This window comes from Lutra lutra, chromosome 11, assembly GCF_902655055.1.
Source record: "Lutra lutra chromosome 11, mLutLut1.2, whole genome shotgun sequence".
NCBI classification, from domain to species: domain Eukaryota; kingdom Metazoa; phylum Chordata; class Mammalia; order Carnivora; family Mustelidae; genus Lutra; species Lutra lutra.
Genome location: NC_062288.1, coordinates 62153133 through 62281142, shown reverse-complemented (window position 1 = coordinate 62281142; position 128010 = coordinate 62153133). Strand labels below are relative to the sequence as shown.

At 44.1% G+C, this 128010-nt stretch overlaps 3 protein-coding genes and 2 non-coding genes across 10 annotated transcripts; 3 read left to right on the top strand and 2 right to left on the bottom strand.

The window, feature by feature from the left end:
• Window positions 1–20860: 20860 nt before the first annotated feature.
• GGCT (gamma-glutamylcyclotransferase) lies at window positions 20861–29496 on the top strand. Its single transcript, XM_047695728.1, has 4 exons — window positions 20861–21116; window positions 25463–25608; window positions 26870–27005; window positions 28676–29496. The coding sequence occupies exons 1-4, from the start codon at window positions 20976–20978 to the stop codon at window positions 28817–28819; spliced, it is 567 nt and encodes a 188-aa protein (XP_047551684.1). The 5' UTR covers window positions 20861–20975; the 3' UTR covers window positions 28820–29496.
• Window positions 29497–43813: 14317 nt separating this feature from the next.
• Window positions 43814–49370, bottom strand: LOC125080508 (translation initiation factor IF-2-like). The gene is made up of 3 exons (XM_047694373.1): window positions 49285–49370; window positions 44874–44974; window positions 43814–44547 (listed from the first exon to the last, which is right to left on the bottom strand). Exons 1-3 carry the CDS (start codon window positions 49368–49370, stop codon window positions 43814–43816), a joined length of 921 nt encoding a protein of 306 aa, XP_047550329.1.
• NOD1 (nucleotide binding oligomerization domain containing 1) lies at window positions 44355–113522 on the top strand. 6 transcript variants are annotated; one of them, XM_047694814.1, is made up of 13 exons: window positions 61677–61735; window positions 65295–65584; window positions 67086–67395; window positions 68504–68678; window positions 71331–73155; window positions 75799–75882; window positions 78066–78149; window positions 79028–79111; window positions 87687–87770; window positions 88622–88705; window positions 91473–91556; window positions 95015–95098; window positions 112498–113522. In XM_047694814.1, exons 3-13 carry the CDS (start codon window positions 67195–67197, stop codon window positions 112568–112570), a joined length of 2862 nt encoding a protein of 953 aa, XP_047550770.1. In that variant the 5' UTR covers window positions 61677–61735; window positions 65295–65584; window positions 67086–67194; the 3' UTR covers window positions 112571–113522. The 6 variants fall into 6 exon arrangements, with proteins under 6 accessions (XP_047550772.1, XP_047550770.1, XP_047550776.1 ...); XM_047694820.1 differs by lacking the exon at window positions 112498–113522 and adding an exon at window positions 98498–98604; XM_047694817.1 differs by lacking the exon at window positions 112498–113522 and adding an exon at window positions 96356–96986.
• Window positions 104358–104482, top strand: LOC125081546 (small nucleolar RNA SNORA24). The gene has a single exon (XR_007121743.1). It is a non-coding gene; the product is annotated as a small nucleolar RNA SNORA24 (small nucleolar RNA).
• A 10706-nt stretch (window positions 113523–124228) lies between the features above and the next one.
• Window positions 124229–124297, bottom strand: LOC125081560 (small nucleolar RNA SNORD2). Its single transcript, XR_007121754.1, has one exon. It is a non-coding gene; the product is annotated as a small nucleolar RNA SNORD2 (small nucleolar RNA).
• Window positions 124298–128010: the final 3713 nt, after the last annotated feature.

Sequence of the window (128010 nt, the reverse complement as noted above, 5' to 3'; positions counted from 1 at the left end):
CATCTACTTTGAGTTTATTTTTGTGTATGGTATAAGAAAGTGGCCCAGTTTCTTTCTTTCTTTTTTTTTTTTGCATGTATCTGTTCAGTTTCCCCACCATCATTTGTTGAAGAGACTGTCTTTTCCCCATTGTATATTCTTGCTTCCTGTGTCATAGATTAATCTACCATATAAGCATGGGTTTGCGTCTGGACTCTCTATCCCATTCTGTTGATCTATGTGTCTATTCTTACGCCAGTACCGTACTGTTTTGATTACTACAGTATGTGATATAACTTGAAACCTGGGATCTTTTGTGGCTCCATACGAATTTCAGGATTATTTGTTCTAGTTCTCTGAAAAATGCTATTGGTATTTTGACAAGGATTGCATTAAATCTGTAGATTGCTTTGGGTAGCATGGACATTTTAACAAGATTGCTTCTTCCAATCCATGAGCATAGAACCGGAAACTTATATTCTTTCATATAAATATAGGAGAATTCAAGAAAAGAAAAATATTTAATTCTATATGCTGTATGTCTACTGACTTGACTATTTTGATTTTAAAACAGTAATATAGGGGCTTAGTCGGTTAAGCTTCTGCCTTCAGCTCAGGTCATGATCCTGGGGTCCTGGGATTGAGTCCCACACTGGGCTTCCCGCTCTGCAGGGAGCCTACTTCTCCCTTTGCCTCTGCCTCTGTCTCTCTGTCTCTCATGAATAAATGAATTAAAAATCTTTAAAAAAATAAAAAAGTAGGGGCGCCTGGGTTGCTCAGTGGGTTAAAACCTCTGCCTTCGGCTCGGGTCGTGATCTCAGGGTCCTGGGATTGAGCCCCACATCCGGCTCTCTGCTCAACTGGGAGCCGGCCTCCTCCTCTCTCTCTGTCTGCCTCTGTGCCTACTTGTGATCTCTATCTATCAAATGAATAAATAAAATCTAAAAAAAAATAAAAAATAAAAAAGTAAAAAAGGTAGTATGTTTTCTGTTTTTAACAAGGAAAAAAATAAAAAATAATGGTGGCTAATATTTTAACCTTTTCAAGACCTGCATCTATTTATTCATGGAAAGTCATACTAATCTGAACTTCCTAAATCATTTACTAGTCTTGCTCTTCAGATAAATTTATGTTACTAATTAATTGACAATATAAAAAGGTTAGGAAATGCATATGCCCAACTACACTGAGTTATATTGGATCTTTTTTTAAAGTTTTGTTTTTAAGAATTTTAAACAATGGGGGCGCCTGGGTGGCTCAGTGGGTTAAAGCCTCTGCCTTTGGCTCAGGTCATGATCCCGGGGTCCTGGGATCGAGCCCCGAGTCGGGCTCTCTGCTCAGCGGGAAGCCTGCTTCCTCCTCTCTCTCTCTCTGCCTGCCTCTCTGCCTACTTGTGATCTCTGTCAAATAAATAAATAAAATCTTTAAAAAAATAAAAATAAAAATAAAAAAAATAAGAATTTTAAAACCTGTTTATAATGAATTACTCCACTTCCACTAGAATTCATAGTATCACCTCTCTGACAGTATTTGATGGCAACAATGATCGTATTATTCTATAGCCTCAGCTTAAATCATAATACCAAGATCCTAAATTGACTTTGAGGCCTTGGACTAATGGAATCAGTTAATAAATTGCCTTTCAATGTCCAATTTCTTAGCAGATCAAAATTTCAAAAAGTAAAGAATATAAAAACAAGCAAGCATAGTTTTTTGTTTTTTTTTTTTTTAAGATTTTATTTATTTATTCGACAGAGAGATCACAAGCAGGCAGAGAGGCAGGCAGAGAGAGAGGAGGAAGCAGGCTCCCTGCTGAGCAGAGAGCCCGATGCGGGGCTTGATCCCAGGACTCTGAGATCATGACCTGAGCCGAAGGCAGCGGCTTAACCCACTGAGCCACCCAGGTGCCCCGCAAGCATAGTTTTAATATATCTGCTGCTGCTTCCTACTTTTATTCTTTAAAGAATGACCATTAGTTAGTAGATTAATAAGTGATACACCAATGCCTTTGGGTCATATTAGCATGCATGATACCACCTGCGACAGTAAGGACTTGCAGAATGAATGAATGTGGAACGTGTGTTTACAGTATACAGCCAGGTGTCCTTGTAGAGCGAGGGTCTGCTAAGCTACTTGAGTATGGCACAGTGTGCCCAGTTACTTCCCTCCCAGTTTTCTCTGCACCTGAGAGGGAACAGAAGTTAGTTTCTTTGGTTAAAAGCTCATAAAATGGGGTGCCTGGGTGGCTCAGGGGGTTAAGCCTCTGCCTTTGGCTCAGGTCATGGTCCCAGGGTCCTGGGATTGAGCCCCGCATCAGGCTCTCTGCTTAGCGGGGAGCCTGTCTCCCCCTCTCTCTCTGCCTGCTGCTCTGTCTACTTGTGATCTCTCTCTGTCAAATAAATAAAATCTTTTTAAAAAATTTAAAAAAAAATAAAAGCTCATAAAATGAGTACCTACATAGTATTTGCAAAGAGATACAAATATGTAAGGTGATGGGTGTGTTTTATTGGGTTTTCAAGGAAATTGCTATAGTTTTATTATGATGGTAAATTCAATGAGGTGTATGTTTTATCTTGGAAAGCTATAAATTTATCACTTAACTATTGTGTATATGTAAACATATATCTAAAGTCATGTGAATTTATAAACAAAGTTTGTGAAGGATGAAAATAGTTCAGAAAAAGATGATCTTTGAATATCCTTTATTTCGCTTTTACCATGCTTCAGGATCATTTTTTTAAACAAAAGTTCTTCACTTCTGAGAAAGTTAGGATTCTTAGGAATTATCGTTGCTTTTTCCTGTTTTAATTGTAAATTGTCCACCTGACAGAGATTGTTAAAATTTTCCTATTTTTAGACACCTATTATTTGTGCTCTTATCTTTAAGTATGTTCATATCTCATCTGATAACTCTTTTATTTCCCATATTCAAGTTCTAATTTAAGATAGTAAAGCTGTTAAGATATCTGCAATCTTGACACTCTTCGGGTGACTACTGAGTCGCACCATCTTTTGTCTCTTTACCTTTTCAAGGAGCGATACTAGAGAAAATTAGACATGTTTGGCTTTTCTATATTTCTCTTAGCCGAGTCACTACAAGAGCTACCTAAAACACATGTTCTAGAGCCCTCCTTTGGGAACCAGATGTTACATAGGCCTTTTACTTTCCTGAGCAGAACTATAGCAACTTCTGACTGTAGGCAACCTGACCATGCTAAATCATTTGCATTATTTGTACAGAAAAGGCAAGTGCTACATAAAAGCTAAAAACACATTGCAAGCCTATGTCCCACCTTGGATAGGTTTCTGTACCTTGTTTCTTGCTGTAGCTAAGACAGTTAAACCTCAGCAGGAATTGTTCTAGCTCTACTTCTCACCCACTGCCCTCATCAAATTTGTCCTTTGAACCTAATTGCTTCAAAATAATGCACAGCAGTTATCTGGATTTTTTTTTTAATTATCTACATTTTACCTGTGACATTTTTTCATCGTCCACTTCCCATGTAATTGTCAAGTACCAATCCAACCTCAGTAATCCAGTCTAAGGAAACCCATCTAATAACTCCCCCTCTTAATAAAACTGAATCCCATGACTGCTGAACAGCTCTTCAGACTCTTAGCATTCCGCCTCCTGACTGATATTCTTTGGGCCAGCGCGGATGTATTATTTTTTCATGGTTCTGATTTTAAAAATGATCAAAGTACGTTCTGTGCCGCATGGATTGTAACTCTCTGCCTCTTAACAAGAACATGCCATCCCTTTAAAGATTTAAGAATTCAAAACACCCTGATAGTAGATATGCCTTTGGATCGTTCAAGATCTCAGCATGTTTTGAAAGCAAATGGGTTTTCTGACTTCCTTGGGCACCTAAATCAAAGATGGAAAATGAATTAATAACTAACTACAGACAAGGCAACCCCTGAAAGAAATATTATTTTTAAGATCCTATTAAAAAATACTGCTTAACTCTGACTACAAATACATACTAATAACATGTTTGAAGCTAAAGGAAGTGCCCCAGCCATCTTCAATGCAAAACAAACAGCCCTTAATGATTTTTCCCACGGTTGTTATTATAGGGAGAGCTACTTCATATGATTTCATCAATCCAGAAGGATTTATTTGAATACAATGATCTGTCTCTAGAGAAGGAAAAAAGATCCTATCAAAACTGTGCTGCAGAGCTTTGGGTGTTGGACTTCCCATGATGGCCACCTGGTGGCTCCCAAGTACACCTGCAAACCTTTATTACATCCGTTACAGGGACACATCTGCAAGGCCAAAGATGAATTCATCTACAATGCAAAAATATGGTTGGGGAAGTTTTACCTGAGCCCCAATAGGTGGCTGAAACTTCCTTTGTCTATAAGCATCAAAATCCAGGAAAAACTGTAAAGAAAGGGCAAAGTTCAGAATCCCACCTACAGATTCACTTAAACATTTCCAAGTGTATTTATTCTTTTTTTTTTTTTTTTTTCAGATTTTATTTATGTATTTGAGAGAGAGAGAGAGAGAGAACAGGCTGGGAGTGCTGCAGAAGGAGAAGGAGAAGCAGGCTTCCACAGGGAGCCAGACATGGGGCCTGATCCTACAACCTTGGGATCATGACATGAGCCAAAGGCAGACTCCTAGCCAACTGAGCCACCCAGGTGCCCCACAAGTGGATTCACTCTATTCCCCAAGTGATAAAATTTTAAATATGTTTCAGGAATAGACTTTTCTTTCAGTTTTTCTTATTGGGACAAATGCTTTATTCTGCTAAAAGGACAATGATTTTAAAAAACACACAGGGTTTTATTTTTTCTACCTGAAAGGAGGAGCTTACAATTTCTATACTTAAGGATCTATGTACAGTTTTCAAATAAAATGGAAACTTTATTGCCCATTTTATTCCCAAAGTTCTAGAAGGGTAAAACTAACTAATGATATTTTAAAATCAATACTTGAAATTCCTGGAAGAGCTTAACCTTTCTTGACCTTAAAGATTAAGAAATATGAGAATTTTGAAGGGGTGGGGGGTGGGAGGTTGGGGGCACCAGGTGGTGGGTATTGTAGAGGGCACGGATTGCATGGAGCACTGGGTGTGGTGCAAAAATAATGAATACTGTTATGCTGAAAAAAAATAAATAAATAAATAAATAAAAGATTAAGAAATAATCCGATAGTAATGTGATGTACACTACAAAAAACCTGAAACTTTCATCATAGGAAATTCATTTAAGAAGACCCATAACAGGGGCACCTGGCTCAGTCAGTAGAGTATGGGGCTCTCTTTTTTTTTTTTTTAATTTTTATTTATTTGAGAGAGAGAGATGTGAGAGAGAGGAGAGCATAAGAGGGGAGAGGGTCAGAGGAAGAAGCAGACTCCCTGCTGAGCAGGGAGCCTGATGCAGGACTTGATCCTGGGACTCCAGGATCACAACCTGAGCCAAAGGAAGTTGGTTAACCACCTGAGCCACCCAGGCACCCAGCATGTAACTCTTGATCACAGGGGTTGTGAGTTCAAGCCCCACATTGGGCATAGTTTACTTAAAAAGAAAAAGAAGAATAAGATTGATAAGGCTCAGACTGACTCCTTCTCCAACAGACTTTGCCTTGTTAAAATCCAATCTTGTCAGCTATTGTCAAAACTAATACCATGTACTCAATCACATGCCCAGAAGGTGTGAGCTGCACTTGGAAAATGACAACATCAAATACATTCCTACATGATATAAAACCAGGAAACTGGGTATACTGAGAAGGACACCAAGCCATCAGCCTTGGAGAGGTCATATCATAGACTTTGAACCGCCAGTTGCTCTTAAACTCTAGGGTATAAACTCATGGACTCATGATTCCCACTGTAAATGTGCTCAGGATTCTACAACCCGGACATCCAGTCCTACTGGAGATATATAGCCCTGAGGCTTAGTAAAAGGCTTTTAGAAGCACAGCTAAGGAAATAGATAGCTACTCCCAAGATTTACGAATCAAAATGATGACATGAGGTGTAGACAGTTTCTACCCAAGGCTTCCAGATTAAGATCTGTGGTTAGGACTCATATTTTGTTATTTGTCTCCTCCTTTATCATTTATATGCTCTCCTTAGTGGGGGTCAAAGGGTGAGATTTTAAAATAACTGCCATAGTCCTGTTTGCTTTTCCTTCAGATATCTTCTTTTCCATAAACTCTTTGAACGCCCTAATTCACCTATCTCAAACAATTGCAGTGGCTGCCAACTTTAATAATGGATGGATTTGCCAATGGCTTTAGACTCCTCTAATAGAACTCCCTAACATATCTCTATATCTTAACTGAACCCTTGGCCTCGAACCACTAGCTGCTGTTACTGAAATCTACATAAGCCTCAAAGGAATTCAAGGAACATGAGGGATAATAATAATAATAATAATAATAGACAAGAGACTCATTTGACTGGTTTAGTCTAAGCCAATTAGGAAACTTGGTTACAAACTGAGTTTCAAATGCTTTTTATTTTATTTGTGATTGTTCTCATACTTTGTGAGCTCCTCCATGTTTGATATCCAGTTACTTAAATGTTAGTCTGAACTATTACCTCAAGGCAACATCCAGCGAGTGATACTGCATCAGGAAGACACTGAAGTCTTCATGGTCAGCCATGGTCCTGGGTCTAAGTTTGACCACAAGAAAGGAGTGAGTAATTACAGTGAGAGAAGTGGGACAGTCCTAGCTTAACTATGGTATAGATACCAAAGGAAGGATATCAGTAGCCAGTACCAAAAATGAATATTCTTCCTACCTAGTCCACAGCTGAACTCTCAGGATTTCTGGGGGGGAGAAAAATCACAAATAACAAATTGTCTATCCTGGTAATAATGCAGTCTGCTTGGGTGCAAATTGCCACCTTGTTTTAGCCAATTAGCATGCTTAAGTTCAAAACAAAACAAAAAGCTTTCTCATTGTTCCACCGACTAAGGGTTCCTATTTTGCCTCTTTGGTGACAATCTGTATATGACTAGATCTCCCCTGTAGGAGTAAAGGTCAGCTGTGCTTTAATCTACATGTCTGGGGTGGGGGGGAGAAAAAGAAAAGAAATTAAACTGCATGTCTGTGAGATATTCTTTGGCAGTGATGATGTCAACATCCAAGATAGGCAATAAAAACAGGACAGATAGTCTGGAAAGGCATTAGGGATCAGCACATGCAGAGTTTGTGGTACTCGTAAGACACACAGGAGATAAGTAATTAATTAAAAGGGAAAATGAGGCTGGAGAATTAGGAGGGTTTTTTTTTTTTAAGATTTTATTTATTTATTTGACAGACAGAGATCACAAGTAGACAGGGGTGGGCAGGAAGCAGCCTCCCTGCTGAGCAGAGAGCCCAACATGGGGCTTGATCCCAGACCTGAGATCATGACCTGAGCTGAAGGCAGAGGCTTAACCCACTGAGCCACCCAGGAGCCCCAAGAAATTATGAGTTATTAACACAAAAGTGGTATGGGAGATATTTTAAAGTAGATTACCTGCAATGCAGAAGGAAAAAGTTAATCACAACCAAATTATCTATACTGTCATCTAAGGGTTTGTCTGAGGAAGAAGAGTCAATGAAGAAGACTGCATAGAGCTATCAGAGGGGGAGGAGGGAAGCCTGATGTCTGTGGCACAAAAGCAGAGAGTTTCCAGAAGGGAATGGGCATGGTATTGTTAGGTCCCCCAATAATGCGTCCGTGAGTAAAGGAGCGAGACTGATATAAAGCGAAGGTCAAGCAAAGCTTTATTCCGCGCCAAGCATCAAGAATCAGACTGAACATTCGGGCCCGCACCTCTTAACAGAGAGGGCGACCTCTCTCTGCTTCACAGACTAGCTTTTAAGGGCAAAGGCCATGTGGTTGGGCCTGGCCACACACAGGTGGCCATGAAATTGTAACACACAGAGAAAGCTGCACAGTCATGTTAGGTAGCACATAAGTGACCAATTGAATTACAATTTACCGTAGTAGATATTTGAACCAGCCTATCACCTTGGTCAGAATTGACGCCCAAAAGGTGCCCAAAGGGCGGGGCCCATACTCCTTGGTAACTAGGGAGACAGTATGCGCCCCCCCAACTGATCGGATGTCTCCACCTGGCCTGACCCACCCTTGTATTTGGGCTTTGTTACCTGGGACTGGTTTCTGGGACTTGTTTTTAAGTAAGTCCCCTGGGGGAAGGGGGGCAGGGACAGTTTAAGTTTTAAACAACAAAATTATTGTTTAACCGGATGGAAGCACTCTGGCTAAATAGGTCCTTACAGTATGAAATGTGAAGAAAGGTGAAGAAATTGAATTTACCAAATACAAAGTACAATTGATTTTAAGACAACCTGCCCATAGTGTCATGTGTATTAGAATGAAGAAATACAGCAGAATTTGAGCTGAAAAGAAAGCACTGGATTTGGAAATTAGGAAGGCGTTGCTTGCCTTACTTAGAGAAATCCCTTTTGTGAAATTGGTAACTGCAGAACAATGGCTGTGAGGTGGTGCAAAAGGGAGGTGTGAAAGTAGGGACAGCACGCTGACCGCTATTTTGAGAAATTTGTGATGGGAAGATGTGATGAAACTGGAGATAAAGCAGAGTTTAAAGGACGGTAATGTTTGTATAAGGAGGAATGGAGGCTGTTTGAAAGCAAAGGAGAAAAGCTGATGGAGAGGTAGAGATGAAAGGTCCATGCAAGGCAGTGTAGAATAGATTAGTGGAAGGAAGCACTGCTATGGAGTCAGTCTGGGCTGGATTTAAATAGTAACTTCTACATTTATTAGCTATCTGACATTAGCATCTCACTTAAGCCTTCTGAGCTGGGGTCTTCTCATTTGTAAAAATGGAGTAATCATTCCCTTACCTCATGTAGTTGTATGTACTAAGTGAGATTACCCACATACAGTGCTTAGCACAGTAGCCAGGAAATAGCAAATGCTCCATAAATGGGATCTACTGTTAGAGATTAAAAGAGAGCATAACTGATTAGTCAAGTCCAGATGGGAAATGACAGAATCACACATATATGTGGATGAATTAGCCCTGAAAAGGAAGAATGATCCCTCTGTGCTGGTTCTAAAAGATGGCCACAAATTCTTTGATACCCCTGCCCTCCAAATATAGAGGCTAATTCCCCTCCTCTTTAGTGTAAGTAGTACTTAGTGACTCTAATAGAATGAGGTGGAAGTGACAATGTGCAACTTTTGAAAGGAAGTATAAAAGGCATTGCTGTGTTTCCCATACTCATTCTCTTAGATCATTCAATCCAGCAGAAGCCAGCTGATATTTCATGAAAACATGCAAGCAGGCAACTCTGTGGAAAGGCTCACGTGGTCGGGAACCGAGGTTTCCTGCTAACAGCCACATGAAAGATTCATCTGGGAACTTGGTCCTCCAGACCCAGTCAAGCTTTCAGATGAATGCAGCCCTAGCTGATATTTTGACTGTATGAAAGACCTAAGCCAGACCGTTCCAGCTAATAAGCTGCTTCTGAATTCCTGACTCATGGAAACTGAGATAATGAATGTTTATTCTTTTAAGCTGTAAATTTTAAGATTGTTACACAGCAATTTGTTACTACCTCTTTCTCTGAGTCAGAAGGAAATTGAAGAATGACAAGTGAGGACATGCATGATATGGAAAAGGAGAGAAAGTAGATGCCCAACAGTCTCTCTTTTCTCTGTAAATTAAACTATGAGAGACGTTGCTTGCTGAACATACAGTGGCTTGACAAGACTGGCAGGAGGTTGAAAGTCATGCAGAAAACAGGAAAGGAAATCAACTAGGAACACATTTAAGATTGATGGTTTTCTTTTGTGCTTGTCTTCCTTTATGCCAAACCCAAACACAGAATCACACTTGCTACTGGAACTAAATCAGACTCCACGTAATGACCCTTCATCTCAAGTGTGACATTCAGAGGCATTATAGCCTGCCTGGGCCAGCCCCAGAGACTGCTGTGTGGGCAAACTGCTGATGAGCAAGTTCAAGGCTCAGAAGGGCTCAGGTTGATCTTGGAAAAATACTCCCTGCTGTCAAGAATGATTTGCAGCAGCTATGTAGGGCTGAGCACATTATTTATGAAGAGAGAGAGTGAGTATCAGAGGAAGTATTCTAAGAGAAAAATCAACAAGCGTTATATATTCTGCAATAAGAATATTGCAGTGTGGGGAAACACAGTCTTTTAAAAAATGTCTCATTTGCATTATTCCTTCCTTCCCACTCCAGTGCCTCCACCTTCCTCTTTCTCTCAACCCTAATTATTAGCAGGGGAGCCCTGGGAATAATCCTCGTTTAGCCAGCCTTCAATCTTGTCTAAAGTCATACCATTTTATAGACCTGCTATCTTTAAACCTCTAAGGTCCTAGGAATGGAGTCACTGGTCTCCTTGCAGAATGATAGGTCCTGCTCTCTTTGGGAACTTAACTTCTCTCTGCACTGATTCTGTTTGCAAATTGGGATGCTAAAACGTTCCTGCAGAACTGGTGCCTGTTCTATCATACACGATCGAGTCCATTCATTCATTCATTCATTCATCCTTTCACTCACTCAGTAATTTAGTTATTTAGCAACTCATTGCTGCAAGCCTACTCAATAATGGGACAGGCACTCACTACGTGTTGGGAGTAAAAAGATGAATGTTGCGCTTTTAAGGAGGACCAAAGTGGCCTACTGGCCCATACGAAGCATTCTATAAATAAGTGCTGAATGCGTAATGATTCTCTCGCTCTGTGGGCATCTAGTTTAGTAGGGGAAAGCATGTCGACAAATGATTGATTAAAATAAAATGGTCATCGTGCAAGAGTCAAGGAATCAATCAAATGTTATAAACACTGAAGACTGAATCTAGCTAGAAGTTAAGGATGGCCTGATACAGGAAACAACACTAGCTTGATCTTAAAGAACAAGTAAGAGTTTTCCAGGAAAGCAGGAAAAGTCTTTGCAGGCAGACTGAAACTTCACACAGGGCTTATTTTTAGCAGGTTTCTTTCACTCCAGCCCAATCCTACTTTGCTAATGTAAATATTAACCCATATTTTGCTGGGTTTCAGTCTTTTGACTTTACTTTTGCTTTTGTTCCCTAGTCAGTGATCACTTGGCAAAGTAAGATTCAAAACAGTTCTACAAAAGACACTAATTTTGACAGAGTGAATGAAATTAATTCAAGAAAAGAAGGACGTATTCTAAGTTTCTTCCTGAGAAATATTTTCATTTCTAAGCCAGATGGAAGATACTCTTCTTAAAAATGGTCTCCCTGTTATCTCCAAACCTTCCTCTCTGACACCTGGCTGAAGACTCCGGAAGCACCCCTGTTCCATGCCACACCGGTGCTCACTGCTATTTGTTCACTTTGGAGAACATCAGGTATTGTACACACTAAACCAGATTGGCAGATGGGACTTGCAGCAGCCAAATGCATTAAATCTAATGTGTCATTATCAATTCATTAGTGATTTTATATATTGAAAAAATCCTTAATTGCATGACAGCTTAGAAAATCATATTACACCAGGGAGTAGAATTTGCTAGGCCAACGGTTTTCTCCAAATGGGAATTTAGAAAGAACTCTTATTTGCAATAGGAAACATGAATCAGTACTGACACTTACTAAAATGTTTTAATGAGTAAGCTCAAGCATTTTGTTTCAAGTAGCTACTGGCCTAACAAGACCTGCCATTGTTATCAATGGTAATTAGGTACATTTCCATGAAGTTGTCTCACCTGTTTTATTAAGCCTGTAAACTTCTTTGACAATCTTAAAGGAACTAAGAAGGAACAAAATAAGAAGGGTGGGAAAGAGAAGGAGCCAAGGAGCTGAATCTTTTTCCAGTCTGAGAATTTTGGACACATCAATTTTGCTTTCAGCCTTGCAATCAAATTCTTATTTTCACCGGCTTGCAACCATTATTTGCATTTAACAGAAGTGGATGGTTGATGGGTATTTTTATACATGACTCTGCAGTTTCAGATTATCAGGTATCTTCAGTCTCTGGTTATCAGGTGTCAAGCCAGCTAAGAGATGGACCATTTTCATGAGTCAATCTGTGATAAGAAGTTATCTATCACCCACCAAACCAGGCAGTGGCAAAACAGAACAGTATGAAGATTTAGAATCATCCCTTTCTAGCTCACACCATTGCTTATCTTCAATTTTCTGGATGACTTAGGGTTTTATTTAATATGATTCTTTAAAAACTTAATAGTCATCCTAAACAAATCAAGGTCAGCCTATCAACACAGAGCAGCATTTTCCACACTCTGAGTAATATGCTTTCCCCATCCAGGGGGTTCTATGACTCAAGAGGTGTGGGAAAGTCAGGACAAACACGTCACCAGGTTTCTTCACTACAGGCATCGTCAGATTCCTTCATGCGGTAATAGACATCTTGAATCTCTAAGAGGACATACAGGGTATACTGTTTTCCAGCTCATTTGACTACAAAGCTACTTTTGGATGGAGGGCCATCTAATGGGGCTGATGTCCCAAGCATCATTCTTTGGGAATTATTGCTGTTTAAGTATAACTGTTATTCTTGAACACCCCCTTATTATTAATGGAGCACCAGACACTACAAGGAAACACTAGGAAAGGGGCAGCATATTAGTAATGATTGATTTTCCCTTCCCACAACTTCCACCAAGCACCTACTGGAGGCAAAGTTTCTGCCATCATCCCTTGAAAATAGTAAGGGTATCACATTCCTTCCGTGAATGTATATGGGAACAGGAGTGACCTGTCAGGAGACACATCAAATCTGTTAAACTCCTCACCCTCACCTCAAATCAGAGGAACTTGATGTCCTAGTTACCCACCAACATTTTTTTTTTTTTGCCCCCCATCCCTACTCCTTTATCCACCAACATTTTACTGTCACTTCTCATAGTACCGATAAGAAACCCTGGAAAATAAAGGTTTCTGGGGTTGTTTTTGTTTTGTTTTGTTTTGTTTTTTTGTATTAAGGTGAAATTGACAATCTAATATTAACCATCTCAAAGTGAACAACCCAGTGTCATGTAGTACATTCACAATGCTGTGCAACCACCACCTCTTTCCAGTTCCAAGCCATTTTCATCACCAAAATAATACTCTGTACCCATTAAGTAGTTATGCCTCTTCTCCCTAGCCCCTGGTAACCCCCAATCAAATTTGTTTCTGTGGGTTTACCAATTCCGGATATTTCATATAAATGGAGTCATACAGTCTGTGACCCTCTATGTCAGGCTCCTTTCAGTTACCATAATGGATTTTTTTAGGTTCATCCATGGTATAGCACGTTATCAGTACTTTATTCCTTTTTTATGGCTGAATAATATTCCATTGTATGGATATACCACCCTTTATTTTTCCATTCATCAGCTGATAGACTTTGGGTTATTTCCATCTTGGGGCTGTCGCGAGTGCTGCTGTGAATATCAGTGCACAAGTATTTGTTTGAGTCCCTATTTTCAATTTGTTTGGTTATATACCTAAGAGTGGAATTATTGGATCATGGAAATAAAATTCTAAAGCATATGGATTCTTTTTTTAAGATTTTGTTTATTTGACAGAGAGAGACATAGCAAGAGAGGGAACCTAAGGAGGGGGAGTGAGAGAGAGTGAAGCAGGCTCCCCATCGAGCAGGGAGCTACTTGATGCTCCATCCCAGGACCCTTGAATCATGACCTGAGCTGAAGGCAGATGCTTAACAATTAAGCCACCCAGGCACCCTATGTATGGATTCTAATAAAATTCATATGACTTAGCTAACTTGAGACAGCTTTTAATGCACCTAAAAAAAAACATATAAAATGTACTGTCAGGAAGCTTAGAGGATGGCTTGCTGAAGCAAGTTTCTTGTCCACATAGAACATACCTATTTCTCCCATGAACAACTGTCATTTTCAGTGAGCCATCTGAGTTTCTGTTACTCAGCTATCTAGAGTTTCTGTTGTCTTCTCAGCCAGTAAGCATTTAACAAAGACAATAAATAGAGATGCCTTTTGGGAGCTCTATTATTGGGATGTGTTGTATTCATGTGAAAGCAGAATATAATGAAGAAGAAAAAAGGTTGACACCAGCACTAGATCAGCTATTCTGGAAAGATTTCCAAACATCCAGAGTTGTTTTATAGTCAAGTAAAATGCTTCATTTGAGTATATGTCTCTGAGAAGGGTTCATTGTTGATTAAATATTGTTGAATAGACTGAAAACATGAAATCGAAGCGCATTAATTAAACAGAGAATTCAAGTATAGTTCTCACTTTCCATAAATGTTTCCAAATGCTTAGTTAGACTAGGCCTCATTCCAAAGCCATTCTTCCTATGGGGACTTGGAGAAAGCCTTGACTCTCATCTAATTATTATACACAATATTAAGAATTTACTGAGTTTGAATTTCCAGGAAGAAAAGAATGAGGTCTATCACCAAGGGAAATATTGGGATTCTCACTTCAGTAAATCTACACTCTAAAGTGTTATAGCTTATATTACAACTATTATTGGCAGTAGAAACATGGCAATATTCTTCCTTTATGTTTTAATTGTAGTTGAACTTAAGGTGTTATAAATAATATGGACATATAAACGGAAGAGACAAATATATTATGATTCTGTTTGTCAAACTTTAACATTAATGGTAGTAAATCTTGGGATTGGTACATCTTGATCTAATAATGTAGCTATGGTAAATGACATAGAGATAGCTGAATTGCTATAGTTCCAGAACCTCCTGGAAGGGACTTAGGGTTGGCAGTAGGATCTAGCAGGTCATTGTCCTTGAATATATGTGTGGCCTTCTCCTGAACCAGACTGGGAAAATATTCTGGGTCTTGTATCTACTGGCATCTCACAGGGCAAAGAGGGACTATCCAGATAGACACACTGAGATTCTGCCATTGCAGGCCTCTCAGAATGGGGTTGTACCCTTCCATGGAGCAAGCTGACCTGCTATGGCCTAATTATCTGACGTGTTGAGAAGCAGACCCACTTGGGAATGTGTTTGCTGGGACTGCTTTTATTTTGGACAATGTATTTAGTCATCACCCTCTTTTTACCCTCCTGACATTACATCTCCAGATATTGCTTAAAATTCCATCGGATATGAATTTAATAATATATGTATTTTAAAATACTAAAAGTAATACAAGAATGCATGCTCAAACATGGGGGGGAAAAACACGAAGAATACAGAATGAAGAAAATGAAAGCTCTTTGTCCAACCTGCTCCCCTTTCCCCACCCCTCCAATTCCCTTTCCCTTCCCACAGTTAGCAGTTTGGTGCCTGCTTTCCAAAGCGTATGGTTATAGATATAAATACATATAAAGACAAGCACTCTTTTTCTACTAAGCACTAAAAAACTATTGGAACCGCTTTCCAGGGTTAATTTCAAAACAAGAAGACAGATTATCTGTCAAATACCCTGAGAAATTACTGCCTACCAGAATTTTACTCTCTTTTTACCCCCAGAACACATCTGATTTAATATATTCTGGCATGCTTCTCAGTCATGTGGCCATGAGCTGGGAGAACATATAAATATAAATACCGCTATGGCTAATAAAATGTATGCAGAATCCTGTATGTTAAAGCACTAGTATGAATTTTTAAATCCTAAATCAGAGTTAAAGGACAAATGCCTCTCAGTAAGTCAAGGAGAGCTGGAGCGGGGCAGGGGAGGCGGTGGATCATAGAGAAAAAAGGGTTTGGGAATCTCTGTGAAGGGTAGGGGAGATTTTGACTCTGATTGGATTAATCAGCAAATATTTATTATTCATATATGCTGTGGTAAGCATTGTAGGTGTAAAGAAAGATAAGGTATAGTCCCTGTTTCCAAAGGGCTTAGCATCAGTGGGAAATCAGACTGGCCAAATAGAATGGAATCAAGTAAGAAAAAGCTTTCACAAGTGCTTGAACTTGATAAAATAATAGAAACAGCCAGCCTCACTAGGTTTCTGCACAAAGGAGTGATATGATAAAAGGAAATTAAAAGAATATGTCTTTGGGAGCACCTGGGTGGCTTAGTCGGTTAAGTATCTGCCTTCACCTCGGGTCATGATCCTGGGATCCCAAGGTTCTAAGATTGAGCCCTGTTACAGGCTCCCTGCTCAACAGGGGGTCGGCTTCTCCCTCTCTCTCTGCCCCTTCCCCCTTGTTCACGTGTGGGCTCTTGCTCTCTCTCTCTCTCTCAATAAGTAAATAAATAGGAAAAAATATGTCTTTGGGGTGCCTAGGTGACTCAGTCGGTTAAGTGTCCGACTCTTGGTTTTGGCTCGGGTCATGATTTCAGGGTCGTGAGACTGAGCCATGCATGCATCAGGCTCCACACTGAGCAGGGAGTCTGCTTTAGATTCTCTCTCTCTCTCTTCCCCTGTGACTCTCCCCGCCCCCCACCACTTTCCATCCCTTCATTTCCATTCTGTAACTACTGCCTTAGCTCTGACTTTTAGGTCCTAGCCTATTGCAATGAACTTGTGTCAGCACTCAACCATCTCCCCATCCTACTTCCTCCCAGGCCATCCTACACACAGCCACAAGAATGTTTCTAAAGGTACAAGAGGGCCCCTTTCTGTTCAGAGGTCAAAAATGCCTCCCCTTTGACCACAAAAGTCAGAGCTTTTTAGTGCGAAATTCAAGACCCTCCCATAAATTCTGCTGGTCTCCTTCCAGACTTGTCTCCCATTTCCTAATACGAACCTATTACTCCACTGAAATTGGACTACTTACTATTCCCCACACCCGTTTCTGTGCTGTCCTCATATGATCACTCTCCCTTACCCCATCTCCAGAGAAAAGCAGAGTCAGAGAAAACAGCTAGGAGGCTGTTGGCAATAATCCAGGTGTGGGCTGATGCCACCAGGGAGAGGGTAGTGAGTGTGAGAATGTGCAGGAGAGCTGATGGCAGCAGATCTTCCTTGATTGGACACAGGGTTTGAAAGGGAAGGGATGAGTCAAAGGTAACTCATTTTAGGTTTGAGGCAGCAAACACAGTTCCTTCTCCATAACTGTTTATTCCTCACTGTTGCAGTTGTTGGAGGTTCGTATTTCATATTGCCTGTGTAACCTGGGACCACATATAATTAATGGTTTCTCTATACTTTAGGTCTAATATATATTTATTTAACATAATACAGGCAGAGCAAAGTACTTTGGGAGGTAGAAGTCTTCAAGACACACTCTAAAATACCGTTGTGGGACTAAATATGCCGCATTTCACATAACCTATGTGCACTGAATAGAATCTTTCATTTCGTTATCAGTGTGGTTTGGAATATAAGGCTTATGAGACTATCTCATGAAAACAAAAGTGAGAAATTCAGCTGAATCTGGGTAACGGCTGGAGCCAGGCACCTCAATGAGCTCAGGCCTTGGATTTCTCTAGCTCCATTTTCTTCTTAGGTAGGGCCTGCTTTCTTCTCAGTCACTCATTCCCATTCCATCTGACACAGCTCTGAGACCACGAGGCTTTACAATTTGAGAAGTTTGGGAGTCAGTACACAGGAATGACTCTAGAATCAGAGGGCTTGACTGTTAAACTAGGTTATGTCATTGCTAGCTACATAACCTGGGGCAAGTGAGTTAACCTACTGCAACTCAAGTTTCTTCAACTGTAAAATGAGAATAATATTAGTACCTGTCTCCATAGGGCTATTTTCAGGATTAAATGAGTTAATATATATGAGTTTAGATTGGTGCCTGGCATTTGGTTAAGTGCTCAGTGAATGTTAACTATTAACCAAACTATGGTTAAATTTGGAAGAACAAAGACCCTTGCTGTCTACTGCCTTAGCCAACAGGGGTCAGTATGCAGCAAGCTACACAGCTAAATAAAATGCTTAATGGGCGTAAAAAGAGATTTTCAGTTTTTTGAGGAAACATCAGGGCTTCAGAAAATTTTTGTGAAATGGTGTCAAGAAAAATCAGTAACCATAAAATTAGGCAATTAGTGAGAAACATAGGAAGAGAAAAAAAGTCAGAATAATAAAAGTAAATACATTTAGAATGTCTAAAAGCAATTTAAAATACAGAAGGACATTTTAAGTGGGAATGCTCAAAAGCAGAGGCCTTGAGAATTCATGATACAATAGAACACTATCTTGCCAACAAGAGCAGCTTGGTCACTGAAGTAACCAAGTACGTAGTTCAAGTTCTACCTTGATGTTTGAGGGATGGGAGAAGGTATGTAACATCCTATTTTCCGATTACATAACAACAGTGTTATTGCTTATTGAGTGCTCACTGTATGCCAAGTGCTTTACACACATTACCATATTTCTTTGACTTTTTAACTCGAAAATGTTGAAATATATAGAAGAGGATAGAATAATAAAATGAATATCCATATACACATCAATCAATTGAGCACTGAACACTTTCCATATTTTAATTTTTCTAAATTAATTATCAGGGGCTCCTGGGTGGCTCAGTGGGTTAAAGCCTCTGCCTTCGGCTCAGGTCATGATCCCAGGGTCCTGGAATGGAGCCCTGCATCGAGGCTCTCTGCTCAGTAGGGAGCCCGCTTCTCCCTCTCTCTCTCTACCTGCCTCTCTGCCTACTTGTGATCTGTCAAATAAATAAATAAAATCTTTAAGAAAAAAAAATATGATATCAAACATTTTACCCCAAAATACATTAATATGTACATCTAAAAATAGAGACATTTTTCTACATCAGCACAATGCTATTATCATACCTAATAAAAAAGCAATTGTTTAATATCATCTCGTGCCCTAGTTCCTATTCAGATTTAATTGTGCCCCAAATATCTTTTATATCTGATTTATTGAACCAGAACCTAGGACAAGCCATTGCATGTAGTTACTATGTCTCTTCGGTATCTTTTAATCTGGAACAGCCTGCACTGTCCAGTTTTTTTGTTTGTTTCTTTTTGGGTTTTGTTGTTGTTGTTTTTGTTGTTGTTTCTTGTTTTTTGGGTTTTTTTTTGTAACTTCACTGACTTAATTTAAGAGACAGCCATTTGTTCTTCATGATGTCCCACCACTTGTTCAGAATTTTTCTGATTGTTTCCTCTTGGTGTCATTTTATTTTATCCTTCTAGTTCCTGCTGAGCTTGATGATACAGAAGTGAAAGAGTGTGGGGAAAAATACTTCACAGACAATACTGGGGCTTCCTGTTGTATCATATCAGGAGGCATATAATGTCCGATTGGTCCACTTTAGTGATTATAAGATTGATCTAGTTTAAGATGGGAGGGACCAGATTCCTTCACTGTCATTATATTTTTCTTCTGACTACAGCTAGCAATCCCTGGGGGATAATTTGGCCCTTGGGGAGTATTCTGTTCCCTGTCACCCTTTCACCACACGGTTTCGTTGATGATCCTGGCATGAATCAGTTATTTAATTAGGGGCTACAAGATGGTGATATTCGAATTCTACCATTCATCTTACATTATTTAGCTGGCATACTTTTGTAAAGAGAACCATTTCCTCATCAACTGGGGCTATTTGGTTACCTTGAAATACAGCTGTAAGTAGGAGGGCAGAATAAATATTTAATTTATTTTCTTAAATTACAATTTTTCAGGGTAAAGAGTTGCTGTAACAGTCACTATAACAAATGAGGCTTTTAAAAATTGTTTTTTATAGGGACACCTGGGTGGCTCAGTTGGTTAAGCAGCTGCCTTCAGCTCGGGTCATGATCCCGGTATCCTGGGATCGAGTCCCACATCGGGCTCCTTGCTTGGCAGGGAGCCTGCTTCTCCCTCTGCCTGCCACTCTGTCTGCCTGTGCTCACTCTCGCTCCTCTCTCTCTGACAAATAAATAAAAATAAATAAAATCTTAAAAAAAATTGTTTTTTATATATGGTTTACTCTTTTGGTGGGACTTTTATGTTTGACATTTTCAGTCAATTGCAGTCATTATTTTTGGTACTCAAATTGTTCTAAATTTGGCCAGTGGTCATTTCTTCAAGCTGGTTCCCATGTTCTTTTGAAAGGACCTCGTTTTCCTTGGATACTTCCAGACTTTACTGCCACAAGATGTTCCAAGCGCTCCTAGTCATTACCAGCTTCTAACCTGGCATAAACCATTTCTCCAAGGAGCCCTGGAACCTTTTAGTGGAGAATGATATTTGGAGATCAAAATCTAGGTGCCAGGGATAACCACTCCCCTGAGTTCAAATTAATATTTTCATTTCAAAGTTAACAGTATAAGGTTTTATTTCTTGTTTCTATATTTTCATATCTTATTTTACATTGGAGTTTTTGTACCTATTAACATTAACAAAATTATTCTTTAAACACTTAAACCAGCCCTATGAGATAGGGGATCATAAGTTATATGACTGTGATCATAATTTATGTTAAAATCGCTATTTTACAAGGAGGAAAGCGATGAGAGGTGCCCGAGCTTACGTGGCCAGTAAATGGCTGCGTCCGGGTTTGAAGCCAGCACGCTACTTCCATCCGGAGAGTCCCAGTCATTTCTCAGGGTCGTCACCGAGGTGATCAGGGCTGAGGGTGAGAGAACCAGCATGAGGAGGGAATTGGCCCGTCGTGACCGACCGACTGCTTCAAACCGGGAGGGCAGGGCGGGGGCGCGCTCCCTAATGAGCACGAAACACCTGGGAACCACACATGCACCACCCGAAGATGAGAAAACCTGGTTAGGACCCACGCGGCGCAACCCCCAAAACGAACCCACTGGTCCTGACCCGCCTCCTATGCGTAGCGCCCGCCCACCCTTCAATCATACGGAGCCTTGAGCATGGGGGCGGGACAACAGAGGAGCATGGCCAATGAGGAATCGGGTCCCGGTCGCCTCACGACTGAGTATTTCCGAGTCCTAACTGGAGAGCGAAGAGGAGGTGGCGGGCTTGGCCAATCATAAGGGGAGACTCAACATTTGGGACCGGCAGCCAATCAGAAGACTGGTCGCAGCCGACTCGCTCGGCCCACACTTCCCGCCTTTCCGCTAACTCCAGAGACACCAGCTCGTCAGCCACCGGAGTTCGGACGGTCGCAGTCTTCTCAGAGTCGTACGGCCGACCGCGGGGCCGCGCGGGTGTCGGGTGGAACATGGCGAACTCGGGCTGTGAGGACCTCCGAGGCCAGGAGGCGGAGAGTTTTCTGTACTTCGCCTACGGTAGCAATCTGCTGACCGAGCGGATCCACCTCCGAAACCCGTCGGCCGCGTTCTGCTGCGTGGCCCGCCTGCAGGTCAGTGCTGCCCGCGCGCGGCCCCTGCAGCGGCGGGTCCACCCTGCGGACATGGGGACAGGATTTCGAGAAGTCGCTTTCTCGGGGCCGGGAATGCGCCTCTTGCTGATAGGAGCACGTCCGGACTGTCTTCTCTGTCTGGCTTCTGCCCTCCTGGTCAAGCCCGCCCGGCAGCTGTGCGCCCCCGGGCCGCCCTGAGCCCCTTGCGGACTTTCCCCGGGAGGCTCGTTCTGCCCAGACCTGGCCACCGCTCTTGCCCACCGACTTAGAAGGGAATCCGTTGCTCTCTCCTCCCTATCACACCTTCGCTGCAAGGCTTGTCAGCTGGAGTTCTGAAACTCCGTTCACCTGTTTTTCGCTCCTGATGGGAGAAGTCCTGAAAGCCGGCACCGTGTCGGAATCATAGTAAGGGCCGAGCTCAGTTAAGTCAGACCACTGGATGAACCATAACCCGCCTTGGTAAAAGTCATTGCTCTTCAGGGGCGCCTGGCTGGCTCGGTCGGAGGACCTTGTGATCTTTGGTCTCAGGCCCCTGAGTTCGAGCCACACCTTGGGTATAGAGATTACTTAAATAAATTAAAACTCCAAAGTAATTGCTCTTCGGTACAATCCATTCATTCATTCCTTTGGTAGATTTTTTTCCCTTGTAGGTACAGAAGTGATAGAGTTAAGTGGGCTGCCTTGAGGACCTGTCCGGGTCTATAGAAGGGACACCCCCCAAAATGATGTAGAAAACCTTTTGACATTGCTGAATTAGACAGACGTGGTCTCTGCTGTCCTTATCAGGTTCTTAGTTGCAAGCAACAGAAAGTGGCTGATTTAAGCAGGAAATGAATGTGTTGAAAGGCTGTTAGAGGACTCACAGAATGACCACAGAACTGATAAACAGAGGCATAAGGGTGCCTGGCTGAGTCAGTGGGTGGAGCATCTCAGGGTTGTGAGTTCAAGCCCCACTTTGGATGTGGAGCCTACTTCAAAAATAAAACAAAAACCAGGCAGGCATAAAGGGAAGTACAGCAACCACAGCAGCTAATATCACAGACAGAACCAGCCTAGGAGGCCACTGGGGCATCACTGCTGAACTTGGTAAATATGGACACTAAGTTGTGCATTACTGCCCCTGCCTTCTCTGGACCTTGCCTGCTACTGTCAGTACACCCCTGCAGTTCCTGAAACCAGGATGTAGCCACCACCTACGGGGTGGAGTTTCTGCTGTTCTTGGGCACTAGCTTCTAATTCAGAGTCCCAGGTGGGTGTCCTGGTTGGCTAACTCTTGGCCACATGCCCATGCCCTGACTGCAAGCAAAGCTGGGAGAACCAACTGCTGGCATTTGAAGCCTCAGAAATGGGAGTTGGGGTCTAGCACTTTCTACCCCCAGACTCCTAAGGTAGGGAATTGCCCAAATGTGGAAAAGAAGTTCAGATGCTTATAGTTGGGACAAGTGGAAGAGCTATCAAGCAAATGGTAACTGAGTTTCAGATACGGTGAGTTTAAAAAGGAGACATGTTGTACCTTCCTCTCAGTTTTGCTGTGACCCTAAAACTGCTCTAAAAAAAAGTGAGGTCTTGGGGTGCCTGGGTGGCTTGGTTGTTAACTGTCTGCCTTTGGCCCAGGTCATTCTCCCAGGATCCTGGGATCGAGCATCATGGCGGGCTTCCTGCTCAGCGGGGGGGGGCCTGCTTCTCCCTCTCCCACTCCCCCTGCTTGTGCATGCTCACTGTCTCTCTCTCTCTCTCTGTCAGGTAAATAAATAAAATCTTAAAAAAAAAAAAAAAAGTGAAGTCTTTACCCCCAAAAAAGAGGAGATCTACAAGGTACTATGGGAATGTATGATTTGGGGTCCCGACTTAAGAGCTTAGTAAAGCTCTTCCTGAAAATAATGACTTTTAAGCTGAGACCTGAATGATTGGGCAGGGGGAGACAAAGAAAAGAGAAGGAGCAGCATGTACAAATGACCTCAGGAAAGAAGCTGGACCATCCAGCTGCTGTGGCTGGAGTTTAGTGTTGAGGAGGATATAGCTTGGCAACTAAAGAGGTAGTGAAGGACTGTATGCTACTGGACCACAGAAGCCAAAAAAGACTGGTCTTTATCTTGAGAGCAATGAAAAGATCCATTGCAGAATTTAAGCAAATGAAAAATTAGATTTACAACTTTGAAAGCTCATTCCGGTTGCTATGGAAAATGGGTTGGAAGGGAAGACAACAGTGGATGTGGGGAGCCCAGTTAGAAAGATTTTGTAGTCATCCATGCTAAAGATAATGGCACCTTGAAATGGAGTGGTAGCAGTGGAGGGTAGACGGGTTGGTATTTAGGAAATAATAAGGTTAGGCCTTGGTAACTGCTTGTGAAGGGAGGATGAGATAACAGGGGTGACTAAGGTTTTTGGTGCAATAAGGTAGATGATAGTGATATTTGTAAAGAGAAGAGGAGAATCAGTTTTGGAGGGAAAATCAAGCTTAGCTTAAACATACTGAGTTCGGATGCTTGTTACACATCCAAGTGAGCAGAAAAACATTAATGAGCATTTATTAAGTACTCACTGTGTGGTAGGTCCTGTTCTAAGCACTTTTGAAGTTTAGAAGAGAGATCTGGGTTGGATTAAAAGATGATTGGAATATTGGATGGTATTTGAAGTCATCGGAGGGGATAGATTGTCTTGAGCAAATTGCTGATGAACAAGAAAAGGGGCCTGAACTAAGCAACTCTACCATTTAAGCACCAGGTACGGTGGAGGAGTTATCAAAGGGAATTGAGATTAGGGGACAATCTGAAAGTCAGGAGGCAGATCAAGACAGGGTGGTTAACTATGTCAGAAGTAGGTGAAAAGTGGAACAAGAGGAGGAATGAAAATTGTCTGTTGGATTTAGTAGTAGACAACCAGTACCTCATGTGGTTGTGACTTTTTAATCAGCTCTCATGATGTCCTGCCAGGGCTACATGCTCCTAGAATATCCAGTATACCAGTTGAAAATACTGGTCACTCAGACCAACCTTTTTCCTGAAATGTCTGACATTTGAAGAAAATAAAAGTGACAGGGATAAAATATAAACCTTAGATTTAGTATCTAGTCCAACCTTTTTTATTTTATTATTAAGGAAACTAAGCTCTAGAAAGATGGAAAGAAATTTTCTATACCAAATGGCCAAGTAAGGGTTTTTCATCTTCCCCAGGATTCTCTCCTCTGATTACCCATCTCTATAGGGAAAAGCTAAGCTAGAAATCTGGCTCCGTTACTTATTCATTGAGAGACCTTAGACAAGTTGCTTAATCTTTATAAGCCACAGTTTTTCTTGTTATCAAATGGGTATAATAAAGTTGTTGACAGGATAAAAATGAAAGTCCACATAAAGCTCATAGTGCAGTTATAGAACCTAGTCATGTACTAGTGTTAGCTGCTCTTATATTTATTATAGATATAATAGTATAATTCATGAATGTTAGATTAACATTAGTAAGTTTAAAAACCACCCTCAAATGGTGCCTCCTTGGGGCACCTGGGTGGCTCAGCGGGTTAAAGCCTCTGCCTTTGGCTCAGGTCATTATCCTGGCGGTCCTGGGATCAAGCCCTGCACAGGGCTCTCTGCTCAGCAGGGAGCCTGCTTCCTCTGCCTCTCTGCCTACTTGTGATCTCTGTCAAATAAATAAAATCTTAAAAAAACAAAAAAAAAAAGATCGTGGCTCCTTGAGGGCAAACATGGTGATATATGCCAGTAGGATACTCTTTACATACATAAAAGTAGATTAGGAGTGCCTAGGTGGCTCAGACGTTAAGAATCTGCCTTCGGCTCATGGGCTCAGGTCATGATCCCAGGACCCTGGGATTGAGCCTGGCATTGGGCTCCTTGCTCAACAAGAAGCCTGCTTTTCCCTCTCCCACTCCCCCTGCTTGTGTTCCCTCTCTCACTGACTCTCTGTCAAATAAAATAAAATCTTAAAAAAAAAAAAGTAGGTCATAACCCCTATGTAGCTACCCAGCTTCAACAATTATGTGTATATACTGTGGTTGCCTCTAAGTTAAAATCCATGTGTGTGTAGGTAGACTGCAAAGCAATTTTTAAAAATGAAAATACTTATATTAAGGCATTGGGATTACAGGCTTTTTTAAAACCTGTTTATGGATGCATATTATATATTCAATATACATTTCAATTTAAAAATATGAAAAAATATAGTCCTTGAGATCTGGGTCGTTGTTTATCTTTGTATTTTTTACAGCTTATTCAGAGAAGGAACTCAAAGTTTATGTCTTAACTGCATGGAGTTCAAGGTAAATTTTTTTATTTTGAAGAGGGAAATTTTGGTTCAAGTAGATATTGATCGTATTATTTTGGTTTCCTTTGTAGGATTATAAGCTTGACTTTGGCAATTCCCAAGGCAAAACAAGTGAAACTTGGCATGGAGGTATAGCCACCATTTTTCAAAGTCCTGACGATGAAGTATGGGGAGTAGTATGGAAAATGAACAAAAGCAATTTGAGTTCTCTGGATAAGTAGGTGGCTTCTAATTACAAGTTAAACAATAACTGATTCAGAAAGTGGATCATATTCAAAGATGTGTATATATACGTCTTTCAAAACCATATACTATATTCTTTACACTTCAGAGTTAACATAAAAAGTGTAATGTGCATATCCTGAGGAAAAAAAAAAACCTAGGGGTACCTGACTGGCTCAGTCTGTAGAGCATGCAAATCTTGATCTCAGGGTTGTGAGTTCAAGCCCCACACTGGGCATAGAGCCTACATTAAAAAAAAAAAAAAAAAAAAAAAATCCTAGCAGGGTCCTATATTCCAGTTGAGATTTGGGAGATGTTTATAATCTCTTCTTTTTGTTCTTTTTTTTTTTTAATTAATTAATTAATTTACTTGGCAGAGCTGGGGAGACAGTGAGAGAGGAAATACAAGCAGGGGTAGTGGGAGAGGGAGAAGCAGGCTTCCCACTGAGCAGGGAGCCCAATGCAGGGCTCGAGCCCAGGACCCTGGGATCATGACCTGAGCCAAAGGCAGATGCTTAACAATTGAGCCACCCAGGTGCCCCTATAATCTCTCCTGTAAAAAAAGGAGTCTTTATTTTTGCTCTATTTTTTTTTATTTAAAAAATCTTTGTAGTTTCATATTGTGAAGAGGCATGAAGATGTTTGAAATTGTTGCAACTTTCTGTTGGTTTCAAAAGCAGTTCAACTTTTATTAGAGTCAGTTTTTAGAAAATAATTCTTTAAGGCAGCAGTTGAAAAACTAATAATTTATAAAAACTTTGACAACATATTAGAAATATCTTGATACTTTTTTTTAACAGAACTCTCAAGATCTGTGTAGCAGAGCATGTATATAAAGAAAGTTGGCAGAAAAAAGTAGGGCTTGAGAAGAACACATTATCTGATATGTCCCTGGTGAATGAGAGTGAGCCGTTCTCTCTATCTCCGGGTGGATATTCTCTTGTTGTCAAAACACACAGTTTTTTGTAGCCTAGAGAGCAATGTTGAGGGGCACAAAGATTGAAATAACTATATTCAAGCATGGGTTTAAATAGGATAAATACTGAGATCTATTAGAAGTATACAAATAATACTAAATCCGAGGCTTTCCAATTGAAATGCTAAGTATACTTTTGACGTGGTAGTATTTATAATGTGTTCTACCATATCCCAGAATACATAGGGGGCAAGTACATCCATATATTGTTAAATTTTTAGCCCAGTAAACTAACTTGACTAAGTCAAATATGTTTAAAATTTGGCTGTTCTGGTTTCAGGCAAGAAGGGGTTAATAGTGGAACATATGTCCCAATAGAAGTTAATGTTTATACTCAAGAAGGAAAAGAAATAACCTGTCGAAGTTATCAGATGAAAAATTATGAGAGTGCTCCCCCATCCCCCCAGTATAAAAAGGTAAGCAACTTACAAACACTATTGGCAGTTCCTTTTTAATTTTCACTGAGCTAAACTAAAAAATACCTTGTTTTAAAAAGAATTAGTGTGCATTAAATTCTACATGAACACTTCAGTCTTTTTTGCCTGCCCTACCCCTTGAACACTTCACTTTAATCAAAGTGTTTATTTTTAGTGGATTTATTTCTATATAGGTTTTTGTAATCATTTTTTCTCCACAAGAGAGTATTTCATAACACTAAGATTCATTTTTATGGGGGAGAAATATATTTCCTATTGCTGAAATGCTTTCCGTCCCTAGAGAGAGGGAAGAGAGTCATGCTGTCTTTCAAAGTCAGAGATACCACTCCCACAAGCATAGGAAAAGGATGTGGGATAGAAACCCCAACATCCCTTTTTAGAATCCAAATTTAGGTACTTTGGAAGGCCTAATTAGGACATGGCACGTGGAGTGGATGACCCAGTTCCTGGGCCAAATTTGGAATTTTCTAGTATTGAGCCGAGAGGAATTAGCCTGGTATGGGTCTGGGAAGCACCACTGAGCACAGCTGCCATGTATTACCTCATTTCCCATCAGAGGTAGAGTAGACTCCCAGGTTAAACTAAAACTTCTCTCTATAAACTTTACAGTTTTTTTAAAGAATGGTGTTTTTTTCTTACTAGATCATGCCAGTTCTCCACAATAAGTTTTTGTCTTACTATAAAAAAATTTTAAATTAGAATGACCAGAATAAAAAACACAAGAAATAACAAATGTTAGCGAGGATGTGGAGGAAAAGGAGACCTGATGTGATGCTGGTGGGAATGCAAGCTGGTGCAGCCACTGTGGAAAACAGTGTGGAGGAGCCTCAAAAAATTAAAAAAGGAGCTACCCTATAATGCAATAATCGCACTACTGGGTATTTACCCAAAGAAAACGAACACATTAATTTGAAAAGATGTATGCATCCGTATGTTTACTGCAGCATTATATACAACAGCTAAGATATGGAAGCAGCCTAAGTGTCCATCCATAGTTGTGGCTAAATAAGATGTGGTGTGAGGGTATTTATATACATATACATACATAAAATGGAATATTATTCAGCCATAAAAAGAGAATGAGATCTTGCTATTGACAGCAACATGGATGGACCTAGAAGGTATCATGGTAAGTGAAATAAATCAGAAAGGCAAATACCATATGATTTCATTCATATGTGGAATCTATGAACAAATAAATGAACAGACAAAAAATGCTTGACTCTTAAATACAGAGAAAAACTGGTGGTTATCAGAGGGAAGGTGAGTGGGAGGGATGAAATAGGTGAAGGAGATTAAGACCACACTTACCATGATGAACACTGAGTAATGTAAAGAATTGTTAAATCATTATATTGTACACCTAAAACTAATATAACACTGTTAATTATACTACAGTTTTTAAAAATATTTTAAACCATATTATTGAATAAAATTGATACTCCATGAGAATGTATCATGTGGATTTGAAGACTGCACGTTCATGCTCACCATGAGAGGAATGGCTGTCTCTATTTTGTTCTATAATTGTTTATTCTAGAGTTATCTGAAAGCTAACAGGTCATGCTTTGATACTGCACATAAAATTGTGGTATACTAATTATGTTCCTAATTAAAAGGTGTTTTTTGTTTATTTTAACCATTTTTAGGTCATTTGCCTGGGTGCAAAAGAAAATGGTTTGCCACTGGAGTATCAGAAGAAGTTAAATGCAATAGAACCAAATGACTACAAAGGAGAAGTCTCAGAAGAAATTGAAGACATTATCAAAAAGGGAGAAACAAAAGCTCATTAGGACATAATATTTTAGATGGAAATACAGATACTCTCTGTATGTGCTAATATATTTTTAACATTTAGAAAAGAGATCTGAGGTATCTCTATGTTTAATATATTTTCAACAGTGCTCTGAAGGGATATCTTACTTAGGTGACTCCTTGTTTTCAGACTAAAAAGAAACGAGATTAGAAATTAGATAATTGAGGGGCCTAGGTGGCTCAGTTAAGCGTCTATCTTCTGCTCAGGTCATGATCCCAGGGTCCTGGGATGGAGCCCCACATTGGGCTCCCTGCTCAATGGAAAGCCTCCTTCTCCCTCTGCCTGCTGCTCTGCCTACTTGTGCACGCTCGCTCTCTCTCTGTATCAAATAAATAAATAAAATCTTAATTAAAAAGAAAAGATAATTGAAAAAGAGGGCATGAGGCACTAGAATGCATGACAAATGGATGAGGATATTCCTTCCGTGGGCACTTAAGGTTATTTTCAGGAGTGGAGTGTATTCTTGTTCTGTGACAAAGGAGAGATTTGCAACTTAATGATCGTGCTGGTGAATTGCTCTGCTTTGGGATTTTTTTTTAATCAGCATAAGAGCAAGCAAACTGCAAAGACCGTTGATAATAATTTTTTAAATTTAAAAATGGCATACTGTTCTTAGAGAAATAAATGTATTTGTGGTTTAACCTATATTCCCTACTAAAGTACTGTATATCACTTTCTTAGAGACTTCTGAATCTGGTGTTAACTCTACACAGTCCGTACTAGAGGATTCTTGCACCGATGTTGGAACCAAACAGCCTAGGATCAGTTGTCAGGTCTACCACATTCTAGCTGAGAGACCTTGGGTGTCCTGAGTTTGTGCCTCAGTTTGCTCATCTATAGAGTGAGAGCAGTTGAAACACCTATGTCTTGGGATTATTTTGAGGAGTAAATAAGCTTAGAACAGAGCCTGGCACATAATAAGTATTAGAAATCACCAATATTCTTATTGAAGATTTGAGTTTCTACAGAGCCATCCTTGGAACAGGATCTTAAAGTAGAAGAGTTAATGATGATGAGGGGAAAATGTTTTATGTTTTATGGAAGCTCCAGTTTGACTCTTGGCTTCTTAAATTTATTTCCTGAACAAATAGAGGAAAGAAGAGTCATGACTAAAACAGCACCAGTTATCAAAAAATCAGGTCTCTGGAATGCAGTGAGAATGCAGAGAGAAAACTGGACTTTAGAAACAGGTTATTGGAATGAAGTGTGCTAGCTGCAGGAACATAAAGATTTGGTTTGTTCTCTTGGGAAAAATAACCAAAGAACTTTTCAGCTATAGCTGTTGAAGTGAGACTGAACCATAGACTTAAGGTTAGATCATGTTTTATAGCTGTTACACCTTACTGTTCTCAGGTACACCCTCTAATATCCTAGTTTTCTCCAGTTCCTAACTCTTCCCAAGAAGACCAAATTTGTCAGCACCCAGAACTCAGTTATGGTAAGATAGTGAGCAAAGCTCAGTTTTGTAAAATGACAACTTTCATTAAGGAATTTAAAACACTAACGATAAAACCTTCATGTCTGGCCTTTTAATGAAAATCTGGTAGTCATGAGGAATAGTTTCTCTAGTCGTGTTCAAGGTAGTACTACCAAATGTCATATGCAAGGAATTTGCATTTCTACTAGGGATTTTAGCCCTATAACCACAATACAACCAACGGGATAAACTATAACAATTTTATGAAAAGCATTTCTGGGCTTTCAAGAAAATAAGGAAAATCTTCAAGATATACCAGTCCCTTTCCCACAAAAAGAAAAAGATAAATTTCCCAGCACTGGTAAACAAGTGACACCTACATCTTTGGGTACACATGCCAATAATAGCCCTGGAATTTGACTACTCACCCTTGAGCAATCCCACTGCAGGACAGGAAGACAACCTGAAAATTCTGTATGAAATGGACCCTTGAACAGAACTAAAATTGTCTCTAGTAAGCCTTGTAATTTCCAGCAGAGGCAAATGCAAATTCTCTCTGAAGAAAGCAATCCTAATTTAGATCCTCAGAATGTCCACCTGAAAATTCAAAAGCTAATTATAAGGAAAATGGTACATCATAACAAAAAAAAAAAGTCCCCAAGGTTTTGAGATACTGAAATGATCAAAAACAGTATATAATAAGTACATATGGAGACTTTGACTTCTGGAAAGATGGAGTAGACCTACTCTTCCTTATTCTTTCTGTTAACTACAACTAAAATCCCTGAACATTATGTATAAAACACAACTCTGAAAAGGGAGAAAAAGCAGACTAGCCGGGGACGAGAAACAACATGGTACTGAATTCCCTGGGTTTTCTCTTGCCTCCTACATCTCAGACTTGTAGCTGAGGAAGCCAGCAATCTGAAAGCACCAAGGAGCATAGACAAGGAAAACCTACTCTGTAGTAAAAGGGCTAGGAAATGGACACTTTAGCAAGACAAAACTTACAGAGATTAAGTATTCCCCACCCAAATACCACAAAGAAAAATTATGGACCTTGCCCCCCCGCCACCCCTACATCTACCCATGCTAGGAAAGGTCAAGAGGGGAGCCTAGACTTCCAGCCTCATTAGGCTGTAGCAGGGCATCCTAACACTGTCCCTGCCACAACTGTCAGTGCAGTGTCAGAACAGGCTGAGTAAGGAGCCACCCAACAGTAATCGGCCCTGTCTCTCCCCTGCTCCCCATGGTGTCAGTGGAAACCATGCAAGGACCCTGGGTTTAAACAGCCCATCAGTCATTAACAAAGTGCTTCCCCCTCTGCTGGGGTGGTATCAGAGGTCAAGTCATAAGTCAGACTTAATATCACCACCCAGTGGTAAAAATGTCACCCTTCCCTGTTATATCAGTGAACACCATATAGTGGGCAGTGATAAGGCTTTCCTACTCCTCCTAGGAACGGGGAAAGTACCAGTGGAGACTTCCCTGGGGGGCGGGGGAGGGTTGGAACTCCCACCTACACCGAAGTTCCTTGGCAGTAGCTGAGTGGAAACCTGAACTTCTACCCCATTTAGTAATATCAAGGCAATGACCCTTGCTACCTTCTGCTGGAGTGGTTTCAGGTTAAGCTAAAGTAGATTTTAGTAAGATCCAGAGGCTTGAAATTTCCAGAATGTCCAGGTTTTAATTGAAAATCACTTAATTCCAAGATCCAGGAAGATCTCAAATGAGAAAAGATCATCAGTAGATGCCAAAATAATTAGATTATGTTAGAAGAAAGAAGCAGTGAACTGGAAGAAAGAACAATAGAAATTGTTCTACCTAGCCAAGAAAAAAACAGACTGAAAAAAAAAAAAACAATTAACAGCTTCAAGGACCTGTGGGGCTATAATAGAAGATCTTACATTTTTGTCATGGGAGTCTCAGAAGAAGAGAAGAACTAGAGAAAAGGGGGAAAAAGGAGAAAGGGCAGGCTGAAAAAGTACCCAATGAAATCATGGTTTAAATGTTCTAACTTTGGCAAAAGACAAACCTATAGATTCAAGAAGTGGAGTGAAGCCATGACAGTTTCATGTGGTTTAACCTAACACACCTAACTCCCAGGTTTTGGGTGGAATTAGCAATAGGGTACATAAAATGCCAAGCACAGTGCCTGGTATACAGCTCTTGCCTAGTAAGCTGTAGTTAATGTTAGGAGGAGGAGCTGAGTGAACCCCAAACCAGCCCAAAGAAATCCACACCAGACACTTTATAATCAAACTTGTAAAATCCAACGACAAAAGTTCTTGAGAGTAGTGAATGAGAGATGACATTTCACGTGATTGCAGGAGAAACAATTCAAATGACACCAGATTTCTCATCAGAAACCATGAAAGCCAAAAGAAAGTGGCACATTTTTCAAGTGTTTAAAGAAAACTCTCAAATCAGACTCCAGTGAAAATAGCCTGTGAGACTAAAGGGGAAAATCAAGACATTCTCAGATGAAAGAAAACTAGAAAAATTTGTTGCTAGCAGACCTACCCTAAAGGAATGGCTGAAGAAAGTTTTCTAGACAGGAAGAAATAAAGGAACTGGAACATCAGAAAGGAAAGAGTAACATGGTAAGCAAATACATGGGTAAATACAATAGACTCTCCTCCTGAATTTCTGAAATAATGGTTGAAGCAAAAATTATAACATTGTGTTTCTAAATATATGTAGAAGTAATATTTAATTATAAAAGGATTGGTAAAAATGATGACACCAATAGACTGAAAAATTATTATGTATATATTGTAATAGCTAAAGAAACAGCTTAAGAAAGCTATATGAACAAATACACTTAAAAAAACTATAGAGGGGTAACTGGGTGGCTCAGTCAGTTAAGCATCCAACTCTTGATTTCAGCTCAGGTCATGATGTCAGGATTGTGAGATCAAGGCCCACTTTGGGCTCCATGCTAGGTAGAGGGGAGGGGGTAGTGGGACGGGTGAGCCCTGTGATAGGTATTAAGGAGGGCACATAGTGCATGGAGCACTGGGTGTCATACACAATGAATCATGGAATGCTACATCAAAAACTAATGATGTACTATATGGTGACTAACAACATAATAAAAAAATAAAAATAAATACTAACATTCTAAAAAAAAGAAGTTACAATTATAGAAATATATATATATTTTAGGTACACACATTTAGAGTAACTGCAGAATTTTCAAGATGATACAAATGATAAATATACAAATGTACCTTAGCACAGCAGTACATGATTCTGTCTTTGCTGCCCATCATCACCAGGTTATTAAAATCAGTTAAACCTTAAAAAAAAAAAAAAAACAAAAAAAACCCTCTCTCTTCCTCTACCCCCCCACTTCTAAAAAACAAACCCACTACAGATAAACAAAAATGGAATTCAAAAAAATGTTCAAGTAACCTATAGAAACTTATTTTTATTTTTTTTATTTTATTTTTTTTTAGAAACTTATTTTTAAAAACAGAGAAATGAAAACCAGACAAAACCAAAAATAACATGGTAAACTTAAACCTTAACATATCAATAATTACACTCAATGTAAATTATCTCATTAGACCAATTAAAAACAGAAATTGGCACAGTGGATTAAGAATATGATCCAACCTGATCAATATGATCCAGTAAGGTTGGATCATATCAACTCAGGGTGCCTGAGTGCACAGTCGGTTAAGCATCCGACTCTTGGTCATGATCTCAGGATCCTAAGATTGAGGCTTGTGTCAAGCTCCACACTCAGCATGGAGTCCACTTAAAACTTCCCCTCTGTCCCTCCCCGCCTGAACACTCTCTCTCTCTCTCTCAAAATAAATAAATCTTAAAAAAATATTTTTTTAAATGATATGATCCAACTTTATGCTGTCTACAAGAAACTCACTTCAACTAATACAATATAAGCAGTTTGAAAGTAAAGGGATGGAGAAATCTATATGCTGCAAATGTTAATTAAGGGAAAGAATGAGTGGCTATATTAATACCAGATAAAGTAGATTTCAAACAAAGCGAAGTATCAGAGATGGAGGGGCATTTTGGTAACCCTTACCAATTCATTTTATGAAGCTAGTATTACCCTGGTACAAAAACCAAAGACAGGGCGCCTGGGTGGCTCCGTGGGTTAAAGCCTCTGCCTTCAGCTCAGGTCATGATCTTGGGGTCCTGGGATCAAGCCCCGAGTCGGGCTCTCTGCTCGGCAGGGAGCCTGCTTCCCCCTCTCTCTCTGCCTGTCTCTCTGCCTACTTGTGATTTCTCTCTCTGTCAAATAAATAAATAAAATCTTTAAAACAAACAAACAAAAAATCTGACTCTTGGTTTCAGCTCAGGTCATAATCTCATGGGTTGTGTAATGGAGCCTCCCATTTGGGCTCGCTGCTCAGCGAGGAGTCTGCTTGGAGATTCTATCCCTCTGCCACTCCTTCCACTTGCATATGCACATGCTCTCTCTCTCTCTCTGAAACAAATAAATAATTCTTTAAACAAATTCTCAGAAAAATAGGAACAGAGGGAACTTCAACAATATGATAAAAAGCATCTATAAAATACTTATAGCTAACATTATACTTAATTGTAAAAGACTAAATGCTTTCCCTCTAAACCCAGGAAGAAGGCAAGGATATCTGCTCTCATCATTATTATTCAAGATGGTGCTAGAAGTTCTGGCCAGTGCAATAAGGAAAAAAAAAAAAAAAATGAAAGTCTTATAGATTGGAATGGAATAAATGAAACAGTCTCTATTTACAGATGACATGATTGTCCATGCAGAAAATTTCTGGGAATCTACAAAAATAAGGTATCGTGCTTTCTTTTTTTTTTTTAAGATTTTATTTATTTATTCGACAGAGATCATAAGTAGGCAGAGAGACAGGCAGAGAGAGAGGAGGAAGCAGGCTCCCCACTGAGCAGAGAGCCTGAAGTGGGACTTGATCCCAGGACCCTGAGATCATGGCCTGAGCCAAAGGCAGAGGCTTAATCCACTGAGCCACACAGGTGTCTTTGTGCTTTTTTTTCTATTACTTTTCCTCTAAGATCAGAAACAAGACAAGGATGTCTGGTCTCACCACTTTAATTCAACTTAGTAATAGAAGTCCAAGCCACAACAATCAGACAAGAAAAATAAATGAGAGGGATCCAAGTTGGTAAGGAAGAAGTAAAACTTTTACTATTTATAGATGGCATGACGCTATATGTAAAAGCCAAAGACTCCAGCAAAAATACTACTTGAACTGATAAGTGAATTCAGTAGTTGCAGGATAAAAAATAAATATACAGAAATCTGTTACATTTCTATACACTGATAATGAAGCAGCAGAAAGTGAAATTAAGAAAATAATCCCATTTACAGTTGCACCAAAATTGTTAAAATACCTAAGAATAAACCTAACTGAAGAGGTGAAAGACCTGTACTCTGAAAACTAGAAAACTTTTGATGAAAGAAATTGAAGATGACCCCAAAAACTGGAAAGACATTCCATGCTCATGGATTGGAAGAACAAGTACTGTTAAAATGTCTATACTACCCAAAGCAATCTACACATTGAATGCAATCCCTATAAAAATATCAACAGCATTTTGAGGCACCTGGGTGACTCCATTGGTTAAGTGGGATTGAGCCTCTGCACTTAGCAGAGAATTGGTTTGAGGATTCTCTCTCTCCCTTTTCCCCTTCCTCTGCTCATGCCCTTTCTTTCTCTTTCTAAAATAAATAAATCTTAAAAATATATATCAATAGCATTCTTCACAAAAATAGAATAATTAATCCTAAAATTTGTATGGAACCACAAAAGACCCTGAATAGCCAAAACGACTATTTTTTGGAAAGCCAAAGCTGGAGGCATTGTAATTCCAGACTTCAAGTTATATTACAAAGTGGTAGTAATCAAAACAGTATGGTACTGGCACAAAAATAAACACATAGATCCAAGAAACAGAATAGAAAACCCAGAAATAAACCCACAAGTATATGGTCAATTAATCTTTGCTGAAGCAGAAAAAGATATCCAATGGGAAAAAGACAGTCTCTTCAACAAATGGTGTCTGAGCCTTCGGTTCAGTTTATGATCTCAGGGTTCTGGGATTAAGCTCCTGTATCACATCAGGCTCTCTGCTCTGCAGGGAGCCTGCTTCCCCCCTCTCTGTCTGCTTGCCTCTCTGCCTCTCTCTCTCTCTCTCTGTCTGTCAAATAAATAAATAAAATCTTTAAAAAAATAAAATTTAATTTAAAATGACCTATTCTGGAAAATGTTACATCTACACTTAAAAAGAATGTGTATTCTGCTGTTTTCATACCCTTTGCATGATAAATATTTCTCCATCCCTTCATTTTCAATCTGCATGTGTCTTTAGGTCTGAAGTGAGTCTCTTGTAGGCAGCATATAGATGGTCCTTGCTTTTTTTTTTTTTAAACATTTTATTTATTTATTTGAGAGAAGAGAGAGACAGTGAGAGAGAGCATGAGTGAGGAGAAGGTCAGAGGAGAAGCAGACTCCCCGTGGAGCCGGGAGCCTGATGTGGGACTCGATCCCAGGACTCCAGGATCATGACCTGAGCTGAAGGCAGTCGCTCAACCAACTGAGCCACCCAGGTGCCCCAGTCCTTGCTTTTTTATGCATTCCATTACCCTATGTCTTTTGATTGGAGCATTTAATCCATTTACATTCAGAATAATTACTGATGGGTATGTACTTGTTGCCATTTTGTTACTTGTTTTATGATTGTTTTCATATTTCTCTGTTCCTTTCTTCTCTTGCTCTATTTCCTTGTGGTTTGATGGCTTTCTTTAGTGAAGTGCTTGGATTCCTTTCTCTTTACTTTTTGTGTATCTTTTGCAGGTTTTTGATTTGTGGTTACCATCACCATACATATATAACATCTTATGTATATAGCAATCAATATTAAATTGATGGTCACTTAAACCTATTCTAAAAGCATTAAATTTTTACTCCCATCACCCACATTTTATGTATGTGATATCATACTTGATATGCTTTTATTTTGTGAATCCCTTGACTAATTTTCATAGATGTAATTGATTTTACTGATTTTGTCCTTTTATCTCTGTACTGGTTGTATAAGTAATTAATCTACTACATTTATTATGTTCACAGTTACCTCTGAAATTTTTCCCTTTCATAATTTTCTTATTCCCAATTATGGCTTTTTCTTTCCACTCAAAGAATTCCATTTAGGGGCACCTTGCTGACTCAGTCAGTAGAACATGCAACTCTTGATCTTGGGGTAGTGAGTTCAAGCCCCATGTTGGGTATAGAGATTACTTTTTAAAAGTTTTTAAGAAAATCCATTTAATGTTTGTTGTAGGGCTGGTTTAGTGGTGATGAATTCCTTTAACTTTTGTTTGTTTGGAAAACTATCTCTCCTTCTATTCTGAATGATAGCCTTGATAGGTGGACTATTCTTCATTGCAGGGATTTTTTTTTTTTCTTTTAGCACTTTGGGTATATCATTCCACTCCCTTGTGGCCTGCAAAGTTCCTGCAGAAAAATCAGCAGATAACCTTATGGTGCTTCCCTTGTATATAACTGTTTTCTTTTTTCTTGCTATTTTTAAAATTCTCTCTTAATCACTACTTTTTTTCTTTGTCATTATTACATGTCTTGTTATGGACCTCCTAGGGTTGTTTTTTTAAGGGAAAATTTTAGCTATTATTTCTTCAAACAAATTTTCTTCCCCCTTTACTCTCTCTTCTCCTTCTGGGACCCCTACAATGTGAGTGTTATTACACTTGATGATGTCCCTGGGTTCCCTTAATCTGGTCTCATTTTTTATTATTCTTTTTCTTTTTGCTAGTCACCTTGATTATTATCCATTACTCTGTCCTCCCAGCTGCTGATCCATTCTAATCTACTATTGATTCCCTCTAGTGTATTTTTAATTTCAGTTATTGAGTTCTTTATCTCCATTTGGCTCTTTTAAATATTTTTAATCTCTTCATTGTGGGTCTCATTGAGATCCTCCACTTTGTTCTCAAGGCCAGTAAGTTCTTATTACCATTACTTTGAATTGTTAATCAGGCATACTGCTTATCTCCATTTCACTTGCTCTTTTGCTATGGTTTTGTCTTGTTCTTTCCTTTGGGACATATTCCTCTGTGTCTTCATTTATGTAACTCTCTGTGTTTGTTTCCACATATTAGGAAAGGCAATTACATCTCCTGATCTTGAAAGTAGTGACCTTATGAAGAAGGGTTCCCACAGTGCCCTATAACACAAGTCCTCTCTTTACCAGAAGCAGGTGCTTCAGGGTGTCTCCTATGTGGATTTCATGCGCTGAGCCTTGTTTGCCTTCAGTGCAACAAGGTGGCTCACTTGGTCTGTTGTGGGCCAGATTTGATCACTGTGCTGTTAAAGGGCCAGTCTAAGACTGTTGTAGGCTTGTAGTTGGGTGGTGTCAGCAGTTAGATCAGATGCCTATCTATAGCCCATTTGCTGGGGCTACAGTAATACTAACTTGGAAGGTGCTCTTCTTTCCTCATCCCCTGAGAGGCTTTTGAGGGTGGGTGGGCCCGACATCAGGCCAGATGCCTGCTGGGGCTGCAGATGCACTGATCAGCAGGGTATTCTCTCTGCACTGCCACTTAAAATGTTGGGCTGCTGGAGCTGTGAGTGTACTGGTGTGTGTTGTTATCTTTCCTTCTCCCTAGGGCAGTATTTACTTTGGAGTGCCAGTGGTCTTGCAGGGGCTGCTTGAAGGTTGAGCCACTGGCAGAAGCGCCTTTGGAAGCATTCCTTCCTAGGGGAGGTGGGTTGAATGGGGCAGATCTGCAGGAGAATTTGGGGATGGGTCACATGGTGTTAGGAAGTAGGTCTGGCTAGCTAGCCTGGGGTGGTTGAGGGGGAGAGAAAATGGCTCCTGCCAGATCTTTGGTTCTTAGAGAAGTCTCCTGAAGATCCCTGCCCCTCCAGCACACATCCCAGGATTAGTAAATCAACCTCCTTCACCTATACCCTAGGCGCTTTTCAAACTCCTGCTTCTATGCTGTGTCTCAGTGGGGTTCCTTGTTACACTGTCTCTTATTTAGGAGTGGGGACTCCATTTTCTATCACTCTCCAGGCTGTTGATCTTTAAAGCATGTGGAGTTAAGCCCCACTGGTTAGGAAAATTCATGAAGTTAATCACCACTGGTTTTCAAAGCCAAATGTTATGGGGACCCATCTTCCCAGTGCAGATTGCTCTTGTCTAGGGTGCCTGATGTGGGCCTCCTTCTCGATTCTTCTGTGCTTCTTTCCTTCTTTCCCTTCTCCATGCTTGTGGTGTCCCTCCTTTTTGTGGTTAGTCTCCCTAGGAGTTTGTTTCCCAACCCATCTCTGGTCCTCCTACACTTTTTGATGAATCCTCCTCTCTATGATCAACTGTGGAATGTCTGCTTTGCCACTCTTCAGGTCATTTTCTGGGTTAGATGCACTGATGTGGCTGTTATCTAGGTATGCCCATGAGACAAGGTGAGCTTAGGACCCCACTAGCCCTGTCTTCCCAGAACTTGAGCATCTCTTTTCTTTCTTAAAAAAAAAAAAAAAAAAAAAAAAAAAAAAGATTTTATTTATTTATTTGACAGAAAGAGAGACAGTGAGAGAGGGAACACAAGCAGACAAGCAGAGGGAGTAAGAGAGGGAGAAGAAGGCTTCCCACTGAGCAGGGAGCCCAATCTGGGGCTAGATCCTAGGACCCTGGGATCATGACCTGAGCCGAAGGCAGATGCTTAATGGACTAAGCCACTGTTAAAGCATCTCTTTTCAATTATTTTGGGTTTATTCCTGAGAGTGGAATTGCTGGATCATATGGTAATTCTATGTTTAAACTTTTGAGGAACCACCAAACTATTTCCACATTGGCTGAACTATTTCACATTCTTACCTATGATATATACAATTGCTTTTTTAAGAAAATGCAATACTTAAATGTAAATCTTACAAAGCATGTGTAAGTCTTATATGCTGGAAAATATAAAACACTGATATAAGAAACCAAAGATCTAAATAAATAGGCATACCATGTTTGTGGGTTGCAAGGCTCAATACAGTAAAGATGTTAATTCTCCCCAGTACAGGTTTAAAATAATTCCTATCAAAATTCCAGCAAGGGGAGCCTGGGTGCCTCAGTCCATTAAGTATCTGCCTTTGGCTCAGGTCATGATCCCAGGGTCCTGGGATCTAGCCCCAGATTGGGCTCCCTGCTCAGCGGGAAACCCGCTTCTCCATTTCCTTCCACTTGCTGCTCTGCCCCTCTCTCTCTGTCAAATAAATAACTAAATAAATCTATCTTTAAAAAAATCCCAGCAAGATTATTTTTCCAAAATTTATGTTGAAAGTCAAAGGAACTAGAATAGACAAAGCAATTTAAAAAAAAGTTTTAAAGATTTTTATTCATTTATTTATTTATTAGGGGGTGAAGGAAGAACAGAGGAAGAGGGACAAGCAGACTGAGTGCTGAGCACAGAGCCTGATGCAGGGCTTGATCTGACAACCCTGACCTGAGCTGAAATCAAGAGTCGGACTCTCAACTAACAGCCACCCAGGCACCCTAGGTAAAGCAACTTTAAAAAAGAAGAAGAAGATGGGAAGAATCTTCCCAATTTCAAGACTGTATGGTATTGGCAAAAGGATACACACATAGACAAGTGGAACAGAACAGAGAACCCAGAAATAGACCCACGCAAAGATGCAAAGGTAATTTAATGGAGTAATGAAGGGAAAATAACCTTTAACAGGTGGTGCTGGAGAAGCAGCTGGACACCCAGTCAACAACGAAAAAAGAAAGAAAGAAAGAAAGAAAGAAAGAAAGAAAGAAAGAAAGAAAGAAAGATTAACCTTAACTCAAGTCTCCTACAAAATCTAACTTGAAATGGATCATGGACTTAAATGTCTGACATAAAACCATAAAACTTTTAGCGAGAAAAATCTTTGAAATATAGGGCTTGTCAAAGAGTTCTTAGATTTAATACAAAAGCATGATTCATATAAGGAAAATTTGATAAACTGGACTTCATCAAAATTAAACCCTCTGTTCTGTGAAGGATCCTATTAAAAGAAGCAAAAACAAGCTAGGAGTGGGAGAAAATATTTGCAAACCACATATCTGACAAAGGACTGGCATCTAGAATACATAAAGAATTCTCAAAACTGGAAACTAGAAAAGCAAACAATCCTTTTAGAAAATGAACAGAAGATGTGAAGAGACATTTCACCCGAGAAGAGATAACAGATAGCAAATAAAGCACATGAAAAGATGTCCAACATCATTAGCAGATTAAAACCACAATGATATATCGCTATCAGGACCCACCTATCAGCGTGGCTAAAATAAGACATTGTGACATCAAATGCTGATAAGGGTGCTATGAAGCTGGATCACTCACACATTGTTGCCAGGAATGTAAAATGATACATCTACTCTGGAAAACAATTTGACAGTTTCTTAAGAAACTAAACTTGTGGGGGCATCAGGGTGACTCAGTCTTTGGAGCATTGGACTCTTGGTTTTGGGTTAGGTCATGATCACATGGTCTTGAGATGGAACCCTGCATTGAGGGGAGGAGGGTCCTGTGCTCAGTGGGGAGTCTGCTTGAGGGGCAGAGGGAGAATCAGACTTTCCATTGAGCAGGGAGCCCAATATAGGGATCAATCCCAGGACTCTGGGATCATGACCTGAGCCAATGTCAATCGATTAACCAACTGAGCCACCCAGGGGCCCTTGATTTTTTTATTTTGGCTCGGGTCCTGATCTCACTGTTGGGAGCCTGAACTCTCTGGGGCTGGGCACTGGGCATGGAGTCTGCTTAAGATTCTCTCTCTCGCTCTCCCTCTGCCCCTCCCCCACCTCTCTCCTTGTCTTAAAAAAGAGAAAAAAAGAAGCAGCTAAACATGTAATTACAGTAAGACCCAGCAGTTGCCCTCCTGGACACTGTTACATTCACATATCAATCTGTATGTGAATATCTACAAGAGATTTCTTCATAATAGCCCCAAACTGGAAAAACTCAGATGTCCTTCAGCATGTGAATGGTCAAATAAATCATAGTGATCTGTGTGGTAATGCAATGAAATCTGAATCTGAAATGTCTCACTGTGCTAAAATCAAAGTGTCAATAAGACTGTTCCTTTGGAGGCTCTATGGAAGAATCCATTTTGTTGCCTTTTCATCTTCTAGAAATGCCCTTAGTCCTTGGCTCAGAGCCCTGTTCCTCCATCTTCGAAGCCAGCAACATCAGGCCAAATTCTTCTCTGCTTACCATCTTTTTGATTCTTCTTTTTCTGCCTCCCTCTTCCATGTATAAGGACCCCTCTAACTACATTGGACTCACCTGGTTAATCCACTATAATTTTCCCATTTTAAGGTTAGCTGATTAGCACTCTTAGTTCCATCTGCCACCTCCATTCTGCTTTTGCCATATTCACAGTTTCCAAGTATAGGCCATGGACATGGAAGGTGGCGGGGCTGGGGGTGGGATGGGGTGTAGGTATTACTCTGCCTACCACAGATGGGTTAAAGAGCTGATTCAAATACTTGCAAAATAATTGCTGAATGGAAAGACAGGAATGAGGAGGTTACTCTGGAATGCAGCCAGAGAAACAGGATATGGAAATAGGAGAGTTTAAAAGCCATGAAAGATAAAATTCAGAATCCTAGAAGGAAAGAGTATTTTTTAAAAAGATTATTTATTTATTTATTTATTTAACAAAGAGAGAGCTCATAAGTAGGCAGAGGGGGAGGCGTTGGGGGTGGGGGACAGGCTCCTTGCTGAGCAGGGAGCCCAATGCTGGAGGGTGGGGTGGGGGGCTCAATCCCAGGATCCTGAGACCATGACCTGAGCTGAAGGCAGAGGCTTAACCCACTGAGCCACCCAGGCGCCCTGGAAAGAGGGTTTTTGTAATTTTTCTGTCAGAGGTTAATATAAGGGTAAACTGAAAGAATTAGCGTCTTTATTGTCTTCATTTTGGTGTTTACAAGTTGCCCTTTGTATCCCATCAATTTTACATTTGCAAAGTTTTACTTTTGAGTTATTAACGTACTTTCTCAGAAGGCAGCCTTTGGTAGGAACTTAAATATTCAAGAGCATTTGTGGTTACAAGACTGAACGCATTTTAGTGTGAATGACACCTTATAGAATCAGTATGTCTTGTGCAGACCTTCCCTTTTTAAACGTTAAAAATTAAAACGTTTAAAAATATTTTATTGGGGAAATTTATTAAAATTTATTTTATTGGGGATCACTGATTAATGTATACAGTATAAAATGTACACTGCCAAGAACAGATTTAAGAACAGGAAGAAAGCCTTAGATTTTTAAAAGTATAAATCGAAGTAAATGCTCTGTTGTAAAGTTTGATTACTTTGAGCTCCTTTTTAACCAGGCGCACGTGTCCCACTTTAACAAGTTGCACCGTGGCACCCACGCTCCGCCTCTGGTTGCAGGATCGGGGGTGGTACTTTTAAGGGGACTGGCTGGCCTGCTGGGCTTCAGGCCACCGTGGCCCAACTGGCGCCTTGAGTTCCCAGGCATGTCACCCCTGAGCGAAGGCTCCCGCCCGCTCACTGGGCCCTGCGCGGTGGTCTGCTGCTCGTGCTCAGGCGGGGAGTGCCCCTTGGGGCTCCCGGCCACTTTCCGCGCGCCGCGTCTCCCGACTGCCCGCGAGTTGGCGGCCCCAGCGCCGACCCCGCCTCGTCCGCCCGAACCGCCTCCGCCCCTCGGCGCTGCCAGCCCAGGCGAGAGGGCTCGACCGGCAATGCCCTCCCGGCCAGTTCCCGTTCCGGGCCGGGGCGCGGCCGCTCCTGCTCCCAGCCTCCCGCAGCTGCCAGTGCCGTGAGCTCCTCGGCCTCGGCGCTGCCCCGGGCCTCGGTACTCCTCGGTCCCCGCGCTCTCGGGCCTCGGTGCTCCTCGGTCCCCGCGCTCTCGGGCCTCGGTGCTCCTCGGTCCCCGCGCTCTCGGGCCTCGGTGCTCCTCGGTCCCCGCGCTCTCGGGCCTCGGTGCTCCTCGGTCCCCGCGCTCTCGGGCCTCGGTGCTCCTCGGTCCCCGCGCTCTCGGGCCTCGGTGCTCCTCGGTCCCCGCGCTCTCGGGCCTCGGTGCTCCTCGGTCCCCGCGCTCTCGGGCCTCGGTGCTCCTCGGTTCCCGCGCTCCGAACTTCCGCTCGCTCTGGTTCCCAGCTGCTGCGAGGTCTGCACACGTGAAGCCCAAGTAAGTTCCAGCGACTGGGGATGGTCGCACCGGGAAGAAGTTTCCTGGGGTCCTGGGCGCTGCTTGCGGGGAGGCGCAGAGAGGAGGGATCCTGTTTGTGGACGGAATGCAGTATTCCCCCTGGGAGAGCTCCGGGTGGGACAAGGAGGAGAAATGCAGTTTGAGGAATGCAGGAAAAGTTCAAACGGATCAACTTCGGCGTCTGCGGAATCGCTGATCCCTCGTTAGGGGATTTCTAAATCCGGCCTGCAACTTAGAATGCCCCGTCCGCATCCCAGACCAATTACATCAGAATTCCTTGTGGTAGGACCCAGGCTTCTAGAGCGTTTGACCTCCCCAGGTGATTCCATTGTGCAGCCAGGGTTAGGAAAAACCAATCCCCAAATAAAGGATGGCTGCCAAGGAAGGTGGAAAGACCGCAGGCAGGGACGTTGATGGAGTCCAGCTTCAGACGGATCCCGCTGCACTCGTGTCCTGCGTGGTCTTGGGGACCAGGCAGCCGGCTTCCCTCCGGCTTTCTGAGCCGCAGAAAGGGGAATGAGACTGCTTGGCAGGGTGAATAGCGTGTTCAAAAAAACCTCGTGTATTCGCACAGTCTTTTGGCCCATTGTGAAAAACAAGGACTGCCTGATCCTTATGATTTCCCCCCTGGTTCTGCATTCCAGAAGATGACACCATTGCTGCATTGACATGAAATTGGGGGAAACCGTACACTCATGGCCTCAACAGCTTCTGGGTAATCTGCTTTAAGAGGGAGGCCAGGTGTGTTTGCCACAGGGTTTCCTTCTGAAAGCCTTCCATGTGGGTTATACCATATCCAGCAAAGGGTTATCCTACTGTGAATATGAGAGGATTAAATTTCCTAGGATGGACCCTTCCTCATCTGGGGGAGGGGGAGATGTTGGGGCCAAGTAGCTATAACCCCAGAAGCAAGGCCATTGGACAAGACACAGACTTCTACCGCGTGTGCAGGGCAGATTAAAAAAAAAAAAAAAAGTGTATTTGCAACAAACAACAGCCCAGAGGTAGAAGAAAGGACTTTTAAACGTTTTAAGAAGAGTACTTTTAATTTTCGTGGAGTGGAGAAAGAAGTTCAACGCTTTGGAGTCCATCCAACCTGGACCCAAATTCAGATTCTGTCACTTCTGTGATATGTGCCCCTAGGTAAATTACCCGAAAACTGGGGATAAAAATAATAACTCTGTCCTGGGAATAATATAGTTAAATGAGATAATGTGTAGCAAATGGCAGGTGCTCTGTGAGCTGTGGTTATTTGTGTCTGACACCTGTTTTCTTAATGCAGCCATGAACCGGGGTGGGGGAATACTTGTCCAGAAGTTGTCTCCCTCAACATTCCGCTGTTCTTCTCCTGCCCTGCTAAGGGGAGGGTTTCTTCCCCCTTGGACCTCGGGCTGCTTTGAGGTCTGGAATCTCAAGCCAGCAGTTCCCCCCACCCTTTGCCCCCAGGGCTAATTGAGGGCTCTGGAATAGAGCTTTACTCCACACGAAGGGAATGAGTTTCTTGACAAAAGAAAGCAGTCCTTAATCTTGAGACTTTTCCACTCAGCTGCTGCAGAGACAACAAATGGGCTCCTGAGAAAGCTGGGCTGTCTGTAGGGTTTCAGACACACTCGTGGGCACATACATGTGGCTCTCCTGCTGGCAGCGTCCCCATACAACACGCAGGCTGCTCCTGTTTTTCCTCTTGATTCTTGGCCTAGGGACAGTGAATTGTTCTTCAGTGACCAAGAACAGTCAGGAATTTTGGGAAGGGGAACCCAGATCCTACAATGGTCATTGCCAACATCCCGGCTGGACCTTTCACCCTGGGACCTGCTCTGTGTGTCACCATCAGGATCGCTTACAGTAACAGAAGCACTGTTTAGACGTCAGTAATATAAACAGTGATGTGTAAAAATTAAGATCAAGTGTTTTCGCAGTATATGTGCAATCGCTGATTTTTGCTTAAACATGCATGTCAAATTCTTGTCTTTTTATCCGAAGAAAAGAGTTCAATATTTCTTCAAACTCTAAGTCTAGGATTTGAGGTCTAAGTTACCAATTTATTTTACGATTCTCTTTTGGGAGGATTTTAGGCAAGATGAAATTAGAAAAGTTAAAATTTTCCTTGTGCTGAATTTTTGTCATGCAGAAGCTATAGATATTTGGTTCTTTTCTAGAAGTCCTGGGCAAGGTCAAGTTGGGCAAAGTCCCACACAAAGGGCCTCCTTTCATCCATCCACAAAGTCTGAATTTGTTTGGAGGAAAAGTCTTTGATGCATCAAATGCTCATTGAGAGCAAGTGTTTTTTCCAAACTTGCCTCTTCTAGTAAGCAGTGAACAGTCACTGCCATTTCAATTAACTTATGGTTTTCACCCAGTGCTGTAAAGTGTGTCAAAGCAAGGCTTCCTGGCTGGAATTCTTATTCTTGTGTTTTATCTAGAATGGCCACAGACCAAACTGTGGGCAGAGCTTATGTCGCAGAGATGGTCAAGCTAGTCTCGCCACCACTCCTGCCTGCCCTGCCCCGGCCTCTGATGCCAGCCACATCTGGGGGAATGACGGTCTGAGGGCATCCTGGTGCTCTAGTGCTGTCGCAGGGACCAGCTGCTGTAAAGCGAGCAAAGAGATTTTGTGCTGCACTTCATTAAAATCCAAAGGATAGTCTAGTAAACTACCATTTTGGACTTTCTTAGGCTGGGTAGTCCTTTTCCTCAAATTAGAGAAAACTATAGTTTAAAGGACTAATAAAGAGATCATCCTAAGGGCCCCAGTCATTGCAAAGTGAGCACCAGATTAGCTTCAGATTTTAGTAGGTACATATTTAATTTATTCATTCATTATTCATTCATTCACTCATTTAAAGTAGGCTCTGTGCCCAGCATGGAGCCTGGCATAGGGGCTTGAACACCAACTCCCAAGATCAAGACCTGAGCTAATATAAAGAGTGAGACATTTATTTGTTTTTTTTGTTTTTTTGTTTTTTTATTTTATTAGAATAAGAGAGAGAAAACACAAACAGGGGGGAGGGGTAGAGGAAAAAGCAAACTCCCTGATGAGTAGGGAGCCCTACATGGGACTGGATCCCGGTATCATGACCTGAGCCGAAGGCAGATGCTTAAATGACTGAGCCCCCCAGGAGCCCTAGTATGTTGGTATTCTAATAAAACATAGTATTCTAATAAAACACTATATTCTGTTTCAGGATGTTGGTAGTTGCCCTCTTTCTGTGTCTTTGTCACCAGGCAGATGAGGGGCAGAATACAGTTGGGAGGATTGTAGATATTTTCAGAGCCACTTGCGGCTGGGTAGGGCAGTCCTGCATAGCTGGGGAAAATCCTTCCATGGCAGAAGAGCTGTGAGCGGATGACGATTTACTGGAAAAGAGCAGTTGTGTTGTTCTAAGTACCAAAAGGTTAATTTGTCTCATGACTAAGAACTCCCCGTGCTTGATTTTAACACATCCCCCCCCCCCAGTTGCTCCTTATGACCCCCAAACCAAACCTTCTAGAAGGAAGTTGGTGGAAAGCTAGGCTTTTCTTTGGGGATGTCCTTACTTCATACAGTTCGTGACAGTGGGCTCTTTCATTGGGATGGAGCCACTCATGGACCCCATTTATCAAGGAAGTGTTTTACAGTTAATAGGGATTCAGGCACATCGATGGTTTCAATTAGAGGTATGCCATCTGGAACAAATACAGACAGGCAGGACAGAAATGGAGAAAAACTATGGAACTCATAGCTCAAGCCCCTGCTTTATTCCTTAACTGTGTGACCTCAGCCAAGATCTTGAACCTCTCCAACCCTGTGTCCTCCTTTGTCCAATAGTTACAAGCAATCTTTCTTTACCGTGGTTTTGAGTATTTGACGAGGTAATGGATGTACAGTGCTTAGCACACCACCTGGCTTTCAGGAAATGGTAATTATTATGATACTGACGATGAAGATTGTTTGGGTTGGAGCGTTGGTCTTGCCCTGTTTGAGCTGTGTGGCTTTGGATAAGGTACCGAGCCTCAGTGTTTGTCTCTGTAAAATGGGGAAAACTCTACCTACCTGATAGGATTGATTTGGGCTTGATGAAATGGCGATACACCTGATTCAGTAGACCCTAAGTAGTGCTAACACTTACACAGATTTACTTACATGGATTTACTGTGCACAACCCTGATCCCCCAACCCTCTGGGCTAGTTATCATTTCCCCATTTTACAGAGGAGATTGCTAAGGCACAATGAGATGAAATAAGTAGCTTGAAGTCAACAGATAGTAAACGCTGCACCTGGGATTTGAAGCAGGACCCTGTTACCACACCCCACCACCCCCACCCCCTGCAAGCAGAGTTCCACGAGCGCCCCTCCCTCTGCTCCCCTCCTCTACTTCCCCATGCTCACCTCCTGTCCTTGAGGAACTGTTTCTCACACAGGGCCCCAGCTCCCAGAGAACTTCCTGCTTATGAAGTGAAAGTGGTACTCCTTCCCCACCCTGGATCTGCAGCTTTTAAATCTCACCCATTGCTTCCGCCGGCAAAGCTGAGATCCACTGGGTGTGATGGGGGTTGGGGGGCCCTGACACTTGCCTGGACTGCTGTTCTTCGAATGGGTTATGGTGTTCATTTGGAGAAACCCGTCCTCTCCGTGCATGGAGATTGTTAGCCTGGGTGTGATAAAACCTGCCTTCCCCCAGACCGTTGTGCAGGGTACTTGGAGAGACAGAAACGAGGCCTGGAAGTTCCAGATGGAGCTGAGGTGGGCACAACAGTATTTAAAGGATATCCCGTTGAAAGTGCAGGGCCCGTTCCCAGTAGACTGCCTTTTCAGACGTTTCTTACTTGTCTTCCCTCTTCTGGCAATCTTCCAGATTCCCCAAATCTGGCCTGAGCCAGCACAGCATGGGCTGGATAAGCAGGTTCTCCATCGAGGGCATTGTGGACGCTTTGGCCTTTCAGAGAATGAGGCGGCAGCTGTTTCTCTGGCTTTCCTCTGGGTGTGAAGTGCTTTGCTGGCCTGCCAGCCTGGTATGGAGGGCTGTTAGAAAGCTCTTTGTAGCTCCTGGTTCCTTCTGGCTCATGGGGTCTTCAATTCTTCAACACATTAATTCAACAGATATTATCACAAGACCTTGCCAGTGCCAGGAGTCTCTGAAAATGTTTGGGAGACCGCAGTGAATGAAACAGACCCAGCGCCTGGCCAAAGGGAGTTGGCAGGCTAGCAGAGGAGGAAGGGGTGGGACATCCGTACATAGTTCGGGAACTGGGCTAAGTGCTATAAGTGAAAACAACAGCATGTCAGGAGACAGAATATCAGAGCTGGATTAGGATTCAGGAAGTCTGGGATATGCCTTTCCAAGAAAAAGCCTTTCCGATCAGGATTTAGGATGAAAAGAAGTTAGAGCGTCCCAGACACAGAGAACGAACGGTGTGTTTGAAGGCTCAGAGGCTGGAAAGCATCAGGTGTGCTGGTGAACGTGCAGAGAGAGCTAAAGAATGAACTGAACTTAGGCCAACCAGAGCCTTCTGGGCTGGAAAGGATTTGGGATTTTATTCTAAAAGACTGAGGCCTCGAGGAGATCGTCTCTCCCCCTGCCTTTTCTGTTCGTAATCTGTAAGAAAAAGATAATTAGCAACCCCTATTTGTTAAGCTTTATGAACCTTGTCTTAATGTGTGAGACAATTCTGGAGACCGAAATGATGGTTTTCAATATCTAGATGAATCAACGAAAGCTCAGTATAAAGTCAAAGAGGGCTGAGCCAGGAATTGGAGCACCAGCTCTGTGGTACTCTGGGGCCGATGTGTAAATGCATGTGGACCTCCTAGGCCCCAGCATCCTTCAGCAAGAGCCTCTGTGGGTGGGTGCTGGTGGATTCCAGTCCTTTCTAGCTCCTTAGGAACAGGAACAAAAGGCCTTGAAGAGCAGAGGCTCTTCAGGAGGGTGGTTGTCCGAGCATCCACATCTGCAGGAGCAAAATGCTGGGAATCCCATCCCCCCAGCCAAGGGCAGTTTTTTGTGCTGGACTGCTGTCCCTCTGGCTTTTGCCCAAAAGTCCTGAAAGAGGTGCCTTCTCCACCCTGTTCATCAAACAAGGAAAATGGCACACATTTAAAAGGCACAGGGTTTGGAAAAAAATTCTTCCTTTGGAGCTTTCAGGTCACAGAAAAAGCCTCCAAACCAGAAGGGGCCGAGACCTCACCATGGCATGCCAGCTTGCTTTGGGGGGTCTGCACTGTCCCCTTTCTCCATGCTCCTGTGATGCTGTCATGAGGTCACAGAGTGAGGGACCGTGGCAGGCCAGGTGTATTTCAGCTGGTGGGTGGGTCTGTTCCCTAAGATGGGGCACACTGGGTGAGGCCTCTGGAGGTCCCAGGCCCTGAGTGTTGCTGCCTCTTGGGCGAACTTGGCATCTTCCCAACCTCTCAGCACCCCTCAGGGCCACCATGCATACATCCCAGATACCCTGTGTCTGGGCTCCAGGTAGATTTGTGTCCCGGGTGGTTCTGACTGTGGCTGCACATTCAAGTGGGGTGAGTAAGAGTCTCAAGCTAAGTGTTTTGGCCAGAAGTCAACAGTGTTTATTTACGCAAGGTCAAGTTTCAACTCAAGCCTCTGAGGTGACGAACATATTCTGTTCTGACAGAGTGCCTTTCCTTTGAGAAGCCCCAGACACCTTCTGTGTTGGCTCTCAATGCCATCTCCAGATGTCCTGGGGCTTCCGGAATGGATACCCTCTTCTGCCTACAGACTCAAACCCACTTACAGAGTTCCAGATCTGCATCTCTGATTCGAGGCTCTGTTGGCTTTCTTTATTGAGCTATTTCTGTTCACTGGCCCCTCAGAGATGAATACCAAGCAGGGGGCATTTTGGAACTTTGGGGTTCAAAACCTGGATAACACTAGGAAAATATCCATCAACACTTGCACATCAGCCCCATAAGGCATCGTGGGGGACATTGTCACAAAGCATACGTGATTTTGTGCCGAAATTATGCATAGACCATGCCCTGAAGTTGCGAGCTGAGCTCTGATTGAAATTTTTAAGGCAGCAGATCATATAAATGCCTTCAAGCAAGAGAAAGTACTGGTGCCTGCAAATCTGAGTTTATCCGCTAATAAACTTAGCAAGTGACCTCCCCTAAGTGAGAGTGTGGACTCTGGAAATCCACAGTCATTCAGTGCATGTTAACAAAGCCCCAGATCTAAGCTGGGCTTTGTGCCCGATCCATTTACTCCATTCCATTCTCTGGCAGCCTCTGTGTTCTAGAGCTTCGGTGATGAACCAGATAGGCACCATCCCTCAGTCAGATGCTGGGCCTCAGGGTGAGCCAGACTGAAGTCCTAGCCTAGTCTCCCTTCTTGGCTGTGATAAGTGCTTACGGTGGGACCAGTGCTGTTCTGAACACCGTGTGTGTGTTCGCGCATTGAACCCTCTCCGTGGTCTTAGGCCATGGGAGCTATTATTATCTGCACCTTGCAGGTAAGAAGACTGAAGCTCAGAAGGGTGGTGTGGTGTCCTTTGTCCAAATCACACAGCTGGTGATGCGAATCAGATAAGCTGGGTTTAGAGTCTTGGCCCTTCCCTGTCACTGTCAATCACTGTGAAGGGAGAAGTCAGAAAAGGGAAAACCCCTCTGCTCCGAGAGAAATGGGAATGAAGTACTGTAGGAGTTCCCAGCAGGAACTGCTTGGGGGCGAACAGGGTGAAGGGGCCTTACCCTTCCCCATTTGGACAGGTGTCCGTCCCTGCTGGAGAGTGTGGTGGGGGAGGGGATGAACTGCTGCAGCCCAGGCTGCTCTTCTGACCAGAAGTACACGGAAGAAGCATTTGCCTCCTTGCCAGGAGATCTGGGTTCTGGTTCTGGTTGACCCACCCTGCCCTGGGCCTCAGTTTCCTCATCTCTAAAATGGGGACATTGACCAACATTATGTTCCAGTTTGGAAGTCCGTGGTTCCAGCAGAGAAGGGAGGGGCTGGCTCTGCGTGCATTCCCCACAGGGTTTCTTGACCAGAAGGTTTGACTCTGAGGCATGTGTGTCAGACATTTGACTTCCCAGAAGGTCCGGACAGTGTGATGGGATGTCTGCATTTCATCAGCGTCCCTCCCGTCCCAAGTGCTTACATCAGCTGGGGCTGCATTCCTTCCTTCGTAGGCAGTGATTTCGTGTCTGTATCTGGAATCCTGTGGCGCTTTCACAAGAAAGGAAGATAGAAACCCTAATAGATGGAAGGAGAGGAGGATGGGGAGGAAGAGACGGGAGATTAGGAGACATTGACTGACTTCTGCATCTGCTTTGAAATTCTGAGGGATTAAGGGCTTTCAGATACTTACAGTAAATGAGTGTTAATGGAGCTCAATCGCTTCAAAGAACTGTAGCCTCATCCATCTGCTCCATTTTTCTCCAGAGACAACTGTCAGTAGTTTTCTGGTATGACAGAGGGAAACAGGAGTCGGCTTGTTTTCCAGAATTAGAAATTAAAAATAAAGAAGAAAAATGAAACAACAGCAAACCCGAGAGAGAGAGAGACATAGACCCATTAAAGAATGGCAGCTTGTGCTTCTCTCCTGTCAGAAGCCTGGGAGCGTAACTGAACTCGAGTTTTTTTGGATCATGCAGCAGGGAAAGTGGGAGCCAATTTGAGCTGACCCATTGCGTGTGTTCTCTGCACTGCTTTACCGATCTTGTGTGGAAATATGCTGGGCACTCGCTTTCTGTGAGATTGCCATTGGGATGGGTGAGTCCTCCCACTTGTCATGCACCTTGAGTATCCAGGTGCTTCAAGCCAACACACACAGTATAATGATCTTCATCATTTTAAAACTGGTCTGAGGAGGCTGTGGATCCTAGTCACCAAAATGAATCTCAACCCAAGAGAGGAGAGATTTCCTTGAGGAAATTCAGATCTGACCCTCCCTGCTCATGGGCGTGGGGGGCAGGGTTCAGGCTTTGCTGGGGCTTACCATCAGGTTGTCAGGGTCTATTCTGATTGATGTTTTATAATCTGGGTAATATCTCTGGAGTAGGCAGGGAATGGTGACTTCACTGAACTCCTCTTAAATCTGAATTCAATAACTACCTACCAGTTGTCTGTTACCTGACGTCAGTGACTGACCTCTGTGGTCCAGGTCTGTGGCAGTGAGAGTTTTAGACAACCATATTGTGCATGGCAGCCTGGGGCTCTGCTGGAGATGGTGTTCACTGGTTAGACCTTCATGGTCAGAAAGAATCTAAAATGATTTCGTTGGTAATGATACCTTTTGGGTGGGAAGCAGATATTGGGTGGGAAAATCTGAGGTCCTTTTGGCATCGTCCATCAAAATGAAAGTATCACTTGGAGTCAAATCACTCCCCAGAAGGGACTTGAGGTGGTATTTTAAACTGTGCGGAGGTTTGTGCTACATAAAAGGAAGGGAAAAAGATTAAAGGAAGTGAAGTATTTTGTAATCATGGAGCATTTCTTCAATAAGGTATTGCTTGAGGTCCTAAGATTGAAAAAAATCTACCTGAAAGTCAGTTTTGCTGATTGTTTTGCTCTGTAATTTTTGTGTGAAGATTATTGATATTTTCCCTTTAGATTCCTTCTTTCGAACCAGACTTAGTGGCGATACTGTGAGTGGACAGCCTCCTACCAAATGGAAGGCAAAATAAAACTGTTTCCACCCACAGACCTGTCAGCATGACTGTGATATTTCACCAAACTAAAAGCATTTCATTTATTCACAGGTATGCGGAAAGAATTCTACTGGCCCATCTGAATTCGTTTGGTTTCAGCGAAGTGTCATTGCATTTCATGGGGACAGGGCCTTTCCGTCTAGGGGGATGGGCTTTTTGAGTTGAAAGTCAGAGGTCCTGGGGCGCCTGGGTGGCTCAGTGGGTTAAGCCGCTGCCTTCGGCTCAGGTCATGATCTCGGGGTCCTGGGATCGAGTCCCGCATCGGGCTCTCTGCTCAGCAGGGAGCCTGCTTCCCTCTCTCTCTCTGCCTGCCTCTCCGTCTACTTGTGATCTCTCTCTGTCAAATAAATAAATAAAATCTTTAAAAAAAAAAAAAAAAAGAAAGAGGTCCTTCAGACAAAGTGATTGCTGAGAATGTTTCACTGACCTGTCTCAAAATGGCCAGAGATGCTCTGATGAGTAACAAGGCTCTAAAGTGGGGCTCCTGGGTGGCTTAGTCAGTTTAGCATCTGACTTTTGGTTTCAGCTCGGGTTGTGATCTCAAGGTCATGGGATCAAGCCCCACATCAGGCCCCATGCTCAGCCTGGAGTTGCCTTGGGTTTCTCCCTCTCCCTTTGCCCCTTCCCACCACATGCATGCATGCGTGCGCACTCTCTCTCTAAAATAAATAAGTAAGTCTTTAAAAAAAATAAGATGAAAAGGCTCTAATGTAACTTTAAATTATGCAAGTGTATATTCTTTTTCTGAAAAGTTAAAACATTACAAATAAAGTACTATGAAATACTGATGCCCTCCTTCCCTGTCCAGAAGTAATCTCTATTCTCATAGAGTATGTCCTCTCCCAGGTAGTTTTCTTTGCATTTATGTTTATAGATGTATGCTAGTAGAAAATAGAGTGTTATGTGTGTCTCCAGGGCAGGGGATGTGAGCGAGTTATATAAATGTTACATCTCTATTTCTGTCAGCAACTTGCATTTTTCAAGGAATGCTATGTCTTGAAGATCATCCTGTGTTAGTACATATAGCTCCGTCATACTGTCTTTCATCGCTGATGACGGTTCATACCTGACCGTCCTGACCGTCGGGGTGACGGTGGCCGGGCTGAGGTGCGGTGGTTCTGGGGCTGGTAGGATGACAGGGTATGGGACTGTAGCAACCAGACGCGGCCGCCTTAGCCCCAGTCAAGAGTATGCGTGACTTCCTTGTGTGTCTTCCCCCCCTTTAATACATTAGTATTTTTTAAATAAGTGACTGTGAGCCAGAGGCAAGCAGAGAATGGTGTGTTATTTTAATTAAACTCTTAATAACTGGAGTCGATGTTATGGTTCCCAAAAAATGACTATAGCGACTTATCTCGGCTTATCTTTACTAGAGGTGGTCTTTAATGTCACGGGATTTTGTCTTCGAGAAACTGGTGTCTCGTGAAGGGAGGGCGAGGGCCGTGCTGTGCCTCCTCTCCACCTCCAGCCAGCTGTCTGGCCTGTGACAACTCCCTGCACCCCGCTGGACCTCAGTTTCCTAACGTGCTGTATCCTTTTCTTGCCCCAAAGCATGGTATCTGTCAGGCTGGGCTCGGTTACAGGTAATCCCCAGATCTCAGCAGCTCAGACCACAGAGGTCTGTGTCTTGCTCGCACTGTGCCCATCCTCACTGCCATGACTTCCGGGCCCAGGCGGACGGAGCAGCTGCCATCTTGAAGGAGCTGGTCAGAGCATCGGAGGAAGACAAGTGGCAGGCTGACACCCGCTGCCCCGAGGCCGGGAGCTTCCCGCCCGGAGTAACTCCTGCCACTTCTGTTCACATTTCGTGAGTCCAAGCAAGGGACTTCAAAGGGAAACAGAAGTGTAACCCTGCCTGGTACCTAGGAAGAGAGTCCAAACTGTTTGGTTTTAAAAGATTTTATTTATTTATTTATAAAAAAAATTATTTTTATGAGAGAGAGCAAGTGAGCACGAGCGGGGGTGAAGGGCAGAGGGAGAAGCAGACTCCTCCCAGAGCAGGGAGCCTGACAGGAGGCTCGATCCCAGGACACTGGGATCATGACCTGAGTGGAAGGCAGATGCTTAACTGACTGAACCACCCAGGTGCCCTAAAGATTTCATTTTTAATCAATCTCTACACCCAACGTGGGGCTTGAACTCACGACCCCGACATTAGGAGTCGCATGTTCTGCTGACAGAACCAGCCAGGCGCCCACGAGTCCAAACTATTTAGCGAGCCACCTACTTCTGTCACTGTGCTGTTTTGCGAGGAAGCAGGAGGCAAGTCTAAACTGTTCCATGGTCCGTGAAATCCTATCCCATACGCTGATCCAATCTCTCTACGTACAAAACCATTGACCTTTTTGTTCCGGTAGCCTCCCAGGTTTCCAGAGAGCAGCAGCCTGTTTGGGAAACTCACATTTCGAGAAATGAACAGAAGTTGGCAGTAGGGGGACAGGGGAGGGTGGTGGCAGGTGGCGAGGGGGGTCATCCTAAGTGCAGAGGCTCGGAGCCCTGGCCGGATTCCAGAGCACCTGGTGCCAGCCAAGCTGGCTTTGTTTTTGCTCATGTTTGTATTTGTTTCCGGTCTCCATGTGGCAAGTGTCCGCAGCAGAAATGCTTGCAGAATGGCAGAATGGCCTGACTCCACAGAGCTCACCCTTGAGAACCCTCTGGGCTATAACGCTAAGTTAGCCTCTGCTGCATTGTTCAAGAATGCTTGAGGGACTAGGCCTCAGATCTGTTAAGGATCTTGTATTGCAACACCAATTTGTGGAAAGCTGTGTCCTTTACTCTGAAATTGCTCTCTTTCAGGCCCAGGATGAATGATGATTCCCAGCAACTGGGGGTCTAAGAAAAGAGAGAAATCATGAGGTCATTATAGAGGATGGGAAATGATTTTCTTGAGGTTTTTGTTCTTGATCTAGGCCATGTCAGTAGGGATGGAAGCCAGATTCTCTCTGCTCATCCTGGGGGTTGACATTCATAGCTATACTCTGGGCTGGGTGACCTCTGCAGCCCAGCTTTGCTGGGTGATTCTGCACAGAGCAGAGCTGCTGCTGAGCGGACGTGTTTACCAGCATCTAACTCAGTGTCTCAGAGATAACACTGAGGCTCTCTCTGTTCAGAGAGGTTTATTATAAAGATGTACGGGAGCAGGGGTGGCACCCTTGGGTGGGTGACCCAGGAGACTGGGTCCCTCAGCAATGGGCTACCTGGACCAAGGACTTGTGTGCTGGGGTTTATTGGGACCCAGTTCATCTCACATTCTAAGCAAATGACGCTGAGGTCTCCACTCTCGGGCAGGCCTGCTCCTAAGAGACAGGGGTTCTAAGCACTAGTCCTGGTCACCTCAGCCACAGAGGGCTCCGGCTGGGCAGAAGGAAGCCCGGTGGGGAGATGCAGCCTGGTGTTCTGGCTTCGTTGCTTTCTTGGTGCACTCACCACATTTGAAATCTCTTTCTCTGTCCATCTGTCCTGCCAGATTATAAACTCTGTGACTTTGGGAAGATCGTTAACCTCGTGTGCCTCCATTTCCTCATTTGTAAGTCCGCAGTAACAATGACCTCTGCCACCTAGTGTTGTCCCTAAGAACTGAGTGAGGTAATAGAGAAGATTAAATCAGATGATCATTACTTAGTATTTACTTGATGCCCAGTCCAGGCACTTTGAATATGAACTAAGTCTTTCCAGCAACACTTTGAGACAGGGACTGTCCCTGTGAAGAAACTGAGACACAGAGAGGGTGGCTAACTTGCTGATAAGCGCTGGGCCCCTCAGCCTGGCTGGCTCCAGAGACCACCTCTAGCCCTGCGTTACTGTATCTCTCACAGGGAGTGGAAAGCATTAGCTGTATGCAGGGCCCCCAGTAAAGGGCTCACTCAGTGTTAGTGACGATCCTTCTGGATCCTGCTGGGGCCACCTTGCAGAGGAGGTCTTGACACCAGACCTCTGCAGAAGGACGCAGGAGGCCAGCCTCCTGGAGTCTTCCCAGTGCCCCACCCCCCACCCCGTCCCCCGTGGTCCTCCCGTGGGTCCTGTTGGTGATAGCACATTGTCCTGCTGACTGGACTGGCCTCAGAAGGGGGCAGCTGGATTTGCAGAGGGGGTTCAGGCAGCCAGGCTGACCCAGGCCAGGGACGGTGTTGCCACTGGGCGTCATCCTTGATCCTCCAGTTTGGCAAGTAGAATTTCTCAGAGGGCTTTAAAAGATCAAAGAGTGGCAGGTGGTTCTTACTCTCCTTTATAAAATAAAAACCCAGTACAAAAAGTGTCTGTCAGGAACTAGCTTCTGCAACTCCAAAGAGGACCTTGCCAGTTACCTAGAAACAAGGGAATGGTAAGGGTATAGCAGATGTATATGGTATGATTGCCAGCAAGCAAAAGATCGGTGTAGGCATAACTGTACATAGAGAAAAACAGAAAGGGAATACTCCAGAATGGTAACAGCATCTCCTGATGTTTCCACAGTGAACAGATAAATTGCTTTTATACTTGAGGGAAGTTATTAAAACATAAAAAGGCACATCTATAAAACATGTTAATACAGTGCTTTTTATCTTAGCATCTCCATTACAAAGAATGAACATTTACTTTCAGGGTCCCTGGGGATAGTGGAGAAGGAAGAAAGCAGCAGCACGGGGCAAAATCCTTTAGAAAGTGAAACTGAGTGTTGGGGAAGGGCCCTGCCAAGGTGCAGGGAATGAAAGGGGAACAGGAGTCGGTCAGTCTCCGCATAGGAGCCCCGGTTGCTCTGTTCCCAGATGGGACTCCTTTCTAAGTGAATCCTTTGCCCCATGTGTCCCTGTGAGCTCTTCACAAGCATTCTGACCATGGGTCAACCACAGCGCCCCACTCAGCTCAACCCCCCCCCGCCCGGCCACCTACATACTTCTGGCTAATGCAGACCTCCCACCATTCTTGGGTTCCAAGTTCACCTTAGGCAGAAGTCTTTGCTTGGTCTCCTCCATTTTCCAGTTGTTTTGTTCTCCTTGCATTTGGTGTTCTGCCAGGTTTCTGTTGATGTTGTCTGCCTTGTCCGTGTGCCCCCTGGTGGCAAGGGGACAGTGGCCTTTATGCACAAGGGGTATAAATGAACAAACGAATGATGCTCAGGTCTCGGTGGGCAGGCCTACTCCCTTCACCATGCTCTTCAGCCTGGAGGGCGCCCATAAGACTGTCTTGCAGTGGTGCTCCCTGGAAGGTGTGGCTTCATGCTACAGCTCACCTACTTCCCCTCCAACTTCTCCTGGCAGCTGGCCAGCGAAGGAGAGAGTGGGGGCAGCCAGAGGACACAGGGACCTGCACTGACCATGTGCTTGTTCTAAATAAATTCCTGATCTGAGAGGAAAAGCTCTCAGTTTTGCACCATGGAGTACGATGTTTGCTGCAGGGTTTTCATATATGGCCTTTATTATGTTGACATATGTTCCCTCCAAACCCACTTTGTTGAGAAATTTTTTTGGAGGGGGAGGAAAATGGGTGGGGGAGGGGCAGAGGGAGAGAGATTGAGAGAGAGTCTTAATCAGGCTTAAGCAGGCTCCACACTGAGCGTGGAGCCAGATGCAGGTCTTGATCGTGACCTGAGCTGAAATCAAGAGTTGGACCCTTAACTGATTGAGCCACCCAGGCACACCTGTTTTTCTTTTCTTTTTTCCTTAAGGATTTATTTATTTGAGAGAGAGAGCACAAGCAGGGGGAGCAGCAGGCAGTGGGAGAAGCAGACTCCCCACTGAGCAGGGAGCCTGATGTGGATCTCAATCCCAGGACCCTGGGATCCTGACCTGAGCAGAAGGCAAATGCTTAACTGACTGAGCCACCCAGGTGCCCCTATTTTTCTTTTCTAATGTATGCATAGAAGTCTATAAGTTTCTATGGTTTCTTTAACTATATCCCACAAATGTTGATATGTTGTATTTTCACTATTATACAGTTCAAAATATTTTCTAACTTCTATTTCTTCTTTGACCAGTTGTTTGGGGATTTTCTAGGTATCTTTTTTTTTATTATTTTAAAAGATTTTATTTATTTATTTGACAGACAGAGATCACAAGTAGGCAGAGAGGCAGGGAGAGAGAAAGGAGAAACGAGGCTCCCTGCTGAGCAGAGAGCCCGATGTGGGGCTTGATCCCAGGACCCTGGGATCATGACCTGAGCTGAAGGCAGAGGCTTTAACCCACTGAGCCACCCAGGAGCCCCCCTTTTATTTTTTATTTCTGCTTGATTCTACTATGGTCAGAGAATATATTCTGAATTATTTCAGTCCTTTAAAATGTGTTAAGAGGGGCACCTGGGTGGCTCAGTCGTTAAGAGTCTGCCTTCGGCTCAGGTAACCATCCCTGGATTTTGGGATCAAGCCCCACATTAGGCTCCCTGCTCAGCGGGAGGCCTGCTTCTCCCTCTCCTACTCCCCCTGCTTGTGTTCCCTCTCTCACTATCTCTCTCTCTGTCAAATAAATAAATGCTTTTAAAAATGTGTTAAGAACTTATGTTATTTCAGTTTGGACTAATATTACACGTGCACTTAAAATGCTAGGCATTCTGTAGCTGTTGGGTTTGTGTTCTATAGATGTCAGTTGGGAGAATTGTTATTCTGTTCAGATTCTCCATATCATTACTGTTTGCTAATTCTTTGTTCTTTTTGTTCTTTTAGTTACTCTGAGTCATGTATTAAACCCCTCCCCCATTGTGATTGTGGATTTGTCTAGTTCTCTTATGATTGTCAATTTTTGCTTTCTTTTGACAATGTTACTAGGTGCATACAAACTAAAATATTTGTATCATCTTATAGGATTGATTTTCTCTCTACTAACATTTCTGCCCTTAAATTCTTTATTTTTAATATAGCTATGCCAGCTTTGCTTTTTTTGGTGAGGGCATACCTTATATTTCTTTTCCTTTTGGGGGAAATGAATAAATGAATGAAACCCCATCATTTTACTTAAGATCTGTCTCTCTAGGCAACACGTAGTATTCTTCTATCAAGTCTGCCAAGCTAAGTGTTATAATTGGAGTATTTAGTACATTTACATGTAATGGAATTATTAATACCTTTGGATTTATATCTGTTGTCTGGTTTATGTGTGTCTTGGCTTTTTTTTTTTTAACCTTTTTATCTCACTGTCTTTTTTTAGAATTAAGTGTATTTATTATTCCATTTCCTTCTTCTATTGTCTTGTATATGTTTCTTTTACTGTTTTTTTAGTGGCAATCTTAGAGATAATAATCTGACCTTTGAATTATTACTGTCTAAAACAAAGTAATACTGGGTCATCCGGCTGGCTCAGTCACTGGAACATGTGACTCAATCTCAAGGTCATGGGTTCAAGTCCCATGCTGGGCATAGAACTTACTTAAAAGAACAAATAAAATAAAACAAAGTCATATTTTTGCCTAGAACCAGAAAGTGCTTTGAGATTAGAACACTTTAAGTCCATTTATTCCCCTCCACCTTTTTTTTTTTAAAGATTTTATTTATTTATTTGACAGAGATCACAAGTAGGCAGAGAGGCAGGCAGAGAGAGAGGAGGAAGCAGTCTCCCCGCTGAGCAGGGAGCCCGATGTGGGACTCGATTCCAGGATGCTGAGATCGTGACCTGAGCTGAAGGCAGCGGCTTAACCCACTGAGCCACCCAGGTACCCCTCCCCTCCACCTTTTGAGTTATTACTGTTACACATGCTAATTCTGCATATATTTTAGACTCGACAAGATATCAGTATTGTTTTGTTCAGTCAATACACATTTCTATTTACTCACATTAAACTTTCTGTTGCTCTCATTTTGTTTTTGTCTTAGGATCATTTTTCTTCTACCTGAAAAACTCATTTCTATATATGTACACACTATATGTGACCTATATATAGCACTTCAGTCAAGATAAAGAGTATTTCTATCTCCCCAGAAATTCTTCTTATCTCCCTATGGAGTCTGTTTCTCCTGTCTTCTCCCTCCCCCACCCCAGGAAACCACTGTTCTGATTTCAGGGTCAGATTTCTAGAATTATATGAATGGAATCATATATTATGTACTCTCTTGAGTCTTGTTTCTCTTATGCAGCATAATATCTGTGATATTCATGTTGTATTTCCTTCATATTTCTTATCAAAGAGTGCTCTACTGTATGAATGTACCCCAATTTGTTGATCAGTTCACCTATCGTTGGCCTCTGTAGAAGTCATGAACTACTGTATCACAACTAGAAGTAGAAGAAACTTGTTTTTTAAAAAAAAAAAATTGCCAGAACCTCTGAATCTTTTCAGAGGGCGGATTTCTAGAACGGGAAATATTTGCAGAAGGCAGATTTCTAGAATGGGAAGTTACGAAATCAAACTTTTCACAGGCTCTTGATACATACTGTTAAATGGGGTCCCAGATGGTCTTCTCCAGGATACAGCCCTACCCACGGTGTATGGAAGTCCTTGTCTCACAATACCATCAATGGCATTTTTGACAAAGATTCTTTGACAAGAAATTGTTCTTTTTAAGCTTTTCAAGTGTGCAAAGCTTGAATTTGTTATCTAATAGTTGAAAGTAATTGTATGCTGACTATAAACCAGTAGGTGCGATACTTCTTTCCTTCCTGAGTTCACAGAACAGTCTGTGATCTCACCTCTTTAACTGCCTGCCTCATCGTCTTTCTGAGAAACTAATCTGAAAAGCTAATTCAGAGTCCTTCCTGGCATTGGTCTGCTAGATGGTGGTGGGGAGAGGGCAGGAGCTCCGATGTCTTCTTGCTGCAGCTTCCAGTGGTGGCTCAGGAGCTACACAGTCCGACACAGTAGCCACTGGCCACAGGTGGCTTTTGAGCCCTTGATGTGTGGTTGGTCCAAACTGAGATGTGCTGTTAAGTGTAAAATGCACACCGGATTTCAGAGCCTTAGTATGAAAAAAATGAATATAAGATGTTTCACTTAGTTCTATACTCTTTACATATTGAAGTAAGATATTTAATTTATGGGTTAAATGAAACATGAAAAAAATTTTCACTTTTTACTTTTACTAATGTGGCTACTAGGAAATCTTGGATTACACACATAGTTGCATTTTCTTTTTTCTTTTTTTTTTTAAGAATTTATTTATTTATTTGAGAGAGAGCAAGAATGAGCAGGGAGAGGAGCAAAGGGAGGGAGAGAGAGAAGCAGACTCTCCACTGAGCAGGGAACCTGATGTGGGACTCAATCCCAGGACGCTGGGATCATGACCTGAGCTGAAGGCTGATGCTTAATGACTGAGCCACCCAGGTGCTCCTTGCACTTTATTTCTATTCAATAATGTGTTCTATAGTCTTACAGAGTCTCTCTCCTGTCTCTACTTCTTTTTTCCTTGGAATGCCTGCCCTCTGGCTTTGTTTTCTTCAGAGAAGCTTCCCTGAGCCTTTTTTGGAGGCTCTGCAGACTTTATATTTAGTTCAGAGGATCGAATTGCAAGATGGAATCTGGGCACAGATCTCCATAAGGAGCCTAAGGTGGTGGATTGAGCCTGAGATTTGTTACCTGGGAACTAAACTTCTCTGAGGGCAGATCAGAAAGCTGGGAAGAAGAGGAGGGGTTGGGGGTACCATCTAACCCCTCAGCTCCCAACGGGCTCCCTGACCTGAACACCAATAGGCTGTACCCTCACTTGCCTTTGTCTCAAGAGAAGGCTTTAGGTGGTAGACCAGCCCTCCCCTGACCTTTTCTGCTTCATTTCTCTGCTTTATCATCTTCTTTCAATCTGTGATGGGTCTTGTTTTCTGGTCATCTTCATTGGCTTAATGGGGTTTTTTTGGTTGTTTCCTGGATCCTTCCTCACCAGGATCCCCACCTTCAGTCCTCTCCACTCTACACCACTGCCCTGTGAGAGCCCCGGTCACTGGAGCAGGTCCAGCTCACCAAACCTGATTTCGGCCCAGCATTGGCCTTCTGTTTGCCTGGACATGACAACTTGATCGTCTTCACTAGCTAGACCTACCTTTTACCAGGTGAAGACTGTAATGGAGCCCCTGTCAGGGCCAGGAGATCCCTGGCTCTGTTTGGTATTATGGTAACCAGATGTCCATGAAGTGAATTTCTCTATGGTGCCCCAGGATGTAGATTTGATCTACCCTAGGATTCTGTTTACTGGGCCAGGTTCAGCTTTCTGTTTCCTCTTCCATCATCCATACCTTAAGTTTCCTGCTGAATTGAGTGAATTCTGCAAATCTGATTAAATCTCAGACTGGGACTTTGGAAACTATAGAGCAACAGCCTCCTTGCCAGTAGGCTGGCATGCGATTTGTTGCTCTGCTTAGGTAGCTGTAAATCGGGAGACGGAGGTTTCTGCCTTGGATGGCAAGAGCTGGAGATGTCTGCGAGGTTACCATGGGCAGGCAGAGGGGCGGAATCACTGATTTTTGTGGGAGTCACAGGCTCGGAAGAGACGAGCTGTGAGTAAAACAGGATGGACGTGGATTACGTTTGAACAGATGAAACATAACCCCCATTTCAAGCTTTCTTCCGGCTCAGCAGCCGTGCCTGCAAGACACGGACTCGTGAAGTAGGCGGGCAGTTCCCTTTCTAGTTCTTGCGGATGAAGGTTCAGTGCAAAGAAAGTCTCGGTTTTGTGCTACTATGTCTTTAACACCCTCAGATGCTTCTGTGAACAAACAGGCCTCAGACCTTGGATCTTCCCAGGCAGTGCTGTTGAGGTGGGATATAATAGCAGGGTTTTATTTCCAGTGAATTTACTTTGGTGTTGCTTTCTATTTATTAAAAATGATGGGCAAAATAATATTTCCTTAAAAATTAATCTGAGTTTTAAAAATAGTCCATTTATGGGGACTAAAGGGGTACAGTTGCTGTGATGGGCATGGGTAACATACAGAATTGCTGAATCACTGCAGTGTCTCCCTGAAATGAATATAACATTGTGTGTTAACTATACTGCAACTGAAACAAATGAAAAAACAAAAATAAATAAAACAGTCCACCTAAAGCACAAAGTAAAGCAAATAAAGTACAGGTAGGACTCAATTATGGCCAAAAAAATATATGTGAACATGTTGCCCAAGTGACATTTAGAAAACATTGTCCTAAAGGAGGAAGGTACAGAGAAGACCAACATCCTAGAGTTCTGGATTTAAAACTATCCCATCATCAATTGCTTTTGTTCATTTACTATAAATTACAGTAGTATTTTCAGAGAAAACTGTCTCTTTTTTTTTTTCCGATTTTGCAGATTCCAGAAAGAAATTGGAAATTGAAGATTTCAGAAGAGGAAGTTGTTTTAAAATATTTTGATTTACCTCAAAGAATAATGCTGAAAAGTTAAAAGTATCATTAACCTTAATTTAAATTTAATATTATCCACTGGTAGCCCTTCAGGGAGCCAGTTTTCTAAAGCTTTGGATTCTAAAATAGGTCATATAATTGACCCCGGTGGAAAAGGCTGAATTAACATCTAAGAGGCAAACATACGTCTAGTAATAGTAACTAAGCAGTCATTTCCATCCCTGAAAGTTCTTCCCGGTAAGGATGTCTTGCCTTCTTCTTGCTTAGAATGTTAAATTGTATTGTCTCTTGCTTGGTTACTCAGGTTATAAAAGGAAAATAATTGTGTGGGGTCCCACTGAGAAATTTCTGTAAGGCTTGCAATGTTTAGCAATGGATAGATTTAAAAAGGGAAAAATGGATGTGTGCAAAAGACCAGGAGACTCATGTGTGACTTGGGAAAATTCCAGAACCTGTAGACTTGACTATTAACAGATGTGGGCTTTTAAGAGCTAATGACAGTAATGACACTGACAGGGTTTAGAAGTCTATCATTTTGGGGGCAGTGGGGCTCAACAAAAAAGTTTAAAAACTATCTCTCTGGGGTGTGTGAATTTTGCTACCAAAATGAGGGACAAAGTGGTCAGTTCAAGGCCTTTCTACTTCCAAGATAATGACCCATTTAATATACATAAGGATGAGTGGAGAAGTGGCTGAAGGATCTTAATGGTACAAGAAAGGAAATCAGTGCGATTTGGAGGTAGTGCAGATGAACTCAAGTTAGTTTTTAATACCCAAATAAAATGGCTTGGGTCCCCATTTCTACCTAGACAGGAAGTTCAGCAGGTACATGAGGTTTTCAAGGATTTCCAGGAAGATGGCTTTTCCTGATCATCTGCCACTTGGAAGTCCACGTCCTCTTCCCTCCTGCCCTCCCTCTGTCCTGCTTTATTCCACATGTGGCATTGTTCCTCCTAAATTCCCCAGGGTCTAAGTATATGGCAGACTTTGCTGGAGGTGTGAGGATAGCTGTGAGGGGTATAGGACAGCTACAGCACAACCCGGAATGGGCAAGAGTGACAGAAACGTCCCTGTTCCCAGGTTCCTGGGCTCTGGCTACCACAGGAGACTTCTTGCTGAACTGTCTCCCTCCTCAGGCCATTTTGGGCTCAGACCCTCTCTCCCACCAAGCCTCAATTCCCCCACAACCAACCATGGTTTCTCTGCTCCCAATTTTGGATGTGCCCAGTTTCTTCTTATGGAAGATAATATACCTTTATCTCTATCCCAGGCTGGGATTAAGGCACACTTTTATTTTTTTATTATTTAAAAGATAATAAGTTTTGCTGTATGAAAGAGTTGTCTACCTCTGGCCACCCTCCACCATCCCTAGGCATGTAACCCACAAGCAGAAACAATTCAGTTATGATTTTTTCTTTACTATGTCTCAGATCACCACCTTTTTTAATATATTTTTTTTAATTTTTTGTTTTAGAATGAACAAGGTGCACATGGGTGAGGGGGCAGAGGGAGAGGGAGAGAGAGAATCTCAAGCAAACTCCATTGTAAGCACAGAGCCCGAAGTGGGGCTCGATATCACGATGGCGAGATCATGACCTGAGCTAAAGTCAAGAGTCTCATGCTTAACTGACTGAGTGATGACTCCTCCTGCTTGAAGTACATAAATTCCAGGACCAAAGGGGGTGGGGGAGCTTTCCCATGGCATTTGCTTCCTTGGTGATTTTGTTTGTCTCTTCAGGGGCAGCACGAGAGTGAGGCGGGCGTCCTGGCTGCTGATTGGCCTCTGCCAGGAAGACACTTGTAGCCAAAGATGAGTTTGGGCAAAGTAGTCGCTTGCTCCTTCAGCCATGGAAAAGCAGGGCCACAGTGAGGCGGGAGTAATCTCATCTGAGTCTCACTCCCATGTTAAATTGTTGAAAATCCATCGGGAACTTCTGGTCACCCACATCCGCAACACCCAGTGTCTGGTGGACAACTTGCTGAAGAATGACTACTTCTCTTCTGAAGATGCGGAGATCGTGGGTGCCTGCCCCACGCAGCCTGACAAGGTGCTGATGACAGGGGCTGGCCTTGGCGGGCTGTGTGTCTTGGTTGCTGGAAGGGGCTTCTCCCGGGGGGCCTGAGTGAGGACCTCTGGGCATTTAACACATTGGTGGGATTTCCCGTTGGGGTCATTTATAGGACAGACACCTGAGTCATCAGCTTATGACAAAATTATATATTCTACTTCTGCGTTCGCGTGGACAGCAGACTTCACTTACCTCGCTGCTCTCCTTGCTATGTGTATCGCTTCCCAAGCCACTTGTTTTCAGTCCACTTTTGATTGGGAGGAGGGAAAAATTAAATGACCTTCGAACACTAGCAGTGATGTTCATTCAGTGCCTTTAAACTCCAGGGAGCTGCTCCAGGCTGGATGAGACTCAGAACAGTTTGCCTCTGGCTTGGGAGCGAACACCTCCCAGGCTGGGTCCACAGTAAAGACTTTTGCACCCACCACTGTGGAACTCCCTAACAGCCCTTAGTTTCCTTTTAGCTTTGTGTCCTCTCCTGAAAAACAGAATTGGCAAGACCCAAACCTCTTTAGCTGGAGGAGTGACAGAGCTTGTCTGTAATGTGATCCTGCCAAGCTCCGGGGAAACTAGAGGGTTTCTGGGATGTGGGGGGAGCACAGTAGCTGACTTGTGTGATTTTTTTCCCCTGCATTTTTAATAATACAAAAGGGCCTTTTTAGGGTTAACTTACATCATGGGGGCCAGTTAGTACCTTGCTATGTGGCCCAGCATGCTCCCCCACCTCATTCCACCTGTGTAGTCACTGTCTCGGCAGCACTCATTCTTGGCCAGTGGTAGTGTTGGCTCAAGAGGGACAGGAGACCGGAGAATTCCAGGGGTGGACACAGCTCTCATTTTTGAGTCTGACCTTATTACTTGGAGGTTCATGGAAGCCTCCAGCTTCTTAGAGCTGTGTGGCTTAATTTCCTACTATGGGGGAGTCCCCTTCACAGATTCTAGGCCTTCAACAGGTAGCATCTCACACCTCTGGGGGGACGGTCAAGCTTAAGGCTGTTGTAGGAACTTGGAGCCCTGCATGTGAGCCTTTCTGGTAGGGGGACTTCCCAGGCACTTGCTCACCCCCTCATGCTTATGTCACCACTAGGTCCGCAAAATTCTGGACCTGGCACAGAGCAAGGGCGAGGAGGTGTCTGAGTTCCTCCTCTACGTGCTCCAGCAACTCGCAGATGCTTACGTGGATCTCAGGCCTTGGCTGTCGGAGACTGGCTTTTCCCCCTCAGAGCTCATTCAGAGCAAAGTTGTCATCAACACCGACCCAGGTATAAGTCCGCTCCCCCAGGGTAGGACTGCAGACACCAGGCCGGCAAAGCCCTGGGGTTTGGAAATGCCGTGGTGTGTGGGCTCAGCGGGGCATGAAGGCATGGTCCGCCATGGTTGGCTCTGCCCCCCACATCGGGCAGTGGGCCCAGGTGCTATGTTCCCCGTCATCCAAGTGCCGCTGGGGGCTGTGCTGAACTGATCCCAAGTAGTTGGTCTGACTTAGAGGCCTGTGGAAATGTGGGAATAGCCTTTCTTCTGACTTTCTGCTTGCTTCCCTTTTGGACACATAGACTTTAAAAAAAAATAATTTATTTGACATAGAGAGATCACAAGGAAGCAGAGAGGCAGGCAGAGAGAGAGAAGGAAGCAGGCTCCCCGCTGTGCAGAGAGCCCAATGCGGAACTCGATCCCAGGACCCTGGGATCATGACCTGAGCTGAAGGCAGAGGCTTAACCCACTGAGCCATCCAGGCGCCCGCATAGACATTTTTTTTTTAAAGATTTTATTTATTTATTTGATAGAGATCACAAGCAGACAGAGAGGCAGGCAGAGAGAGAGAGAGGGAAGCAGGCTCCCTGCTGGGCAGAGAGCCCGATGCGGGACTCGATCCCAGGACCCTGAGATCATGACCTGAGCCGAAGGCAGTGGCTTAACCCACTGAGCCACCCAGGCACCCCACATAGACATTTTAATGGTGGCACGAATTCCTTTTAAAAATCTTTCCAGGGGCACCTGGGTAGCTCAGTGGGTTAAAGCCTCTGCTTTCGGCTCAGTTCATGATCTCAGGGTCCTGGGATCGAGCCCCACATCGGGCTCTCTGCTCAGCGGGGAGCCTGCTTCCTCTCCCCCTGTCTGCCTCTCTGCCTACATGTGATCTTTGTCTGTCAAATAAATAAATAAAATCTTAAAAAAATCTTTCCAAAATTTATCCTAGGCAAAGTATTCTTCTCTCACCCCTAGTGGCCAGTCCAAGAGCCAGTGAAAACCCAATATGAAGCCAGTCCCAAAACCAGTAGCCAAAAGTGGCCATTTCCAAAGCACAGTGGGACTGCATCAGCTAATTGATTCGTTCAACAAGTATTGATGGTATCCCCACCACGTGCCAAGACACTGTGCTGGATGCCAGGGGTATGATGGGGAGCAGACCACATATGGTTCCAGCTCTCAGGGAGCTTGGAGGCTGGTGCGGGAGGCCCAGCTGTAGGTGGTCACACAAATGTATGATTGCACATGGTGACAAGGACAAGAGCAGTTCAGGCTGCTGTGAGCGTGTGTAATTGGGGCCATGATTTGGTCTGGGGACTGGGGAGCCTTCTTTGCATGTCTCTGTGCTCACTAGTTTGAGACATTTGTTGGCTGTATAATACCCAGCACCAAGGACCCCAACTCCAGTGTTTAAAGAATCCAGTGTGACCTTGAACACAGAAACAGAGGACAGTGTCCCAGACTATCAGGGGCATGTTTGCAGGGAAACCAGGCCAACCAGCAGGGTCAGAGCCCAGCCCTTCTGCGGCCGGGCTGTGGATACCTGTGATACCTGTGGCCGCTGTTAGCTTCTTACTCTTCCTGCCCCTTCCCACTTCCTTCTGCTTCCTTCCCCAGGAGCAAAGGAAAATGCTTCTGCCTGTGATCATTCTTTCAAAAGACATTTCCACTGGTTCCTTTAGCCAACTACTTCGGTAGCTTTTAAAGTATAAGTCACTCTACAGAGCTAGATGTGAACTACATCTTGTGTGATTCTATTTATACAAAACAGCCAGAATGGCAAATTAATAGAGCTAGAAAGCAGATTGGCCATTGCCTAGGGCCAGGGGCAGAGATTTGCTAGAAGTGGGCTTAGGATGGAGAGGTTTTAGAACTGGAGTGTAGTGACATTTGCATAACTTTGTAAATTTACTAAAAACCATTGATGCCTATTGTAAAATATGTGAATTTATGGTATGTAAATTGTGTCTTACTAAAGATGTAAAAGATAAAATTCACAAATTTTAAGCAGACCACCAAGTTGGACTGAATTGGTGGGAAGAGGTTATAAATGAATTTGGAAATGGGCATGTGTGTCTTGTTTTCGTTAACTGGATTATAATCAAAATCCCAGAAGTATTTTAAAGGAATTTATGGAACAACCTTTGGTCTGGGGAAGGATCACCTCTGTCTGGTATAAGCCCAGCCTCTAGCTCAGGTTTGCTGAGCTCCCTGCCCATGTGAGCATGTTACCTGTCTGCTCCCCTGTGAGCAGGTGCTAAGTCAGTGACCCCCAGGTGTCAGCTGGGGACCTGGGGCTGGTGTGCTCTGCGTCGTTGAACAGGGTAGTTTTTCTCTTAGTTTACTCTCTTTGTGCTTTGGCCCGTCTCATTTGTAATCCAGATTGACGTGGACTGTTGAGTCTTCTCACTCAAAGTTTTGGCATTTAGTGTTGAGACTTCCCTTGTTTTCAGAGCAGTGTGATCAGCAAAAGAAAGTGAGAGCAATTTCTTCCTCAGCAACAGGAGTTTCCAGTGCCTGGCCGCCTCAATCTTGGGAGCCTGCGGCTCTTGATCTGGGGGTGGTGAGTTCCAGCTCCATGCTGGGTGTACAGATAACCTTAAATGAATACATATGTTTTTAAAAAAAGTCTCACTGGGAACTGTCTTCCCTCCCCCACCGTCCAGTGAGCAGGTACACGGAGAAGCTGCGACAGCAACTGGCCCGTGATTCCAAGTTCGTCCTGTGCTATGCCCAGAAGGAGGAGCTGCTGCTGGAGGAGATGTACAGTGACACCATCGTGGAGCTGGTGGGCTTCAGCAACGAGAGCCTGGGCCCGCTGGAGAGCCTGAGCTGCCTCCTGGACCACCGCACCGGGGTCCTCAGCGAGCAGGGCGAGACCATCTTCATCTGCGGGGACGCAGGCGTGGGCAAGTCCATGCTGCTGCAGCGGCTGCAGAGCCTGTGGGCCGCGGGGCGGCTGGACACCGAGTTCAAGTTCTTCTTCCACTTCCGCTGCCGCATGTTCAGCTGCTTCAAGGAGGGCGACACACTGTGCCTGCAGGACCTGCTCTTCAAGCATTACTGCTACCCAGAGCAGGACCCCGAGGAGGTGTTCGCTTTCCTGCTGCGTTTCCCCCAGACGGCCCTCTTCACCTTCGACGGCCTGGACGAGCTGCACTCCGACTTTGACCTGAGCAGCGCACTGGACACCTGCTCCCCCTGGGAGCCCGCCCACCCCCTGGTCCTGCTGACCAACCTACTCAGCGGGAAGCTGCTCAAGGGTGCCGGCAAGCTGCTCACGGCCCGCACGGGCGTGGAGATCCCGCGCCAGCTCCTCCGCAAGAAGGTGTTCCTGCGGGGCTTCTCCCCTAGCCACCTGCGCACCTACACGAAGAGGATGTTCCCCGAGCGAGCCGTGCAGGAGCACCTGCTGGCCCAGCTGGAGGCCAACCCCAACCTCTGCAGCCTGTGTGCCGTGCCTCTCTTCTGCTGGATCATCTTCCGCTGTTTCCAGCACTTCCACAGCGTTTGGGAGGGCTCTGCGCAGCTGCCCGCCTGCACAGTGACCCTGACCGATGTTTTCCTGCTGGTCACCGAGGTGCACCTGAACAGGACGCAGCCCACCAGCCTGGTGCAGCGGAACACGAGAGGCCAGACCGAGACATTCCGCGCCGGACGGGGCACCTTGCACTCGCTGGGGCAGGTGGCCCATGGCGGCATGGAGAAGAGCCTCTTTGTGTTCCACCAGGAGGAGGTGCAGGCAGCCGGGATGCAGGAGGGGGAGCTGCAGCTGGGCTTCCTGCGGGCGGTGCCGGAGCAGGGCCTGGGCGGGGACCAGCAGTCCTACGAGTTTTTCCACATCACCCTCCAGGCCTTCTTTACTGCCTTCTTTCTCGTGGTGGACGACAAGGTGGGCACTGGGCAGCTTCTCAGGTTCTTCCAGGAGTGGGCTCCTGCTGGGGGAGTGGGAGCCGAATCCCGCTATCCCTCCTGTCTCCCCTTCCCGTGCCTGAAGGGTGGTGGCCTGGCAGGGGAGGACCCCTTCAAGAACAAGGATCACTTTCAGTTCACTAACCTCTTCCTGTGTGGGCTGTTGTCTAAGGCCAAACAGAAACTCCTGCGGCACCTGGTGCCCGCCGCTGCCTTGCGGAGAAAGCGCAAGGCCCTGTGGGCACACCTGTTGGCCAGCCTGCGGGCTCACCTGCAGAGCCTGCCCCGCGTGAAGTCTGGGGCCTTCAACCAGGTGCAGGCCATGCCCACCTTTGTCTGGATGCTGCGTTGCATCTACGAGACCCAGAGCGAGAAGGTGGGACAACTGGCGGCCAAGGGCATCTGCGCCAACTACCTCAAGCTGACCTTCTGCAACGTGTGCTCGGCGGACTGCAGTGCCCTCTCCTTCGTCCTGCACCATCTCCGCAAGCGGCTTGCCCTTGACCTGGACAACAACAATCTCAACGACTATGGCGTGCGGGAGCTGCAGCCTTGTTTCAGCCGCCTCACCGTCATCAGGTGAGGACGAGGGGGCCCAGGGAGCAGCTTGTGGGGCCTGGGCGGGCCAGACTCCGGAGACGCCAGAACCAGCCTTTAAGGGGTAGGAGCTCCTGACTTACCCTGGCACTCATGACCATGGGTCTTGGAACACCCAGACCTCTTCTGTTTCAGCGTGACAGAGGGCAAAGAGCACAACTTCCGTGGCAGGCAGCCCCGTCTGGGTGTCTTTGAGTGAGTTGCTTAACCTCTCTGATTTCCTCATCTGGAAAAGGGAGATGCTGGTAGCCTAGCAGTTATAGTGATAACAACCAGCATTTATTGAGAATGGGTGAAGTGCATTACAAATTTTACACGATTGACTCTTCCACACTGTAAGGTGGGAGGTACTCTTCTCTTCATTCTGGCAAATGAGGAAGTGGAGGTACAGAGACGGTCTCAAGGTCACACATCAGGGCCACGATGGAGCCAGATTCATAAAGATTTATGAGATTTATTGAGATTCATGAGAGGCTCGGAGATAGCCCGTGGATGGTTTTTGACACATGGGAGCTTTTGTGATTGTAGAAAAAGCAGACTCTGTGCTTATCAGCCTCGGTTACTTTCCATGATCAAATCCAGCAGCTTGCCAGGGATCTTAGCACAGAAAGCTGACTCATGAGTGGTTTCCTGTGTGATGGTTTAGAGGAAATTAGGCCAGTCTGCTTTCTTCCGTTAGCATTTCTTCTATAAAATACACCTTGTAAATCTCTATGAGGGTTTCAGATCTTGTAACTTGGCTCATGCATTCCTGAGGAGCGGAAGGGATTTGGAACTCGTCCTGGGCACTTGTCACACCAGTGCCACGGTGTACATTGTGTGGGGACCTTGGGGTGCAGGGAACCCGAGGCTGCCCTGGCCTGTTCTCTGTGCTCTCAGCCTGGCGCATGCTCACACTCCAGGCGCTTCCTCCCACCCCCTGCCCCAAGATGGGACACACCAGAATGGTACTTCTGCCCCAGGCAGCTGTCCTGGGGTGAAGTTTTCCTCCACACCAGTAAAGGAGAGAGCAGGAGGAAATGGGCAACTCCAGGGAAGCATTTTGAGCTCCCCGAGACCATCAGTGAGGGTTAACTTTGAGAGTTAATGAATGCTTAGATAGGTTACAAGCTTGTTTCTCGTGGAAAAGTCCAGAGGAGGGCAGTTCAGGGCTGCTGTGTTGTCTCCACGACCCTCAGGAGCCCAGGCTCTCTTCTGTGTTGCTGCGGCCCTGATGCCCTCACTACTTGATTCCACCTCTTGGCCCAAGATGGCTGCTCATTTCCGGCTGTTCAGTCGACATTCTAGCCACCAGGAAGAAGAAAGGGTGAAGAAGGATGCACCTCGTTCTTTTAAGAAGACCTCTCAACAATTGCTAATGAGACTTCTTAGATTTCATGGGGTAGAACTTAATCCCACATGCCCAGTTAAAGAAATGGGGGATTCTCTTGTTATTAAAGCATAGATATTGGAAGTGACTAGTAGCCTCTGGCACCCTGAGATGGCCATGCAGTGTGTGTATGTCCTGTACTCCACCACCAAAGTGGGCACCATGGGAGTCCTGAGAATGTGACCTGATCATTTTGATGTGGCCTGAAAATCAAACTTTTACTTGTTCAGCCTTTCACTTATTATAGAGAGGTCAGCTTGTGGGCCCAGTTTGGCCCAGGGCTTGTGTTTGTAAATAAGTTTTATTGGAACACAGCCACACCAATTTGTTTATATATCGGCTGCTTCATACTGCAGAGTGGAGTAGTTGCAACAGAAACCACACAGCCCGCAGACCTTAAAATATTTGCACTCTGGCTCTTTAGAGAGAAAGTTTGCTGACCCTTGGATTATCATCTCCCCCACCCCTGATACCTCACTGTCAGCCAGCCCTAAGCCTTACTCTGTCCTTCAGCCTCACTTAAATGGTGGGGTGGAAGATTGAAAAAATCATGATAGTTTGTTACATAGATCATTTGGTAGTTAAAAAAAATAATATTTCACATTTTAGCCACATCAAAATATCCTGTTGGTATAGGGATTGTGCCGAACAATTCCAGTGAGTGTGGCTGTTCCTTGCACAGGAGACAGCTGTCATCCTGAAGGCTCTCTTTTCCTGGCCCCCTCTGTGAACGGGCCTTCTGGATGGGGAGGCTGTCGGCATAGTGGGTGAGACCTTTCTGTGTTCCACCTTTTGAAGGGCACTATCTCTGGCCGCACCTGCAAGACGGGGGAAGTGTTCCCTCATCTCTAGAACAGCTCCATGGGGTTCCAAATGGCATGGCCCCTGCTGTGCAGTGAGAACCACAAAGAGGGCCTGGCTGACACAGAGGCCACCCACAAATGATGGGTGTTAGAGCTGGCTGGCCTCACGCGTCCTTTATGTGTCCCTCGTAGCCCTCCTGTTGGGTCGGGGCTGTGCTGTAGCCTTGATGACTGGCGGGTTCTGGGCGGGTTTATTGGCCCTACCATGGTGCAGCTTTTTAGGAGCTATTTGGCTGAGTGCTCTGGCCACCCTCTCGGGGTGCTTATAGCTGGGAAAACTCCGGGACCTACAGGCTTCCACATCCTTGTGACATTTATGCTGCTACTTAGTCAGCAGCTGCCATGATTTCTAACTTTCTTTGCTGTTTCTTTTTTTTTTTTTTTTCTTCCCAGACTCAGTGTAAACCAGATCACAGACAGTGGGGTGAAGGTGTTGTATGAAGAGCTAACCAAATACAAAATCCTGACCTTCTTAGGGTACGTATTCCTGGACAGTGCCAGGCCAGGGATGTAGCAGTAATACAGAGGAGTGGGGAACTGCCATTTGTAGACGGTTGGGATGATGGCTGAGGCATCAGGAAGCTCCCCGATGGGGAGCCGGGAGTCCTGGGTCCTGCTCTGGGCTCAGCTGGTAGCCCACTCTTTGAGCAAATAAGGAAATGGGGCAGAACTACAACCTTTTCACTTGTGTTTTGGGATCCTAATATAGGCAAGTGCTTTATGAGTGGTGATTGGGTGTTGCTGAGGATATAGCTGGGGATATGGTGGTGGTGTTTGTTTTAAGGTTTATTTATTTTAGACAGAGAGTGAGCTGAGTAGAGGGAGGGGCAGAGGGAAGGAGAGACTCTTGAGCAGACTCCCTGCGGAGCATAGAGCTGGACATCTGGGGCTTGATCCCGGGACCCTGAGATCATGAGCTGAGCCAAAATCAGGAGTCCGATGCTTAACCAAAGGGCCACCCAGGTGCCCCTGGGGGTAGGTTTTATAAATGTTAGGTACAGGTTATGCATTAGATTATGGGCCCATGATCCCTCACCCAGAACCCGGAGGGCAAGACCATCAGAGTTCAGTGTACATGCTGTGGGGTTTTGATATGACTGGTGAGGTCAAGGGCATATCCTGGTTTCAAATACTTTAATATTTCTGCAGCAAAAGTTCTGAGTATTCAAAGCAGCTAGGATAAAGACCACAAATGGTGCCACATCAGTGGCCAGAGTGGTTGTGAAAAGCTTGGGGTTTTCAGAGCCTCTGGGATTTGGAGTGGAAGTGCTGGCGGGCCAGTCTAGCCAGCCTCTGGCTGGTCCTGGTGGAGATGCAGCCTGTCTGCCCCACAGGGCTCCCCTTCCTCCTTGGTGGAGTGGGGCCCCTGGAAGCACATACTCCCAGGATGCCTTTCGGCTCAGGAGTTTTGTGGGGCTGTGGAACGCTGGAAACCCATCTAGTTACCACTTTCAGCTTCTCTCTGCCTTCTTGTTAATTGTCGGTGGCAAAATGACTAAGAGGGAGCAGTGAGGTTCCAACATTCAAATGTCTTCCCCTCACGATGCTGCTTGTCATCTTGATGGAACAACATCCACCACCTGCCGCGGGTTGCACCCTTGGTCACGTGGGCTTGGGGGGATCTCAGGCTTGGAGGGATCGCAAGCTGTGGTCCTAAGGCTCCTGTGAGGGAGGCGTGAGTCCTGCTCCTTATTACAGATGGAGGAGCAGAGGCTGGGCCATGGCAGAGCTGGTCTGAACCCTGCCTGCGAGACCCCAGGGCCCCGAACTGCTCTCTGGGTGTCGCTCCTCTCTCCTTCCAGCCCAGACCAGAAATCAGCAGCCAGCACGTACCCACTTTAGAAATGGGCTCATTACGATGACACTGACACACGGGAATAAAAGGCACAGTATAAAGAATATAGTCAGTCATTTTTTTTTTGTTTTAGTTTTTATTTCAATGAAAATATTTTAAAACTTGAATTCAGTTAATTAACATATTATTGGTTTCAGAGGTAGAGGTCAGTGATTCATCAATCTTACGTAACACCCAGTGCTCGTTACAGAATGTGCCCTGCTTAATGCTCATCACCCAGTTACCCCATTCCCCCCACCTCCCTCCACCCCAACAGCCTTCAGTTTATTTCTTCCACCCCAGCAGCAGGATTTCATTTCTTTTGATGGCTGCATAGTATTCCATTGTGTATATATATACCACTTCTTCTTTATCCATTCGTCTGTCGATGGACATCTAGGTTCTTTCCATAGTTTGGCTATTGTGGACATTGCTGTTATAAACATTGGGGTGCATGTGCCCCTTTAGATCAGTACATTTTTACCTTTGGGGTAAATACCCAGTAGTGCGATTGCTGGGTTGTAGGATAGCTCCATTTTCAAGTTTTTGAGGAACCTCCATACTGTTTTCTAGAGTGGCTGCCCCAGCTTGCATTCCCACCAACAGCGTAGGAGGGTTCCCCCTAGTCAGTGACATTGAGAGAGCATCGTCTGGTGACAGATGGTGGCTACACTTGTAAATGTAGCATAACTTATTAACTTGTGGATTCACTATGTTGTACACCTGAAATTAATGTAACGCTGTGTCAACTCTACTAAAAAAAAAAAAAAAAAAAAAAAAGCCAAGATTGGGGTCCTGAAGTCTCATGCAGTGCTTTCTCTCGAAGCCTGTACAACAACCAGATCACTGATGTGGGAGCCAGGTACATCGCCAGGATCCTGGATGAGTGCAAAGGCCTCACGCACCTCAAGTAAGTGGGGTGTACAGCAGGTTATTCAGTAGCCTGTGTGTCACCCCTTCATTATCCAAACAAAGTGCACATGTCCCCATAAAGAGCGCTCGCCCTAACGCTTGCCCAGAGCCACACCGGTCAGATGAAGAGGCCGGCATGTGGAAGGTCAGCTGCACGCATGGAGGAATCCTGGCCCGACGGGGAGGCTCGGGTTTCCACAGGGCCAGGTAAGGGTCTGGCTTCTGGTTCACAGACGGGGCCTTACGGCTGTGTCCTCACACGGTGGAAAGGGAGGCAGGGGAGCTCTGTGGGGCCTCTTATAAATCCTTCATCCCATTCACGACAGCTTTGTCCTCGTGACCTCATCACCTCCAAGAGCCCTGCCTTCTATTACCATCTCCTGAGGGCTTAGAGTTTCAGCATATGGATTTTGGGGGGACACAAATATTCAGATATGGCACCCATCTAGTTGGCAGTATGAGCTTGGACCTTGGCCCTGTCACACACATGCTCTGCCAGAGGTGACCAGGCACCAGGCTCAGAGGAGCCCCTGGTGGTCCCCTGGTGAGGGGGACGCACACTTGGCCACTTGCAGAGTAGATGGGACCCTGCCCGCTCTGCTGATGGAAATGAGTGACACTCTGAAGGCCCTTTAAAGAACCACCCCAGAAAAGCTAGGGCCCCTAAGTTTCAGCAGAAACAGCGACCACCTTCTGGAGAGGAGTCCAATGGCTCTCTCTAGGGCAGTGGGTCGCTCCTCGAGAGGAAGCCGGGAGCATGGGCACTGTGGGTCCCAGGAGAATGGGGGCAGAAACGGTCCTGTGTGGGAGACGAGGGTGCTGACGGTGGAGTCCCCCCTCTACTGGGTGCTGACCTGTGCATGGCTCTCTCTGCAGACTGGGGGAGAACAAAATAACGAGTGAAGGAGGAAAGTGCCTGGCTGTGGCTGTGAAGAACAGCAAATCAATCTTTGAAATTGGGTGAGTGGAGGCAAACGCGTGTGTGTGTGTGTTACACATGCTGTTGTGTGTATGAGCGTGCCAGCTGCTGTTCACGGACATAAATATACCAAAAGTCCAAGGATGGACTGCACCTTCCCTTGCACACACTTTTATTACATTAATGTGGAAGTCCATTATTCTCACCACCAACAAACAGAGGGAGCCATCTGGTCCTATGTGGGAAATTTCCACAGGCACATGGTCTTCTATTTGGCAATGTTCTATAGTCCCTGGAGGCTTTTTTTTTTTTTTTTTTAAGATTTTACTTATTTGACAGAGCACAAGCAGGGAGGGGGGCAGAGGCAGAGGGAGAAGCAGATTCCCTGCTGAGCAGGGAGCCCAATGTGAGTTTTGATTCCAGAACCCAGTGATCATGACCTGAGCCGAACAAAAGTAGATGCTTAACTGACGGAGCCACCCAGGTGCTGAGGTCTTTTTTTTTTTTTTATTTAGTTTTTTATTGTGGTAAAATACATATAACAGTTACCGTCTTAACCATTTGTAGGGGTTCAGTTCAGGGACGTTATGTAGCCTCATCGTTGTGTGAACTTCGCCTCTGTCCATCCCACCGCTCTTCTCATCTTGCAAAAAAGCTCTCTACCCATTACACCCTGGCACCCTCCTCCCCTCCTTCCACCCACCTCCTGCCTCCCTCTGACGTTCTGTCCCGGTGGCTTTGACTTCCACGGGTACCTCACAGAAGTGGAGCCGTACAGTATTTGTGTCTGTGTGACTGGCTTACTTCGCTCGACCCAGGGTTCTCAAGGCTCATCCACATGGTCGCTTGTGCTGGAATTTCCTTTCTTCTTCAGTCTGAGTAGCAGTCCACTGTATGGACGTGCCACATTTTGTTCGTCTGTCTGTCAGTGGACACTTGGGTGGCTTCTGCATTTTGGCTCTCATGAGCCATGTTAGGAGCATGGTTGTACAGAGGTCTCTTCGATTTCTTTTGGCTGCATATCCAGAAGTGGAGTTGTTGGATCAGCCGGTAATTCTGTTTTGAGGTTTTTGAGGAAGTGCCACCCTGTTTCCCACAGCCATGCACAAGGGTTCCAGATTGTCCACATCCTGGCCAACACTTGTTATTCTCTGTTCATTTGATAGTAACCATCCTAACAGATATGGGGTGGTATCTCACTGTGGTTTGGATTCTGGAATCTTCTTAAACCTTTTTATATTGTTATAATTTTTATATGATTATAAAAGAAACACAGATAATTTTATTTATAAACTATGAAAAATATGCTAAAAATCATCTCAGAAATATTGTCAACATTTGAGGTCAGCTAAACTTTCTTGCTCTCACATGCAGGTGTGTGCTCTTTTTTATTTAATATAGCAAAGGTCAAAGTGTATGTACAGAATTTTACTTTTTCTTTTACTATTTTTATTAACATATAATGTATTATTTGCCCCAGGAGTACAGGTCTGTGAATTGTCAGGCTTAAACATTTCACAGCACTCACCATAGCACATACCTTCCCCAATGCCCATAACCCAACCACCTTCTCCATACCCGCCTCCCCCCAGCAACCCTTGGTCTGTTTTGTAAGATTAAGAGTCTCTTATGGGGGACGCCTGGGTGGCTCAGTTGGTTGGACGACTGCCTTCAGCTCAGGTCATGATCCCGGGGTCCCGGGATCAAGTCCCACATCGGGCTTCCAGCTCCATGGGGAGTCTGCTTCTCCCTCTGACCTTCTCCTAGCTCATGCTCTCTCTCACTGTCTCTCTCTCAAATAAATAAATAAAATCTTTAAAAAAAAAAAAAAAAGAGTCTCTTATGGTTTGTCTCCCTCCCGATCCCATCTTGTTTCATTTTTTCCTTCCCTACCATCAAGCTCCCCACTTTGCCTCTCAAATTCCTTATATCAGGGAGATCATATGATAATTGTCTTTCTCTGATTGACTTACTTCGCTCAGCATAATACCCTCTAGTTCCATTCACGTCGTTGCAAATGGCAAGATTTTATTTCTTTTGATGGCTGCATAGTATTCCATTGTGTGTGTGTGTGTGTGTGTGTGTGTGTGTGTGTGTGTATCACATCTTCTTTATCCATTCATCTGTTGATGGACATCTAGGCTCTTTCCATAGTTTGGCTATTATGGACATTGCTGCTATAAGCATTCGGGTGAACATGCCCCTTCAGATCATTACATTTGTATCTTTAGGGTAAATACCCAGTAGTGGGATTGCTGGATCGTAGGGTAGCTCTATTCTCAACTTTTTGAGGAACCTTCATACTGTTTTCCAGAGTGGCTACACCAGCTCGCATTCCCACCAACAGTGTAGGAGGGTTCCCCTTTCTCCATATCCTCTCCAACATCTGACGTTTCCTGACTAATTTTAGCCATTCTGATTGGTGTGAGGTGGTATCTCACTGTGGTTTCAATTTGTATGTCCCTGATGCCGAGTGATTTTGAGCACTTTTTCATGTGTCTGTGAGCCATCTGGATGTCGTCTTTGCAGAAATGTCTGTTCATGTTCTTTGCCCATTTCTTGATTAGATTATTCTTTGGGTGTTGAGTTTGCTGAGCCCTTTATAGATTTTGGATACTAGCCCTTTATCTGATATATTGCTTGCAAATATCTTCTCCTATTCTGATGGTTGTCTTTTGGTTTTGTTGACTGTTTCCTTTGCTGTGCAAAAGCTTTTGATCTTGATGATGTCCCAATAGTTCATTTTTGCCCTTGCTTCCCTTGCCTTTGGCGATGTTTCTAGGAAGAAGTTGCTGCGGCTGAGGTCAAAGAGGTTACTGTCTGTGTTCTCTTCAAGGATTTTGATGTATTCCTGTCTCACATTGAGGTCTTTCATCTATTCTGAGTCTATCTTTGTGTGTGGTGTAAGGAAAGTTTCATTCTTCTGCATGTGGCTGTCCAATTTTCCCAACACTATTTGTTGAAGAGACAACATTCTTTTTTCCATTGGACATTTTTTCCTGCCTTTTTCTTTTCTTTTTTTCCATTGGACATTCTTTCCTGCTTTGTTGAAGATTAGTTGACCAAAGAGTTGAAGATCTATTTCTGGACTCTCTATTCTGTTCCACTGATCTATGTGTCTGTTTTTGTGCCAGTCCCATACTGTCTTGATGATGACAGCTTTGTAATAGAGCTTGAAGTCTGGAATTGTGATGCCACCAACTTTGGCTTTCTTTTTCAACATTATTCTGCCTATTTGGGGTCTTTTCTAGTACCAAATAAATTTTAAGATTATTTGTTCCATTTCTTGGAAATAAATTGATGGTATTTTGATAGGGATTGCATTAAATGTGTAGATTGCTTTAGGTAGTATACACATTTTCACAATATTTGTTCTTCCAATCCATGAGAATGGAATATTTTCCCATTTCTTTGTGTCTTCCTCAATTTCTTTCTTTATAGAAAGTACTTTATAGCTTTCTGAGTACAGATTCTTTGCCTCTTTGGTTAGGTTTATTCCTAGGTATCTTACAGTTTTGGGTGCAATTGTAAATGGGATTGACTCCTTAATTTCTCTTTCTTCTGTCTTGCTGTTGGTGTATAGTAATGCAACTGATTTCTGTGCATTGATTTTATATCCTGACACTTTACTGAATTCCTGTATGAGTTCTAGCAGTTTTGGAGTGGAGTCTTCTGGGTTTTCCACATATAGTATCATATCATCTGCAAAGAGTGATAGTTTGATTTCTTCTTTACTGATTTGGATGCCTTTAATTTCTTTTTGTTGTTTGATTGCTGAGGCTAGGATTTCCAGTACTATGTTGAATAGCAGTGATGATAGTGGACATCCATACCATGTTCCTGACCTTAGGGGAAAATCTCTCAGTTTTTCCCCATTGAAAATGATACTTGCTGTGGGTTTTCATGGATGGCTTTGATGATATTGATCGCTATCCCTACACTTTGAAGAGTTTTGATCAAGAAAGGATGTTGCACTTTGTCAAACGCTTTTTTAGCATCTATTGAGAGTATCATATGGCTCTTGTTCTTTCTTTTATTCTTGTATCACATTGATTGATTTGCAGATGTTGAACCAACCCTGCAGCCCAGGAATAAATCCCACTTGGTCATGGTGAATAATCCTTTTAATGTACTGTTGGATCCTATCGGCTAGTATTTTGGTGAGAATTTTCGCATCTGTGTTCATCAAGGATATTAGTCTGTAATTCTCTTTTTTGATGGGATCCTTGTCTGGTTTTGGGATCAAGGTGATGCTGGCCTCATAAAATGAGTTTGGAAGTTTTCCTTCCATTTGTATTTTTTGGAACAGTTACAAGAGAATAGGTATTAATTCTTCTTCAAATGTTTGGTAGAATTCCCCTGGGAAGCCCTCTAGCCCTGGGCTCTTGGGAGATTTTTGATGACTGCTTCAATCTCTTACTGGTTATAGGTATGTTCAAGTTTTCTATTTCATCTGGCTCAGTTTTGGTAGTTTATATATCTCTAGGAATGCATCCATTTCTTCCAGATTTTCAAATTTGCTGGTGTATAGTTGCTCATAAATGTTCTTATAATTGTTTGTATTTCTTTGGTATTGGTTGTGATCTCTCTTCTTTCATTCATGAGTTTATTTATTTGGGTCCTTTCTTTTTTCTTTTTGATAAGTCTAGCCAGGGGTTTATCAATCTTATTAATTCTTTTGAAGAACCAGCTCCTAGTTTCATTGATCTGTTCTACTGTTCTTTTGGTTTCTATTTCTTTGATTTCTGCTCTGATCTTTATTATTTCTCTTCTCCTGCTGGGTTTAAGCTTTTGTTGCTGTTCTCTCTCCGGCTCCTTTAGGTGTAGGGTCAGTTTGTGTACTGGAGACCTTTCTTGTTTCTTGAGAAAGGCTTGTATTGCTATATACTTTCCTCTCAGGGCCACCTTTGCTGTGTCCCACAGATTTTCAACATTTGTGTTTTCATTTTCATGTGTTTCCATGAATTTTTTCAATTCTTTAATTTCCTTGTTGACCCATTCATTTAGTAGGATGCTCATTAGTCTCCATGATTTGAGTTCTTTCCAACTTTCCTCTTGTGATTGAGTTCTAGCTTCAGAGCATTGTGGTCTGAAAATATGCAGGGAATGATCCCAATCTTTTGTTACCAGTTGAGACCCTATTTGTGACCCAGGATGTGATCTTTTCTGGAGAATGTTCCATGTGCACTAGAGAAGAATTTGTATTCTAGTTGCTTTGGGATGAATGTTCTGAATATATTTGTGATGTCCATCTGGTCCAGTGTGTCATTTAAGGCCTTTATTTCCTTTTTGATCTTTTGCTTGGATGAAATGTCCATTTCAGTGAGGGGGGTGTTAAAGTACCCTACTATTATTGTATTACTGTCAATGTGTTTCTTTGATTTTGTTGTTAGTTGGTTTATATAGTTGGCTGCTCACATGTTAGGGGCATAGATATTTAAAATTGTTAGATCTTCTTGTTGGACAGACCCTTTAAGTATGATATCGTCTCCTTCCTCATCTCTTATTATAGTCTTTGGTTTAAAATCTAATTTATCTGATATAAGGATTGCCACCCCAGCTTTCTTTTGATGTCCATTAGCATGGGAAATTGTTTTCCACCCCCTCACTTTAAGTTGGGAGGTGTCTTTGGGTCTAAAATGAGTTTCTTGTAGACAGCATATTGATGGATTTTGTTTTTTTAAATCCATTCTAATACTCTGTGTCTTTTGATTGGGGCATTTAGCCCATTTACATTCAGGATAACTACTGAAAGATATAAATTTAGTGCCATTATATTGCCTGTACAGTGACTGTTACTCTATATTGTCTCTGTTCCTTTCTTGTCTACTACTTTTAGGCTCTCTCTTTGTTTAGAGGACCCCTTTCAATATTTCCTATAGGGCTGGTTTGGTGTTTGCAAATTCTTTTAATTTTTGTTTGTCCTGGAAGCTTTTTATCTCTCCTTCTATTTTCAATGATAGCCTAGCTGGATATAGTACTCTTGGCTTCATATTTTTCTCATTTAGTGCTCTGAATGTATCATGCCAGTTCTTTCTGGCCTGCCAGGTCTCTGTGGATAAGTCTGCTGCCAATCTAATATTTCTACCACTGTATGTTAACAGACCTCTTCTCCTGAGCCGCTCTCAGGATTTTCTCTTTGTTTTATTATTAGATGATGGGGTGTGGACCTATTTTTATTGATTTTGAGGAGGGTTCTCTGTGCCTCCTAGATTTTGATGCTTGATCCCTTTGCCATATTAGGGAAATTCTCTATAATAATTCTCTCCAATATACCTTCTGCCCCTATCTCTCTTTCTTCTTCTTCTGGAATCCCAATTATTCTAATATTGTTTCATCTTATGGTATCACTTACATCTTGAATTCTCCCTTCATGGTCCAGTAGCTGTTTGTCTCGTTCTGCTCAGCTTCTTTATTCTCTGCATTTGGTCTTCTATATCACTAATTCTCTCTTCTGCCTCTTTTATCCTAGCAGTAAGAGCCTCCATTTTTTATTGCACCTCATTAATAGTTTTTTTTGTTTGTTTCAAATGGGTTAGATTTTAGTTCTTTTATTTCTCCAGAAAGGGTTCCTCTAATAATTTTACCCTTTTTCATTCAGTCTCTTATCACGAGTAGTTTTCCACTCTTTTAAAATTCGATACCATTCAGTTGTATAGTACGCATACTTTTTCTTTTTTATTTAAATTCCATTAACATATAGTATATTATTAGTTTCAGGAATAGAATTTAGTGGGTCATCACTTACATCCAATAACCAGTACTCATCACAAGTGCCCTCCTTAATGCCCATCACCCATCCAGCCCACCCCCCGCCAACTCCCTCCTACCCACCTCCTTCCAGCAAACTGAGGTTTGTTCTCTGTAGTTAAAAGACTATTTCATGGCTTGCCTCTCTCCCCCTGCCCATGTTCATTTGTTTTATTTCTTAAATTCCACATGAGTGAAATCATACGGTATTTGTCTTTCTCTGACTTATTTCATCTAGCATTATACTCATTAGTTCCATCCACATTGTTGCAAATGACTAAGTTTCATTCTTTCTGATGGCTGAGTAATATTCCTGTGTGTGTGTGTGTGTGTGTGTGTGTGTACGTGTAAACACCACATCTTCTTTACCCATTCTTCAGTCGATGGACATTTGGGCTCTCTCCATAGTTTGGCCATTGTTGATAATGCTGCTGTAAACATTGGGACACATGTACCCCTTTGAATCAGTATTTTATATCCTTTGGATAAAAACCTAGTAGTGCAATGGCTGGATCAGAGGGTAGTTCTACTTCTAACTTTTTTTTTTTTAAGATTTTATTTATTTAAAAAAATATATTTTATTTATTTATTTGACAGAGCACAAGCAGGGGGAGTGGCAGGCAAAGGGAGAGGGAGAAGCAGGCTCCCTGCAGAGCAGGGAGAGCCTGATATGGCCCTCGATCCCAGGATCCTGGGGTCATGACCTGAGCCAAAGGCAGTGGCTTAACCAACTGAGCCACCCAGGCGCCCCTATTTTTAACTTTTTGAGGAAACTCCACCCTGTTCTCCACAGTGGCTGCACCAGCCTGCATTGCCACCAAGAGTTCAAGAGGGTTCCCCATTCCCCACATCCTCCTCAAATACACATGCTTTTTATGCAAAACACTGAGAACTCATTGCAGGGCTCTAGTTTCTCCAGTCTCCTGTTTCCCGGGAGGGATGGTAGGGATGATGGCGGGTGGCTGATGCAGTGACAGTCTGTTGCCTAAGCAGCCCCAGATCTGCTGTGCGTGGGTCTGGCACACCATGCTTTCAGCCTAATAACAACGGCTGTCCCTTGCTGTAGACCAGGCGCTCTTCTGAGTGCTTTGCATACAGTCACTAACTTAATCCCCACAACAGCTCTAGGAGGAAATGTTCTTATGAGCCCCATTTTACAGATGTAGGAGACAAAGTTCCAAGAGATAATGTAATTCACATAATCTTAAATCCAGATAAAATCCAGTTAAAATGGGAGCCCAGCCTCCTGCCTCACAGAACCTTGCAGGTTATCTGCCCTGGGGAGGGAGGGCATGGGGCTTCATCACTGCAGTTCCCCGCCTGGACCCCCAGACCACAGCAGCCCACTAGCATGCTGGAGCAGGAGCCTCTTCACCTAAAAGCAGCATTGGTAGTGAGGGTTCTGAGGGTGCTTCCGGATCTTTGCTTCTTGGAAGACTGACCCTGTCCTCACAAATGTCTCGGACCCCTGCAGAGGATCAGATGGATGCTGGCGGTCAGCACCCCTCAAGCTCCCTTTTAGGCTGCCGCCAACCCGTATCCTCTGTGGGGGCGTTTCTGGGACAGTCGTGTGCTCAGGCCCTTTGATGGCTCTCTGAAAGCCCATGGGAATCTTAGTCTTCTAATTGGGCAACTACCTGATGGGCTTCTGTTCCCAAGGCTTCTGCTTCGCTTATCCCTACATTTCCCTTCACATTTGAAACCTAGAGCAGCTTCGATAAGGGTCTTCTGTGGGAATCTTCTCCAGCCCAAAGCTCCCGAGACAGAGCAAAGACCTCTGCCTGGGACTATACAGCAAGTGTGGCCACCGACAGAAAGTCAGGGTTGTGCACGAGCTCATGTTCACGGTCTTGCCTCTTCCCTCAGGATGTGGGGCAACAGAATTGGTGATGAAGGAGCAAAGGCCTTCGCGGAGGCTCTGAGAAACCACCCCAGCCTGACCAACCTGAGGTAACTCCTGCTTTCTGAGACCCGCTGGTCCCGGGGTCCAACCTGGGCAGTCCGCGTGCCTCCTGCTTTGCCAGCAGGAGGAGCCAAGGGGAGGAAAATGGTTGGCTTTCCGAATGAAGAAGGTATTTGTGTCTGATTTTTCTTCTGTAAACAGTTCTGTGGACATGTAAGAGGCGTAGCACATTACTGTTCAGCTCAGCCACTTGTCATGTGTACACAGCAATGTAACTGCCACCCGGATCGAGACCAAGGACTTTGCCAGCCCCTCAGTGGTCTCTCTAGGCTCCTTGGCGGTGGGGAAATGGGGAGGCATTCTCAAGTCCACATAACCTTCCTCATTCCCAGGATGGTGCTGAGACAGAGGGAAACCTTCATCTCTGTGAAGACCTACTCCTCCCTGGCCTACTTTCAGTCCTCTGCCCAAGTCTCAGAGCCTCGGGTGTCTCCCTATTGCCTGGGTTCTTCTTAACACCGAGAAAGAAATCCCAGATAGTGGGGGCAATAGCAGTTTCTTCTTCACGAGAACAGAGGACGCTTCTCTAGGTCTCACTCATGGGAAGAAGGGTCAGCCGCCTGAAGCAGAGCCCTCCCAGCCCCTGCTGTGCTTGGGACCCACTGGTTCCACTTCCTGTCTGACCTCTCCTTGAGTGGTCTTGTGGCAATCCTCATGCTCACAGTGTGGGCTCTGGAGCAACAAAGCTGAGGCCACTGCTGGCCATGCTGAGCACTTCTGCTTCCTTCGTGGGCAGGGGCCACCTCCAGGCAGCATCTTCCACATGTTTCTGTTGCTGAAGCCAAAGCCAAATGTAGACATGTCTCTAATGATTGACCCCACATGTTTTCCTTCCTAGTCTTGCATTCAATGGCATCTCCAGAGAAGGAGGAAAGAGCCTCGCACAGGCCCTGGAGCAGAACACCTCTCTGAGAATCTTCTGGTAATAACCAGAGTCCTCTTGAAAGGTTGGGTCTCAGGGATTATTTCAAAGCCTGGAATCTTAACTGAAAAGCTGCCTTTTAATTAAAAAGTTTCTAGGTCTTTCCTCAGTGTTGGCGTCAATAATTTAATTTCCTCCTAGAAGAAAAAAAAAGCCATTCCTAGCAGCACAGACAAGTACAGAGGGGGAAGCGGGCCCCAGGAGCATGGGTTTGACCTTAGCCTTCTTTGCCAACCTAGACCTCAGGAAAACCCAAAGCCTGGTCATTCTGGCAGGATGATCCTCAGAGCACCTTCAGATAGCATTTGCAGAGTCCAGCTTTGATGCACTTGGCTCAGACTCTTCTCCCTTCCTCCCCATGCAGCCCCATCACAGTCTGGCCCTTCATGGTCCAGCTCACCAGTCACCAGAAGCCCACATTCCTCACTCCCTCTCTGTCCTCCAGGGGTAATAATTTAGAATATGTTGCCTTCTAACAGGGCTTTTTAAATTTTGTTTTTGTCTTTCCTTTTGTCATTTACTCTTTTATTTATTTGAACTTTTATTTACTTGCCAGTATCATAAATTCCTTATGGGTGAGGGAATTGTATTAGGGCTCAGGGCACCTGAGGTAATCAGCTGAGTTCATTAATATTGACAATATCATCATTTTGAGAGTTCTACTAGACCTGCTGGCCAGTAAATACATTTTCAGTTCTTTTCCTCTAAAAATAAAATCTTTAAAAAATACTTTGAAATATTTTTAAAAACACTGTAAGGAAGTCAAAAAGTAGGAAGTGAAAAGAACTACCTCCCTCGTGTTTTCCAGATAGAACCTTTTCCTTCCAGCATTTGAATGAATATTTATATACATATATATATATATATATATATTTTTTTTTTTTTTTTTTTTCTTACAAAATAGAATAGTATAGCAAGTGGCTTTTACAAAATATCTTACGGGGCATCTGGGTGGCTCAGTCAGTTAAGCCCAACTCCTGATTTTGGCTCAGGTCATGATCCCAGGGTTGTGAGATCAAACCCTGTGTGAGGCTCTGCATTTAGTGCGGAGTCTGCTTGAGACTCTCTCCCCCCCTTCTGCCCCTCCCCCCATGCGTGTGATCTCTCTCTCTCTCTCAAATAAATAAATCTTTTAAAAAAAATCTTAACGATGTATTGTCCACATTTTACATGTCCTTTCTTGTCAGGATCTCTCCATCTCAACACTGCTGACATTTTGGTCCAAATCCCTCTTGTGAGGGGCTGTCCTGTTCATTACAGGATGTTTAGCAGAATCCTGGGCACCCACCCTTTAGATACCTGCAGTAGCCTCCAACTGTGGTGATCAAAAATGTCTCCAGATGTTGACAAAAGTACCCTGTTGAGAACCACTGCTCTGCATGGACAGTAGTAATGTTAGAGCCAAGCATCTCTGGAGTGCTGAAGTACTGATTGTATGCCATGCAGACTTCTCACCCTTTTATTATTTGTTTGTTTGCTTGTTTGTTTTTTGAGAGAGAGAGTTGGGGAGAGAGAGAGTGGGGGGGGCAGAGGAGGAGAGAGAGAGAGAATCTTAAGCAGGGTCCACGTTCAGTGCACAGCCCGACGCAGGGCTCAACGTCATAACCCTGAGATCGTGACCTGAGCCAAAATCAACAGTCAGACGCTTAACCAACTGAGCCACCCAGGCACCCCTATTCTCAGCCTCTTATATGTGTTCCCTCACCCTCACAGCGCCCCCATAATGTCTATACTGTGACTGTTCACCCTTATTTCTCTGGTGAGAAAACTCTGGTGCAGAGAAGTTCAACCACCAGCCCGAGGTTGTCCTGCTAGTGTGTGACACACATGGGACATGCCTGGCTCCAGAGGACTCTTAAATATGTTCTTCTGCCTCATTCTCTCTACCTCTTTCCCTCTAAAGGCTGCGTGACATCCCACTGAATGGATGTTTGCCACTTAGCTGCCCAGCAGCCTCGGCTGATGCTGACTGGTGCTCACACTTCATGTTCCGACCAGTCCCGCTGTGGGCGACACTGCGTGCATAGGTCCTCGTGTGCATCTCTTTGCACACTGCAGGGTCAATGTCCAGAAGTGCCACTGTGGGCTCAAAGTATAACACACTTAAAATTCAGATAGACGCAGCCAAATTGCCCTTTGAGGGATGATTTTTTTTAAAGTTCTGTTTCATTCTTCTTCTTTAGTTATTCTTCCATCTGCTGGCACAACAGGGTCCAATCCCGTTTACATCCGGGAGCTTCTAGTCCTCCATGCTTTGTCCAGACCACTTCTGGTTTTAAGAAGAGCTGAGAGACTTCCTGAACTTTGAGTTCCTGAATTTGGGTCCTTCACAGCGGGTGTCAGAACAGAGCTGTTGAGCACCTTTTAACGTATAGATGGCAGGCTTTTCTGAGTCTTCCTGCAACTTGCCTTGCGAACAGGCTCTCAGTGGTGTCTGGGGCTGGAAGAAGCCTGGGAAGCAGGCACTGTCCCCTGTCTTCTGTGGGATCTGAGGCCCCCAGAAAAGGTGGAGGGCGGGGGAGCATGGGTTCCATAGAGCAGCAGAGCAAAGAAGTAGGAGCTTGGGTACAGGATTTGCACAAGAAATGAATCCCCCTTTATTGTCTATGGGGCTCAGAGGCTGGGATTGGGACCTGTTTGCTCAGTTCAGCAAGTGATGAGCAGCCTAAGCTGGAGAGATCCGGGCTGGGATCCCACTTCTGAGAACTCATTTTACAAATGTGTGCCAGATAGGGCTCTCCTGAGTAAATGCTTCTTTCTTTTCTAGGCTCACCAAAAATGAACTGGATGACGAAGTGGCAGAGAGCCTGGCAGAGATGTTGAAAGTCAACCAGACGTTGAAACATTTATGGTAACTCAGCAAACCTCAGAATTTCAGGCTGTGCTACTTTTAGAGCCTGTTTTTTGAGATGAGGCTCCTGGTTGGCACAGTCAGTAAAGCATGAGACTGCTGTCTTGGGGTTTTGAGTTCAGGCCCCGTGTTAGGTGTAGAGCTTACTTATAAAATCTTTAAAAAAAAAAAAATACAGGTCAGTGGTTTTTGGTGTACTCACAGGTTTGCGCAACCAACATGAAGATCTAATTATAGGACAGTTTTGCCCCAAGACGGAGCACACCCCCATTCATTAAGCATCACTTCCCTGTCCTTGACTGGACTGTCCTTGACAAGGACTGGAGGAGTTGCCTCTTCTAGGCATTTCACGGAAATGGAGTCCTACATATGACTTTTTGTCTGCCTTCCTTCACTGGCATGAGTTTTCAAGATTATCGACATTCTAGCATGTGTCAGAACCTCATGGCTCTGTGTGGCCAATATTCCTCTGTGTGGATCATCCACAATCTGTCCATTCATCAGTTGGTAGGCATTGGGGTTGTTTCTACTTTTTGACTGTTGTGAATGTGTGTGGACATATGTTTTCATTTCTCCGGGGTATACACTTAGGAGTAGAACTGCTGGGTCGTGTGGCCACTCTGTTGTTAACTTTTTTTTTTTTTAAGATTTTATTTATTTATTAGAGAGCACGAGCAGAGTGGGAGGGGGAGGGGGAAGGAGGATCCCCACTGAGCACGGAGCCCAATGGAGGACTTGATCCCAGGACCCTGCGATCATGACCTGAGCCAAAAGCAGAGGCTTAACTGACTGAGCCACCCAGGCCCCTCTAGGTGACTTTCTGAGGAGCCACCGAAGTATTTTCTGAAGTGGCTAGTTTACTCTACCTTCTCACCAGCAATGTGGGAAGGCTCCCAGTTCTCACATCCTCACCGACAACACTGGTTGTTGTCCATCTTTTTGAATCTTGTCACTCTGGTGGGTGGGAAGTGTTATCTCATTGTGGTTTTGATCCACATTTCCCTGCTGACTAACACTGGGCATCCTTTCATGGGCTTGTTGGCCTTTGTGTATCTTTGAAGAAATGTCTCTACATCCTTCCCCCAAATTTAATTTAAATGTTAATAAATTTATTTGCCTTTTTATTGCTGAGTTGTTAGAGTTCTTTATATATTCAGGGTACTAGACACTAGGTGGACAGTCTGTAACTATTTCCTCTGTGGGGTTTTTTAACTTTCTTGTTAGTGATCTTTGAAGCACAAAAGTGTTTAATTTTGATGGAAGTCCAGTTTTTTTCTTTCTTTGGTGGTTCATGCTTTGGGTGTCTTGCTAAGAAACTGTTGTGTAAATCCAAGTCACAAAGATTTACGCCCAAGTTTTCCTTTAAGTGTTAGAGTTTGGCTCTTGCATTGAGGTCTATGATTCTAAATGCTCATTTCTGGAGTTAATTATTGTGTGTGGTCTGAGGCATGGGGCCCAAATTCATTCTTTGGTATGTAGCTATCCAGCTGTCCCAGCACCTCCTGTTGAAAAGACGATCTTACCCTTTTAGATGACTCTGACGCTTTTGCCAAAAATCAATTGACCGTAAACGTATGGGTGTATTTCTGGACTTTCTATTCTAGTTCATTGATCTGTTTATCCTTACATCAGGATCACACTGTCCTGATTATTCTAACTCTAGTATGTTTTGAAATCAGGCAGTGTGAGTCTTCCAACTATATTCTTCCTTCTCAAGACCGTTTGGGCTCTTCTGGGTCCCTTGTATTTCCATAGGAATTTCAGCTCACCTTGTCAGTCTCTGTAAAGCATCCAGTCTGTGCTTTTACATCTGTTTTGTTGTTGTTGTTTTTCTGGCTTGTAGACTTTCTTCTCTCCTGCTCCTGGTGCCAGGCCGGCCCCTACAGGGAACTCCAAGCTGGACTGAGGCTAGAGAGCAAGTATTGGCGGCTTAATGGGTGCGCAGACCACACTGGCCCTTGTGAAGAAGGCCCCAGGGAGCATGTGGCCCTGAGTGCTGCCACACTTTTTGGCTCTCTCACTACCTGGTGTCTTGCCAGCTCTTGGCTGGAAGGAGCTCTCCCAGCAAAGTGGAGGTGATGAAGAAGCAGCAATTTAACCCAATGCATGGTTCTGGGTCCACTTCCAGGTTCTATCCTTGCTCCTTTTGCCAAAATGTCCAAGTTGTGGTCATCCTTACCAGTGGGTCATCACCTCTGCCACTGAGCCCAGGGGTCCCACTTTGGGAGATGTGATTGGGAGACTGGGACATGGTCCTATGAGCTGGGGCAGCGATGGTGATGAGAGCGCCTGGCCGCTGGACACCAGAGCAGAAACTGTGAGAACTTCCTTCATACACATCCTCTCACTGAGACCTCACACCTGGGGAGGGGGCATTCTCTTGCTCCCATTTTACAGATCAGGCCACTGAGGCATAGAAAAGTGTGAGCTTATTTCTTCAAGCCTCTGAGGCTGAGAAGTGGGGAGTGTGTGTGTGTGTGTGTGTGTGTGTGTGTGTGTGTGTGTAGGAGGGGAGCTTTGAATGCTGTTCTGTCCTACCTCTTCAGGGGGTTGGCCCCTTCTTGCTTAATTTCTATAATTCTGTCATTCATGAAGATGAAGCCCTCATCTTGGTAGGGCTGCCTTCTTGGGTCAGGGCCCAGGATTTCTTAGGGTCAAGTTCAGTAGTGGCCTTATTCTACAAAGAGCCAAAGGAGTAGGTCTGTGATGAGGCACAGACACATCGGTGCCTTGTGCGGCGTGAAGCTCTCGGTTGGGTTGGAAGCCCAGCTGTCCGGGGGAGCACTGAGAAATTGTCCAGGCTCCCGGCTGTATCAGAAGCCTTTGTTTCATTTGGATCACTGCTACCGACCTAAAGGGTACACTCCTCGAAGCCCCATTATTGATGCTTTCCTACTGGGACCCATGAGCAGCGGCAGGAGAATCTCTCTCTTCCCTACCTCCCCCCCCGCCCCCGGAGGACCTCACCACGGAGAGGACATGGTGCATTCTTAGCCTTTGTTTCCCCAAGGTGGTGAACGGCCATTTGTCAGCTACTAAACTTTAAAAACTGCCTTGCCTTCCCCAGCCAGCTGGAAAGCCACCAGACTGTCTCTCCCCTGGGTATTTCTTAGAATTTGTTGTTCAGATTGCTAGCCGCCAAACATTTTTCACTGGGCACCCCTGCCGCGAGAAATGCCGACACACACATAAATGTATTCATGTATTAAATAATCTGTGTATGAATACACGATATATTATGCTCACTCTAAAAATATACCAAAAAAGTGAACATTTTAAAAGATGTCCTTTATTCTGGTAGGTCTGATCAAGATAGTCTTAGCCAGTTTAAAAGGCCCACGGATACAGTTCTTCCCCTGACCCTGCCTCATTTCCACCACACTCTTAAAACTCCCTAATGGAGGGGGCAGTGTTATTCCAGTATTAAGTATCTACTACAAGATACATTCTTCTTTCAGGCTTATCCAGAACCAGATCACAGCCAAGGGGATTGCCCAGCTGGCAGATGCCTTACAGAGGAACACTGGCATCATGGAGATCTGGTAAGACATATCTGCCGCTGGTCCTAACAATGGTAACAGTGCTTACTGACTCAGCTCAGCACCACCGCCTGGGTGCCCGGCACAATGGGGAGCCCTTTGCAATTACCCCTCATCGTTCCCATTATCTAGTAAAGTAGCTGGTATTATTTCCACTTCATAGATGTAGAAACCGAGGCCCAGTGACGTAAAACTTGCCCAAGGTGCCACCTAAGAGAAGCTGGATCTGGTCCAGATTGCCTGACTCTGTGGTCAGCGTGCTCTACCCAGGCCCTCTGTCCTCCTCTACCTTCCTGGGGTCGCATGGGGCAAACAGACCCAGAAAGGGATCCCCACTAGAAGTGAATCACTCAGGGACTCAGGAGGCTGAGAGATGAATGTGCTAGCTAGAGTTTGGGGCCCATTCTTCTCCTCTTCAGGGCTTCCTGACCTTGAGGAAATACTTTCATGCTGGATTTGAGCTGACTTGTCCTCTCCCTCAACCTCCCATTACTGTTTGGAGGAGTTATTTATGGGGCTAGTGGGACAGAGCCAAATTATTTGCTTTCTACAATACTGAGCCCTGTTATGCTCCGTTATTGCCTCACAAGACACATTCCCCCACCCCCACCCCCCACACATTTGAGGCATTTGGGTCTGGGCCTGTAGAATGTGCCAGGCCATAAGCAGAGTTGGGGGAGTTCCCATTAGTAATGGTTTCAGCCATGGTTTGGGTGCTGGGGAAATGGCAGTTAGCTGGACTGAAAGAACCCTGATTGCTTAAGAGTCTGGGCTTCCCGGAGCTGAGAGCAGGGGGCTGAACTAAGTATTCTAGAGTTTGTCCTGCACCTCGGGGTGGGGGAGGTGAGGGAGAGCACAGCCCTGCAGAGCAACCGTGTGGAGGACCCAGCAGGGGGCAGAGCCAGACCTCCCTTGAGGACACAGATGGGGAGAAGAGTTCCCACTCTCATTGTTGCTTCTGTGAGATAGAAGGAGCAGCCTCACTGAGAACTCAAATCCTCGGCTCAGAGGGCAGTTACTCATTAACGACTTTACTTCTTCATGACGGGGGAGAATTTCCCAGCAAAAATGTGTATCGGGGTATAGCCCCTTGACCGCGGCTCTGAGTACAGTGCTTATTAAACTTTGCCTTGGAACTTGTCAGAGGATCATAAAATGAGTTTGGTGGATTGTGACCAGCATTATTTAAAAAAATGAACTTGAGCAGAGTACAGGAAAGTGCTGTCCATAGTATGAAGTATGATTTTATACTTGTTTCAGATATGTATATGTGTGTATGGACAGATGCTGGTTCACAATGGAAAATGTAATTTTTGGTTGGGTCATGGTTGAAAAAAGTGCTTGGAAAACACTGTCCGAGAGAAGAGAGCCCAGCTCCGGCCAGACTGACCAAGGTGCTGTGGTCTGCGCGGCTGCACCCACTCCTCCATCTGGAAGGCCTGTGACAGCCTCTAGGACTTGAGTTTGCGCTCATCTCCATGTGTGATGTCATGATCTGGGTTCCGCAAAGTCCTGTCCAGGGCTGGGAGTGGGGAGGGAGCCACTCTGCGGCCATCAGCAGCTCAATGGCTCGCCGTTTGGACTGACAACTAGTTCTCCCTTGCCCTGGCCCCGAAGACCTTGCAGCCCCAGCTCCCACCCTGGGTTCTGCTGCTAAGACAGGAGGCTGCGTGTTCTGGGACTTCACATTGTACGGAATTGAGCATACATGTTGGTCTTGCGAGGTGGTGTACTCCAGACCATGAGCTCTTTGAGGTGTGGGGCCTGGGTCATGGTGTTAAAAAAACAAGGTTCAGGGGCTGCCTGGGTGGCTCAGTGGGTTAGGCCTCTACCTTCAGCTCAGGTCCTGATCTCAGGGTTCTGGGATCAAGTCCCGCATCGGGCTCTCTGCTAGGCAGGGAGCCTGCCTCCTCCTCTCTTTCTCTACTTGTGATCTCTCTCTCTGTCAAATAAATAAAATCTTTAAAAAAAAAAAAAAAAAAAAAAAAACAAGGTTCAACTGAGTGAATTGGAAGGTCTAATTGGCTTTATTAAACAATTCAGGAGTTGGGCAGCATCCCACCTAGCACGTCCCAGGGCGGGGGGGCAGGGGGCAGGCCGGCGGGGAGCTCTGCTGAGCCAAAGGAGAGAAAGGTTCTTAAAGGCAGAGGGCATGAACAAAGACGAATGCCCTAGCAGGGAATGCATTGTTCTAGCCAAGGCTGCCCCTCTTAAGGGGAGCTGAAGGGGCCTCTCAGTCAATTTCCTGGGATTGACCAGGAAATTCTATGTTGACTGATTAAAGGTTACCGTCTTTCCTTTCAGCTGCTCCCCTGTAGTTCTCAAAGCCTCTGTTGATCTTCAGCATTCTCAGGTCATGATGTTTTGGCTTTATCTCTGTGGCATTTGCAGGTTATGAGTTCAGATTTATATTCCTTTAAGTCGGTTGTCCTCTTCGTACCTTTGTGTTGGTCCAGTCTGGGGAGACCGTTTGCTTGGTGGGTAGCAGCTGCAAACAGGCATTTAAAATTTTTGAGAGAAGGTAATGCACCAGGGAGATATGATGATTATGGTAAGATAATATGCCATGTTTGCAGGGTACTTTGAAGCCAGGGTCTCCAATCCAGTCAAAAATCAAATAAATCAAAGACCCCATGGAAGGAGTCACCCTTTTAAGACAAGCGGCTTGTTTTGTGAGTTGACCTGAGTTTCCACTTTCCCAGAAGGGTGCATCCTGGCGTAGCGGGTGGTACTGCGTCCACCAGGCAGCTCCTTGCCCGATAATCAAGGGCTCTTCTGGGACCGGGAACGACTCTGGACAGAGAGTCCAGGGACCTGTGTGGGCAGTTCTTGCTTTAGTGGCAATTTGGCAAACATTTTAAGAATTAAGGAGAAGTTCCTGATTATAGCCTCATTTATATTTATCCCTGGAAGTAAGGATCTGCCGAAAGGAGAGTCCTGAATCATGAAAGCCTCCCTGTAGTTCCCTTCTAACTCCTGATGTAAATTCACAGGAGTCGGCCAGTGATAAAAGTGCGGTTTTCCTCCTAGCCTGAGACAGAAGGTGGCTCTGAATTCCCGAGGTTGCCCCCTGAGCGGTGGCCCAGAAGGGAAAGACAAGGGCATTATCTCACCAAGCCAATGCCAGAGGGGAGGGAAGGAAAAGGGCAAACGCTCAGTCCCAGAGTGAAGTCTCCAGCTCGCGTCGTGAGCAGAGGCAGTCTGTGGGGGCAGCTGTTTCTCTCCGTGGTCGGGGTGATGGTAGCTCTCCAGCATCTGTCCAGGCCCAGGCCTCGGTTGGAGCCTCCATCGGCTGTGCCATGGGGTCTCAAGGCTCCGTGTCTCCTAGCTGTGTAGCAGTGTCGGTGGTCAGGAGCATTCCGTAAAGTCCCAAAAGCTGTTCTCCTCTGGTGATGTTTCCAGAATCCCTAATCAGCACCTGGCTCTAGACTGTGACTAACAGGACCCTTTGAACTGGGATCCCAGATGGTTTCTTGAAGATGTTCATAACAGGCTGGAGCGTAAGACAACAAAAGACTCACAGTGGCTGGTCACACTGGCATGAAACAAGGGATCAGCTGAAGGTTGTACACAGACAGAGTTCCAGGAAATCTGCAAGGTTCTTGTTGAGTGAAGAGGGTGCCTCGATCACTGGAGATTATACAAGGTATACCCCACGTGGGAAACACTTTTAATTGTTTTTTTTTATTTCCCACTGTGAGGACAACAGTCTTGTGGGATGGAAAGGCTTCAATCCTTCCAGAAAACACACATGCACTACTTGTGGCCTGGACCAAGAGATGGTTGAATTCACTGCCGCTACAGGTGTTCAGAAGGTCCAGAGGAGGAGGTCTGAGACCTCTGGGGACAAAAACAGTTTTTTCAGGATTGTGGACCTGACCAGTCACACATTGCTGCAAGCCTATTTTTGCAATTTTAGAGACGTTTCCCCACTAATGTCTATTTATGATTTGAGTCATCTTGAACGTACTGTGATGGGTGCAGGAGGGCAAAAACCAAAAATGGGGTTTGTCAGGGAGTGAGGAAGAATCAAGCACCCTTCCTGGGTTTCCCATAGCCTGACTGTTGGTTTAATTTCTTAGACCTTTGCCATGTTATAAGGACATCAGGACGGCAAAAATCTGGCACTGAGGGGCCATTTTCTGCAGAAAGAGAATAGAGTTAGTCCACATCTTTATAGATTCTACTGCTGCTGCCTTGCACGAAAAGTCACCTTGAGCCCCATATCACCATTTCTTTCCAAAGATTTCTTTTCCACAAACCTTCCAGAACTTCTTTTTTTTAACCTTAAAATTTTGTCCTGAGTTTTCCCTTGTTAAATAACTAGTCTCACTTTAGGACAAAATTACTTTTCCATCAAAGATGTATTTCTCGGGACGCCTGGGTGGCTCAGTTGGTTGGACGACTGCCTTTGGCTCAGGTCATGATCCCGGAGTGCTGGGATCGAGTCCCGCATCGGGCTCCCAGCTCCACGGGGAGTCTGCTTCTCTCTCTGACCTTCTCCTCGCTCATGCTCTCTCTCACTGTCTCTCTCTCTCTCTCTCAAATAAATAAATAAAATCTTTAAAAAAAAAAAAAGATGTATTTCTCTTTTTCATTTTTTTCTTACCAAAAACACACATCCTTCTTTCCTTACATAGTTATTTCTGTTATTTCCAGTAGCCTTAATTACATTAGAATTTTTTAAAAAGTTTTATTAATTTAAGTAATCTCTAAAAACAACATGGGGCTCTCCAACGTATGACCCTGAGAGTAAGAGCTGCATGCTCTTCTGATTAAGCCAGCCTGGTGCCCCGTTATGAGAATTCTTAGCTCTTAAAACCCTTAATTTCCAGTGAACACGAGTAAGTAAGCAATTGTGAACTGCTATGCCAGCATTCTTCAGATTTTCAGATTTATGGGTATGTTTCATAATTTCTAGAAGTATGTGCCTTTTTCAGTTTCCCAAAGTAGCACTAACGTATCAAAATATCTTAGTTTCTCTGTAATAAGTAATCAAACACAGATAAACCTGTGTTTGGTTATTGTTTTAGTATTTTAAGAGACAAAGTTTCCTTAAATCTGGAAAAAACAAAACATTTTTTAAGTCAGCGATGTTTTAAACCAAAAGTTACAAAAATTCTCTTCCTTAGTTAATTTAATCACGTTTTTCTTTTCTGCTTGAATTTAGTTCTTCCATTCGTTCTGGAAATTCCTACCCAGTTTAGTTTTATGAGCTGAAGATGATCAGAGACCTGTACTGAGAGGTCTTTCCATGAGTCTCACGGAAGACAAAATACATTTGCAGGAGACTTTCGTAAAAGCATCTGAGTAAAAAAGAGTAACTGTATATGATAAAAATTTTTAAAATGGCCATGGTTAAAGATGTGATTAGAGTTTATTACAATGCAAGTGGCATGAAATTTGGTTATTTCTGTGACATGGAACACTTTAATAACATGCCAGGACATATCAGATTGTGGAGTTTCATGTAATTTTTAGAACTCTTACTTTGCTAACGGACATCTACATAAATATAAAGTTTGGTAGCACTTATTTGACAGTGTTGTCCCTGGGATTAAACACAACACACACACCTAAGGAGTTTAATTACTCACGAGATCTTTGAAATGTGCAAGGGGTCCTCTGGAAAATTTCAGTTAGATTGTGGTTGTAAAGACTTCATTTTAGAAATTTGATTGTGGGAAGCATGTGAAAAAATATGGAAAGGTTTGGACATTTGGTTAAATAGGATCATGAATTGTCATAAAACAATAATTATCCATCTAACCAAAGTGATAATAAAAGATTATAAAGGCCAATACAGAAAGTTTCACAGTCGTAAGCAAAATTTAGCCCTTTTAACATTGAGACTCGGGTTTTTTAAGTAATCAAAGACCTAATAAACACAGGAAATTATTTTGGCAAAACACAGAATCCTTGTTTTTTTAGACAGATAACTTTACTTTTATTTTTTTTTAAGATTTTATTTATTTGTTAGAGATCACAAGTAGGCAGAGAAGCAGGCAGAGAAAGAGGGGGAAGCAGGTTCCCTGCTGAGCAGAGAGCCCGATGCGGGGCTCTATCCCAGGACCCTGAGATCATGACCTGAGCCGAAGGCAGAGGCTTTAACCCACTGAGCCACCCAGGCGCCCCTACTTTTATTTTTTTTTAAAGATTTTATTAGAGAGCACAAGCTGGGGGAGAAGCAGAGGCAGAGAGAGAAGCAGGCTGCCTGGGCAGAGCTTGATCCCAGAAGCCCGGATCACGACCTGAGCCAAAGGCAGATGCATAACCAACCGAGCCCCTGAGGCACCCCTAGGAAGATAACTTTAAAGGTAAAGAAAAACTTTTGTTTATAATTTCTTAATAAGAGCAGACCAAGAAAACTTTCACCTTTTAACAAGGAGAAAACAACTCTAATTGTGCGCCAGTATACTTTTGATAATAAAACTCATTTACTTAAATTTATTCTCATCTTACCCAGTACTGGCCACACAGAAAATTTCTTTCCAAAGATTTCTGTAAACCTTCTACAGTGTTTTTGTTTTTGTTTTTTAACATCTGGACAAACTTATTTTTTTCTTCAACAAAAATGTTTTTCGGGGCACCTGGGTGGCTCAGTGGGTTAAAGCTTCTGCCTTCGACTCGGGTCATGATCCCAGGGTCCTGGGATGGAGCCCTGTATCGGACTCTCTGTTCAGCAGGGAGCCTGCTTCCTCCTCTCTCTCTCTGCCTGCCTCTCTGCCTACTTGTGATCTCTCTTTGTGTCAAATAAATGAAATCTCTTAAAGAAAAAAAAAGGTATTTCTATTCCTCATATTTTTTTCTTTTCTTTTCTTTTTTTTTAAAGATTTTATTTAATTTTTTTGACAGAGATCACAAGTAGGCAGAGGCAGGCAGAGCGAGAGAGAGGGAAGCAGGCTCTCCGCTGATCAGAGAGCCCGATGCGGGACTCGATCACAGGACCCTGAGATCATGACCTGAGCCGAAGGCAGTGGCTTAACCCACTGAGCCACCCAGGCGCCCCAGCCTCATATTTTTTTCTAACCCAAAACACATACCTTAGTCTTTTCTTTTCAGTAGGCTTAATTATATTTATTAGAATTTGTTACTCTTAGAAACCTTAATTTCTAGTGAAAACTAAGTAGTAAACAGCTGTGAACTGTTACACCAGAATTCTTTAGATTGGCACTTTTTTTTTAAATTCTCATTTTTTTAAGTAAGCTCTGTGCCTACTGTGGGACTTGAATTCATGATCCCAAGATAAAGAGTCACATGGTCTACTGACTGAGCCAGCCAGGTGCCCCTAGATTGGCAAACTTATAAATATAGCTCGTAATTTAGAGACATGCATTTCTTCATAGTATAACAGCACAAAAGACGTTTTGCTAACAGACCTAAATTTGTCTTATACAGAGAAACTGAAGGTAGAAGTAGATAAATCTATATTAATACGCAATGTATTACTTTTTTTTAACTTGGAAATAATTTAGATAGTGCATTGTTTTTAAGATTTTATTTGAGAGTGAGCGAGCAAGTGAGAGAGAGGCAGAGGGAGAAGCAGACTCCCTGTTGAGCAGGGAGCCCGACTTGGGGCTTTACCCTGGGACCCTGGGATCCTGACCTGAGCTGGTGGCAGACGCTTAACCGACTGAACCACCCCCAGGTGCCTGTAAATACTCAGTGAATTTAACAACTCATTTAATTTTGCAAAACTTTAAAGCTGTTTTGCTTAAAAACAAAACTTTAAAGTTTTTAAATTTCTGGGTTACCACCAGAAAGATTTTGGAAGCTATTTAAAAGTTTACCTGGAGGGGCACCTGGGTGGCTCAGTCAGTTAAGCATCTGTCTTTGGCTCGGATCATGATCCCAGGGTCCTGGGTCAAGCCCCACGTCGGGCTTCCTGCTCAGTGAGAAGTCTGCTTCTCCATCTGTCTCTGCCCCCAACTCATGCTCACTCAAATAAATAAATGAAATCTTTAAAAAAAGAGTTTAGCTAGAAACCTTTTAATCTTATTTACATCTATTTAATTTACTTATTCTTAATTATATTTGGACTACCCATAAAACCTGATGAGACATTAGACAGACTCAACCATTATTCTGTTTTGGTTTTTTTCTGACAGATTTTACAACAGAGAGAACATGAAGCTCATCTGTCTTTCAGTAAACACAGGCAGGATAAAAGTTTTATATTTAACGCTGATAACTCTAAAGACAGGTCTGTTTTAATTAAACCAATAATCTCAAATAAGCTTTAATACCAAATATTTTCCCAGATCATATGAACTTAATTTTAGAGAGAACTGTGGGGCTGGAGGTTGGCAGGGACAGAGGAAAGAGAATCTCAAGCAGACTCCCCTGTAAGCATGGAGCCCAACCCAGAGCTTCCCTCTCACAACTCCCAAGAGCATGACCTGAGCTGAAACCAAGAGTTGGATGCTTAACCAACTGAGCCACCCAGGCATGCCCTGAGCTTTGAGTTTTAGAATGCCTAATTCTTACCAGCACTTGCCTTCAGATAAACCAAATCGAGCTCTGTTACAAATTAATTTTAGCCATACCATCCAGAAGTACAAAAAATACCTCACATTTACGACATACATGGATACTCATACAAACACACAGACCAGAGGCAAACAGAATCTTCCAGCTTCTGGTTCTACTTGTGTCTGTAGAGAGATTACAGGCCCAATTTCCAAGTATCTCCCTCTCTCTTTTTTTTTTTTTAAGATTTTTTTTTTTTAAAGATTTTATTTATTTATTTGACAGATCACAAGCAGGCAGAGAGGCAGGCAGAGAGAGAGGAGGAAGCAGGCTCCCTGCTGAGCAGAGAGCCCGATGCAGGGCTCGATCCCAGGACCCTGAGATCATGACCTGAGCCGAAGGCAGCGGCTTAACCCTACTGAGCCACCCAGGCGCCCCCCTCTCTCTTTTTCTAATGAAAAATTTCCCTCTCAAGTTTGCATTTCAAGGAATGGTTCTTACCTAGGTCCTAGAGAAGATGGGGGTAGAAAATGTACAAGGGAAGTATGAAGTTTTGTCCAAGGTGGCGATTTGGAGCATATCTGCCTATTATCAGAGGTGCTCCAGTGGGCCCAAGAGCTGTTACTGGGTTATATTTTAAAAAGGTCTCTTCCCCTCCCATTTTTCCTTCAGCCTCAGGCAATGGTGGGCTCTGTTCATACTTCAAAGACATGATCAGATTTATGATTTAAAGGGACAAAGAATGCAAAAAGTTTTTTTTCTAAGAGTTTTGGGGTAGTTGTGACTTAAAATTGACCTTTTTTTGACCTGTTGGCTGTGGCAGTCTTCCTTCCTAGCCATGGTAGAGCACATTCTTATTTACTGGCAAAGCCATCACCACTTAACGGGCATTAGATTCTGACTTGCACAGGTAACCTCTTTGCTTTTGGAAACATGGAGGGTGCTGGGTTTCTGGGTACATATCTAGCTATTGTTCAAATGCTTCCAGGAAGCTCAGTTGTTCTGCCGGGTAACGGAACACAGGACAAGATATTCAGAAATTCAGAGTAATGTGGGTGGAGGCTTATTTATTTAGTGCCCTGTGGTACATTGCCAAACAGGATTTTAAATCTCAGTGGTTTGGGTCCTAAATGGTGAATAATGTTCTGGAAATTAGTAGGGGAGTATTTTCAATATAGGCCTGAATATTATTTCTGCTTAAATATGACATTCAAGGAGAGAATTAAGTGACTGCTTCCTTGTTATAATTGAATAAAATGCTTGATTGCTCTGGGGGAAAAGAAATGACCTTTTCTTCCCTCAAGTGCAGGGCAATTTTGTTCCAATATACTGACCTTTGATAATATCCACAAATATTTTGAGAGGAATGGCTGAGGTTTGGAGATTGGTAAAGATTCCCCCAAAGAACTGGATTCCAGCCTAAATATCAAGGGACTGGCTTACCTTTTTAACTAAATTTGCTTCTTTGTATCAAGGGGAATTTTATCTTTTGTACAGTCTGTATAAAGCTTTTAAACAAAAGTCTTCTCCTTCTATTAGCCCCTCAGCATCAGGCTTCCTCTGAACACTGGGGAGGGCCTAGGAGAAATTTCATCCGTTATCTCTTTCCTGTGAAGGGGAGGTTGTGAATAGTCCAATCTTTTTAATGTTTCTCTAAGCTTGGTAGGATCTTCTGAAAATGGAGGGGAAAGGGCTTTATAAAAGATTCGCAGTTGTTTGGGGGACATGAATTTTTGGCAGGAGGGGGTGTGGTCCAGGATACACCTGGCAAAGGTGAGCATATAGAAATGGCTGAGGCTGACCGAGGTTGATTACGGTAAACCAAGCCATCCTGTTTGTCTTGGGTGCTTCTATTAAATTCACTTTCTGGTTTCCAGCATTTATAAGAGTAGCTTGTATACTTTGAACCTAGAGGTTGGGCTGGATTTTAAGAAGGGGAATTTCCATGGGATGTAGACATTTATCTGTCTTAAGTCTAATGTTTGTTCTTTTACCTTGTCAAGGGAATCCCTAAGAGTAGCCATTATACCAATAAGACAACTGAGAGCTCTTCATAGGTAATTTTTTTTTTTTAAGATTTTATCTATTTGACAGACAGAGATCACAAGTAGGCAGAGAGACAGGCAGAGAGAGAGAGAGGAGGAAGCAGGCTCCCTGCTGAGCAGAGAGCCCGATGTGGGGCTCGATCCCAGGACCCTGGGATCATGTCCTGAGCCAAAGACAGAGGCTTTAACCCACTGAGCCACCCAGATGCCCCAGTAATTTTTCTCTTTCAAGTAGCCAATTTAAAGGATCTAATGTCTGGCCATCAAACAAATGGATCCTATTAATTTCAACCATGACTCCAAGTCATAAGCCTTTTAATGGCTTAATCCAAGACTTAAGAGGTGTCCCTAGAGAAAGCATAGATGATGCAGCCCCCATGATCCAAAAACCTACTCCCAGGAATAGTCTGGGAAAGCAACCACCCTCTTGTACAGGCCGTGAGAATGGTCTCTGGACCATTCTCTGTGCCTCTGGTCTCCCAGAGGATGCCTGGGATGTGTCTAGTACAGACCTGCTGATCTGTGACATGAGGCAGGTGCTACTGGAATGAGATTCCTCCAGCACTAAGGAGCAACAGAGGTCTCTCCCTTATGGGCTGGGACCTCTTATGACAAACTTCCCTGAAAGCTGGCATGGCCAGACAGAGCACGCTGCTTGTAACTGTGTATCTCGGGTCCCCCGCCTATGAGACTGGCCACCAAGATGCTCCCCAGTAAGTGTGCTCTTCCAAGTGGTGGAGACCAGCAAAAATATGCCCATGGGTCAAAAAGCCAAGCTCTTAGGACACAGAACTAGACGAAAGGAAGAATTTTATATTCACATTAACAGCCCTGCCTAAGCCTTGGGTCTCTGGGGGCCAAACCAATACCTAGAAGGGCTATGCCTTGGGGACCGTGTAGTGTTTATCGCATACCCTGGTGCATGGACATTTTCTTGAGGCTGGCGGGGGACTGAGTGTCAATCTAACCCATTCCATGACCAGGTTATCCTGACTGGGGGTCTTTGAGTTAGATGAAAAGCACTGTAACAGCTTCTAAGTGTTGACACGTGACCACCAATTTTGCAGCTTGGGCTTCCAAGATGTTTCTTTAGCAACAGCCTTTACCTCATGTGCACATTAACCTACAGCAAAGTTTGTCTAAAGAGACCCTGGTTTGAAGAGAACCATGACCTCACCAGTCCATGAGGCCAGCTACACAGTAGGCTTATAGGACTGAAGCCTGCATTCTGTCCTGTGAGAATTCCTTCCTGTGACCCTCAACACAAAAGACACAGATGAAAGAAAACTGTGACCATCTCTGGGAGGAAATGATCAGTCACCCAAGAGTACTCTACCAATTCTTCCCAAAAGTTGCTCAAGCGCAAGGAACTAGTTCTACAGTATTTTCTCCTGCTAACTGAATTTAGAGAAAGAGTCTTACCACTCATTCCACCAGACCCTGCAGACAGAGAAGCTGGGAGGCTGGTGTGGTCAGAAACCTTACCTTCTGCTGGCTGTGCGTGTGTCAGCTGTCCCAGATCTCTGTGCGACAACAGCCCCAGGGCAAGCAGCTGGCCCCGAGAATGAGTATTCACCAACCACACCAGCCAGAGGGAAGGAAAAATTCTTCCTCTACCCTTTAGTTTCTTCCAATGGGACTAAGAGCTACATTTACATAAAACAGATTAACCAGAGGAAAAAAACACAAAGCTTGAGACCTAAAGAGACGACCAAGGCAGGCAGTTTTTAGAGGCAAGGAGTAAATTCATGAGGAATTGACAGGACAAAGAAAATTTAACTTTGGGAGCTCCAATTCATAAGGAATTCTAGGCAGAATTTGGGGTGTGATACTAAATTAGTAGACATTAACAAGTATTGTCTATACATTTTTCTTAGCTCTAAATTTTCTATGTCTAGTGATAAGAATGTCTGTACCTCCCTGGCACAGGGAGGGTGCCTTTCACATGGGAGATATTTCTTCTGCTTTCAGAGGGACAGAGGAGGGTCTGAGGGTCCTTCTTGTACAGGTTGTCTGTCTTTTTTTTTTTTTTTTAAGATTTTATTTATTTGACAGAGAGAGATCACAAGTAGGCAGAGAGGCAGGCAGAGAGAGAGGAAGGGAAGCAGGCTCCCCGCTGAGCAGAGATCCCGATGTGGGACTTGATCTCAGGACCCTGAGATCATGACCCGAGCCGAAGGCAGTAGCTTAACCCACTGAGCCACCCAGGCGCCCCAGGTTGTCTCTTAAATACTATTTTATTTAAAATAACAGTAAGCCACAGTGGAGCAACCTGCCCTTAGCCCCTACAAAACCAATTCACTAGAGCTCTTTCACAAATTCATTTTAGTAATACCACCCAGAAACAATATCTCACATTTATGACATACACACATACATACAAACACACAGAGGCGGTTGGTTAAGCATCTGCCTTCAGCTCAGGTCATGATCTTGGGGTCCTGGGATGGAGCCTGACATCTATCATGTTCTCTGCTCAGCAGGGAGCCTGCTTCTCCCCTCTCCATCTGTGTTCTCTCTCTCTCAAATAAAATCTTAAAAATACACAGGGGGCGCCTGGGTGGCTCAGTGGGTTAAAGCCTCTGCCTTCGGCTCAGGTAATGATTCCAGCATCCAGGGATCGAGCCCCGCATGGGGCTCTCTGCTCAGCGGGGAACCTGCTTCCCCCTCTCTCTCTGCCTGCCTCTCTGCCTACTTGTCATCTCTGTCAAATAAATAAATAAAATCTTAAAAAAAAATACAGAGGCAAAGACCCTATGGTTACTAATATTTGTGGATTTTTAAAATAAGACTTTTATTTGTCCCTGGAATCAAGCTTAAGGAGGCTGTACTGGACTTTGAGCACAAGAGCCCTTTTTAGCAGTCTGTCCTATAAAAAAGCCTCTTTTTCCCCCCTCTGTCTCAGGTGATTGTGGGCTGTGTTTACATTTCAAAGACATGATGAATGTAGAACTTCAAGGGACAGAGAAAGAATGTAAGTTCCTCCAAGAAGGACTAGGGTTTCCCAAGTCTTTGAGATAAATGAGGGAAGTTTCGGAATAGGTAAATGAATAGGTGAATTTTGAGTTGTGCCTAGAATGGACTTTCATTTTTGGGGTCGGCGGGGAAGGTAAGGTAAGGACAGTTGCTCCCAATTTCTCAAATTGGGCTATAACTTTAATGATATCCTAGATCAGCCCACCTATCCCAGCTACATTCTCTCCAATTCATTTCTTTCCCTCTGGGTACATAGTTGAACTTCAGAGATTTCTGGCAGTACTGAATAACCCTTGGGTTATTTGGTGTTAAGATGGGTTCCCAAAAGAGGGTACAAAGGATATTACCTTCCCCAAGTCCAGAGTCCCTCCCACAGACAGCCAAAAGAATAACCTGCACGTCCCAGGCCAGCAGAAAGCCAAGCCTGGTTATGCAAAATGAGACAAGGAAGAGGGTGGCAGCTGCCCCCTGGGAGAGAGGGCATCAGTGAATGATGGGTTTGGATTTGGGAAGAAAAGGGCAACATATGGTTTTCTTTTCCCTTCTCTACTGGGCACTGCAGGCACCTTCAGAAGTGATTCTGATAAGCATTTTCACCCTTTGCTGGCTTCTGCCAGTTTTTCCAGGGTCCCCTGTGCAGGCTCTGCTATCTGCTGGAAGTTCCCACTGGCTATTTGTTTTTTTAAGCTATTTATTTGAGAGAGAGGGAGAATGAGCACTAGCGGAGGGAGCAGGATAAGCAGGCTCCCTGTTGAGCAGAGCACAATCCCAGGACATGCCCCCAACCCTGCCACCAATCCCAGATCGTGACCCGAGCCAGTGAAGGCAGATGCTTAACTGACTGAGCCACCCAGGCGCCAACAGTTTACAAAAAAATTCCTCTTCCGTTAACTCAGAGGGACCAGTATGGGGGCGTGGTACCTGTAAGGGCCGTGCCTTGCCAGTTTTGTTTCTGGTGATATTTTCAGAGGAGGAAAGGCAATGCAGACAGAGAATCAGCAGCGTGAGTCCTCAGAGGACAAAGGCGGCAACAGGCATTTCTTCTTACTTCCTTTAGGTCCCTCTTATACCTTTAATTTTCGGGAGGCTTTTGTTAAATCTTTTTTTTTTTTTTTTTTAAGATTATTTATTTGTCAGACAGAAATCACAAGTAGGCAGAGAGGCAGAGAGAGAGGAGGAAGCAGGCTCCCTGCCAAGCAGAGAGCCCGATGCAGGACTCGATCCCAGGACCCTGGGATCATGACCTGAGCCAAAGGCAGAGGCTCAACCCCCTGAGCCACCCAGGCGCCCCTTGTTAAATCTTTTAATTCATTTTTAATGACACTAGTTCGAAATTTTGAAACCTTCTGGAGTTTCTGCTTGCCCGTGTAAACATGCACCCTGTTTGCTTTGAGAACCGGGGCTTTCCATGGCGCTTCTCAAATGACTTTGTCTACTGGGAACGCTCCCCATTGTGACTGGTGTACTGCTAGGGTGTTTTTAGTACAGTTTTGCCATTTCTGCAGATACTCCCAGCTCCCAGCACCACGGGTTTTAGACTTAAATGAGCAGGTGTGCTGGAAGGCGGCATGTTTGACTCTTCAGAATTTAGGGATCCCCTTAGCTAAGCCTTGGGTATACAAAACAAGACAAACATGTGCACTTTAACACACCAGCAGTAACCAACCACAGGGTGCTTCCCTGGACTGGCAGAGAGAAGGCCGTGCCCAGCACAGGCAGTTCCCTGCGTGGACTGACCCAGTGGCCTCCATGGTAGGGACTGTGGACTGGAAATGGGGAATGGACTTAAGCAGCAAAAGCCCAGTAAATGAGGACTGCGGGTAGGAACTGGGAAGGGATTCCAGCGTGGACTGGTGGGCTGAACCCAGGGCTAAGGATGGGTGCTCCCTGAGAGCACCCCCCAACCCCCGTCACCTTGGACTGGAAAGCCAATTAGGTTGGTATCTCGAAGGCAAAAAGGGGAGGAGAAACCAAGAGGACTCACCGGCCGTGGCACCCGGGCAAGGGCAAGAAAGAAACGTGGAAGGGCTCGCGGGACACAGTGCCTGTGATTCTCACCGTCCCTGCAGGGCCCTCAGGAGCTCGCTGTGGACCCCAGGGCCGCCACCACAGCTGTGAAACAAAATTCAGCCGCGTAAATTGGAAGGTCTGATGGGCTTTATTTAAATAATTCACAAATCAGGCGGCATGCTGTCTAGCAAGCAGATAGAGCTCTGCTGAGCCCAACAAGAGAAATGTTTTGGAAAGTCAGAGAAGGCATTCAAAAGGGGGCATTTACTAGCCAGAAATGCACTGTGTAGGCCAGGTTGTGCTCCTAAGGAGCAGAAAGGGCTCAGGAAGTTTCCTGGTCAGGTTGCCTGGCTAAAGGCTGTATTCCTGGGGCGGCGGAACTGCAGTTTGATTAGGTAGTGAGTTCAGTTTACTGACCTGGGGCCTTTACCTCAGTGACAACACTTGGGGCCTGCGGGTTGTTTCTTAACAACAACAAAAGACCACACAATCCATGGTCACTGCTGTGTCCGTAGGCCTTAGTGTTGCATCTTCATTTGCTGACTAACAGGGCTGGAGTGCCAGGCATGGTGCTAGCACCATCCAGGGGTGACCCCAGCAGACCTGCATCCATCCATGGCTTTACCCCTAGTGAGCGAGATGCACAGTACCTCATTCAAGCAATTCTTACGAGTGCTGTACAGGAGAGAGCTAAGAAGGGAACCGAACACAGATGAGGTTACAGGGCACTTCTCCCTAAGGAAGTGGCATTTAAGCTAAGCCAGGAAGAATGAGTAGGAGTCAGTCAGCTGTGGGGAGGGGAGAGTGTTGCAGGGAGAGGAACAGCATATGCAAAGGCTGTGAGGCAGGAAGGAGAAGCATGGTATCCTTGAAGAACAGCAAGATGTCGCTGTGCTCCTGGGGTTCAGAGAGTATAGAAGGGACAACGGGAGGCAGAGGACTTGGGGCATACTAGACCATAAGAGATCTGTGGGTCATATTACATATTCTGGTCTTTATCCTAAAAGCAATGGAAAGTCCTAGAGGGGTTTGAGGTAGAGGGGGGGATATGATCAGATTTGCTTTATAAAAAGACCACTCTGGCTCCTCCAGGAAAATGGATAGGAAGAGGCCAGACGGTACTGCCGTGATCCAGAAAAGCGATGATGGAGCTCAGACCACCATGGTGGCAGTAAAGATATGGAGAAGTTTCAGGGAGGCATGCTGGGGATGTTTAGAGAGTAAGACACAACTCTGGGATAGACCGAGTACGAAGATGAGGAGGAAGGAAGGGATCAAGGCTGATCCCCAGGTCACTGACTTACACAGCTGGACGAAGAGTGGTTCGACACTGAGCCAGGGGCCCCGGGCCGGCATGGCCCCCTTTCGGTGCCTGGGAGGCATTGAAGTGAAGGTGTTTAGTAGGTGGAGGCACACAGGAGAGGTCTGGGTTGCAAGCCCACCGAGGTAGGGATGAGGTCGCCGGGGGGCAGTGATAGGCCCTTCCCCCAGCCTGAAGGAAAGCCAATATTTAGAGGCCACATGCAGGAGAACAGGGGAGGGGACACAGACGCAGTGGCAGACACAGGAGAAAGCCAGAGAGCCTAACATCAAGTCAAGTGAGCGTGGAGTTTCACGGAGGCCGAGGGCAAGACAGCCAAACGCCTGTGCAGGAGAAGATGACCAGGCCTGAGAAATGTCATTAAGTTCAGGTTCCTAAAGGCTATTGATGACCTTAGTGAGAGCCAGTTCAGAGAGTGACAATAGCTGGAAAGGAGTAATATTATCACACAAGAGTCCGAACAGAGCACGTCCCTTAACTTCAGGGCCACATGAAGAACAGGAGTGTGTCAGGAACACATACCAGCGAGGCCCCCACAAGTTCCTACCATTTTACTTATGTTGTTTGTTTTTCTCCAACAGCCTAAATGGAAATTTGATAAAGCCAGAGGAAGCCAAAGTCTTTGAAGACGAGAAGCGGATCATCTGCTTCTGAGAGGCCGCTTCCAAGTGTGGGGTCCACGCCCCGGGGAGGAGCCTTCCTGCGCAGCTGTTAGTTTTGCAGGGCACGAGTGCGTCTGCTGAGCCGTTTAAGTGACTGTAACTACGCCACGAAGAGACACGGCGCATATCCAGGATATTTTTATCGGACATGAGAGGAGTAAGACTGAGCTCAGAACTGGCCCTCAGGACCAGGGAAGATAGTTAGTCATGCTGTCCCCATGGAAGAGTTGAGGACATGGTAGAGAGTTAGTGCCAAGCTTCTGGCAGAAAAGGTGGTCAATAAACAAGTTTTTTTTTGTTTTTTTTTTTTTTTAACCTGGAACCTTCTCTTCCTCCTCAGTACCTCCCAACAGGTTGATGGCCTGCCCACCTTTCACAGCTACAGATTAACTGACATACACACAGGGTCGGGATATGATGCATCCAAGGTTTTGTCAAAGGCTCCTTGTAGGCTTCTGTTTTAGTCCTTGGGTCTCAGTATCTGTTGACAGATCATGGGGTGCTCTCTTAGCAGGTCTAAGAAAAAGGGTGGGGTCTTCGTGATGCTGAGTTTCTGCTTGGGGCTTTCTCATGCTGGGCTGACCTCCTTAGGAAGGCTGATAAGGGTGGGCCCAAGTGCTCTGCACCAGGAGGAAGAACCCATGCCCATCCTCCAAAAGGAGTAAGGCCTGGTTTGTCTTTGTGGCCCTGGGGTCCAAACAGAACCTTCTCTGTCTCTTGCCCTCCTGAGGAAGGGAAGTGTCTCTCTCCCTGCCGCAGAGCAGTTGTGAGGATGACTGAACTGGACTTAAGGCTGAAGGAATTGCTGAGAACCCAGCTAGGAGACCATGTCACATGGACCATCATGGCAGGCACGTGCTGGCTGTTACATGGGGGAGAGGGTGGTGATATTACCAGATAACTTGTTCTTTTGCCAAGTCATTTAATAAAGTACTGAAAACATTTCTAATTAGAATTTTCTAATTTCTAAAGGAAATTTTGCCTGAGAAGCACGGTAGGATCTCTGGCCTCCATGCCTTGACTCCCTTCAGAGATACTCACTGTGCTGGTGGCACCCTGGTGTGGGGTGCTGTGTGGAGCCTGCTGAAGGAAGGCCAGAGGTGTCATCGTTATGGTCCTTTGCAGGCCTCTCCACCTACTAAGGGATCAAAAAAAGCCAAGGACGCAACTGAGGCCTTTTCTTCTACCTCACCTCTGAATCCACACAGCTGGCTTCTCAGAGGAGCAGACTCAGTCAGGGGTGGCTGGGGCCAGGATATGCTGCACGGGCCAAATTCCACAGTCCTCACCACCATGCCATGCTAGTCCCTGGTGGCCAGGCTCAATGTCCACTAACTTCTGTGGCAGCTCACAGCTGAGTGGACCTGTCACCCACTGTGGTAAGAGGCAGCAAGCCAATAAGGACCAAACATGAGAGGGAAAGGGACGGGGGGAGCCTTCCAACAGTACCTTTTTCTCAGAGGTCCAGTCTGGTTTTGTGCAGCAGCCCCTGTCAGAAAATGGCAATTGAAGTTAGCTCTGAAAATCCTGTACAGTCATTCAGCCACATGGTGGCTGTTCCCCTAAGGGGCCGCTTTGGTAGCTCTGAGTCAATCTTCCCCTCACCCCAGATCTGAGTATTCACCTAAGAGTCACCCCCTGAGGCAGCAACTCTCTCCCTACCAGAGACTCTAGGCAATAGGTCTGGAATGAACGTGGTGAGCTGAAGGCTAGGGGTGCTTAGGGCAGACTTCAGACTTCCTCAGTAAAAGAACTATACTTCTCAGTGGACAGATTCAGACTTCATTAAACCACTAAGGCTTAATTTTTGGGAGACTAAAGTTTACTTAGAAACTACCAAATGTACTGCTTTTACAGATTATCAAGATTAAAACTGCTGCCTCTAAGGATATTAGAATCTGTGCAGTGTTGGCTTAAGTTCTGTTTGGAAATACTTCTGGTCTTCTAGATGGTGAACAACAGAGTTTCTATTTCTTCCAAATTTGTTGGAAAGTCTCTCCATTATTCACTGATGAGCTTCTGTGCAGAGAGGTGGAGACTTTTCCTCATCAAGAAGACCACTGAAAGTTGGGGAAAAAAAATTAAAAATTCCACAATGTAGGATAGGACTATTTCTTTCCACAGGACACCCTGGTTGGTTTTGGGAAAGAAAACGACAGCTCCTCTATTTCAGACCTGCAACCATGGCATGTCATTTGGAACCTACCCAAACAAAACAAAACAAAACAAAAAAAACAACAATGTGGAGTCATCAAGTGGCTTTGGGCCAGGTGCTAAGGATCGGAATCTCAATCTGTGTCTTGAAAGCTGGGCCTCCTAGGGATGTCCCCCCACCCCCCAGGGCAACTATAAGCATCAGACACACGGATGCTGGAAAGCGGGGTTGCCACTCAGTACACGTCGCTAGCCACCGTGAAACCAACGCTGCTCATTTCTGCTCACGGGGAACAGCCAGACAGATGGTTCTCTTCTCAGCTCCAAGGCTTAGGGAACTTCCTGACAAGGTCACCTATGGGCCCGAAGTTCTCAAAGTCAGGTCCAAGAATATTCCACTTCAAGCAGCTTGGAACAGTCTAGCTTCGCCAGCAAAAGGCACAGCCGTCAGCCTTCATCATTGTCACCCAAGAGCCCTACCGCTGCAGTGGGACTCACCCAACAGAGGGACGCGATGCCGCGTCGTCGGCCATAGAACAGAGCAGGAGCCCACGAGCCTCCGCCGGGTGCCCCCTCTGCTCCCCCTCTGGATGCAAGGGGCTCAAGGATCTTTTGGTCCACTTCCAGGTGTGCCACGTCTATATCCGGGAACTACTTTTCCCTTACAGGAAAAAAAAAAAAAAAAAAAGACCCTCGCCCTGGAGCTGAAAGGCAAAACTGTCATCATTAGGTCCAGAAAGGGTGATGTTAATGAAAATGGAATTTGCTGGTGAGGTGGCGGAGGTCGCGTTTCCATAGAGATGTGCTTGTAGCAGCACCGCTGTGTCCCCGAGGCCATCCCTGCCCTATTCTCTCAGCCTTAAAACGCACCTGACTGCACGCAAGAGGAGCTTAAAACTTTTCCAGGCACTTAACACTGAAAAGGTTATGGGCCCCCAATGATCTGTAACAAGAAATTTTTTAAACAATAGTAAATGATAAAGCAAGTGCAAGGATGTTAGGCAAGTTTTTCTCATGACTACGTGGGTGGTTTTTTGTTTTTTGGGTTTTTTTTTTTTTTTAAATAACAAAATATCAAAAGATCTCAACGTTTTTTCCTTGACTTTTTCTGCCAGTGCTTTGGTTATAAAAGCAGTAATCACAATATTAAAGGAAATGTTTAAAAATAATGCTTATAAATGACATAATACTAAGTTACTTTAATTTTTACATGTCGTCTTCCCATGTTCTGCCTACTTTGTGACATTTTCCCCAACTTTTTTTTATTGTGGTTAAATACACAAAAAATTTACCATCTTAACTATGTTTAAGTATACAGTTCAACGGTATTAAATATATCCATAATGTTGTGCCACCAACACCACCATCCAGCTCCAGAATTTTCTTAGAACCCTAAAACTCTAGGTTCATTAAGGAACTCCCCATTCTCCTCCCTCCCCAGCCCTTGGCAACCACCCTTTCTGTCTCTAGGATTTTAACTCTTCTAAGTACCTCATTAAGTAGAATCACACGGTATTCGTGTTTGTGGTTTTGTTTTGTAATTAACTCATTTCATCTACCACGATGTCCTCAGGTTCACTTTCCATATTGTTACATAGGCTTTATAAGGATCCTCTGTATCCCGTTGGTTTGCTTAATTATGCACCAAATATTAGAAATCCAGTCTTCCAGATTGGTTGTGGTGGTGATTATTTCATACAACGTCTCTGTGGAAGTAGAAAATTCTTTAGGACTATTTCTTTGGAGCAGGATTATTAAGTCAAAGATTCTTGCTATGAAATTTTCTTTTTCAACTTATGTCAGTGCATAAAGTCTAGAGGTGTACCAAATGATTTAGAAGCAGATGAAAGTTACAGGACAATGTAATGTGAAGCCAGCAATGTCTCCTATGACCCTGTCCTGGCCCGCGACCCTCAACAGTGTTTAGGCACTGCCCCTGTTCCCCCCACCCTACAGATTATAGCTACAGACTGGCACCAATGAGCACTACAACTTCCAGGAAGAATGAATCATCCACGAATCATCTGTTTGAAACCGGTACTGTGCAAGATAATAATTCATTAGTGTAGGTATCACTATCTTCAAAATCAGTTTTCCTTAAAGAAAATATTATGTATGTGTATACATGTCCTTGCTTTGCCAAACAGACCTAGTGTGACTAGACCCATTATACTGACTCAAATGGAAACCACCTCTTCCCAACAAGCCTACGAAATAGGAATTACTTCATGAAGGAAGGAAACTGAGAACCCATGACTACGGGTATAGGTCTTCGTCCTAATCAAGATGTGTATAAAAATGTGCGCCTGGTGGGCAGAGGGAGCAAAACCCTTCAGGAAAGGGATTTTGGCAAATGTAGCAAGCCGCACCTGGCGACACCTGAGAAGCTGAGCTCAGATCAATTCTCTCACTCTACCACCCCGGAGACTGGTGTTGGAGCAAAAGGGACTTGCCTAAGGTCACACAGTGTATTACTGGTAGAGCACAGCTAGAACACAGGCCTGTCTGGTTCTGTTTTCCTTCTGTTCTGATAGTTTGTGCCCTTCAGTTCATTCTGCAACTGACCTTCTTCCTGCTAAGTCTGATAAATCTGGTCCCAAGCCACTAGGGCAACTTAAAATAAATGCTCACCCTAAGAACACAGATGGGGTCTCTTTAGTGTCCCTGGTGCTAAGAGTTACAGGACTCTGGAGTCACATTTTCAAACCTCACTGAGAGTCACAAGGCTAGGAAGATCCTGGAGGAGTTTCGGTGACATGAGTCTGACTCTATAGAGCCAACAAATTCCTCATTGGCCACTCATCCTCCATCCCCCAACCACAGATCTGGGCCAAAGGAAATAAGTGGGGGCATTCCAGAGAGCTAGAGAAGATCCTGTTTGGATGGTTTTCATCACAAGAGGGCAGCATGTGTCCAGCAAGTAATTAATCCATTGTGCCAGTGGCTCCCACCAATCCAGAGGTGCTGGGGGCCTGGTGACATTGTTCTTTAAGACCCCATACCAAGTACATAATGTTAAAAGCAAGTTCATTTTAAGCCCATTCACCCTTGTGTCCAAAGACATTGGAAGGCAGAGAGTCGGCCCCACGGCTCCGTGAAGAACAGTACAGCAAGTCTCTGGGTGGTGAGGATTTAGGTTCACATCTCAGTGCTATCAGGAGTTGTGTGACCCTGGACAAGCAACTTAGCTTTTCTGTGCTTGGGCTTCCTATTGTAATACTAGTACTCCCCTCAGAGGGGCATCAGGTTAGAGGAGTAAATTAACTTAAGAAAAGCACTTAAGACAGTGCCTGACAAGTAGGATGGGCTCCAGAAGCAGTAACTCTTATTATCTGATCAGAACCTTTTCCTATGGCCTTAATGAGCACCAGGGATAAGGCAAGAGAAAAGAGGGGCCTCTGCTGGGCCATCCTTCCCGTCCCTCAGAGCCCCTTGAAAACAGTATCTCCATATTCAGACCGATTGCAAGCTCTTGACTTTTAAGCAGCCTAGGGCCAGAAGCCATTTCCAAGGCTTAACACCTATGGGATCAGAACCATTCCTTATACTTGACACTGTCTTTTTTACTTTGTTCAAGGACCCCATATCCCTATCATATCTGGAAACATGGATTAGGGAGGCCAAAAGTCTGTTTACATTATGATTTGAGTGTCTTCTCTGGCCTTGCCCACTAGAGTCATAAGTCTGAAGGTCATTTCTTTGATGTCAGCGCATGGTTCTCTGTTTCTAGCATTCTTTACTTTCGCTCGTTAACATTGCTACTGATCCCCCAGCCTGTTGAAGAAATGAATGATGGGAGTCTTGAGAGGAGAGGGAGGAGAGTAGCAGGGGAGGTAGAGAAGGGAATAAACCAAATCGAATCGGTGAACTCCTGACTTGACTCCTGACTTGCACCCAGCTTTGGCCACTCCTATCACCTTGTCCGGGAACCAGCCCAGTGTGTCTCAGGCCATCAGCCCGGTGTCCTGGCCACTGATGTCTATGGTGGCAGCAGCTCATCATCTGAGCAGCTGTGGAGAATATACCAGCCGCCCACTGCTGCTTTTATATTTCCCAGTGGGTTTGATTTTCTATTCCCCACATTCCTAGGCAATGTGTAAGGTCTTTTTCCTTCCATCAAGATAATGCACTTATTTCTAATTCATTTTCCCAGGAGGAACCACTGGTGATCAACAATATTCTTCCATTTGAATCATCTAGGCCAGTGTTTCTCAACTTTTGTTCATCATTGCCCCTTCAAGGAGACTTTTTAGACATTTTTTTCCCCCTAATCCCTCTTCCCACCATGAAATTCTATATTACACTGTATTTCTCTTTGTGGCCCCCTGGGCACACACCATTGAATACCCAAGTTCTTTTTGGTCCCACATGAATCAATTTTCACCCTCTTAGGGGTAACATCCTCCCGGTTGAGAATGCTTGATCCAGTCAAATCCTAGATAATTCTTATGACCCTTGCCATCCCTAAGAACCCCACTGTCACCCTAAAGACCATTTGCCTTTATACACATTATTCAGCCTCCAATCCAATAAATTTTAGTAGTTACAACATTCTTATTCTCTCCTTCACTCTTTTAACTGTCTTGAACCAAGTTTAATCATTGTGCAAAAACACTGCTCGTGTTGTTTAAAAAAGTGCCAAGTGTCAAAGAGGAACGAACAGGCTGTCCTCACAGGAAACTTTCCTACCTGATGCATTCTGGTACCAGCAGCTTCAGAGCTGAATTTCAGAGACTGCCACCAGGCCTTCGGGTAGAACCTAAGGTTGACCAAATCTGCCTTTGCTGTTGTCCCACTTCCCTTTCTCACTTCCTAATTCCCTTACCCTCACAGCCCATCCAAGAGATCCACAGAACCCAAGCCTCTGCCCACCCCAGGGTGCTTACTTTTTACATTAGCTCCTCCTGCTCAGCCATCTCCCTCACAACCCCAGAAAAATTCCAGAACACATCTGGCTCTTTTGAAAGTGATCCCTGCAACATCTTAAGCAGAGCTGAGAAAGCTCATCCATCCATTCATCCCTTCTTTCCCTCGCTCCCTCCACCTCTCCTCCCTCTCACAGATAAATACTGAATACCAGGGCGCCTGGGTGGCTCAGTGGGTTAGCCGCTGCCTTCGGCTCAGGTCATGATCTCAGGGTCCTGGGATCGAGTCCCACATCGGGCTCTCTGCTCAGCAAGAAGCCTGCTTCCCTCTCTCTCTCTCTCTCTGCCTGCCTCTCCGTCTGCTTGTGATCTCTCTCTGTCAAATAAAAAAAAAAAAAAAATACTGAATACCAGACTTTATCCCAGGCATTCTGGAGGATGGTAAGAATACAATGGCTGTGTCTGGTCTTTGATTTTACCCTATTTACAAGTTAACCAATTAGACTGTTTCACGGATGCTGGCATGCCACATGAGACTCCTGGGTCAGAGACACAAGACTTTACCATCCACAAAATAGCAGAGAGCTGATGGCCAATAAAATGGTTTCAATAAGGATATTAGTCAACACGGAATGTTTCTGTAATGTCAAAGTGAGATTAGTTCTGAAAAATGCCCATGGATTTAGTGACATGGAGGTTAAAGGTCACCTTGGTAACAGCCATCTTGGTAAGCTGACAGCAGGGAAGCCAGACTGGAATGGGGCGAGAAGTAACTGGATTAAGGGTATCTTTCTTTTCTTTTCTTTTTTTTTTTTTTAAGATTTTATTTATTTATTTGACAGAGAGAGATCACAAGCAGGCAGAGAGGCAGGTAGAGAGAGAGGAGGAAGCAGGCTCCCTGCTGAGCAGAGAGCCCGATGCGGGGCTCGATCCCAGGACCCTGAGATCATGACCCGAGCCGAAGGCAGCGGCTTAACCCACTGAGCCACCCAGGCGCCCCAAGATTAAGGGTATCTTTCAAGAAATATATGAAAGAGAGAAGACTGGACAGTGCTCAAAGGGGATATGGAATCTAGGGAGGGTTACTTCATCTGAAGTAAGACCAGTTAAATAAGTGTTAATTGGGAGGGAGAGATAGGTATACACACACACACACACACACACACACACACACACACACACAGAGAGAGAGAGATGGTGACTGAGAACTGTAGACTCTTGAGGTGAGCTGGACCAGGGCCTGCAGCACAGATGAGACAGAGAGGCTCTCACACGAAGCAGGGCTTGGCCAGGGTGAGGTGCAGAGTGATGGGTGTGTGAGGCTGGGAGGAGGATGCTGGCATACTGCCAACATCCAAGGTGAACGCTGGACTTTGTGAAACAATCATCTCTACAGAAGGAAGGGAACCAAAAACAGAATAGAGTAGAATGTATTTCTTCTAAATGTGGAAACGTTTTTCATGACAATTTTTGCCCCTTTTGATTTCTTTTGTTTCTGAAAGACAAAAAGAAAGATATTAAGTAAGCAGCACTTACAGTCTTCCCCTCACTGTCCTTCCTCAGCAGAAGACTCCAGGGCCTACCATCACTGAACATCACGGAAGGAAAGAGGTCAAGGATACCAAGAGTTTACTGGAATTGTGGCAGACTCCCTTCTTTGGGTCTCACAATATGTCAGACCCTGTTCTAATCACTTATATATACTCCTTCCCCCCCCACCCCCCATCCTCACAGTAACCCTATGAAGTCAAGGAAACTGAGCTATGGAGAGATGAAAGTAACTCACCCAGAGATCACAGAGTGAGATGGCAGACCTTCCAGCATAGGCAGTCTAGCTCCAGTTGGTGTGTTCACCCACATACACCAAGCTGCTATTACTGAGGACCCAGTAGAGTAATCCAGAGAGGAGCAGAGGTAAGAGGCTCCAGAGGGAGAGAGATGAGGAGACAGTGACCCATTAAATCTCAGGTACAATGGGCCCCCTTAATTTGGACCGTAAGCTAAAACATCGTCACTACAGTGGTTTAAACAAATGATTAAGACTCATTTATTTAAATGCCAATTCTACTCAACTACATCTATCATGTATCAGTAAATATTTCATTTTTATAAATAGGCCCGAAATGTAATTGTGAAACAAAATCAATATGATTTTTATTCTGACCAACAGTGGTATCAGAACTTGATTCAGTATGGAAACAGCCTCATAGTGGACTAGATAATCAAGTAAGTGACCAGGGTTTACAGGTATCTGGATGATTTGTCCAACTTGTGCACTATTACTATATGTATGGCAGATTCTTAGGGCAAATGCTCTCCAATAAACCACATTTCCCTCTCCCTAGGTGACTTGCAGCGGGTCACGAAATGATACAACCGGCAAACACATGCAAGCAGGAGCCTGCAAGGGGCTTGCAGATCGCAGCTTGTCCTCCCTTGGGGCTAGGAAGCCTTCCATTGCCATGTGAATCATCTCAGGCAAAGCTGCCAGAGACACGTGGGCCGGCCAGCAGCCAGCCAGCTCCTACCTGCAGACATGCGCAGCTCAGGCAAGGCAGCCAGCTGCCTCAGCTGCTGGCCAGAGCCCCGTGAACAAGTCTAGGCGACAGCCTGCATTTCTGAATCTCAGGACAGGGAGTTTAATAAGGCTGTGCTTTTAAGCTACTAGATGTTGGGGTGGTTTGTTACTCAGTGAAGGATAATTGAAACAATACATAAAAATTAAGGAAGGCGAGCTGCTGTGCTTAAAGGACCCCCAAATGCACAATGGCTTAAATACAATAGAAATTTACCATTCCTAAAAATAGTTCAAGAAGGTTTCATATGGGTGGGAGCGGGGGCTCTGCTAAACACACTCAGGAACCCAGGCTGTCAGTTTTTGCCATCTTCGATGTGTGGCTGCCAAGGTCAGCTAGGTACCATAAACCAAAGAGCAGACACAGAGAGAGCATGGAGGACAGCACATGGGAAGCTTTATGGACCCATTCCAGAAACAGGGCACATCTCTTCTATTTGCATTTCAAAGGTAGAACCCAATCACATGGCCAACCCTAACTGCAATGAAGGAGTCTAGTTCTGTGCCTGGGAAGGTGAGGAACAGCCTGATGAACTCACAGTTTGATGCTACAGACTTTTATTAGCTTTCTAGGCACAATGAGAACACAGGGAACCTAATCCATGTAAATCTTCATTTCTTAATCTACAGCACAGGGAAATAACTGTTTTTGCTAGGTTGTTATAAGGATTAAATGTAAAGCACTCAGTAAGAGTGTCTGGTACATGATAGGCATTCAATAAATGGTAGCTATTAGTTTTATTACTGTTACTAAGTTGAATGGTGTGAGAAATCAGAGTATGAAGAGAAGGAGTTACACAAGCTACCCAGAGAGCAGTACCATTAGTCGTGACATGTCCAAGTGCAATCACGAAAGTCTAACTCAAACCAGTGTTACCCAAAAAAGAAGGAGATTTATTAGGACAGAAAGACAGGGTCTAGCTCTTCATGTCAAAGAAAACCTGACAAACTAGAACCTTCTCCAAGACTTCAGAGGTTGGAACTCTTTTTCCTTCTCATGTTATATGCCACATACATAGATCTTTGCTTCATTCTCTCCAATGCCATACCCTTAGCATGTTTCAACAAGCTCCAGAATTTTTCTGATTTTCAAATATATGATAATACTGTTGTAGTTGTATTTTTCAAGAGTGTCTGTTGGCCATGAGTTGGTAACTGCTGAAGTTAGGAGATGGGGACATGGGAGCTCACTACACTGTTCTCTCTACTTTTGTATACATTTGAAAGTTTCCACTAAACAAACAAAAGAAAACAAAAGCACAAGACTGATCTAATCTTGACAGAGATTCAAGAAGAAGAAGGGATGCACTTGATGGCCCATCTCATATCACATTTGAAACAGTGATTTTCTGCTTTGGTGCAAATTGTGTGCTACAAGGGAAATGCTGCCACCATGATCAGCATTATCATCTGTTTGGCTGTGGTTTCTCTGGATTTTGAGAGAAATAGCTAAAGTGATCTACAGACAACAGGGTTTGACAGGGTTGGAGGAACTCAACTACGGCCTTGTCTTGACCTGACAGCTGGAACACATTCGCCACTTTCCTCACATCTTATCACCTTAAGAAAGGTAGAGATGGGGCGCCAGGGTGGCCCAGTGGGTTAAGCCTCTACCTTCGGCTCAGGTCATGGTCTCAGGGTCCTGGGACTGAGCCCCGCACTGGACTCTCTGCTCGGCGGGAGCCTGCTTCCCCGCCCCCCCTCTGCCTGCCTCTCTGCCTACTTGTGATCTCTGTCAAATAAATAAAATCTTTTTAAAAAAAATTTAAAAATTAAAAGAAATGTAGAGCTATCTTGGCTGCATTTTCCTTAAGCACCTTCATAGTTAACAGTCTCAGGAGAGAACAGAGCAGAGAAAAAACACAAGAACTACAAAAACTACAGATCTACTTTCTAGTGATGAGGACAACAAACTCAGGGTAGTCAAGTATGTATTAAGGGTATCTAATCAGAATAGCCAATACTCCAGTCAGCAGCAGAAAATTTAAAAAATAGAGGTGGACAACAGCTAGCGATTCCTCTTTCTAGTAAGATTTTTTTTTTTCCCCAAGTAGCCAAGTGATCAGGAATGAGTATTCTCTTCATTTCAGGCCAGTCCCGAAAGGTAACTGCCATCATTTCACTACAGGATGTATTTTCTGAGGGGAAAAAAAAAAATTTCTCTGTCTTACATTCTTCGTAATCATATCCTACGAACTGGTTTATCTCATCTATTACACTGACCACATAAAAAATAAGGACTGAGGGTAAAGATGCTGATAATCTTAGAAAAAATTCTAAGGATATAGGAAGCCTCTGTCCAAAAAGAAAGAGCATATTGGAATATAAGTTTTACAATTAAAATCTTTGCTTATCAGTCTTGATATTCAAATCATTTTGTATCCAAGTCAGATTTCTTTATTTTCACAAAGGTGGTAGACTCCTTTCCAAAGATAGATATCACAACATATTCCATCCCAATTTTTTTTTTTTTAACTATGTAATGTTAACATTCCTTCCATTGGGTGGTAGAGTCTATGTCTTCTCCCTGTGAACCTGGGAAGAACTTGTGTCCCCCTCAACCAATAGGGTACAATGGAAGTAACTCTATGTGACTTCGAGACAAACTGACAAGGAAGTCATGCACTTCTGCCTTGCCCTCTTGGGGCAACTGTTCTTGGAATCGAACCACTGCACTATGAGGAAGTTATGCAACTACAAGGACATGTCTGTCAAGTGTAGTTGTGCTGGCAAATGTCCTCCACTGAGCCCCAACCAACCCCTAACATAAAGTGGAGGCTCTGGAGATCTGGTTTCGACCCTTCCCCGCCCAAACTGTGACCCCCTGAACTGGAAATGGTGTATACACCTCAAATTCCTTGAATATCCATATTCTTAAGGCTGCCTTTTCTGAGACAACAGCAGCTGAGTACAAGCTCCAAATAATCTATAAACCTCTTCAGTGTTCCTGAAACCTTTCCTTCCCAGTGTTTCCTGGGACTTTTGAATTCTGATCAGTTTGTACTGTTCTTCAGTGAAATTTTGCTTCTAAGCATTTAACTCAGCATTCCTATTATCTGTCTGGTTGTCCACAGTCTTATCTGTCACTCATCTATAAGAGAAAAGCCTATAGGGAGGGACACAGACCAGATAAACTCAGTGAGGCTGGTCCTGATGGCTGATGAGTTCAGGACATCTCATTTCATCAGCCCTGCATCTTTGGAACAGACTTTGCCTTGGGTCATTATTAGTTTGCTAGGGTTGTCACAACAAATTCAACAAACTAGGTGGCTTAAAGCTGTAGATACTGGGGTGCCTGGGTGGCTTAGTCAGTTAAGTGTCTGCCTTCAGCTCAAGTCACCATCCCAGGGTCCTAGGATCTAATCCCACATGCAGAGCAGGGAATCTGCTTCTCCTTTTGCCTCTCTCTCTCTGTCTCTCATGAATAAATAAATAAAATCTTTTTTTTTTAAAGATTTTTAAAATTTATTATTCAATAGAGAGACACAGCAAGAGAGGGAACACAAGCTGGGGGACTGGGAAAGGGAAAAGCAGTCTTCTCTGCTGAGCAGAGAGCCTGATGCAGGGCTGGATCCCAGGACTCTGGAATCGTTACCTGAGTCGAAGGCAGACACTTAACAACTGAGCCACCCAGGCACCCCTAAATAAATAAAATCTTTTTTTTTTTAAGATTTTATTTATTTATTTATTTGTCAGAGAGAGAGAGGGAGAGAGAGTGAGCACAGGCAGACAGAATGGCAGGCAGAGGCAGAGGGAGAAGCAGGCTCCCTGACGAGCAAGGAGCCCGATGTGGGACTCGATCCCAGGACGCTGGGATCATGACCTGAGCCGAAGGCAGCTGCTTAACCAACTGAGCCACCCAGGTGTCCCTAAATAAATAAAATCTTAAAAAAAAAACCCAAAAGATACCGATTCTCTTATAATTCTGAAGATGAGAAGTCCAAAATAAAGGTGGCAGCAGGGCCATGCCCACTTTAAGGTTACAGGTAAAAATCTTTGGTAGCTTCTGGTGGTCACTGTAATGTGGCCCTCTTTGGCTTATACCAGCAGTGCTCCAATCTCTGCTGCTGTCATTACATGGCCCACTTCCCTCCTTGTGGGTCCCTGCATCTCCAAACCTCCCTCTCCTGATAAAGACATCAGTCACTGGACTTAGCGTCCACCATGATCCAGTAGGACCTCATCTTAAATTTCCAAATAATGTCGCATTCCCAGGTAGCTGGGGTTTAGACTTCAACATGACATTTGAAAAGACAATTCAACCCACAACAATCACCTTTCAAGAATTTTAAGAATTAACTCTTTTTAGTTAAAAAAAAAAAAGAGCTTAAAAAAAGGCCTGTTTTGTTTTTACATGAGTTCTCCGATGGCAAGAGCTGGTCCTTGGCCAGATGCTGGAGACACGTAGTTGCACAAGCACATAATCAGTGCAGTAATGCTCATGAAGTCTTTGTAGTCGAAGTCTGCATTCAACTTCAGATCAAATACCTTTTCTTTCATGATATCCTATTATATTGATAAATCATGGATACAACTTTCCAAGTTGCCCAACTGCCTCAAGGATAATCAGGGATTGCTGTGGTCACTTGGGGGAAATCTGACATGAGCCAATTGTTCACTTGGCATCTTGGCACAAAAAGGAAACAAAATCCCAACTATAAAATGGTATGCTTCTAGATTCTATCTGAAATGGTATCATGTTGATAACGGTAAACTGTGATTAAGTTACTTACGCAAATGTAACCACTATCAAAATTATACAAAGAAATAGACTTAAAATACCATAAATAAATCTAAATGAAATACTAAAAAATGTTCAGGTGACCCACAGAAGACAGCAAAGATCAAAGAGGAACAGAAGAAAGAAACAAAAAAATAAAATAGACTTAAATCCTAACATACCAATAATTACATTAAATGTCAACAGTTTACATACGTGAATTAAGAGAGATGGACACAATGGATAAAAAAGGATTTTAGTACCTATAAGGAAGAGAAGAGAATTGCCAACATCAGGAATGAGAAAGGAGATAGCAGCAGACATTACAGACCCAGTGGACAGTAAAAGGATAGTAAGAGAATATTACAAACAACTCTAAACACATAAATTCAACAACTTAGATGAAACTGACAAATTCCTCAAAAGCTACAAACTATCAAAAGTTACCCCAAAGGAAAGATAACTTGAATAGTCTTATAACTACTAAAGAAATTGAATCAACAGTTTAGAACCTTTTGTTAAGATATCTCTAGACTAAATGATTTTAGTCCTGAATTGTACCAAACATTAAAAGAGTAAGTAACAGCAATTTTACCCAGTTTCTTCCAGGAAACAGAATAGAAGGAAACACCTATAATTGAGTTTTGAAGGGTCACAAGATAGAAGATTCACATACAAAAATCAATTAAATTTCTGTATTCCAGCAACAAACATATCAAAACTGAAATTAAGACCCACAAAACCACTTATAGTTGCTCCCCCTAAAAGAGAAATACTTCAGTCTAAATCTTTTTCTCTTTTGATTCAGTTAGCCAACATACAGTACATCATTAGTTTTTGGCATGGTGTTCAATGATTCATTAGTTGCATTTAACACCTGGTGTGCATCATTATCATGTGCCCTCCTTAATGCCCATCACCCAGTTACCCCATCTCCTCACCTCTTCCCACAACCTTCAGTTTGTTTCCCGGAGCCAAGAGTCTCTCATGGTCTGGCTCCCTCTCTGGTATCTAAGGTCTATAAGAACTTACCAAACTCAACACTCAAAAAACAAATAATCTAGCCAAGAAATGGGCAGAAAACATGAACAGACACACTTCTCCAAAGAAGACATACA

Coding starts and splice junctions, on each gene's coding strand:
- GGCT (XM_047695728.1), top strand. CDS start 20,976: ATGGCGAACTCGGGCTGTGAGGACCTCCGAGGCCAGGAGGCGGAGAGT. Junction 21,117..25,462: donor GCTGCGTGGCCCGCCTGCAG/GTCAGTGCTGCC, acceptor TTTCCTTTGTAG/GATTATAAGCTTGACTTTGG. Junction 25,609..26,869: donor AATTTGAGTTCTCTGGATAA/GTAGGTGGCTTC, acceptor TTCTGGTTTCAG/GCAAGAAGGGGTTAATAGTG.
- LOC125080508 (XM_047694373.1), bottom strand. CDS start 49,370: ATGGAGAACCTGCTTATCCAGCCCATGCTGTGCTGGCTCAGGCCAGAT. Junction 44,975..49,284: donor TGCCAGAAGAGGGAAGACAA/GTAAGAAACGTC, acceptor TCTGCGGCTCAG/AAAGCCGGAGGGAAGCCGGC. Junction 44,548..44,873: donor CATCAACGTCCCTGCCTGCG/GTCTTTCCACCT, acceptor GTCCACAAACAG/GATCCCTCCTCTCTGCGCCT.
- NOD1 (XM_047694816.1), top strand. CDS start 67,195: ATGGAAAAGCAGGGCCACAGTGAGGCGGGAGTAATCTCATCTGAGTCT. Junction 91,557..95,014: donor CAGACGTTGAAACATTTATG/GTAACTCAGCAA, acceptor TTCTTCTTTCAG/GCTTATCCAGAACCAGATCA. Junction 95,099..112,497: donor ACTGGCATCATGGAGATCTG/GTAAGACATATC, acceptor TTTCTCCAACAG/CCTAAATGGAAATTTGATAA.